Source organism: Phragmites australis, chromosome 4 (assembly GCF_958298935.1).
Source record: "Phragmites australis chromosome 4, lpPhrAust1.1, whole genome shotgun sequence".
Taxonomy (NCBI): domain Eukaryota; kingdom Viridiplantae; phylum Streptophyta; class Magnoliopsida; order Poales; family Poaceae; genus Phragmites; species Phragmites australis.
Genome location: NC_084924.1, coordinates 10,288,695 through 10,430,173, shown reverse-complemented (window position 1 = coordinate 10,430,173; position 141,479 = coordinate 10,288,695). Strand labels below are relative to the sequence as shown.

Below are 141,479 nucleotides of genomic sequence, written 5' to 3'. Positions count from 1 at the left end.
AAAATATTAATTTTTATTACAATTTTATAGCGTGATATGACAATTTCAGACTAAAACTAGCAGCAATTTTGTTGGACTCGAAACTAAACACGAAGAAAGAATGTTCATATTCCAAACATGATAGCAAAGAAGAAAAAAATTCAGATGATGTTGTGTTTATAGAGAGTCATGTCAAGCATGGCAAATTTTCGAAGACATCACATCAAACTGAAGATCAATTGTTACTATGTGTTCTTCTCACTACCATCATGTCGACAAATGCATCTGAATTAGTAGGCGAGCTTTGCAAATTTATCATGCCTATAAACCATGCTGAAACTTTGAAATATGTCTTTCTAATTTCATATAATATGTATTGTTTATATACATTATTCTTATTTGTTACTGCACCAAATCGATAAATTGTTTTATAGGAAAGAATGAATTTGGAGCTCTAAGCCTCAATCAATTAGCTTAAGCCTAAAAAAGTCTAGGAAATAATAGATATGCAAAAGCCTATGGACAAGGATTGTTTCAACATGAGTGTGAGGATGTACACATGCAACGAGCTCAACCTGTTAAGGGACACCCAATATTACTACATGAACCTTCAGTTCTATATACGATATAATATATTCATGTAATTATCATGTTTGCACATAATCTTACAAGCTCTCTTATTTATCATAGTTGTTGTGTGACTTCAAATAAGAGCTATCGCGTAGAAGGAAGCTTGATGTTTAGTAGTTAGCAAAAATGTTTGGTACGTGGTCTATGATGGAGTACAATATTTTACAGTGCTAGTTGGTATGTTTTGTTTCATTGTTTATTTGTGTTATGGTTTATTTTTTCCTAACGATAGTGACTATTGTTTGCATATTCTATTGCCAATATGTTAGTACGGGCATTTCATGCTATTTGCATTCGACATGGTGGCTAGAAGTGTATTGGTATTAGACTCACTGTTTATACCAGATTGGTTTAATGGACATGAACCTATAGTGCACTATATGTTGAAAATTCTCAAAATTTCCAATAAATCAAATCTAGCTCTAGGGTAGCAAACCTCCTATAAATTGATGACTTTGTGATTGATGTCGTATAGTACCAATTTATGTTATAAAGATAAAAGATTGGTAAATTTTTAGAACATTTGTTCAATTATTTAGATTATCCATGTAGATATAACAATTTGTTCTTCTACAGGTTCAACTCGGGGTTTTCTGTTATTAACCTCATACGTGTGTTGAATGATAAACAACTACAAGCACCAGTTTGCAGTGTGAGTGTTATCAATGTTATTGTGGTTACATTAAATAATTGGTCATCTGATTATGCACTTTTTTACAAGTACAATGAAATATAATGCACTTACAGGATGTGAATGAACTAAGAAAGAAGTTTTTGGTTGACCTGCTGAAATACAATGGGAATAAATCTAAAGATCCCTGAAGTTATACAAGAAATTGTTAAACGTATCAGATAGTGCATCGCTCGGAATAAGAGATTAGTTGTGCTATTATTTTTGCTCATGACTATTGTACCGTTTATTTTTCTCTTTCACCTAAGTTTTTGCTCATGACTTCAGTTATATATAATTGTAATAGGTGACAGTAAACTTCTAACCTGTAGTTTGCTTAAATAATATAATAGGTGACTGTAAACTTATACTCTGTATTTTGCTTAAAATTTCAACTCCCGCTATAATATTACTGATTTCATATGTATACTCTCATCGTAATATTATTAATTACATATGTGTTACACGTGCGCGCTTCCTAAGACTTTAAAGGAAATACGGGAAGCCCTAATATACTTCCACACACTGTAGTAGTCTTAATTTCTTGTGCATCTATTGCTTTTACACTGTTCCTTGCTGTTACTCCACTAGAATCACCACGTAATGAAGCTGAGAGACTGCCGCCGTCTGTGCACTCACAAAGAGAAAATTGGACACTACTCATCATAGAGAAGCGACTTTCTCTGGAAAATGGTGTACCTGAAAAAGCTCAGAGCCTCAGAGGTCTTTAGTCGACGCTGTTCCAAGGGGTTCAATGGAAAGTTTTTTTAGGGGAATTACAGCAAGGGAAGCCCCTTCTGTGTTTAATTATATTAAACAAAGGAGTTTACAACCGGCTAGAGAGCCACGTCACGACTTCAAGGCTAAGGGGATGCCTCGTCCTATGTACATGTAAATTTACATGTAGAAGCAGGTACTTGCACAGACAAGGATACTGAGGTGTCATAACCTGGAATTCGAGAAGTCTGCTGGAGGTAATGGATCTTTGACTTCTCATGGTCGACCATCTTTTACTCTGACTAGGGGAGAAGACACTGATGCTGGTAATGCCAGTGGTAGCCTCTCAACACTGTATTGTTTGGGGTGTGCAGCAAGGAGGCAGTTAGCCACAGCGACTTCCTAGATCTTCTGAATCTTATATTCCTAACTATACTGACTCTGCCATGCATGCTCGTAAAAAAGATGTGCTTGGTTCACAGGACATGGCTCTTTGCAAGCCTAAAACTGAACTCTCAAGTATAATGACGGTGGGAAGATCCTATTATGATCGTACCTCCGTTTGTGGGGGTGAAAGCTACAATAAAATCCAGCTGGGTTTAGTTGCTCAGGTTCTTGCTGCCGAGGATTGAGATTAGGCCTGAGTGCTCCAAGTTCTGATCGTAAAGCCAAAATAATTGTTGAATGCCAGCTCTGACCTGGTGATGATCCCGTCAGAGATGCAAGTCTGTTACATTTTTCATCATAAAGCTCTTGCAACTGGGAAGAACAGGGTGCATCTTTAGGCAAATGATGGTTGCGATGAAAATTACTTGATCAAGTTGCTGAAGCTGAGAGAGTTTCACAAGAAGAGACCACTGATGAGATGCCAACTGCGCGCGCAGACTGCCCAGTGTTTGACGGGTTTCCTTGGTTGTCAGTTTTGGTGACTGGTGTATCCCTCGGGCGCTATACCATGTGGAAAGAAGGCCAGAGCTTTGGGGCAAGTATACTTACATTCTCAAGCGTCTTCAGGTGATCTTTCTTTCTTCTTATCTGCTTTTCAGCAAACTAAAACATGTGATTTTCCCACGAAAAAAGGAGTCCACCGGAGAAATATATCCAATCAATGTCCTGTCCATGTTGGAAAGATTTTCTCTAAGCGTATTAACTATATATCTTTCCAACTAAGTTTCATTTCCAGTAAAATTTCTTTTATGCCAACCAGCTAGAGCACAAAAAAGTTGAGCATATATCAACTTGCAAAAAAGTTGAGCGTATATCAGCTTGCGGTTGAGTTCTGAACTTTCCATGATTCAGTGAACGACTAGTACTACATATGCCCTCGAATATATTGTACTTTACCTATAGTTTTAAGTGCAAAGAACTTTTGGGCAGCTTGGTTTTTCTGTGGTGAATATGCAGTTGTCCAAACTCTTGCTCCTGCTGGGCTCATTTTTGGCTTCCAGTTTGCCCAACTTTGATTTACTTGATGTAGGGAATCCTTGACCCCGCATTTTCCATCCCTCGGAAACCCCTCGCAGAGTCGCAGGGTGTCCATGCCTTGGGAAAGCAGGGTCGGCTGCCGAGACCAACCCTGGCACCTCCACCGGGCAGCTATGCTCTTGGGGCTGTTTGGTTCTTGTCCTTAGAAAGCGAAGTTAAAATTTGGTCAAAAAAGAAAATTTAGTTTCCGTTTAGTTCAAGACTAAAATTTTGCTGTGTCTCGAAAAACTTAGGCAGCTAAATTTTTTCTATATCAAAAGCTAGATAAGATTTTGGTATCCAAAATGACTCTCGCGATTTTTAACCGTTCAAAATTTTGGTTTAGCCTCAAACTAAATATTACTTAGCATGACCAAATTTTGGTATGACCCTAATTTTAGTATGATCAGATTTTAGCTTGCTTACTAGGAGCGAGAACCAAGGAGAACTTTTCGGCCTTGTATATTCCAGTTTTAGTTACTAGACTGTGAGATGTAATTTGCTGAATCAGCGCTGTAAGTTCACTGTAGCTTCAACTCCCCTTCTTTTGGCCTTGTCAGACCTTCGTGGTTTTGTAGAAGAAGCTGTATAGCTGAGCTCTCCCAGGGAGGGATCATTTGCCTAGTAACTGAAACTCTTGATTCAGGTTCAGAAATTTGAGTTCAGATGCAATCCGTCCCGTGCGTTTGCTGCTGTTTGGTGAGCTCCTGCTGATTGCTGTTGCTTGCTGTGTGAACATTCTCTCACGCTCGTAGGCCTCTTCGTAACGCTTTAATTTTTCAGCTCTTCTTTTCCCTGGCGTGATGCTACCGTCCGACGAACTGCTGCCTGCGACGGTAACTGTCTGGTGCATTGATTGGGCTGGTGGCTCTCACGGTGCATGTGCGGCGATCAGCACGAATCTTAGAGCCTTCAAAGAAGTTGCAGTCTGAGTCGATACGTCCTCGGGCCGCATTTTTATCAAGCAGCTGACATGCGCGTCGCGCGAGTAAATGAAGCAAGGACTGGACCGACCAGGTATCGTGCACGAAGCACGGCCGCTTCGATTTCAGCCCGTTCTGGGGCTCCTGGGTGCGTACTCCATCTCCATGCCCCGGTTTCTGCTACCTTTCCCTTCAATTTTTTAATATGTGCAAAATTAAACGTCCGTTTCAAAATTTTACAAAAATAGGCCACCATAAATGGGTGACACCTTGTGGCCTCTTCAGCCAGAATTTTAAAAATGGCGGTTAGCTTGTGGGCCTCTTCGTTCAGTGGGCGTAACCTTGCTCTCATCTGCTGAACGTGTGAGATTTTTCTCGCAGCGACACCCCACGAGTCCACCCAAAAGGTGTTGTATATTGTTTAGGTGAGATTTTTTGAGTATAAAATATGATCGTGTCGCCCTAGTAGATGCAAGCGCCCTCATTTGCATCTAGCCAAGCCGAGAGAGGGAGTAGAGGAGGATAGCGTGAGTGACGGAGGAGGAGAGGGTAGGGAGAGGAAATTGAAGGCAAAGCCCTGCCGTAGGAAGAAGGTATAATTTTTATCATTTTTATAAATTATGGATAGCCACTAGTGGTAAGTTTTGATATAGGTTAGAGGTTATATCTATGATTTTTTACAAACCCAGTATGATAACCGCTAGACATATGTTAGAATGTATATCTATATTTAGAATTAGGGTTAGAATAGTTTAGTAATTAGATCATATTTATACATATATTTTAATAATTAGATGTAATATTTAGATATATGTTAGGTATTAGATGTATGATTTAGACATAGTATAGACATAACTGAGATAATAGATGTAGTATTTAGAGGTGTTTGATGTAGCGATATGGAGATATTTTGTTGTAATATAGATTAACTATTGGGCCATATTTTTAATCAATGTTACCTTGAGGAGATATCATAAAGCTATATCACAATCACATTGTGGGTGATCTCTCCATAATGCTGCCCAACACTCTAAACAACGTCATGTACTGTATTATTATACATGTAGTTTTACATAATTTTTTATGTTCTATCGGAATAATATTATAGTTTTATGTCGATGGTTGACAGGTATATCGGATAGGTGGTAGTTTATGATTTTTTATAAGGATAGTGAAATATTATATGGTCCGAAAAGAGTAGTATGTCGGTATTTTAGTTAATGAATAAGAGTATCTTTAGACATATACCGAAGAGTGTCGGACACTTGTACGACTGGTTGATGCAGAGTTTCAAAATAGATATCGAGGTTCAAGATATGACCATTAGTATTGTGGGTAACCATATGAGAGATGGTTTGTATTGGGAGGTGTACCCGTTTAGGAAAGATTAAATCTGGAGGATGTACCTGTAGGATGTTGTACAAAGAGTTTGACCGTCTATGTTTCTTGTGAAATGGAAGAATAAAGAGGCCGCTGAGGAGATGCAGGGTGTGGGGTATGCGGAGGAGGAGGGTGATGAGGAGGTGTGTGATGAGGATGAGGCTAATGAGGATGGCGATCTAGATGCTACATATTCATTGGATGATCTGATTAAACGGACCAGTAAGGCATATAAGGGGAACGAATCCCTTCTCTAATTGAGCAGATGGAGCGTGATGATCTTGAGTCTGACGAAGCTCCTGAGTATGACATGTCAGATGAGGACTTAGAGGTATTTCTCCAACTACTTCAAGAAGGAAGCTCTATTCAACACCTGGAATCATGAGATCTATGGTTTCAGGATTTATGGTTCTTTCATGAAGGATCATCGGTCCCAATTGTGTGTTCATCCCCAATCCTGAGAAGATGAAGTGGAAAAAGAGACAACGTAGGACGACTAGGCTATGTAATGAAATGGTCAAAGCAAAAGCCAGCTGTCACGTAAAATGGTGCAACAAGTGCAACGGAACATGGCGCACTTACAAAATACATCGTTGGTGTGCCAAGTGTCAACCCCACGGAAGCAAGTCCTTCTAGCTCAGCTGTAGATGGGACACGTTCTCGTGCTCATCGATCGTCGGCTTCATTGACTCATTGAATTCAATTAATGTTGTAATTCATGTTGTGATGGATATTCGTGTGCACAATATTGTAATTTACTATTGTAGTAGTGAGATTGTCACTATGTTTGATGTTGTAATGTGTTAAGTTGTGATTCATTAACATATTTGTGTACGCTTTGGACAATATGTTCTCTCATGTTATATGTTGCACGCTTACTTGTTACTCTGTGTTTATTTTACTTATGAAACTATAAATATCTTGTAAACATGTAGGTAGGGCGCAACTGTAGCTGCTTGACCCTCAGCTCGACGTTAGGCACCGTTTGTACCGCATTGTCATACAAGCTTAGGAGCTCCCGGAACTATGGCCCCATGTGTCGAATTAGCTTAGGAGGGTTGACGCTCGTTGGATCCCGAGCTTTGTGCCATTTGAATATAAAGTTGTATATGGATTGTTATCACTATTGCTCACTAACTGTATTTTGTTTGCAATTTGCATACTGCTGGGGTTCTTCCGATGTGTCGGATGGTGGAGGTAGACATGTTAGTGGGGGCTCAGAGATGGCCACACAGTTCAGCTACGATAGATCCTTGCTCGTGGCCCTTATGAACAGGTGGTGTCCCGAGACATACATGTTCCGCCTCTCGTGCGACGGGATGGCACCCACGCTCGAGGACGTGCCCCTGCTGATGGGCCTGCCTTGTGCAGGTGCTGCTGTTGGCACGAGGGACATGGGCATGGCATGGCGCGATGAGTTGCTACAACAGTTCTCCATCGTTCAACAGAGGAATGGCTTAGCCCCGTTTAGGGCTTTTCCAAGGTTCGAGAAGCATGGTCTGACGAAGGTATTCCTTGTTCAATTTGTGGTATATCTGTCTTGTACTATTTTGTCATATCCTTTATGTTACAAACCGATGAACATATTTGTAATTGTTTCTTCTTTGACAGGCGGACAACATCCATCCACTGGTAGGCGACGAGGATCCCGCCACTTGGAGACGTACCTCTTGTGGTTGTTCGAGTGGATCATGTTCACCGAGGCCCACGACAATATAGTCTCGAGGAGCATGATCCCCTATGCCAGAGAGGTTACAAACGTCGACCCAGGGGAGGCCCCGCAGTATAGCTAGGCTTCTGTTGTGCTGGCTGCAACGTACCACGGCCTGCACGATGCCTGCACGAAGACCGACGCGAACATGATCCTGAAAGATCATGATATCTTCTAGAGGGGGGGGGGGAATAGGCATTCCTAAAAAACTAAAACTTTGCATCAGATTACACAGAATTCGAAACCTCCGATTTCAATCCGGAGCTTCCGGGCATTGAAAGTTCTGAGCTCAATCCGGAGCTTCCGGGCATTGAAAGTTCTGAGCTCAACCCGAACCTTCCGGATATAGAGTACGAATTCAAAAACGAACAATGCCTAGGCACTTCTAGTTGAATCTATATGTTACCACATGTCACAAAAGATGTAGTAAGTTATTTCCACAAGTCACCTGCAATCACAAACGCACAACGACGTAGATCAGGGCAAATTGCCCAAAAGTCAACTAGAACGCAAACAAACACAAGAAAGTAAGCAAGGAGACCAGCGATTTGTTTCCCTAAGTTCGAATCCAAGTATCCTATGTCTCTATTGAGGATATCACAAAAAGTAAGGTCTCTTTCAACCCTTTTCCTCATCGAGTGACCGCGAAGATCGAGCTCAGGCTTATTCAAGTGTCCTCTTTCCTTGCAGAGGGGAGGAGATGCCTTCACAAACTCTCCGCGATACTCCACAAGCTTAGGTGCTCAACAGGTGATGTCTAGCCATCTAGGAGGATGAACCGCAAAGAATAACAAATGCGATGTTGATGCGGCTTGATGAATTCTTCAAGTGCTCAAAGATGGGAGTGTTGTTCACTAGCACTCAATCTCAAATACCTCACCCATCTCTTAAAACCTAACAAGAATTGAATCCAAAGGAGTGGGGAGAGCTCTAGGGATGCCTTCAATGTGTTTGTCTCAGGTTAGGTCGCAACACTTAATAAGTGAAGGGGGTGAGGGGTATTTATACCCAACCCCTCAAAACTAGCCGTTATTGTGCATTCTGGCCTGACCCAAAACTTTTGGGTTAACTTGAAAGTAACCTGAAACTTCTGGGTTGAAGCAATAGGCCACCACATAGGACCCTAGGCCGGAATAAATTTGGAACATTTGGACACCCGGAACTTCTAGGTTGGACACGGAACTTTCATGTTCAAGACTTAGAACAACCCGACGACCCTTGCATGGATCTCTATCTGAAGGTTCTAGTGAACACCACCAGAATCCGGAGGTTTTTCACACCCATCCGGAACTTCCGGAGTGGTTTAGAAAAACCAAGACTGAGCACCCTCGCTCGGAGACTCATTCGGAGGTTCTGGCAACCCGGACATTCCGGATTGCACCTGAAACTTCTAGATCCAGAAAAAGCTTCCACCTGAAAACCATATATCGGAGAGAACCCAAAGATGCTGGCTATCTGGAACTTTCGGACTAGCCCAGAACTTCCGGGCACAGAAAACATACTAAAGGTTCCTGATGTTTGTGGAATATTTTGTTTCTCTCATCTTTAGGCTAAATGGATACGTTGAGCACTGAGACATCTTAAAGTAAGTCTATATGCATCCCTCTTGATAGTACGGCATAGCTATACTCAAATTCAAAAATAAAATGAATTTAAAACTATTGAATATGTGCTGCTTCTCTTTTCTTTTTGAGGAACGCCAACATCAATTAACTTCTCTAATGGGACTAATACCTGTTTATAACCTCAATAAACTTATTAGTCCCTTAATTGTTTGTCATCGATAATCCAAAACCCACATAGAGGGTGTAGATGAACTTTCAATCTCCCAAATTTTGATGATTGATGATAACACGATTAAAGCTTACAAATGATAATTGTATTAAAGATTTTCAACCCCGAGATATATGATGAGCTCCCCCTAAATATGTGTATCGATTAAAATTTGATTTTGACATCAAATGCACATTCAAAAAAAGATTTTGTGAGAGCTCCCCCTATATCTTAGCATTTGTGGGGTGCAACAAGTGTGAGTGAACAAATATAGTCGTGATGCATATGACATGATACATCGCATAATGAAAGATAAAATCAACATTACACCATATAATAACATAAAGATCTCACACTAACATAATTAAGACTTACAAATGAAAAGATTAGCTACTAAGAAACACATCACATAGTTCATCACACATAACAAAAAAAATCTTACATATCCAACCTTACAAAGAAAAGTATAGAACTAAAAAGGATAAAGGTAATATTATCTCCCCCTTTGGAATCAAGTCACCAAAAAGAAAGACAAACTGTCACATCCCAAAATCCGGAAGCATGTCATTAAGCATAATCATGCATCATGAGCATCATATTTAGTTGTTAAGTATTGTTGAGCATTTGTCATTTCTAATGGTGCTTGATAATTTCTATGTATTTTGAAAATACCCGACGCAAAAGTTCTTTAGTTTAAACCTCCGCTTATGCGTTGTGGGTGAATCCTTTTAGAAAGGTTTCCTCTCATTTTGTAATCATGTCAAAAAAAATCCAAGAATTTTTGGAGCTTAAATTACTTCATTTGGACTAATAGAAAGGGGAGAGAAGGAATAGAATTTCTGTAAAAATACTTGCCTCTCTTGTATATAGAACCCACCTAGCTGGCTGGCCCCACCACGTTCACCTCCCTCGCTCAAGTTCTGCAACAGCCCTTCTCCCTCTCTCTCACTCTCCCCCACATGCTCACTCTCCCTCTCATCCCCAAACCGAGTAGCTCAAGAGTGTTGCTGCTCTGCTCTCCTCTCCTCTCTCAAGTTCTCTTCATATTTCCACAAAATTCTGCCCTAAGAAAGCTAAAGCAAAGTATGCATGTATTACCACTACATTTCTCACCTCTATAGCTCTCCATCCATCCAAGAATTTCTCGCTTGCATGAAGATTTGAAGGATTTGCAAAGCAGCACTTTAGTTTATGTCGGAGGATGAACTCTGCAAATGAGGATCCTGAGGGACCCCCTTTGAGATTCGACCTTGGGGATGATTCTGAATCTACCTCGTACGTGGATTTAATGCGAGTATGTGAGATATAGGCGGGACGGATGATCGTCGGCTAGTGAGAGTAAATGCTCAAGGGATTTTAGACAGGTTCGGACCGCACAGAGTGTAATACCCTACTCTTGTGTGTATGCTATTAATGCTCTTGGAATGCCTCTCTCTGGATCTCTTCTGTTACAAGGTTTTCTGTCTAAGTCTAGAGCTTCGGTCTTGCTTCGAGCTTGGTGAACCTCTACTCCGCTTCTCAGACTTGTGTGCTACATGCTTCAGCTTGTTCAGGCGTGTTCTTGAGCTTGTTCAAACTCTCTAAGGCTTCTACTTTTGCTTCTTCTTCTCCGAAGTGCACCCCCCCTTTATCCTGTTGGGGGAGGCTTGGCGTGCCCAGGAATGAAGGCACAAGTTCCCATAAGCCATAAATGGAAAGCAACCATCATGGGGCTGCTGTTTGATGTTACAAGGGGTTAAAAATGCGCCCTTGGCCGGTCCTGTCGCTCATTACGCCAACTTTAGTAGGTGCAGTGGGGGGGCCACCGGGCAGAGGTCAGAGCAGATCTGACACAGCAGGCGGTAGGCGATATGGCTCGAGCCCAGCAATGATATCTCTGAGTCGTTCCCCTTATGGGCCCCGTAGGGTGACGTGCGATGGGACCCATCACATTAAATGTCCCCACGCCTTCCTGCCAGGCGGTGGCAGGGACTGCCGTACTCAATACGACAGGCGTGGGGAGGAGTGGTTGGAAGTGACAGGCCACGCTCCCTCTTAAATGCAGCATCAGGCCTCTCACCAATTGACACCTCACCGCTGAGCCCTTGTGGGGTCCATCGGCAAGGGGCTTCTCAGGTCCTCGGGGACCTCTGGGTGCTTGGGGACTACTGTTCATAGCCCTGAGCACCCTCTCCCGGATATGTCTCTTCTCGGTCCTCGGGGAACTCCGGGTACTCGGGGACCACTGTTCATGGCCCCGAGCATACCTCCCGGAACTGGCTCTTCTCGGGTCCTCAGGGTACTACGGGTACTAAGGGACCACTGTTCATGGCCCCGAGCACCCCTCCAGGAACTGTGTCTTCTCGAGTCCTCGGGGAACTACGGGTACTTGGGGACCACTGTTCATGGCCCCGAGCACCCCTCCCGGGATTAGGTCTTCTCGGGCCTCGGGGAGATGGTCCCCGAGGGAAGGCGTCATGTGGCATTCTGCTGTTCTGGCCTTGGGACTCGGGGACCCCTGGTTCCCATGTCACCGACAGTTTCCTTTCTCAAAGTTCTTCCCTCCAATTCTTCCCCAAATCGACGGTCACAACCATTGGAGAATGACATGGGGTAAGTCTCTAATGTTCCTTACTAGCAATGCATGTTTTAGCTCGATTTTAGATGGATTTGTGGGCTGCAATCGAGGAATGGTGAAGTACGTTGTGTTCTTGAGGTGATAAAGCTAGAATGAAGGTTTGGATGAGTTAGAGCTAGTGATTTGTGTTTATAGAGTGGATAAAATAGGTCTAGAACCCTTGGTTTAATGTCTATGTATGTTTTAAGTGGCTAGGAATTCAACATGCAAGTTGAATCGATCGAAAAAACATCGCAAAACATATTTTCTGCAGGAACCCAGAGGTTCCGGGTCACCACCCGGAGATTCCGAGTGATCCTAATAAAATACTCGAGGACCTCCACTCGGAGGTTTACCCTAAGGCTCTGAAACCCAGAGGGTTCGAGTTCAACCCAAAGGTTCCAGGTGATCATAACAAAAAATACCCAATGACTCCCACTTGGAGGTTCCGGGTGATCCTAAACAAAAATACCTGAAGATCCCCACTCGGAGGTTCACCCGGAGATTCCGAAACCCGGAGGGTCCGAGTTCAACCCGGAGGTTCCGGGTGATCATAACCAAAGATATCCAAGGACCCTCACCCAAAGGTTCACCGGGAGACTCTGGAACCTGAAGGGCTCGAGTTCAACTCGGAGCATCTGGATTGTACTGTACATCACACGTTTTTCTTTTTTTTTCTTTTACTTTGATGATAGTTGTAAATTTCATAATTAATCCATACGAACTCCAAAAATTATAAAACTAGTTTTTTAGATTTCTATGAGTATGAAATGCATGTTAAAAATATTATAACTCAAGAAAATACTTTTTGATAATTAATTAATTAATTAAATGTGTTTTAGCTTAATTAAATCACAGTTAATTAATACCATGTCCTAAAATTATGAAACCACTTAGAAAATTCATATTTTGATTAGTTATATCTAGGGAAAATATACTCTAGTACGAAAGTGTTGTTTAAATTGTTAAAGTTTATTTAATCTTGATATCTAGTTTAGTTATGATCCTTTTTTATAGCCCTTAAATAAATCATTTATACCATGAGCATATGTGCTTCAATTAGAGTGTTTCTTGCTACATTATATTCATTACCCGGTACCACATTCCTATTAAATTTTTGTAGCATTTTCATAGCATCTCCTTCATGCTCATCATTGCATGTGTTATTCTTAGTGAACGAAGGATAGGAGGGTAATGCGAGCGTGATTGAGGGCGATTCAGAAGTTGTTTCTCTTGTTTGTGAAGCTGATAAACAAGGCAAGCATATAAGCATGTTGCATCAATTACTTTGGATCATATGTTATCTTTAATTTGATAAAGTATGCTATTTGTATGACATGCATGATAGTTAGTCGAGGTCTGGTTTTTGAGAGTAAACCCTAATTGCTGCATTACCCTTCCTTGGTTTTGTTATCCTTTGATGTATTGTAACCCTGGGTGTAGCACTCAATGGTCTATCTTAAAATGAATATGTTATGCTTAGTAAGGCTTAGGTCACAATAGAAGTCAAGCGGTGGTTCAATTATTGTTCGTGAGCTTAGTGCTTATATTTTATTCTCAAAGATGATGATGATGGGATGTGTAAGTCGGTGAGGATGAGAAGAGATTTGAGTGGACAATAGGGATGGATCGAGAAGGGAGTCTCAGATGCTATAGGCCTGCTTGAATCTATTAAGAATCGTCTATTGTTGATGTTGACTCTAGCATTTTTCGTACTTACCACATGTCAATATAATGGTAAGATAAGCTGAATACCTTTTGTAGATGTTACCTTTTGTATTGTGGTCTATGGTGTTGTGGGTATAATAGACTTGTAAAGGTAACATCGGAAAGGTGTTGTGGGTATAATAGACTTGTAGAGGTATCTAGTTTATTCGAGGAGTAGTTCTAGTTACCTCCACACCTTTAGACGTAACTAGGGTACTCTGGGAGTAGCCCTAGTGGACCCACCTATAGGTGCATGTTTAAATGGTCAGGGCTCAATTGGAAAAGGTTGACACGGGTACCCCTATGTGTGCACTTTAGCAGGTGGCACAAGCCGAACGGTCCTCGTGTCGTGTGGATAAAGATGTACCCCTTCAGGGTGTAAAACAATTCGAATTGCCACACTCTCAGTCATGAGCACGCTAGTGTCCATCCGCATCAATTATAGAGTTTCGTTATTGGGATAGTGTGATGGAATGTTGGGACATAGCTGGTGATATTGATGAAGAGTTGATATGGTACAAGTTACAACTTTGTTATGTTGATGATCTCAAGATACAATGGTGTTTTTGGTTAGGTGTAGATGATTACACTTGAGTCCAAATCGTTTTTACATATGAAGTTACTTAACCTTTGTGGCTGAGTCCTTGATAATTATCCATATGCTTTCTCCTTAGAGTCGGGTTATTTATAAGCGCCCATTATGGATTAAGTCTTGAAAGTACTTTCATACTCACGTGCTTTATTTTCTTTTCAAGTGATGAGGATTTAGTTTTTAGCTACTTTACGCCCGCCGATGTTGGCAACAAGCAAGAGTGGTGACATTCTACTCGTGTGTTGTTATTTTGGGGGTGGCGCCTTAGGACAAATGGCACTACCCATCTTTTGTTGTCATGTAACTTATTCCACTGCATAACTACTCTAGCAGATGTTCGAGTTATGTATTTTTGTTATAAAGTTTAATCTACTTAAAGACTTGTAACTTAATTTAATTACTCGATCTTTATTATGTCTTATGATGATGTGCTTGTTGTAAAGGCGTGTGTTCCGATCTTGGAAGTAAACACATGTCAGGACTACCGGAACGGTATTCCGGTTAACCACTGTGGGCGTGATTATGGAAAATGATCGTCCTAATGATTAGCTCGAATACTATTTAGACGGTCCTTAGAGCGTGGCATCAGATCTTGGTTTAGTAAAGTAGCCAAAAAATGCTTAGGATGGGATAATAAAACATGTCAACCTCACTAAGATAACCCACTAAAGTTTATCTTTAGTTCCAAGGTGTTTGCTCTATTTTATTCCTCATCTTATCTTAGAGCTTTTCATACCTCTGCATGTTGATAATCTTCTTAAACATGATCTCTTACTCATCTATTTCTTAATGGGTTAAGGAAGGCCGCTCTTACATTGGTGATGGTTACTCGTGCCGAGGGTGTGTAAGGTTTTCCTTCACTCCTCTGCGAGATGCTTTGGCGCACGAACTTCCTATGCGCCGGAGTATGCTGTGTATGCTCGAGGAGTCGGGCCAAATTTGGTGGACTACTTAGTGACCGTAGACATTCAGGCAAGAATTATCAAAGGTGGGGCTAATCCCCACTCTCTAAGGCAGTTGGAACTTCAGAATAAATGGCGGTCCAAGTTGTGGCGTAAATGCACTGGCTACCCTTCAGGATGAAATGACAGTTCTGCACGGATGGCTGTTCATCTACTTTCCAATTCGGGGCAACAACGTCAACTATTTCAAAGATGTCCTGGATGCGGACCCTTTGAATGAGCACTGCATGGTAGAATTGGTTCGCTTCTTGGACCAATCCTACCATTGCATGGTGGCTGAGCTTTGGGAGACGCGAAGGCACTACAATCAGCTGCAACACGCGATGGAACCACAAGTGCGCTGCGGATTGGTGAGCCGCGGGGTGTTGTATGGAGATGGCCATATGACGTCGTATGGCATGGCACCTCAGACTCACCGCTTTCCGGTGGTGCAGTGCACACGGGTACCTCGTCCCCGTGGCCGAGGTGCGAGGGCATCCAATGTATTGCAAGTGCTATAGTCCCACCACTTGGGCTACACGAGGGAAATGTTGTTAGACGAGTTACAGCCTCTCACCCACCCCGATGCCATTGACGACACGGGCTCCCCCCAACATCATCTCTTGGATCAATTTCCGGAGGATTTTGTTTGGGATCCGTATCATGGGTGGTTTTAAGTTAGTGGATTTAAGAATTATGCAACAGCGCATAGTGTCTTTCCGCGAAACTTTTGGACGATTAAAAATTAGCTATACTATACCCTATGTATGAGACTTGTATGATGTATCTTTGTGTTGTATGAGTATTATGATTGTTTAATATGTCTTTTAATTCTATTGATTTGTATTTATTATGTTGTCATTTTACTCATATTGCATCGACGCAATCGACGACAAAGGTAAGAAGGTAAGGGACGTGCCCCGACAACGATTAATATCAGGGGCTCAACCAGTGCGAGGCAGGGGCCTGGTATGTCCCGTATGACGATGGTACGGGAAGTGAACATGTTAGCAATAATATATGAACATCCACCATACGATGGTAGTTATGGTCATCTACCCATGTGGGGATTACATGGGGTGTCCCGTAAGGTGAAGGTACAAAAAGTGAATATGTTGGCAACAACGTATGAAACGTCACTTGTGCGGCGAGTTGCACAAGAACCATTCGCGTGAAAACATTTCTTTCTCACATGAAGGGTCATGATTGTGATTTTTATGTTTGTTTTGTGAGTGATGCACTCGAGAAAGAAACGCATAGATAAGGATCGAGCATACTTCATTTCCTATCACTCATTTTGCACGCAACCAATTATCATGGGCTTTAAGGAGCCTGACCGTATTCATGTTGTTTATCCAAACCTTGTTGTCCTAAATTCTTTTTTGTTATCTTCCTTATCAAGATTTTGTCGTCACTAATCTTGGAATTGACAGCAGGATGAGGACCCTCGTGTGTGTGGCTGTCCACGTATCGGTCATTCGCCGATCGCCCACCCGCGCTATCTCCTTCCTCCTCCAGCACGACACCTTATCTCTTGCCACCACAACAGCCGCCTCCTCCCCGGGAAATATCTGGCTACCGCATTGAATGCTCGGTCACTTGTCGTGTTCTCGCTTTCTCTTCTCTCTCTCTGCTCTCTCCCACGCGTAGCCCGAGCGTCTGTCGGCCATAATTTCCATGGCCCGCACACGTGGTTGGCGCAGTGTCCCCATGTCATAGGAAATATCTCCTCTGGCCATTGTCCTGTGCCCCTCTCCCTCTATTTATAGCACAGTTGGGTCTCTCTCTCTTCCTTTTTCCCTATTTCTTCGCTGCCGCTGCCATTACTCACCACTACAGCTTGCCATCTCCGATTAGCCACCTTGATGAGGACATCACTCTTTCGGATACACACACACCGAGTATTCCTCCAACAATAGGTCCATTGACACGAGCTCGTGCACGTCTACAAAATCATGAGGTGAGCTCGTTCCTTAGTGTTTCTTTATATTTTGATGAGGATGAGATGCTACTGAATAATTGTGATGTATTGTTACTTACGAACACGGGAGAAGAATAGCAAGGGCGCCCAAGCCAAGGTGGAGGCCCAATCCAGTTCGAGTCCGTTTCGGAGTCCAGGACCAGTCCGCACTAAAATCATCGCCCAGGACGTATACAGACTCCATTTTCGACGTTCTACACATGGTTGGAAAGCTAAGGAGATAAGCTTTCCAACGGTACTGGTCCCATGTCCAAATTCTTTCTGAGTCAACAGGAATCATCGAAACAAGTGGACGTCCAGAATCTGTCACGTGATGCGCCACCATCTTTTGGGCCGTTGGGCCGTGTAACGTGTTGGAGTCCATTAGGAACGCGTCCAGGGGTCCTTGGCCGACCCTAGTCTTTTATATACAGTAGTCGCTGCCCTAATTAGGGTTGAGTTTTGCTTAGATATTGATCTACACACGAATTGTGAGATTTTCGCTCTTGTTCCGGACCGACTAGGCCGCCGCAAGTGTTTGTGGAACCCCGACTTCGAGTGCTTGAATTCAATTCGCAATATTTCAGATTGCATCTTCTACGTTCTTGCTTGTGTTCTCGGTACGCTTGCAGGGATTGAGCCTTCTTGGCGAGGTCAACCGCGCGACACGGTTGATAACCATCGGAGCTGTGGTGTAGTGATTGCAAGGGAGACGATCTGTTCGGGTAGAAGCCTTTGGATCATCAACGTCAAGTTCTCCACCCGCCGACTTATCGCTACCTATCGGAAGATCAGGTCAACAATACTCATCAACTGGTATCAGATTTTCAGGTTGCCCGTTAGGTAATTTTGTTTTCCCCTTTAGATTAGTCTGTTTTTCATTACCTAGAGTCCAGAAAAAGCCAAAAAAAAATCCGTCAATTTCCGCTGCCCTAGAACCCTTTGTGCCTTTGCAATTTTTGTTTTCAGTTGCGCGTTGTTGAGTTTGTGTCCGTGGTCGAGTCTTGTTGCTGGTTTTAGAGTCGTGTTCTTGGTTTTTTAGTCAACGCTCCGTGCTGTTTTGATCACGCCGCTATCCCATCGCCACCATCCCCACCAACAAGTCGAGCCACTACATTACTCGATTTGCCACTGCGAGCCGCCTTGTGTTACTTTCCGCCACGCTGACCCTAGATAGGTCGCAAGCCACCTTTGTATCAATTGCCCTGCCACCGCTGCCATCCTTGTTCATCTCGCGATCCTATTGCTTACAATACCTTAAAGAGGTCAATTTCTGCAAGAGTTGCTTGAAAAAAAAATCCTAACTCGACAGTGGTTCAGTAAAACAACCATAACTTTCTCATACGGACTCGGAATGAGGCAAAAAAAAATTTCACGGACATCTACAGAAAAAGTTACATCCGTTGCTCCCCGGCTTTGCCAGTTTCCGCTGAATTTTTTTTCCCAAATTCGGCTCGGAAGATTGAGTATTCGAGCTGCGAAGTTTCCGCACGCTTTTCAGAGAACATGCTTGATTTTCTGTAGGCCACATCTTGCATCCGTTTGAGCTGAAAATTTCTGTGGTTGTTGCTTGTGTGCTCCTAGTTCAGAAAAAAAATATCAGAAGAATACAAAAAAAAATTCGTGATTCCTACTAGTGCTAAAAGACAAAAAAGAGGAGCACATAGAGAACACCCAGATAATTGTGCTGTTCGCTGTGTCTTTCTCTGATCATCCTTTTTAGCGTTGTTTCAGCTGTTGTGCTAGGACTAGGGACACGTGATAGACCAGCAACTGTGATTCATACTTTGGACACTTATTTAGCTTTGCTCTTCTGATTACAATTATTGCTAATCCTTGCTACCATATTGTGCCTTCCAAGCTCCACCTCCTTTGATCCGAACAGGTTCACTCTTGCAATCATCCCACGCTTCCAGACTCGTCACCAGTTGTTCCTCCTTGCTGCGTTGGTAAGAACATTTGTAAGAGCGTGGTAAGACGCTTGAGTGTGTGTGATTCCACCTTCCACAACCTAGTAGTTGATAGGGATAATATTGTGTTGTCCTTTGTTTTCTACTAACCATGTCAGGTGATGGCTCACAAATTCTTTCTGAGTCAACGGGAATCGTCGAAACAAGTGGACGTCCAGAATCTGTCAGGTGCTGCGCCACCATCTTTTGGGCCGTTGGGCCGTGTAACGTGTTGGAGTCCATTAGGGACGCGTCCAGGGGTCCTTGGCCAACCCTAGTCTTTTATATACAGTAGCCGCTGCCCTAATTAGGGTTGGGTTTTGCTTAGATATTGATCTACACACGAATTGTGAGATTTTCGCTCTTGTTCCGGACCGACTAGGCCGCCGCAAGTGTTTGTGGAACCCCGACTTCGAGTGCTTGAATTCAATTCGCAATATTTCAGATTGCATCTTCTACGTTCTTGCTTGTGTTCTCGGTACGCTTGCAGGGATTGAGCCTTCTTGGCGAGGTCAACCGCGCGACACGGTTGATAACCATCGGAGCTGTGGTGTAGTGATTGCAAGGGAGACGATCTGTTCGGGTCGAAGCCTTTGGATCATCAACGTCGAGTTCTCCACCCGCCAACTTATCTTTACCTATCGGAAGATCAGGCCAACAATACTCATCACACCCTCATGCCACCGACGAACACCATGAAGTCACCGCTGTCCCTGTGCCGCTCTTTGTTGACTAGAAGCCCGATAGGAGGTTGTCCGCATCGGACGCCGAGCCACTCCACCACTACTACACTGTCGCTTCTCCTATGGCCATACAACTTCTCGCCATTTACCGAGCACGGTGTGCATCCCAGCCCCCTCATGAACCCTCCTAGTTAGCATGTAGCAGTCCCCTTGCTTTCTTCTCACGCGTAGCTGTATGCAGCTGTGGTTCTTGCTTCGCCGCCATGCAATAGCTCGCTGTCGATGTGCATATGCCTATATGTGTGGTCCGACCATTATGTCGTGTAGTCTAGGGAGCTCTAGGCCCCTTTTCCATGCAGGTTACCCACACCAGTATGGGGGAGGTGCTGCCCAATTTTTTTGCGCCACGACTGTCTATTCCGACCATCATTTAGTACCACCTCCGTTCCCGGTCCGCTGTCAATGAGCCTCTAGCCGAGTTCCTCTTAGTGCCTAGGTCACCGGCGTGAGCTTCCCATCGTGGAACTCCAGCGGGAATGTGACTCCGGCAAGCTCACACGTGCGGCTCCACCACAATTGCTCGCCACTGGCAGTTGCCCCCTGAAAGTGCATCTAGGCCCCCTAAGTTGGTTTTGGCTTATTGATGACACAACGATTAAAGAACTAACATGCTTTTCGAGTTATGAACAGGTTTAAGCATTAGTTGTGAAGATAAATGACGGTTGACGCCCGCCGAAACAAATGGAGAATCAACGAAGAGTACTAAATAGGGTTTACATTCTTTTATTTTTTGAAATTGAGTCTAGGATAGACACTCTATTTAGAAGGTTGGATTTGATTGCTTGGTTAGTGTCTCAATGCTCAAGAGATCCTTTAGAACCACCTAGTTGAGAGACACATTCACTCACGGACACAGAATTCTTTCTGAAAATCTTCACTGAGTCCGGAGTCTCCGGTGTTCACCGGATACTCCAGTACTCAGTGTTCAGCCGGAGTCTTCGAGGTAGACTCCGGCAGAGAGTCTCGATTACGGTTTATTCTTTTTGGAAAAAGGCCGGAGTCTATGGTGTTCACCGGATACTCCGATACTTTAAGGGGTAACAGACCGGAGTCTCCGCCAGAGAGTCTCGGTTAAGTGGTTATTTTTTAATTAAAAGGGGACCGGAGTCTCCGGTGTTCACCGGATACTCCGGTAAATGTTTTAGAGTTAACCGGAGTCTCCCTCGGAGACTCCGGCAGAGACTCTCGGTTAGCGTTTAATCTTTTTGTTAAAAGAAAAGATAGACCGGAGTCTCCGGTGTTCACCGGATACTCCGGTACCTGGAGAGACCGGAGGGTCCGGCTGGTCTCCGGACTTAACCTTTTTGGAAGGACTGTCAGGACCGGAGACTCCGGTGTTCACCGGAGACTCCGGTAATTCAACAGATCTGTAACGGCTAGTTCTGACACGTTCGGTGATCGTTCTGACGCCTTTTTTTGATTTAGGACCGGACACTCCGGTGTACACCGGATACTCCGGTAAGCTCTCACAAAAACAGTAACGGTTAGTTTGTGAAAGAGTGCTATAAATGCCCCCTCACCCTATGGCATTTAGAGCTTACTGTGGCTGGTAAACCTTAGACCTCTTGAGCACTTTAAGAACATTCAAAGACCCTCCAACCACCTCTAGTGCAAAGTTTGCAAAAATTTGAGAGTTTGTGTTTGGAGAGGGTTCAAGCCACTTGAGCATTGAGTTCTTCATCGAGCATCTACTGAAATTATCTCTCTTGAAGCTTTGGGCTTCTAGAAGGAAAGGAGTCGCCCAAAGAGCATCCAAAACTTATAGTGTGCCTCGGGAAGTTTGTAAACATCTTCGAATTGAGTAAGAATTTCTAGCTTGATCTTGGTGGTCGCTAGAAGAGGATAGGGTTGGAAAAGACCCAGCTCTTTGTGAGCTCCTCAACGGAGACGTAGGCACTTCTTTGTGAGGTGGCCGAACTCCAGGATAAATTCACATGTTCTTATTCGTGCAATTTACTTTATCGTGTGAATTTGGTGACTTGTCATGTAAATTACTCTAGTGACAATCTTGCTAGTGTTAAGTGTTATTTTAGCTCTGTGATATCTAGTAGACCTAGTGTAAACCTTAGACTCTAGCTGTTATCTTTAACTCACATTTATTCTGAAATTCCCATTTAGGCCGGAGACTCCGGACTAGACCGGATACTCCGGACCATACCGGAGTATCCGGCCTTCACCGGAATATCCGACAGTTTTAATCCGCTATTTTTAGTTTTAATTTTCAGAAAAGCCTATTCACCCCCCCCCCCTCTAGGCACTTTCACCCCCCCCCCTTTGCCGCTGCACTCCACGCCCCCCCCCCCCCGCGAGCTCACTTGGCTAGGCCGCTCGCACGCTGTGCAGCCCAGCCGAGCAAGCCTGCGCACCACTGGCCTACCAGGCCAACTCAACCACCCAAAGGACGTGCCTAGTGGGCCTGCCCAGCTCCACAGCCCGCTAACCAGTCAACCCGACCCGAGCGGGCCAAGTAATGTGTAGACAATATTGTGCAGTCTAAGCACGGCCCAGCCCAGACTAGGCCCAATTTGAGCCCATTTTAGCCCAACCGAGTACTGTTCATGTGGGCCCCACTAGGTTACTATTCATGTAGACCCCAGTTACTGTTTAGTGGTTCCCACCCGTGGGTCCCACTAATGAATAGTGCAATTTCATATTTTTTAGATTTAAGTTTAGATTAAATCTTTTGGAAGTCATAATTTCTCCGTTCATGCTCTGATTCTGATGATTCTTTCATCGAAATTCATCTAAATTCAAGATCTATCTATCCATCATAGTGTGATATCCATTAGGACTCATTTGGTATTCCAATTGGTACTATTTGATTCTTCCCTAGTATAACCCGTTGATAATCATAGTCATAATTGCAGAACCACCAGAATTCTGCGAGTATTGTGCGAAAAACATCAGGAGCGAGGAGGATCCTGACTACAATAACGACCTTGAAGAAAACTTCAGAGAAGACAAATCGTATTTTCTTAATCATATTGGACCTATATTTTTAAGTAATCTACATGATCAACTAAAACATGACTTATTATCGTATGTGCTATGTATCGTATTTTCCTTAAAACTGTCATTAGTTGTTAATCCTATTAACACATGCCATGCTATAAATGTTATCATCCAAAATACATATCACCCTAGGATAACCTGTTCTTATCTATATTAATAACAAACAACATCTTGATATCTAGCATGCTTAGGATTGAATACGTCTCCTCCGAGACGTCACTTTTAAAATGTCTCTCCTTGGAGACAAGATTTACTGTTATCACTAATAACTCAGAAACCATGAATCCTTGATGGTTATGGATTCTATGATGATTGTGAAATCCTTGATGTCATGTGGGATGTGGAGGGTGATGTGTAAAAATGGTGAGGGCAGGTGGAGTAGTACTCCCAACAAGAATGCTCCTGAGAGCTTGAGCTACCTCTGTTGTATTCATTGTTAGAAGATACATGCCCTGGCCGTTTAAGGACCGAGTCATTGCATCGTCATGCTTAGCCACCTCCGTGCAACCATTTGTCCTGAATTGACAAGACTTGACTTCTCATTCACCGGACTAAGTTAGGCATCATACTAGGAGGTTGAGAGCAGTGAACAGTTAAGTGGTCATCTGTCCCTCTGTTTGAAGGTTGCTAGAACCGGCCTCGGCTTAAAAGGGGGGTTGGCCTTCAGTACATGACCTCTGGTATTTTGGGGTAAATCTCGTAGAAAACCTCGGTAGGAAAGGTGATTGGAATATCTTGATATGATTCGCTCATCCGCTTGTAACAATTGGAGGTTGAGCATATCGCGTGGGTATAGTATACAATCTCTGCAAAGTGTAAACATATTCGAATAGTTGTATCCACGGTCACGAACATGCGACAACAGTAACCGTTTTGACTAGACTCTGGGTGCATGTGTCTTGATGAGTGAGTGTGTGGACTAAATGTCCGTGTGATGAGGCTACTTACTCAATCCATTAGGAGCTGTGTGGTACTAGAGATACACCAGATGTGATGATAGGGATTGTGGAGCGAGGTGTAGCCCCTCACAGGACCAAAACCCCCCCAGATATAGCTTGGTGTTTTAAACTATCCAAACAGTTTAAGGTCAATAGTAGATAATACAATGGAATACCTGCATAAACTGCTTTGTGCTAACTAAAAACCGTAAAGTATTATCCTTGAATTATCATTTTTTCATCTATTAACACTTTGAAGTAGTATATGGCTTGCTGAGTATCTTCCATACCCACTTTTGTTGTCATTCAGATGAGGAAGCCGATGTCGACTTCATTGGAGGTGCAGGTGAGGATGAAGAGTAGTCATAGAAATCACGTTCGCACCCTAACTACTTGTGGCTATGGGTCCTTACTTTCCATTGTGTTTTGTTGGCCGTTTGGCCAAGTTTGTAATATACTATATGGTTTGTAAACCTTTTATACTCTGAACCTTAATATGTATGTATAAAGTTTGATTGCGATACTATAACTGTTATATTGTGTGTACTAACTACTTGATCCAGAGACTGATACAAGAGGCATATGAGATCCCAGGTTTTTGGTCCTACATCGGGCTTACTTAAGTATCCTCTTTCCTTGAGAAGGCGAGGAGATGCCTTCACAGACTTTCTGTAGTACTCCACAAGCTTGGGTGCTTAACGGGTGATGCCTAGTCGTCTAGGAGGATGAGCCTCCAAGAGTAACAAATGTGATGTCGATGCGGCTTGACAAAGTCTTCAAGCGCTTAAAGATGGGAGTGTTGTTCACTAGCATTCAATCTTAAATCCCTCACCCAACTCAGAAAACCTAGCAAGAATTGAATCCAAAGGACCGGGGAGAGCTCTAGAGATGCCTTAAATGTGTTTGTCCCATGTTAGGTTGCAACACTTGATGAGTGAAGAGGGTGAGAGAGTATTTATACCCAACCCCTAAAAACTAGCCGTTACTGTGTATTCTGGCCTGACCCGGAACTTCCGGGTTGAACAACATATCACCGTAGAGGACTCTAGGCCGGAATAAATTTGGAACATCCGGACACCCAGAACTTCTGAGTTGAGCATGGAACTTCTGGGTTCAAGCCTTAGGGCTTGTTTGTTTCCAGCTGCTTCTGGCTTCTGCTTCTGTCAGAAGCCCAGAAGCCAGAAGCCTAAACAAACGGGTTTGCTGAGAAGTGGCTTCTGGCTTCAGTGGCTTCTGGAGAAGCCAGAAGCTGCTTCTGAGGAAAATGAACTAGATGCTGAGAAGCTCGCTGAGAGTGGCTTTTTTGAGAAGTTATGTGCTGAGAAGCCAAAAATTTATTGTAGAAGCCAACAACCTATTTCCAAAAGCAGCTTTTCAAAAAAGCCAAAAGCATAGCTTTTCACAAAAGCCAAAAGCAGAAGCTCAAACAAACAGGCCCTTAGAACAACTTGAAGATCCCTACCCAGAGCCCTATCCGGAGGTTCCAGCGAACACCACCAGAATCCGGATGTTCTGGACCTATCCGGAACTTCTGGGGTGGTTTAGAAAAACCCAGACCAAGCACCCTCGCTCAGAGCCTCATCCGGAGGTTTGGGCAACCCGAACATTCTGGATTACACTTGGAACTTTCGAATCCAGAAAAAGCTTCCACCCGAGAACCCTATATCGAAGAGAGCTCAGAGGTTCTGGCTATCCGTGATAATTAAATTGATAGCTTGTACTAGAACTTATCACATTAGTAAACATATACTCTATTTTCAAACCTAATCTTCTCATCAATAGTATTTTGAGATATAGCCTTTCTCAGAAGTAGTCTTTTAGACCCAGCCTTTTCAGACGTAGCCTTTTCAAACATAGGTTTTTCAAATATAACCTTTTCAGAAATAGTCTCTTCAGACCTAGTCTTTTTAGATTTAACTTTTTCTGATTTACGCTTTTCAAAAGTAGCCTTTCGCATATAGACTTTTCAAAAATATGCTTTTTATAAGTAACCTTTTCAGTTGATATGATCAATACTTCCTGCATAATTAATTGCTTTCTCAGGGCCTATTTTTGTGGACTTAGTCTATACACTAGCATGAATCTGTTGTATAAATAGATGATTTTCTGGCCACATGTAGAACTAAACAACTATCCTCAACCTCTACAACTTTGATAAAAATGGTGTCTTATTCTTTTCCCAAAAAATACATATCAGATACTCCTGATGGGGTCGAAGTGCCCATGTATTGGTGTGGAGACTTTTGTAGGGCGATAAAGTACTATGAGTTCTCCTACACCTACGGAATGAGATTCTTCATGTGCTGCAAATATGAGTATGATTCACCCCCATAGAAGCACCAATGTTGGCTCCCGTCACCAGGTAATAACATCTAGCTAAACTACTCCAAAAATAACTAAGATCTACCGCTTAACATTTTGGTATTTATTGTAGTCTCCGTCATCACTATGTGACTTCTTATAGTGATTGGATACTTAGCAGTTGAAAGCGGATGTGTTCCTCCTTCACACTCAGCACCGTGCCGCTTGGAGACGCTTTCATGAGATGAAAGCCGATGAGAAGAGGGAGGCTACGCACATTCAGGAGCTGCAGCAGAAGATGATGAAGGAACATAACCGTATGATGGCGGAGGTCCATGAGGCGGAGAGGGTGGGGAAGCACGGGAGGGCAGCCATGAGAAAGCACGTCAACCGCGTGAGACAAGAAAGGAAGCGGCGATGAAAGTAAAGTACCCACGTTATACTCAGTAGACCAGATATTATAATCATGTTATTTATATTCTCTAAGACATGTTAGTTTTAGATGATGTGCTTGTTTATATTAAAATAATCATGTACATTACATGCCACCGTGTATGTCGCATCTTCTATTAAAATCACCGTATTCAACTTTCAATTTGTATCAAATTCAGATATATAAAATATCGCATAAATACCTAATGGCATTCGACGGATTAAAAAAATAGCGGCGCATGGACTCCTATTCTGACGCAAACAAAATTCAACTTGTCTCACGTTCACCGGAGAATAATTTACTCTCGTCCGATGAAGATAGACTATTGTTACAAATTTTTAAAACAGCACTATAATTTTATAAATATAAAAAAATAAAAAAATCGCTTTCCCTTGCCTTTTGCGCGAGCTCTCGTGGGAGCGACCAGCGGAATCTCGCAACCGTTGCGCTGTCGCATCTGCGTCTGCATATGTGTGCAGTGGGCATGCACGTCGGTCCAGATCGATCGAGCTCCGTCCGTGCCTGGAAACTGGCGAGGGTGACCCGGAGACAGAGCCTGTTCATCGTCATCGCAGGGGGGGGGGGGGGTGGGGGGGAGCTGGGGCCTCCCGGCGCAGGCGCGATCGTTTTCGCGGCCGCTACATGTCTCGGTTGGCCGCGCGTGGTGGCGTCCGGGAGCTAGCACCGTCGCGACGTCGACCATGGTACCTGGAACCAAAAGGACGCTGGCGCTGTTCATACCCGATCCGGGGACCTTGCTTCCTCCTGATGTGCACGGACACCACATGCCGTACCGGTGCCAGTGCTGTAACAGGCTAACAGCTGGGCCCGGGCCGGCTGCCAACCTCGTCGTGCCCGGTTCAGAATCCAAGCCATCGGAGCATCCGAGCACTGGGTCCTTCCACGATGGGAGTGCACGGAGCACGTGTGAGCAAGACGCCAGCCGGGCCGGCAGTTATCTGACGCTCTGACCTCTTGAGTGACGGTGGCTTGATGGTTTCTGATGCGCGACCAAAATCTACGGATACGGCGGTGTTCATGTGTTTGTTTCTAAGAACACGACAAGCTTAGGCTCGCAAGATTACAAAATATAGATATATAAAAAGGGGATTGATAAAATAGTGCTTATTTGGTGAATAAGCACGATGTTTACGAAAGTTGTTGAAATAGGTTTTAAAATTTATTGGTATGTTTAAAAAATTATTGAATTAGATTCATGTCGGATTTTAAAATTTGTTGAACTAAATTTCAGAAATTGTTGGCATGTTTCATAAATCAGAAGATACATCAATGCAACAAGCTATGCCTCCTGCTACTTTCTGCTCGCCATCATATTCTTACATAGGCTCTTGGATGAACTGGCTCAAAAGATCAACAAGAAAGAACTCAAAAACCAATTCATACGAAAGCACCCCCAATCAAACCAAAATAAGACCATAGGATTATGAGTTAGGACTGATGGATTAAAAAATAATTTATCTGTACATGTCCTGAACATGCTAAAATTGGTCTTTCTATAGTAATTAATTCTGCTAAGTTTGTGAACACGATTAAGTTTGCGAACACGATGGTGGAGTTGCCCTGTGCTCTAACTATCGACTGTTTTGGATTGAAAAAGTATGGATCAAGTAGATGGGACACACACGATAAAAGTTACGGAGACGAATGTGCAAGAATACCGGAGGTATAAGGGCGAGGGCACGGAGGGAAAAAATGCGAGGGATGACATGTAAGATGAGTGTGACATAACAATCAAACAAAGTAGGAAGAGGATCTTTTTTGCAAGAGAAAAAGTTGATGTGGGTCGGAGCCACATGTCCTTAAATGAGCAAGTGTGGATCAAGGAGATGGGACACAGGCGATCAAAACAATGGAGGGGAGGACCAGGATCCTTTAGCAAAGTCAGAGAAGAATAACGCTGTAACTTCACCATGATGTGAACCATTGATTGAAAATGGAGGAGCAAAAGCTAGCGATACAATATTGCTACGACACTCATGCTACAGTAAAATCGGAACAATATTTTTAAAAGTGACATGCTACAGTAAATCAGCTATAGGGAAGTCCCTATCGGAACAATGTTCCTCTGCCATAGGAATCGGATTCTGGAGGGGAAGGGGCAAGAATTCTAGATGTATTTGCAAAAAAATTGCTGATGTGTACCACTTAAACAACTTTATAAAGTAGTTTAAGCAACGGTCAATTTCTGTGACCTATATGCACCCACATCCAAGGTTATTTGACTTACAATGCAATTTACTTAAAAAATATTGCCTAGCTTTTAGAAATGCCAAGGAAATGTAGTGAACGTTCACATGAGAATAGACAATAAATAAGTATTAGGACCTGTCATGCCCTACGTTTTTCCCCCTATGCTCCGTCATACGTTCCAAATATTGATATAGCACAAATTGTAATAAATCTACCAGTCCCGTATTTTCAAATTTACATTTCTTTGAATCAAACAGGACCTTATTTTTTTTATTAACCTGGAAATCTTGAGCTTACCTTTTCTTGAGACTAAGATGTTATTCAGGAGGATCGAGAAAAAAAAAGGTTCCGTCAAGATTTTGTTGAAGCCAACTTTGCAGAGGTTCGTCTCCACGGAAGTCAATCAGAAAGTAACCAGAAAAGAGAAGTCGCTAAATAATGCTAAGTGTTTAAAGAAAGAGCGTGTTAAGTATTTATATAAAAAATATAATTTTCAATGTAAATAAAGAACATATGTCTTTAAACATGATTAATTATCTTATTAGCATTAATATAAACAGCGGTATTTAAATAAATATATTGCTCTCTGTCTAAGTAATTGTGTTATGTGTAGTTGAAAAAAAAAACTCAATTTGTTTAATAAATACCTCCTCTAAATAGACTATGGTACATGATCTGATAAGGATATGACGGCATAATTAGAAGGGTGAGCTGTGGCGTGAGCTGCTCTGATTTTGATAACCATCCGCGGGCCCGCTCCTCATGGACCAATACGCGTAACCCCCTCCCCTCCCAAGGCCCTAGCTCGTGGCCCCTGGGCCCCGTCTCCCAGCACGGCACCACCCTCCAGTGTCCGCGGCCCGCCCGGCTCGACTGCATCGCCCCACCCTCCCCCCTCGCTGTCTCCCCGCCCGCCCTCGCCTCGCCTCACCGCGCCGCTAACTTCTGCCCGCCCTCCCAAAATTCCCCCGCCTTCCCCCGCGAAACCACCCCAAAACCAAAATAACCCGCGCGGCCGCCCGAATCCCCTCGCTCCTCCGCGCCGTGCCCATGGATCCGCAGGCGGAAGCGGACGCGGCGGCGGTGCTGGGCGCGGACCCGGCGGCGCTGATGGCGCTGCTCGCGGAACTGACCTCCCCGGCCAACGAGGCGCGGTCGCGGGCGGAGCGGCAGTTCCACGGGCTCCGCGGGTCCCACCCGGACGCGCTCGCGCTGAGCCTCGCGCACCTGCTGCTCTCCCCGGCGCACCCCTCCGCGCCCATCGCCGCCGTGCTGCTGCGCCGCCTCATCGCCCCGTCGTCACAGTCCTTCTGCTACCCCGCGCTGTCGCCCGCATCGCAGTCCTCGCTCCGCGCGCTGCTCCTCTCAGCCGCCTCCGCTCCCGCGCTCCATAGGTCCGTCTCGAAGAAGCTCTCCGACGCCGTCGCCGAGCTCGCCTCCTTCCTCCTGCCCAACAACGCGTGGCCCGACCTCCTCACCTTCCTGTACAAGTCCATCGCCTCCCCGTCCTCCCCTCCGGCGCTACAGGAGTCGGCGCTCAATATCCTGGCCCGACTGGCATCCCACCTCGCCGCCGGCTTCCCCAACCTACACGCGCTCCTCCTCTCCGCGCTCTCCCACCCCTCGTCCGCGGACGTCCGCGTCGCGGGGCTCAACGCCGCCATCAGCCTCATCCAGTCCCTCCCCTCCGCGGCTGACCGCGACCAGTTCCAGGACCTCCTCCCGGCCATGATGCGAGCTCTCGCTGAGTCTCTCAACTGCGGTAACGAGGGCTCCGCGCAGGAGGCGCTGGAGATGATGATCGAGCTTGCCGGCGCAGAGCCGCGGTTCCTGCGACGCCAGCTGCCCGACGTGGTCGCCTCCATGCTGCAGATCGCCGAGGCCCCGGGACTAGAGGACGGCACCCGCCACCTTGCCGTCGAGTTTGTTGTTACACTCGCTGAGGCACGGGACCGCGCGCCTGGGATGATGCGGAAGCTGCCGCGGTACGTTGGGCGGCTCTTTGCAGTGCTCATGACTATGCTACTCGATGTCCAGGATGAACCGGCGTGGCATGCCGCGGTGTCCGAAGAGGAAGATGCTGGGGAGACGGGAAGCTATGTCTTCGCGCAGGAGTGTCTGGACCGGCTGGCAATCGCTGTTGGTGGGAACACGATTTTGCCTGTGGCAGCTGAGTTGCTTCCATCATTTTTTGCTTCTGAAGAGTGGAAGAGGCGGCATGCAGCACTGGTGACGATAGCGCAGATTGCAGAGGGCTCTGCTAAGGTGATGATTAAGAATCTCGAGCAGGTGGTTGGGATGGTGCTGAATTCTTTCCAGGATCCTCATCCGCGGGTGAGGTGGGCAGCAATAAATGCAGTAGGGCAGCTTTCAACGGACCTCGGGCCTGAGTTGCAGAATCAGTTGCACCATGTCGTGGTACCTGCATTGGCTTCAGCAATGGATGATTTCCAGAACCCACGCGTGCAGGCAAGTGATTTTTGCGCATTTACAACTTTTCAATCTCATCTGTTTATGCATTGCTGAATGGATCGAGACAATCAGCATCCTTTCTCTATGTTAATTTCTGAAATCAGTGATGATCCCATAACCCACTGGCCTCTGAATATTGACTTATGGTTTATTTAGTTGATATATATTGCTGCCCTAGTGTGCACGACATTATTATCCACAGAGGCATATATGTCTTGTTGGTCAAGTCTATTGATGTACTTCATCCGTTCAGAAATGTAAGTGTATTTCTTTTGTACTCGGTCTTTGAAATTGAATTTTGACCAAAGTTTTCTCACAACATATATTATTTATAGCTACAAAACAGATATAGTGTGAAATCATTTTGAATTGTGAACCTAGTTGTGTAATTTGTATAAACTAAATATTTTTATAATTTGATTAAATGTTAGTCAAAGTACACAAAGTTTGACTTTTTTGAAAAGAAATACGCCTACTATTTCTGAACAGAGGGAGTACTAGTGAGTGGCCTTGGGTATGGTAATGTGCAATAGAGAATGATTTGGGTATCGCTATTGTAGGTACCGTATTAACGCTATCATTATATCCTTTTACTAGTTTCTGTGTGTTATGTGGATGCATTGAGCATAGTCATACACAGAACCTAGGGAAGAAAAACATACAAACTGGATTTACCCACTTAGTCTGTTTATAAACCCAACATTTTGTACCTTTTGGCCATTTCATTCTTCACTGTATTTTCTAAGCCTTTGGGCATTGCTGTTCATTGCTAAGAGGTTTCTACATATTTCTTGCCAAGTCTCAGTGCATGACATGCATATTTTACTCACATTTGGAGATGTTTGCATCTACTTGATTGATCGGAAGTAACTAATCCACCAAAGAACAGATAGTATAGAAAATCATCTTTTTTATATCAACATTTGCAATATTTATGTTATAAAAATCACATACAAGGCAGTTAACAGTATCTGAGAGTTAGGACGACCCTAGTGTTTAATCTGGTTCGTATCGGATATAGAGCTTCTAATGTTTAAGTTTCCCGTCTTTCTTTTCTAACCTAAACTCTGTTTTGCTTGGAGGCATGCATCTGGTGATTGCAGTATTGCGCCTTGCTGCTAAAAGTGTGCTCCTTGCATAGGGTGCTGCACATTGTGCTGCTTGAGGTGCCTTTATCCAGCGCTGCCTCAATTTTGCACCTAGTGTGCTCATGCGTTTTTTACTGCACATAAGCTTGAAGACAGGGCACATGAGCTATTCTTGAAATGTTGACTTGTATTTGGATTCCTTGCTGCTGTTTCTTTGGATAATCATGTATGAGGTACAAACTAAGATACGTATAAAAGGTTAAAAAAATCTGACTGGTGATCAGAGTCTGGAGATATAATTTCCCGTGAATCTAAAAAGAATGCACGGCTAAAAAAAGTCCTGCACCAAAACTTATTACACATATGCAAGATGTAATGATAGTGGTCTGTTAGATGCAATTACTGTGTTTGGAGTCAAGTTAAATGAATTTCATGCAGTTTTGGTATCATTTGAGTTCAGAGAGCTTTCTTTTTTTGGCTATATGTTCAAAGTTCAACCATCCTCGCAAGTTCAAGTGATTGACCTCCGATTAATTTAGTAGTCAAATTTTGCTGTTTCTCTCAATCCATGGTGCGGATCCAAAAGATATTTCATGGAAGAATAGCCTTACGGTGCCACACATATCTATGGAGCAGATCCAAAAGATATTTCTTTGAAGAATAGCCTTACGGTGCCACACATATCTATGGAGCAGATCCAAAAGATATTTCTTTGAAGAATAGCCTTATCCCACAACAGATGATGCACACGTAAACTTCATTCTCGTGAAGGACTAGTTTATTGTTTACACATATCTATGGTGTGGATCCAAAAGATATTTCTTGGAAGATTAGCCTTAGTGCCCACAACCAGTGTTTACCTAGACACCCGTGTCCAATTTTTTTTGCCGAATCAGACACCCCGAATCCGAGTTAGATACCGAGTAGTATTTCATGTGTCCAAATTTTCTTTGCCGAATCGGACATCTGAATCTGAGTCGGATTTCGACACCCGTGTTTGTGTCTAGGTAACACTGCCCACAACAGATGATGCACACGCAAACTTCCTTTCGGTGAAGGACTAATGTATTGTTTATAGAATCCAATTCGACCCATTTACAATTTGTATGCCTCATTATCTATTGGGAGATTAACCCTCTATTTGAGAAGCTCTCTCTTCAAGGTTGACTTTTACACTTAAACTACCTGAACTTTTATAGTAGTTCTGTAGAAATTCCACAATAATCTGCAGTTGGGCATTCCTAGGTTTGCAAAATCTCCAAGACTACAAATAAGTATTCATCAAACAATATAATTTCATTACTTCTAGAATTACTTGTTTGTAGTGTTACACCAGTACTGTTTGTAGAAGGATTTTCTTTCACCGGAGATGATTTGGCTCTTGTTGATCACCTACCATTTGGTAGAATGTTTATACTGGTATTGAGTGATATGCTATATTCGTTGTAATGATTATGGTGGAGGTGAGGGATTGAGATTGAGGCTGGTGTAATGGACAAATACCTGTACCAGATAGGCAGATATGCAAAACCTTGTATACATCAGATTACTTCGAAGTCAGAAGAATAAAAATACTGTTGTTGATAGTAGCCAATGCACTCGTGCCATGTGCTTTTTTGTTGTAATTGGCTTGCCATATCTGTTCCTTGTCAGCTGACCAACAAATGCTCTAATCTTTGTTTTATTTTCCAATGAGTTTAGGCACATGCAGCTTCTGCGATTCTAAACTTCAGTGAAAACTGCAGACCTGATATTTTGACACTATACTTGGATGGAATAGTCGGGAGACTTCTTCAGTTGCTTCAGGTAAATCTCGCATCCAAGATTTGCACCTTACTGCAAAAAGTATGGACATGAGCATAACTTCTATGCTATGCTTTGGATACTTGTATGTTTACCATGTAGACTGGAAACCAAATGGTGCAAGAGGCTGCTTTAACCGCTTTAGCATCTGCAGCAGATTCTTCTCAGGTATATGTGAAAGTATTGTTCAAGTTCTCTGCCCAACGTTCCTTGTAATAAATCTTACAATCTTGTTGATTCAGGAACACTTCCAAAAATATTATGATGCAGTCATGCCATACCTCAAGGCTATTCTCATGAATGCAACTGATAAATCCAGCAGAATGTTACGTGCCAAATCCATGGAATGCATCAGTTTAGTTGGTATGGCGGTTGGGAAACAAAAATTCAAGGATGATGCTAAGCAGGTAATGGTTTGCCCATAACTCATTCCTTCTTTTTCTCGAACACGCAGAAGAGCTGCATGTCAATATATTAAGGATGAAACTGATCCAACAGTAACAACAACAAACAGAAAAAACAAAAAAAAAAACAAAAAGGTCAAAGACCCAAAAACAAACAGAACGCACACCAACTCACACTCTAGACAGAGACGATCTCGCCACTAAAACAAAGACACACGACCAGACTACCAAATCAAGGCAGCAAGGCTCTCAGACCCTTCACTCCCGCGATGCACCAGAGACCTGCGTCATCCATGATCTTGTGTATAACCGACTGCACAGTCAGAGTGGTGCTGTTAAACACACAATCATTTCGATGTTATAACTCATTCCTTCTCTGAAAACATTTCAAATTGAACACCATTTCTTCTTGGAGTATGCTATTTTTTTGTTTTTGTATTTGAAAGATATCAAATTGGATTGTAGGGATGTTTTCTGCAATTTATTGTGGTTCTATTAATGAATCATATCGGTTCATTAGTATGTTGTCTCTTGGCTGCCAAGTTAGTTGCTTGGCCCTTCGATTCTTTAATACATTTTTTGTGTTAGGTGATGGAAGTTCTGATGAAACTTCAAGGATCTCAAATGGAGGCTGATGACCCTATAACAAGTTACATGTTCCAAGTATGTTGGAACTTGGAAGCTTATTCTCATCTTATGCCATTTTAAGTGTGTTTCTCATTTGCTTAATTTAATCGCCTCTGTAGGCATGGGCTAGACTGTGCAAATGCCTTGGTCAGGACTTCCTACCTTACATGAGTGTTGTTATGCCCCCTCTGCTCCAGTCTGCTCAGCTTAAACCAGATGTGAGTGTCACTTCTGCTGGGTCAGAAGAAAATGGTGAATCTGATGATGAGGGGTATGTTTTTAGGTTTTCCTCCATGTTTATTATACAATGCATTTTTTCATATTTTTTTTCTGGATGAATTTATCTTTTGATCACATCAATATGATGGTAATGGTGAATCTGATGATGCTGATGATTATGGGCATGGCTTAAGGAGTTTCATCCTTGTTTTGGTATGATGATATCAATGGTTTGTTTTCTGAACATCCATTTGATCAGAAAACTAAGCATAAACTATCTAAATCAACTGCCTTCTTCTATGGAAGTTTCCTGGGTCTTAGGCTTTTTATCTATCTGACTTTATGAGAATTGAGAATGCGAACTCTATGAAATGGTTGTCTTTACTTACTAGCCTGCATTAATGCAGTGTTGAGACTATTACACTGGGAGATAAGAGAATTGGTATCCGGACTAGTCTACTGGAGGAGAAAGCTACAGCATGTAATATGCTCTGTTGCTACGCTGATGAGCTCAAGGAAGGATTTTTCCCATGGATTGATCAGGTCATATTACATTCTACACCCCTCTCTCTTCCTCAGGTTCTAGTCTATTTTCATGACGAACTGCAACTGAATCTGGATTTGTACAGGTTGCAACTACACTTGTACCTCTCCTCAAGTTCTATTTTCATGAAGAAGTTAGGAAGGCAGCTGTTTCAGGTATGTGACTGTCCTTTAAAATGTATTTTTCTTCTTCTGGTTAGCATGTTCTCAAATGTTATGCATTATACTATCTTCTCAGCAATGCCGGAGCTTTTGCTCTCAGCAAAATTGGCAGTAGAAAAGGGTCAAGCTCAGGGTCGGGATAATTCTTATCGGAAGCATCTGTCTGATTACATAGTCCCAGCTCTTATAGAGGCCATGAATAAAGTAAGTATATCATGCTAATTGAAACTTCTTGCTTTTCCTTGATATTTGTTGGTTAAAATTATTTAGCTTAAGCATGTTATTGGAACTCTATGCAGGAACCTGAGCCACAAATTTGCGCGAGCATTCTGGAGTCATTGAATGAGTGCATACAGGTTTCTAATATTTCTTACTGCTTGTAATAAATTTGCAGGCATCTTTTCGCTTTTTACCTTTTTACTTTCCTACTGTGCACTACTCCATGTCAATGGCTGCTTATCCATTTTACTCGTTCAGCTATCAGGAACACATCTTGAGGAAGGTCAAGTCAGGGCCATAGTGGATGGAATCAAAGAAGTAATAGTGGCAAGCACTAATAGGAGGATAGAACGAGCAGAGAGGGAAAAGGCGGAAGATTTTGATTCTGAAGAAGAGGAACTACTCAGAGAAGAAAATGAACAGGAGGATGAAATTTTTGACCAAGTAAGCTATTGAAATACTAGACAGTTTCTACCTCTTCGACAAATCAGCATATCAGATCTACTCATGTTTCTGATAGTTTAGACAAGTGTGTGTACTGACGTTGAAAGATTCACATAGATGCATAATTAGCTACTCAGACATGTAACTGAAAGGTGGATGCATGGTTATTTTGTACTATGAACCTATATTTTGTACAGCTAACAGGTACTGGTGCTTATTGCCAGGTTTCATTGGAAATAATATGAACAATTTTACCCCTCATGATTGTGCAGGTTGGTGATTGTCTGGGCACTCTTGTCAAAACCTTCAAGACTTATTTCCTTCCGTTTTTTGAAGAACTCTCCATGTATTTGACACCTATGTTGGTAAGTGAACTGAGCCGTACATCTTCATCACAAGTTAATTTAACTCTAGATTTTACTTCGGGGGTCATTTTCACTTGAAATGGGAACATATTGTTAAATGGTTGCTTTAAGCTTTGATGAAGCAAAGCTTCAACTTAGACATTGCAAGTACTTTCATAACATTTCATCGATCTTAGGGCAAGGATAAAACAGCAGAAGAAAGAAGAATTGCCATATGCATTTTTGATGATGTTGCAGAGCACTGTCGTGAAGCAGCAGTTAGGTAACAGTCATATGATCCCATGCAAAGCACTTTGTTCAATGAAGGAGAGAGATTTTTGTGAGCTATGGTGACTTTACTTGTTTTTGTGATATCTGATTCTCAGGTATTATGATACATATCTTCCTTCTCTGTTAGAAGCATGCACAAGTGAAAATCCAGATGTTAGGCAGGTTTGTTTTTTTATCTTACTCCCCATGTATAAAAATTTATGTTTAACAACAATGTTTCATCTCTCAAGAGTGGTCTTTTCAAAGAGTTTGTGTGTGTGTGTGCGTGTTCATTTTCAACTTTCTATTTCCAGGCTGCAGTTTATGGAATTGGCATTTGTGCTGAGTTTGGTGGTTCTGCATTCAGGTTTCACACAGGGGGTATGTGTTGTATTTACCATGAATTCAATTAGTCTATCGTTGCATTTGTCTTTTGACAATGTTAATAACTTAGTTTATTCTACAGAGGCCCTATCTAGATTATACAATGTAATCAAACATCCCAATGCGTTGGATTTGGATAATGCGATGGCATATGACAATGCTGTTTCTGCTCTAGGAAAAATATGCCAATTTCATCGTGATAGCATTGATGCAACTCAGGTATCTTATGCCTTTATGCATCATATGCGTTCAGTCACTTAAAGGAATTTTAGTTAACATACTCATCTGAACTCAACAATTTTTAGAGATTATTTTTTCTCAAGAGAGGCAAATAGCATTTGTTATAGCATGTGGCCTCTTCAGTGAGCCTTTTAGTGTCTGATGATGTTTCTTTGTGACCTCTTGACATAAAAGTTAAAATAATGATATATATTAATATTAATTGCCAATAATTGTGTTGCTGCATCAGTAATTGCTTAACCAGGCAATATTTTGTGGCCATGCATCACTCATTCACTTGGTTATTGTAACAGGTCATTCCTGCTTGGTTAAGTTGTCTACCAATAAAAAATGACTTAATTGAGGCCAAGCTTGTCCACGAGCAGCTGTGTGCAATGCTTGAGAAGTAAGTGATAGTCACAATTTATTTCTGCAGAATTATGCGCCTTCCCTTATTTGATGATGTTGAAACACCAGTCTATATTTCCTGATCGTTTCACCCTTTTTTTTCATTAAAAGCTTTCGTACTTTGTTTGTTTAACCAACAGGTCCGAGAGGGAACTTTTGGGTCACAACAATCGGTACCTTTCAAAGATTGTCTCTATTTTTGCAGAGGTATTTTTTTCTGTGTATTATTTCTTTGTATCCTTACCTTTTTGTTTTTATTTGCTCCGGAAGGTCTATAGAGAACTGCAATGCATCTACATGAACTGTTGTAGAGGTACCATAGAGTGTGATTGGTTGCCTGCGCAGCCCCCCATCCAGGCTACGCTCTAGACCAGGCCAGCCCAACCCAGGCTTCATCAGAATACTCTGGTATTTGGTTTGCCTGTACAAGCTTAGCTTTTTTTGGTTTGTTCGTATTTGGTTGCCTGAGTTGGGGGGTAAAGCTGCATTAGTGGGTGCGTTGCGAGTATTTGGTTGGGTGGCCAACACATGGTGTGCTGACCTTGGGCGTGTAGGAGGTGGAATTACCCCTATCTTTGGGTGTAAGTTTCTTTGATTTTGGCTTAGTCCTATACACAGAAGTGAACGTTTTCAATCTTTATAAATTTATCATGAACTCGACAATTCTCAAACTATGAGTATCAATTAAACTTGACAACAGCATAAGGCATGAGATGTACAGACCTTTCTTAACTTGCAAAACAATCAGGCATACAGACAAAAGAAAAGACCCTTCTGAATTTAACAAATATGATAGCAAGTATTCAAAGATTATAACCACAAAATTCTTTCGGCCAACACAGCCCTCTGCAAGTACCATTAAGGAATTCACCGAGGATAAATTGGTCTCTTCTTCCATTAGAATCAGTGGAAAAACTGTCAAGGATGATATAGTGGAAGTCATAAAAAAATGTTCATCACGACTGTATGTATCATAACACTGAAATTAGAAAAAGACCAGTTCCTTCCATGCATAGAACCAACGGCATGTAGTCCTGAAAATAAAAATATTATATGATTGACCACTAAAAACTATTCTGCTATTAAAAGATTATGTGAACTGTATAACAATCTGATTAGTTACTGAAAATAAAAAAGGATTGAGTTGAAAAGAACTGAAGATTAAGACTTGAACTGGACTGAACTATAACTCCACATACCATGCTCGCAAGGCATTCATTTAGCAAAACCAATTGATCAACAATTTCAGAGTCACCATGAACACCATCAGTTCATCAATACAAATAAGCAGTTCATCTAAAAAAAATGAAACGGATCTGGGGAGGGGAGCGACCTGACCTTGTGGTACGGTTGGGTGAGGAAGCCGTGATGATGCAGCAATAACGGATCTGGGGAGGTTGCAGCAGCGCCATGGATCTGGAGGTCGCCCACGCAGGATCCACGATACCGATGGAAGGGCTCGGTCCCCAGCGGTCGTGATCGAGGTCTGCAAGGGATGGGGTTGCCGACTTACCGGGGTCGGGATTCAGGTGGCGGCAAAAGCGGGGACAGAGGAGCGGAGAGGGGAACTGGGAGAGGCAAGTCGCAAATAGGGGAGAGGTGACCGCACTCAGACGCTGCAACCGCGCCTGCACCCGCTCGGCCTCACCCTGCATTAGTTGGGCCACTCGCGCGTGCTATGGTTGGCTGCCAGGCCCCTTTTTGCATTAGCCGGGTCTGGCTTGCAGGCCTGCCCAGGCAACCAAACAAGCTGAGCCTGCATTCTGGAAGACTGGATAAGGCCCAAGCCATCCAACCAAACACACCCATAGAGGATCGCTACCTACATTTTAGAAGCATGCAATTTGACACCTAAATTTTCCCAAAGTGTGCACGTCGATCATAAACTACTGTTGGATTATGGTGCATGCAACATTAACTAGGAAGTAGATGTATTAAAATTGCATATCAATGCCCATGTTGAAATCTTACAAACATAACAGCATATCTAGAAGTCTTCATTTGGGTTGACTTAGATTGACTGGTCAGACCAACTAATGCATATCTAGTCAAATCACTCAGTTGAAGACACTTAGCTTGATTCTTTGTTAATCGCCATGGAATACTTAATAACTCTTAATATTTTCGTGGTTACATTATGCTGGCTTTCATTGGAAGTCACTGGCTACAATGTTAACACCAAAGCATTCTTTCTTTCATTCCGTTCCAAGGTTTTCTGTTGGCTATCTACGAATGAGGTCCTTATTTATTTTATTTTTACAAAATATCTGAAATTAAGGAAATTCTGAACATCCAACATGACTTGACCATGGAATGTCATCTGCTTTTTCGTATAACAATGTGAAGATCTTGAAAAACTCAAACCAAAAAAGTAAGGTATTTCCAGGTCTTATTTAGTCAGTGATGCTGCCATCCCAGTGACACTGCTATACCAGCCCAAACAGCTGTACTCCTGTAGCTTCTTGGGCTTCCTAGAGAATCTTAAGCCCATTTTAAGAAAAGAAGTTGAAGCTCCTCAAATGGGAACTTAATGGCTTTAAAACATTGTTTTTTCACCTGATCTCTCTTTGTATGTAATGCAGATATTATGTGCGGGCAAGGATCTGGCAACAGAACAAACCGCCAGCAGGATGATTAATCTGCTCAGGCAGCTTCAGACAACGTTGCCTCCTTCAGTATTAGCCTCAACATGGTCTTCTTTGCAGCCACAGCAACAGCTTGCTCTACAGTCCGTATTGCCGTCATAGCTGATCATAGGTGGTGTAAAACATATGTGGCCGTCACAGCTTGCTTTTTCGTGTTCTATTTATGTACGCTTGTGCTTGGGTTCCTGGGTTTGTGCAGCATGCAAATGCCCTGAGGTAGTGTGGTTTTGTACGAAGGGCAAGGCTTGCATCAGGTGTGTATAGTGTTGCAGAACTGCATAGATGTGTATGAGGCTGGGCCATCTGCACATCACCGTTGAAGTTGTAAAGCTATATATTTCTTTCACTAGTGATTTTAGGTGGATGAAAAGAACTGTAAATGAAAAACAATTTTGATAGTTGATTTTGTTTTTGTCATTTTGTTTATCCATCAACTTCTGTATGACTGGATCCACCTTGTAGCGTAGGGTGCCTTTTCTGGAGTTCTTTTAGTAGAATGTCACCAATTTCTTAGTGATTTCAGTTTGATATACTGACTCAAGAAGAGGCAAGTCTACGTGTAACGACTTAGTAAAATGTAACTCACATTGTTTACTGCCTCCTTTCAGTTTATTTTTACATTTAAGGCACCGCTGCTTATCCAGTAGATATTCTAAAGTGGAACATCAACAATTCATCGGAGTTCACGAAAAAGTTTGAGCACGAAAGTCAACACGTCTAAAATAAAGGAAAAGAAAGGCAACACATTGTCCAGTCTAGCAATGTCCAATAGTAACTGTATTTAAACTCCAACACATTAGCTTCCACAATCCAGTAATGACAGGATATGCGATTAAACTGATAAGAACAGAGGAGCAGAGGAGCAACGATACTTTAGCTATATTGGATAAGCTAGAGGAGCAGAGGCCCCTCTATCTGCAGGAAAGCAATTTTAGGAAAATTTTGAAAGATCACATTCTAAAGCTGCTCAGATATAAACAGGAATATTGAAGAAAGAGGTACACGGTGAGGTGGACCAGGTTCGGGGATGAAAGCACAAAATTCTTCCATGCTGCAGCAACTGAGAGGTATAGACTTAACTCCATCACAAGCTTGGAAACTGAAGACGGTAGAAATGTCACTGACCATCATGAAAAAGCTGCCATCTTCCTTGAGACATACAAAGCCAGAATGGGAACTTCAACGCAGCCCAAAATGCATTTCAACTTGGGAAACCTGGTTCAAGAACATGGCAATCTTGATCACCTTTCTGTTTCTTTCTCCAGAGAAGAGATTGATAAAATTGTCATGCAAATGCCAAATGATAAAGCACCTGGACCGGATGGATTTAATGGTCTTTTTATCAAAAGATGTTGGCATATTATTAAAGAAGACTTTTATAGACTATGTGATGAATTCTTCAATGGTTCTCTAGACTTACAGTCAATAAACAGCTCCTTCATCACATTGGTGCCTAAAACCAACAACGCCACAATGGTAAATGACTTTAGGCCAATTTCTCTCTTGAATTGTGCCCTGAAGTTATTGACAAAACTCATGGCAAACCGCCTTCAGTCAGTTATCATTCCAATTATACATGAGAACCAATATGGCTTTATTAAAAACAGAACCATACAAGATTGCCTAGCATGGGCTTTTGAGTACATTTATCAATGTCAACACTCTAAGAAAGAAATTGTAATATTAAAGTTGGATTTTGAAAAAGCCTTTGACACAATTGAGCACAGCACAATTTTGGACATGCTAAGACATTTGGGTTTTGACAGCACATGGATTGGATGGACTGAAAGAATCCTAAACTCAGGGACCTCTGCAATTCTGCTGAATGGAGTCCCTGGAAAATACTTCCACTGCAGGAGAGGAGTCAGGCAGGGTGACCCCCTCTCCCCTCTCCTCTGTCTTGGCAGCTGACCTTCTGCAATGCATTATCAACAAGGCACACAACATGAACCTTCTCAGCTTGCCTTTTCCTGCCAGATTTACTAGTGACTTTCCCATAATCCAGTATGCTGACGACACCATTCTCTTCTTGAAAGCTTCTCAGAAAGAATTATTTTGTCTCAAAGGGCTCTTGGAAACCTTCTCACAATCCACTGGCCTCAAAGTAAACTATGATAAATCTTGCATGGTGCCTCTCAATATGACTGGAGAAAAGGCTAATCAATTAGCTAGAGTTTTTGGTTGTCAACTGGGAAAATTACCTTTCACTTATTTGGGACTACCCCTGGGAACAACAAAGCCAAAAGTTGAAGACTATGCACCACTGATGAACAAAATAGAAAGAAGGCTCACTGCAACCTCTTGTTGGTTGACCCAAGCGGGCAGACTTCAGCTAGTCAACTCTGTTCTATCATCTCTACCAACATATGCCATGTGTACTCTCCAGATTCCAGTAACTGTTATTGAGTATATTGACAGAGCCAGGAAACATTGCCTCTGGAGGGGGGCTATTCTTACAGCAACACACAAACCGCTGGTGGCATGGAAGAAGGTAACCAAACCAAAAGCCAAAGGTGGCCTGGGAGTGGTCAACTTGAGAAACCAAAATAATGCACTCCTAATCAAGCATTTAGACAAATTTTACAACCAGAAGGAGCTGCCATGGGTTAAATTGATCTGGGCAACCTACTATTCTGATGGAAAAGTGCCACATGCTGCTCCAGAAAAAGGATCATTTTGGTGGAAGGATGTGCTCAGACTTAGTGACTTATTCAGGGGAATGGCTACATACAAAGTAGGTAATGGCAAATCAGCTCTATTTTGGTTGGACCTATGGAATGGTCACCTCCTCCATGATCTTCTTCCAAGGCTATTTTCATATGCAAAAAACAAAGCAATCTCAGTGGCAGATTTCCTAGCAGACACTTCAATTCAAGCTCAATTCCATATTCCTTTATCCATTCAAGCTTATGAGGAGTACAACAAATTACAGGAACTTTTACATGGTATTCAGATACCACAGGATCCAGTTCACAAAGATCAATGGCACTATATTTGGGGTTCATGCACTTATTCCTCAAACAAATGCTATAACCTACCATACAAGCACATTCAGCCTCCAGCCCCTTTCCTTTGGATCTGGCAATCCAAATGCTGCAACAAACTTCGAGTCTTCTCTTGGTTGCTCCTCATGGACAGATTGAACACAAGAAACATCCTCCGAAGGAAAAATTTCAAGATTGAAGGTAATAACTACAACTGCGTCCTCTGCAGAGAGCACACTGAAGAAACTACTCTTCACCTCTTCTTTGAATGCCGCTTCAGTAAGAGATGTTGGAGCCTCTTAGGAATCAATTGGAATCTGGACCTTCCCGTGTTCAATATGATGACAGAGGCAAAACAGAGCTTCAATTATGCCTTTTACATGGAAGTCTTCATCATTGCTGCTTGGGGCCTCTGGAAGCAACGAAATGGCATGATCTTTGAGCATAAACAACCTTCTGTCCAATCCTGGAGGATAAATTTTGCTGATGAAGTTCTACTTCAAGCAAACAGAATAAAGGATGACAAAAGACTTGAGATCTTAGATTGGATCCAAGCAGTTTTTACCTAGAATCTAATCCCCTCTTCTTGGCTTCTGTTGGCTCTCTAGGCCCTCTTTTAGGCTTTCTTCTTCTGCCTGGCTGGTCTCTTGTATTTTTATATATTTTTATATTTTTTTCTCTCTAATAAAATTTCACAGTAGGGGCTTCCCCTACTGTCTTCCTTTCAAAAAAAAAGGATATGCGATTCAGGTTCTTAGAAGTAAGCAATTCTCGAGCTGGAAATAAATCACACAAGAATCGGACCCATGCCAAGAATTTCCAGCACAATTCTGCAATTTATTGTCACAACGCAGCGACTAACCGAAGCGTTTCTTCTGAATTCTTCGCGTTCTGCTCTGCCAGGAGAGACTGCAGATCACTGCCGTTGGCCAGGCTGTTGAACTCAACTGATCTTGATGGATCGGTGGGGTACTTCCTCTGGCAGAATGTTATGAGCCTCTTCACAGACTGCAAGTACTTCCTGGTTGTCTCATCATTCATGATGTGAGCCACGCTGTTCGTGCAGATCTTTTCCCGGGCCGATCGCTCATGGATACCAACCATTGTCACACCAATTGGCCACGGTGAGTTGCCGATCGCTAGCTTGATATAGTTGTCCACTGCAGCCAAGTAGTCTCGTCTCATGCAGCACTTGACCACCTCCAGCAATGCTTGTCGGACATCAGGAGGGAGAGCCTGCAATTTGATCCATCAAAACATTGAATCACACACAGGTCTGGCAATACACCACAAGTGCGCACACGTGAACAAAAAGAACTTCTACATTGATTCGGAATTTGCAGTTCACCATAATGTACTTTTTACAGGAAAAAAACATCGGAAGAATACACTAAGAAGCTGGAGCAGTGCTGTTGTTAACCTCATTCACCCCTCAGGCAAACAGATATAGTAAAACTTTTTCCTACAGTTTCACAGCATCTTAGATTTTCGTTACAACTGTCTGGAGCAAACTCACTAACCCAATCAACGAGCATTCAAACTTCTAAAAAGAGTCCAATCCTCAGGGCCTTGCGTTTTTGAGTAACCATAGATCTGATTTACAACTTACAATTGCAAAATTGGCATTCTATCAGAACTGGTGGGTTAGGTCCACATTACCTTCAATAAACAAGCCTTTTTTTCATGACAAATATCCATACAACAATTAAAAGATCAGTCTCAGTTATACATTTACTCGAAGTGTGCAATAATGCAAAATGTCTGTGACATAGAAACCCTCACAACTGGAGGGCAGATAGTAGCCAATACCAGGGAAGTAGGGGAAATTGCAAATGAATTAGCAAGCTTACTGAAAGCACAAGTTGGAACTTGACCATCGATTTGGTGTTTGTGGATTGAGGATAACGCCCTCCTATTCAAGGGCACAAGTGAATCATTAAGACAAATCCCTTCTTGTGTTACAGAAACATACTCCGAACACCTCAAAGGGCACATCAATAATATGAAAACCAATACGATTAAGAACAGTACATGTAATATTTGTAAGCTTCCTCGTCTTGTTGTATTCCTTAAACTGATTGCCAATTGCTGTCAAAATCTTCATTCTATAGAAGGATTCAAGGAAGAATACCGTTAAAACAAATATTTGTCAGAAACCATATCGCTAACAAGTAGTTGTATAGTCATTGCTATCCTGCTTTCTGCATATTTTCAAGGACAACTTTGCAGGATCTAAATATTGTGCTACAACAGTGACAGTAGAAAGGCAGTTTAAATTCGCAAAAAATAACTACCTGTCGTTCATTCCATTAAAGCGCAGGTACTGACAGCTTATGAAGTGCATTTCAGTTTTATTTTTAAAGATAACGGCATTTCAAATGTGACATGCTAGAGTAAGTTATTCCAAAATGGCCAGTCTTGCTATCAGATGGAATTGACATCCCAATGGATTCAGCTCATTAACATCAGAATAAGGTATTCAGACACTACTACCAGCAACAACAGAGTACGAAATTTTCCATACCTTCTTCTTGCACTGCTTGAAGAGCGGCTCGAGGTAGCGCGCGCACTGCTTGCAGGTGGCCACCGCGGCCTTCCCCTTGGCCGTCCGCCGCTCCGCCTCCGGCACCTCGTCCACCTCCTGGCTCCACTCGCCCATCAGCCTCCCGAAAAACGCGACGATTTTATCCTCGTCGCAGAGCTCCTCGAACGGCACCGCCCTCGGTTCGCCGTTGCCCTCCCTCCGCTGGGCCTCCGCGCCGGCTTTGGGCTTCGCGGCCGCCTTGGTCCGCAGCGCCTGGATGTCGCGGAGGAAGTCGTTGGTCTGCCCCTCCCGGATCTCCGCCGCGTCGACGTCGGCGAGCGAGGCGGGGTCCTCGAGGACCTCGTGGAGGCGGCGGAGGCGCGCGTCGTCGTCCTCACCGAAGAGCGTGGCCGGTTGGCGCAGCACCCGCAGGCGCCGGATGACCTCCTCCCTTGGGAGCGTCTCCGCTGGGCCACTCTGACCGTTCTCCCCCCGCGACGCGTCGGCGGCGGCGGCGGAGGTGGGCGAGGAGTTCGAGGAGGAACCAGAAGGCGAGGAGGCGGGGTGGGAGTGGGCGCCCCGGAGCCGCTTGTGGAGGAGGAGCTGGCACTCGGCCTCGCGGATGCGCTGGACCTCGCGGGCCTCGATCTCGGCGCGGCGGAGGACTTTGCGACCGCCGAAGTCGGCGTCCAGGAGCTGGCGCTTGCGCTGCAGCTCGCGCTTCAGCACGTCCATGGCTCGCTGTGGGCCGTGGCAGGGGTCGCGCCGGATCGTTTGGTTTCGGGGTTAGGACTGTGGAGGCAGAACCGGCGTTGGATCGGAGGGTGGTTGGATTTTGAGCTGCTGCCGGGGTGGGGAAGCTGCGGGGTCTGGAATGTTCGGCTCTGTGATGGATCGGAAGAGGATTTCGTCTGCCAGCGACGGACGGGGAGGAAGGGGGAGTTCGGGTTCTCGCGCGAACCTTCTGGACTCCGAAACTGCGGATGCGGAAGGATTTAGTTGGTTTTGGGCTGTTGGTCCAACCAAACTCGGCAAGAAGGAGATTAGGCCCATCAATAGTAAGGACGGATGTAACGGGGAAATTTCTCTGGCCAATCCTGGCCCGTAACTCGTGATGGGCCCAGATAATGCTTGACAAACTTCGGCCCGCTGGGTACCCAGTAGACATCGTGAAGGCTTCCATTGTAATTCCAAGGGGCTTGAGGCTCTCCGAGGAAAATCACTCACGACACCACGGGCTCTAGCTCGGGTTGATAGCCTTCACGATGGGAGCCCGTCGTGCCTGTCGTTTGTGGAGTCGGAGGTTTACTAAATCTCTTTAATAGTTATGTGTATATAAGTTATAAATCTAAATGTGTAGATACTACAACTTGTATATTAGTGTTGAGGTTGGGAAAAAAATCGAGCACAAAGCGAACAAGCGCGCGAGCGCTCAACTGGATACACAATCAAAGTTCCCCTTTTTTCTTTGATGCTAAAAGTATGGCCAAGGCCAACCGTGCATGAATCAGATTGTGGTCAGTCCACCCGGCTACACTTCCGCCGATGACTGAAGGAAGCAAAGACGCAACAGCCTAGCAGCGTACAAAAGCCACAGAGCGGCCGGGAAGGAGAGGTATACAAGCATAACCAAGCACGGGGGTGGCACCGACCGCCGAGCAGGGCCGTCTCTAGGAATTTGAGGATCCGGTGCAAAATACAAAATGAGGCCCTAAAATTAAAAAATTTATATAACCAAAATATATTTGCATTTAATTATATAACTTCAATACATGTTATTTCTTTCAATATTGAGGAATATATCAAATATTAATGGTAAAAGAGTAATGTAGTACTTAAGCAATAAACTGACCTCATGTTCTACTGAAAAACATCATCCTTTTAGTATTTCTTGAAATGAAATCTTCAATTATATCTTCATACTTAATCTTCTCCAAAACATCATTTTTAAGTGCTATTGTCGCCAATCCATTAAGTCTTTCTTGTGTCATAGTAGAACGTAAGTAGGACTTCAACAACTTGAGTTTAGAAAAGCTCCTTTCCGCAGATGCAACAGTCACGGGAATGGATAACAAAATCTGTATGCAATAACGGCATTAGGAAAACAACATAGCTGTTTCAAATACTTCAGAATATCTAGAGGGCCTATAGATTCCTTAATAAGATCCTGGATGAACTTTAACTCCACATACAATTCTTTTCCATCAATATCTGAATGTTCTCCACTCTTAAGTGCAGCCTCAAGATTAACAGAAGAAGAAAACAAACTCTTATCATCCAAGGAGCGTAGCTTATCTGAATTAAACAAGAAACCAAAAGTATTTTCATATCCCTGATACTGTTCAAATCTCCTAGTAAGTGAGGCTATAGCTTAATCAACAACAGCTATAAAATAATTGATCCTAAATAACTCTTGTGCAGATTGTGAACCAATAGATGCATCATCAGTGCTCTCATCAAATTGTCATTTTCTTTTGATTTTACGCTTGGTGCAAAATTCTGGAGCAATATCCATCTCAAGTGCAATTTCTTTTGCAGCTTCTAACGAATTTGAAAAGCCGGTTTCTCTATACTTATTGAAAAAGGAAACCAGCCCCTGTACTTTCTCAATTGCAATATCAATAAGCATATCCTTTGCTTGTAGTTGCTTGCTGACCAAATTAACAGCAGATAATATTTCATACCAGATGATTATTGCCACTAAAAATTCAAAGCCACCAAGTTCATTATCCGCCAAGGATTTAGCTTCACTACTTGTCAATGGATCATTATCACTTTCAGCCACTTGTAGTAAAGCCTCCCTTATTTTCTGAATCTGAAACCTTATAGCCTTAACACTATCAAGACGACTCTCCCAACGAGTAGATGACAATGACTTGAGAGTCAGTCCTGTTATGTTATCTTTAAGAATTTGCCATTTCTTAGTAGAATTAGCAAATGTTGCATAGATATGTTGTATAACTCCAAAAAAATCTGTTGCTTTACCACAAGACTTTGCCATATCATATAGTGTTAAATTCAGACTATGACAACTACAAGCTGAATAAAAAGCTCTAGGATTTATATCCAATAGTTTCTTTTGTACCCTTTGATATTTTCCTTTTATATTTGACCCATTATCATATCCCCGTCCTCTCACATTGTCTATATCAAGGTCAAGATTCTTCAATTCATTTTGTAGAACATCAAACAATCCTTGCCCAGTTGTATCATTTACATCCAAAAAACTTTTCTCCAATGGTCCCTTTCTTTTTGAAGTTCTTGCTGAGCAACTTTATCAATTGTTTGATTTTTTTGCAACCTGAGACGCAAGTCATACCAAGTAGCCATATTCATAACATGTTCTACACTAGTTTCATGCTCTTTAAGTCTGGTGCCAAGATGATGCTAGTCATTGAAACCCTCATTTGCTAATTGACCTTTCCCATATCCCTTTCTCAATAATTTACAACAAAAATAAAATACTCTGTCAAGCTCTTTGCTATATACAAGCCATTCTCTATCACACTTTTCTCCATTTGAGAGAACTTTAGTGTATGATACTGCAGAAAACCTTCTGGAGAATTTATCTTTAGGACCTTTCTCAATAGACAAGTCTCTTTTAGGACCTTTTTGCACCAAAATATCAATCATTTTAGGATCAAGTGCATTCCAAATTCTTGGATCAAATATATCAGGCTGAAAAGAAGTATTGATGTTATTGTTACTTTCAGTACTTGGTGATCTATCCAAGCTAGGATTAACTTCATCAGTATGTCCACTAACTTCATCGGCAATATTAGCATCATCACCTTGAACAATTTCTACAGCGTGCGCCTCAACTTCTACTGCAATGTTAGCATCATCACTATGACCCTCATCAATATTATCAGCTAGAGTTTGATATTCAGAATTAAATTGAGATTTTTTGACAACAAATCTATCAAGAGCACCATTTTGAGTTTGAGCTGCTGCTTCTAGTCTTTGTTTCTTCTTACGCTTTTCATAACCAGAATCATACTTCCTATTTCTAGAAGTAGAAGACATGATGACGATTGAGGAAATAAACGTCTTCCTATTTTATAAATCAAATAGCACTAATGATTCAAATAGTACATAAATTGTAAGCTTAGCAAGATAAGAAAAAGATCAAAAGAGAAGAAGATCGAACCTGCGTGGAACGTATCACCCAACACTAGTTCATCCGCCGGCACACCGGGGTGGTCGATGTCGTTCTCGACAGCGACGGACACCCCCTGCACTGAACGATCTTCATTGCACGCGTACGTAAGCTCACATGATCACATCACAGTCAAGATCTAATTTTTTTAAACATGCATTGATACATACCAATTGCCAAGTGATCGATTGATTACCTGCGAATTGTGATTCCTGTGAATCGATTCCAGTAGGGCGTCCTGGATTGTGGCGTCGCCGAGTGGCCTGAGTCGATCACTCGATCAGATCTGAACTGACGATGCAATTCCCTGCAGGCTGCTGTGCTAACCAGAGACGGCCCAGTGCTAACCAGTCGTGCACCTCGTACTCGCGTGTCGACGTGTTGCGTCGGCCGGTCGGCGTCGGGCATTGAGCGTCAGCCGTCAGCGTCGGCCGCCGGGCGTTGGCACCCAGAACCACAAGCCCTCGAAGGCTCAACGAATAGACGAATAGGCAATTACGATTGAACAGGTCTCAACTGGGAGCCGAACAGGCCACGAAGCGGACGTGCACATGCGCCGGATATTTTGCTGGGCTTTTGTTTTCTTCAATGATTATTGCTTAAGTGTATACTTAATACTTAATTAAAATTTAGGCCCTAATTATTTGGAGGCCCTGTGCAATAGCCCAATTTGCCCCTGCTACTCGACGGGCTTGCGCGTAAGGCCCCAGGAACCAAAGCAAAGCAAAGCAAACCGAGTCGGAGTGTTTTCACGCACGTTTATACATTCGGTCACCGCACCGCTTCCTCGTGATCCACGACCCCCGCCACGCCCAAAACTTTCTATTTAAACAACCCGGCGCAGCAACCCCTTCCCTCTCGCTGCTCCTCGCCTCAACACTCTTGGAGCTCTCGAGAGAGATTATCGCGCAGCTCGCTTCGTCCCGTCTCCATCTCGGCATCCCCTGTTCCTAGCTTACTTCGTAGCTCCCTCCAGCCCAGCCATGGCCGCGGACTCCCCCTTCGACTGCGTCCTCGTAGGTAAGCAGCAGTGGATCCACGAGCTCGCTCGTTGTCCATGGCGACCGCGCTCTTCTCGGCTCTTGCCGACAGTTCGTGTCCCAGCCGTTGGCCGGTTGGGTTGCCGGGCCACCATCGTATAATAATAAACTCAGGCGGCTCCTCTCCGGCGCGTGCAGACCTCGACGACACGCTGTACCCGGGCGACACCGGCATCGGGCTGGCCCTGAAGCGCAACATCGACGAGTTCCTCGTGGCAAAGCTCGGCGTCACCGCCGAGCGCGCGGCCGCGATGCGCGTCGAGCTCTTCCGCACGCACGGCAGCACCCTCTCGGGCCTCATCGTACGTACCCGCAGCCCGGCTTGACTTCTCCGACGCGTCTCGACTCGATCGCCTTATGCTTTTCCTCGCTTCGTTTCCTTATCGGTTTTGGGCTTTGTCTCCGACTTCGGCAGGCGCTCGGCTACGAGGTGCACCCGGATGAGTACCACAGGTCAGCACGCAACCAGTCCCCACTTTTTTTGTTTTTTCTTTAACTAATTAATCCGCTTTTTTCGAAATTAACCTAATGTTAATTCGAACGATCAGCTACGTGCACGGCAGGCTGCCGTACGACAGGATCGCCGCCGACCCGCAGCTCGCGCGGCTGCTGCAGAGCATCCCGCAGCGCAAAGTGGTAAGCTATTGCCCCAAATTAAACGTTCTCGAATTCCCACGTTCCAAATGAGAGCCAAGCTAGATAGAGCTAGCGTGGTGTACTAGTATGATAGTAAATTAAAATTTTAATATTGTTCGTGTGTTGTAACGGAGCCATAAAAATTTCATCAAGGAATTTTTTTAAAAACAAAATACGAAAGAAAACACAGGACTACTAGGTGGACGATGGGACTATCATATGTATGCAAGACCCAAATGAGTGCGGGACTCATGAGTCTTGTACTAGACTTTTTTCTTTTTTTTTAAGTAGTAGTATAAGTAGTGGATAGGAGAAGTAGAAGTAGATTTATTTTATAAATTAAACAGTAGGATCAATATTACTTTAATTGTGTACTTTGCATTGGCACCATAATTTTGCCCTGGTTTCAAATGTGGCGCAGATTCGATCCGCTTTATTTACCTGTGATCGACTGACAATATGCACTTGTCGTGGTCGCAGCTGTTCACGAACTCGGACCGTGCGCACATGAAGCGGGCGCTACAGCGGCTGAGCGTCGACGAGGCGTGCTTCGACGCCATCGTGTGCTTCGAGACCATGAACCCGCACCTCTTCGGGGAGGCGAGGGAAGAGCACGCCAACGCTGCCCGCCCGGTGGTGGTCCTGAAACCGTCGGTCGAAGCCATCGTGGCGGCCATACGTGTCGCCGACTCTAACCCACGTCGAACGGTAATTTTGTCAGCAGTTTTCTCGAACTAAACGTCTCGAATCCTGTAAAGTTTCCTTAAATCCTTAAATTGTAGAGTATTGGAGAGGAAACTTCATAAGATTCTGCATTAAACAAAGTAAAGGGACTGGATATTGTAAACTACATGCATTCCGCAACTATCGTAGTCAACTGCAGATAACTTAGATGCCACTAAGGATTTCAACTTCGTTTTCATTTTTTTCGCTCACCGATAAAAAGATCGAAATTCACAAAATTTTGCTAATAATTCTGTCATTTTTTATCATATACTATGTGGGTCCTATAGGTCAATAAAAGAAAATTTCGTAATTAAATATTTTGTTCCCTCCAAAATCCGAAACGAGATATTTCATCCTCTTCTAAAATTCGTAAAATTTCAGTAAAATTTTAATCCCTGATGATACAGTGTACTGTGAACACCCTCTTCTTATCAAAATTTAAAACATGAGAACTCAGAGGGCACACCGTCTAATGTGAACACCATCTACTTATTCAAATCTAAAGCGTGAGAAGGGAATCGAACTAAGTAATGTAAAAATCCAACGGCTTAAAAACAAACCAGCAACTGGTCAGGCTCTTATCGACACTTGGTTTGGATCAAAGCAAAGCTTGGTCGTAGCGCATTATTACGTGCTTCATTTGTGCCCTTGCCAATGATCAGGAAACTAACAAAGCTTACTCTTTCTTGCTCGACCAGCTCTTCCTGGACGACAACGAGAGGAACATCGCCGCCGGGAAAGCTCTCGGCCTCCGCACCGCCCTGGTACGTGATTAACCAACCCCAAATCCTGCTTACAACTGTGATTTTTCAATGATGATGTTGAGTAGTCGGATCTAGGGACTAAAATTTCGTCAAAATTTCAGAGGGGACGAACTATTTAATTTAAAATTTTCTTTCATCTACATGTGAGTTCTACGTAACAGAGGACAAAAAATAATCAAAATTTTGATAAAACTTCATGAATTTCGATCTTTTCACCAATGAACGAAAAAAAACTATAAAATGAAATTAAAATCCTTATATTCAGGCCGAAAAGGTGGCCGGTGCACGGTGTTGTCGGGTTAGGAAAAGGAAAAATTAGGAAAAGCATATACCGTCCTCTGGACCGTGTGATGCCATAGTCTTGCATTATTGGGGTAGTCTTGGTTGCTTCTGCACATGCTCGATCGCCTGTGCTATATTAGCCATACACTTGGTGGTCTAGTGCGTGTGCTGTGGCTGGCACGGCAATGAGAGCGGTCGGTCGATCCGGGCCCGGTGATCTCTCCGATATGATCACGCATCCAGCTCGTTTCGACCATAGTGGGCCTGTGAATAGTATAGTAGTAGGCACATCACATCACTGACGCAGCGTGTGTTTTCCTTGCTGACGATCAGGTCGACGTATCGATACGGCAGTGTACACAAGCATGCACGCACCTTAATTCAGTTTACACATGTCAGATTATTAACTGTGGTTTGCAAAATCCTAGTCTGAACGCCAACGTTGGTAAACTTCGTGGATCAGGTTGGCAAGAGGGTTAGGAGCAAGGAGGCGGACTACGCGCTGGAGAACATCGGCAACCTCCGGCGAGTCATCCCGGAGATATGGGGCGTCGCCGGCGGCGAGAGCAGTGGACAGCCGGATCTTGGCATCGACAAGAAGGGTATGAGGTCCGACCTGGAGTCCATCATCCAGCCAGCGTCGATCCAGGCCTAATTTGATTCCTTATCCTCAATAATTAATCAAGGGATAGGATGGCACTAATAAAGCCCACTCACTTATATATCATGTAAATTATTCTGATCCCGGATGTGTGAATACGTGTACCTAGCTGACAGTCATGTACATTTCTGATCAGCATTATGTAAAGCAAGTGCAGGACGAGTCATGTTTCATAATATTACTGGTATGTGATCGTTGTGTGTTTCCATGTGTATATCCCAAGTGACAAAACTACCAGCACTCCACGGAATGAATATATTCGGTATGAAACACACTTGTGCCCTGATTATCGTAGTTATTAGGGTTTATTTGGTAGAATTTTAGCTTTAATAATTTTTTGTATCAGTATTTTTAGCTTTAAAAATTTCTAAGCTATACGTAAATTAAGTATGTTTGGGTGTGCTATTTTATTTTTATGTTAATATAAAAATAGATATTTAAATTATTTTTATCTTAGACTATAAACTTAGAATCTGACGTGGAATTGGACGCCGGGTCGCTCAAGCTCAAACAAGAGATGCGACGAGCTGATCTTATCAGGTCTGACAAGATGTCTAGCTGGGAGAGCAGTGGGGATGATCCGCACGTTGGCTCAGTTCTTGTCCGAACGACTGCATTCGGATAGAGCCGGCCGTGGAGATCAGCGTTGCCAGTGGACCGTGTGTCGGACATTTGGACTGATGCTTGCTTGCCACAGGGGCAAGGGTTGTAAAGTGGACCACGATGATAAGGATCGCTACGTGAGCTGAGTGTACGTGCATGTCAGCATGTGTTGATTAGTTATTTTTTATGGTGCAATCGACATTTTCTGCCTAATTTCCGATATGGATGGGCAATCATGATCTTCCGCATGTTTTGTGTATATAAGGTGGGTTTGGTTCTCGCATCTCCCCTATTTTAGCCTAACAAATGCGTGTAATTTCAAAAGAAATCAATTTGATTATAAGTGTTCATCGTTACAGTTTGATTTGATAGGTGTAAATATATAATATCATTATGTCTTAAGAGTGAAGTTTGATTCAAACTTTACTCCGCAATCTTACCCGATGAATTCACTCTACAGTTGCTCATGCATGCAAGCTCATTTGTTAGTGTCACAGAATCAATTTTATACGTGTAATTAATTATAATCTCAACTATTTCATCCGCTTTTATAGTCTCAAATTAATCAACCAAACAAAAATTCAACTCAACCATCAAACATTCTTATTTTTATCAAATATCAACCTACTTATAGTTCTGCAAATCCTTAGGTTGGGCTCTGAGTTAATCTGGTCTCCGCCCATTTAGAACACCGAGGCCTATTTTATTGGGCCGAATTGCGACGCCTCTTATAATTGGGCCCGATTAGAAAACCTAGTGCTTCTAATTTTTAATTTTCAGCACAAGGAAATCCAGAGAAAAGCGAGGCCAGCGAACACCGTCCATTAACCGCGACATCGGGAGGGAGCCGCGGCAGCAGGACGCATCAATTGGGGGTCCTTCGTTTGTCCGTACAGCCTCAGCGAGCGGAACCCGGAGGCCAAGGCATGGGCGCGCCGCTGTGTCTGCTCCCGCCCGCCCCGCCGTGCTGCTCCTGCGGCGCTGGACTCGCTGGCCCGCTCAAGCTCACGGCCGCGCCTTCGTCGTCCCCCTCCGCGACGCGGTTGCGGTTCTCGGGCAGCCGTCGGAGGCGCGCCGGCGTGGCGCGGTCCGGCGGCGGCGGGGGCGGGGGCGACGGGGAGTCGGGTAAGAGCGGCGCGCTGGCGTTCTTTGGGGAGGACGGGGTGGTGGAGGACATGGACGGGTACCTCGACTATCTGTCCCTCGAGTACGACTCCGTCTGGGACACCAAGCCTGTTTGGTCCGTTTCTTTGCTCCTTGTTTCGCCTTGTTTCTTTCAGTTTGCATTGAGCGATTGGGCCATTGGAGCTGAGCAAAAACTTTAGAAACTAGAACTGGCGAGCATTATGGCGCAAACAATTGTTTTGTTTGTTAACGCATACAGAGAGGTGTCTCAAATTTGGTACCATTATTGTTGTGAATTGTCTTTTATAAGTAGTAGGAATGTAGGCTACATTTAATATTGTTGTAAATGTTTGTGTTCAATGTAGAAGATATTTTTAAATGGTACACTGAATTTTGTAAGCGGGTCTGCTCCAACCTTGTCAAATTTTGATTCCGTGTTTGCTGTACACGAGTCAGGAGCTTTGGTTGGTGTGTGCCGGCTGTTCAATTTTCTTACTACTTCCTTGCTGCCTTCCTGGCACACTTACATTTTCCAACTTCAAAAAGTAAACATAATGTTATAGAGCTAGGCAGGTTGTATCAGATACAAGTTTAAAATGGAGTTATTGGAATCTGCTCGATTCTTCTCGTGTTGTTTTTCTGTCTACCATTTACAGCTAACTTTTGTGACTAAATCTCTATCTTCCGTATTATTTTTTTTTGAAAGGGGAAGCTTTATTAACTCTCATCGTTACATCAAAGATGATACAACCACATAAGAGTCACCTCCCCACCTCTGCAGCTTAATAATGCACGCAGCCAAACTACAGCTCTATCTTCCGTATGTTTGGCTGTACTCGAGTCTGGTTGTCACAACTATATTTTGCCCTCTTCAGGTGTCAACCTTGGACAATCTTGCTTTCTGGAACTGTCGCGGTTGCTTGTAGTTGGGTGCTACTCCAATCCATTGTGATTACTGCAGGAGTTTCTTTTGCAATATGTGCATGGTGGTACATATTTCTCTACTCATACCCTAAGGTTTGTAACAAAGGCTTCAATTTAGTTTCTTTCCAAAATCATGAAAATGTTCAGTTTTAATCAAGGAAGATGATACCTTTGCTTGATTTAATGTAAATCGTTACTCAGGCAACTCATGTAGCTACAGCATATTCTCTGACATAGTTTTAGTTGCAAGAAATATCATACTTAGTTTATTAAAAAGAAGGAAATATCACACTAGGTATCAGCTTTAGCATGGGGTGCTTTCAAACTGCCAATGCCAAACTGAAATTACTTACCCTTATATCCTCTTCGTCTGCTAACAGATACAACTTGTGTAGTAGCATTGTACGTAGCACAAAAAATGTTTATTGTGTCGGTCTAATTACTTCAGGGTTCTGTAGTTTAAGACTTTTGGTCCTTACTTGGTCAAGCGAAATTCCTGTTCTCTCAAAATTAATTGAAGCAGATTTACCTCGCAACCTGTATGCAAAGTAGAAACAAACACAGCACTTGACTATAGCTACTAACGAACTTTCAACTCACATTGCATGGTGTCCGGGTAGCAATTACTAGATTCACAAGCTTTATGCTTGCCTGTAAGTACAGAGCAATTTTCTCACCATTTGAGGTTTGACATGAGTACATAATTGCTTGTTGACTGGCTCAAACCTTCTTCCAATTTTATATATCAAAATGGCTACATGCCTATAGAATTAGGAGCATTGCTTGTGATTCCAACTGGTGCATATAAGTTATACGCGTCGACACTGAGCATTTCTTCTTTGCCAAATTGTTGTGGTCTGAATGATGTGCACAGAATGATAGAACTGATCCTTTTGATTTGCAAGGCATACACCGAGATGATAGCAGAGAGAAGAAGAAAGGTAGCCAATGGCGCTGAAGATACCTACGGAATGGAGAAAATCCAGTGAGGAATTTCCAGCAGTGCTGCTGCAGACCTGTCTTGTTGCTTGTATTGCTTGCTGAGAATGATAGTTAGAAAATGATTGTGCAGGCCCTAGCACATAGCACCATTGATCTGTAGAACGTATTTGTTCTGCTTTGTCTGTTCAAACCTTCAGCTTTATGTTCGTGTTCATGCCTATGATTGCCTGTGACTTACTGATCCAGGCCAAATTGGCCCAGCCCAGCCCAGGCTAACTGACCAGGAAGCAGCCCAATTATCGCGCCAGATAAAAGAAGCCCACTCTCTCGACGGCGGAAGCAGCTCTTCGAGTTCGTTCGAATCATGGGAGCATGAGAGCGGCGGTCCGCACGAGGCGGCCGCAGCGGCCACAGCCACAGCCGTCGCCGGCGACGAGGGCTAAGCCGGAGGAAGTCCGCGCTCCCCTAAGCCTCCCGCTAAGGGCGTTCAAGCTCCGCCTAGCCAATGGCACGCCGCTCGCGCCCACTGCGAAGGCCTTCAAGTCCTACGCCGAGACCTGCGCCTCCCTCCTCCGCCTCTGTCGCGCAACCAGCGCCGTCTCCAGCAACGTTCCTGCTTCCTCGGTCTCCTCCGCCTTGACGCTCGTCCGCACGCTGCACGCACATGCCCTCGGCTCCGGCCTCGCCGCCGACCGCTCCGTCGCGTCGAACTTGCTGACCGCCTACGCTGCCTTCGCCAGCACCGCGGACCGCGACCGGGCCTTCCGCGATTGTCTCGCCACAGGTGCGGTCTCTTCATTCGCGTATGACTTCATGGTGTCGGAGTACGTGAAGGCTGGGGAGATCGCCACCGCTTGCAGGCTGTTCGACAGAATGCCCGAGAGGAGTGTCGTGTCATACACAACCATTGTCGACGCGCTCATGAAGCGCGGGTCTGTGAGGGACGCGGTTGAGCTGTATGAACGGTGCCCACTCTGCTCGGTTGCCTTCTTCACCGCGATGATTGCTGGGTTCGTCCGCAATGAGCTCCACACCGGTGCGCTCCCTGTGTTTCACGAAATGCTAAGCCGCAGTGTGAGACCTAACGTGGTTACACTGATTTGTGTGATCAAGGCATGTGCGGGTGCAGGTGAATTTGACCTAGCCATGAGTGTGGTGGGATTGGCGATCAAATGGAACTTGTTTGAGAAGAACATCGAGGTACGTAATTCTTTGATCACTTTGTACCTAAGAATGGGAGATGCAGCCGCAGCACGTAGGGTGTTTGATGAGATGGAGGTGAGGGATGTTGTCTCATGGACTGCATTACTTGATGTGTATGCTGAGTTGGGTGATCTCGAGGGAGCTCGACGGGTTCTTGATGCAATGCCTGAGAGGAACGAGGTCTCATGGGGTACTTTGATTGCAAGACATGAGCAGAAAGGTGATGCTGCAGAAGCAGCGAGGCTGTACGGTCAAATGCTCGCTGACGGTTGTAGGCCAAACATTTCATGCTTCTCTAGTGTGCTCAGTGCTTGTGCTACCCTTCGGGACCTAAGAGGAGGAACAAGGATCCATGCCAATGCCCTGAAGGTGGGATCCAGCAGCAATGTGTTCGTGTCCTGCTCTCTGATTGACATGTACTGCAAATGCAAGCAGTGCATAGATGCACGAAGGATTTTTAATTCCCTCCCACAAAAGAACATAGTGTGCTGGAACTCTCTTATTTCAGGTTATAGCTGGAACGGAAAAATGGTGGAAGCTGAGGAGCTCTTCAAGCAGATGCCTGCAAGGAATGCAGCTTCATGGAATACGATCATTTCTGGTTATGCAGAAAATCGACGATTTATTGATGCACTTGAATCTTTCAGTGCAATGTTGGCTTCAGGGCATATTCCAGGGAAAATTACCTTCTCAAGTGTTCTTCTTTCGTGTGCAAGCTTGTGCTCTCTAGAGATGGGCAAGATGTCTCATGCTAAGATTGTCAGGCTTGGAATTGAGGATAACATCTTTATGGGGACTGCGCTTAGTGACATGTATGCCAAGTCAGGTGATTTGGAGAGCTCCAAGAGGATATTTTATCAAATGCCTGAAAGAAACGATGTTACTTGGACTGCCATGGTTCAGGGACTGGCTGAAAATGGTTTCGCAGAAGAGTCTATTTTGTTGTTTGAGAATATGGTGGCCAATGGAATAGTTCCAAATGAGCATACATTTTTAGCTATTCTATTTGCTTGTTCCCACAGTGGCTTGGTGGAACAAGCTGTACATTATTTTGAAGCAATGCAGTCACACGGCATCCCACCTCAAGAGAAGCACTACACTTGCATGGTTGATGTCCTAGCTCGAGCTGGTCGTTTGGCAGAGGCAGAAGAGCTTCTCATGAGGGTTCCAAGTAAATCAGAAGCAAATTCATGGTCCGCTCTTCTGAGTGCTTGCAACACTTACAGGAACAAGGAAATTGGTGAGAGGGCAGCAAAGAGACTTCATGAGTTGGAGAAGGATCATACTGCAGGCTTTGTGCTACTCTCGAACATGTATGCATCTTGTGGAAAATGGAAAGATGCTGCTGAGATGAGGATACTGATGAAAGGGGCTAGCCTTAAGAAAGATGGTGGGTGCAGCTGGTTGCAATTAAGGGGACAATATCACGCCTTCTTTTCTTGGGAAGTGAAGCATCCACTGTCATTGGAAATTTATGAGATCTTGGATTCGCTGACATGGGAATCGACTACTTGAATTTGTTATGATGGTCGGTCGCTAATAGGGACAGTTTTGAGCAGATGAGGATTCATGTGTCTTCTCCAGTTTCATGAAGTAGCAGCATATAGTTGTTTATGGAGAATTATTTGAAGGAAATTGAGTTTGACTTCGCAAATGATGGTTCTCTTGATGCACTGAGTTCCACAGGTATTCAATGATATCTTCTTCTAAATAATGATCAGCAAAGTCTATAGGCAGGTCATGAATGCTTTCATGGAGGAGAATGACGTTCTAGGGTTATTGCAAATGAATTAATTGATTTTGAACAATATTATCATGATGATCTACTTCACCCATTTCCCGAAGCATTTGGGTATTTGGCAATGCGTGATGGTTCACATGATTTGATGTAAACCAGCTTTAGAAGAACAACAGAGAAAATGCAACTCTTCCTTTCGGAAAATTTGAATTTGTTTACTGCACCTTTCCTGGGCACCTCTGCGATGCCCTCAAGTGAAAATTACAGTGGTGATGCTCCAAAGGATGTAAATATACTGCGAGCATTTCAAGCTTAAGTCTAAGCATAGCATGCTGCAATGGGCTGGCTTAACTGACATGTGACCCTGGTTTGGTGCTATGGGTTCACTTTTGAGGTGGATGAATTACCTATGAAGGGTTCCAGCATTCCAGTTGGACAAGAAGGAATTTCTAATAAAGTTTGGGCAGGTCTTCAGAACTTGAAGCACCATTTACCACGAAAGTCAGGTGCATACTTTGTCATCATTATGCTGATTATACATTTTGTTGTCTCCTCATGAATCAGTGATGAGATGAATGTTCTTATGCAAGCACTATTATCTGCTTTTCTTTAGTGTATTATTTTGGTATACCTGAGCATGCTAACTGTTAAAGATGAATTATTTAGTGCCCTTCAGAAAAACTAGCTTCATTTTACCCTCCAAAAGAGTAGTTTCTTGAAACGTGAATTATTAAGTGCAAACTAACCTTTGCGTGTGTATTAACTGCCGGTAAAGGAAACAACTGTTGTTATCTAATTGACTGACTTGTAACTTGCGGTGCACCTTAGCCACACTGAGGTCAAACCTAATTTCATAGGCTAATTTACAGTTAGCATGGTCAGATCTGGCTCTCTTATCCATAGTCTTTTTCTTCTTACAGATTACATAGTCTTTGATGTTCTTTATGCATTCAGATCTGGCTCTCTTACCCATATGGGATGATCTCTGGGACTGTGCAGATACTTCGCTTTCTAAGGTCCTATTTGTTTCGAATCGTAAAAGCTGGATTATGATCATAATCTGTAAACTGAAACAAATAGCTAGATTGTAAAAACTGAATTGTGATCACAATCTGTAAGTTGAAATAAACATCTGGATTGTAAAAGCTGGATTATTACAATTCAGTCTTCAGATTGTAATAATTTAGTAATCCACCTTCCACCATCTTTTACAATTCACAATCCAGATTGTTACAATATAGCTTTTACAATTTATCTTTTTACAATTCATAATCTACAAGTTACTTTTTATAATCTCTAGCTGAAACAAACAGGAACTAAATTGCATTCGGTTAATAAAACCCATATGTGCACATGTGCTCTTCAGCAGTCCAAGGCTTCAAGCGGCCAGTGTCTTGTTGCACTCTACTGAAACAGCACTGATTGAACCGCATCAGGTTAACTTGGTCGGTGGCAGGCAATCCATCTGCTGTGGACCTGTGGTGTACTGGTGTGTGCGCGCGGGCGCGGCTTGACTCTCCGCGCCGGCCCAACCTGTCAGACCGGACACCTCAACAGCTCGGCGGTTCACGTCCACGGGTCCGCTCTTTCTTCCGAACCTTGGACACTCTACCCACCCCCAACGCGCAATCACTGTCACTGGCGGCGCAAAACGCGTCGCCCTCAGGTCAGGTGAGGTGCTTCTTGCTAGTTTCTTCCCTGTTCCCTCGTCTTCCCTCTCCACTCAACTACTGGCTCTTACCGATCCGCCTTTATCAATCCTTCTCTTTTCTCCCTTCAGCTGCTATTTGATCTTGCGGGGCCTGCGGAGTTAGGGTCACAGGCGGCGGCGATGGAGCCCCTGGAGGTGGTCATGACGCTCCTGTTCGACGCGCTACTGGTGGTGTTCATGGTGAAGCTCTTCTTCGCCATGTTCCAGATGAAGCTCGTCGTCATCCTCTTCTACCTCGTCATCCTCCTATTCGCCATGGCCTTCTCCGGCCGGGTGCCCAGTAGCTTCTAGCCCGTAGCAGGTGGCAATCTTTCCCTCTTTAGTTTCTTTTTCCTTTGGGGAGTAGGTCAATCGCTGGAGTTGTGCAGTGCTTCATCTCGTGGAAAAAAAAAACTCGATCATCTCGGTTTTTGGGTAAAAGGCTTTCTCAAAAATATGTATGATCCAAGGCGCAAATTGTGTGAAGTTGAAGAAACACTATGATCCCAAGGTGCAAATCACGTGAATTTAGTCAATCAAGAGTTTCTCCTATGGTTCCATACTTCTATTTCTACGTGAATTCATGCTGTATTTTTTGCCAGGGGTACTTTTTCTTGTGGTTTCCTGGATCACGAATCTAGTTGTGCGGATGAAAACACGATCAGTGACAGTGTTGCTTGCGTGATTTCCACCTTTCTTGCCATATTATGACCTTTTTTTAATCAAGTTGTAAACAGTATCGAAATTGCCTTAGGCTGTGTTTGTTTGCTGCTTCTGAAACTGTTTCTGCTACTGGCAGAAGTCAGAAGTCAGAACAAACGAGGTTCTGGAGAAGTGACTTCTAGAGAAGCCAGAAGCCTGTTTCTGAGGAAAATGAACTAAAACTGAGAAGCTCGCTGAGATGTGCTTCTCTGAGAAACTATGTGCTTAAAAAGCTAAAAATTTATTGTAGAAGCCAACAACCTATTTCCAAAAGCAGCTTTTCAGAAAAGCCAAAAGCACTGCTTTTCAGAGAAGCTCAAAAGCATAAGCTCAAACAAACACGGCCTTAGTCCATGGGGCTCCAATTCCTCTAGAACCCTAAGCGTCTGTTTATTTCAGGTTGTTTCTGTCTTCTACTTCTGTCAAAAGTTTAGAAGCCAAAAGTTCAAACAAAGGGGTTTGCTGAAAAGTGATTTTTGAAAAAATCAGAAATCTGCTTCTGATAAAATAAACTAAAAGCTGAAAAGCTAACTGAGAGTAGCTTTTTTTAAAAGTAGTGTGTTGAGAAGTTAAAAAATTATTATAAAATTCAACAACTAAAATCTAAAAGTAGCTTTTTAAAAATATAAAAACATAATTTTTCAGAGAAGTCATAAACAGAAGTCTAAATAAACAGAACCTAAATCACGTCATGTAGCCTCAATAATTAGAGAAGCCCCCCGAAAGTGCCGAAATGGTAGTCTTTCTCGGCTTCACGCGACACAGATTTGTCGATAGAAAAGGAAAAGAAGCATCAACTTGTGGCCCGCCTATCACCAATGGCTCTTTTCGTCGTCTGCATCGTATTTTGAGGACTGCCTTTCTTATACCAGCCTTTATACAATTATTATGTGGCGCTTTGTATATGCAGGGTACTTTACATTCTCGTCGTGATGATAGCGTGCCATCTTTTTTATTTTTTAAATAAAAATAGCAAATATATGTCTATTTTAAAAAAATTTAAATCTAGAATCTAGGCCATTTGATGCCCGTTGGAAGGCAATATGTTTAAAAATAAGAAATATTATATTTTAATGTTCTCAAAATTTAAAACACTACCAAAATAGTCATGAAAAATTATATAAAGTAGATGATACTATCATCTAGCTTTTTAAAAAATTTCAACTTAAACATTTACTTGTGCAATGAGAAAAAAAAGGAAAGGCGACGTGCTTGGAGGTAGGTCTGGACAAAAAGATAGCTCGGGCTCGATTCAGTTTGGCTCGATTCGGCTCGGCTCGTTGTCTAAATGAGCCGAGCTCGAACCACATTGCTGATCCGTTTGTGAATCGAGTCGAGCTGAGCTAGCTTGTGAGCGGCTCACAAGCCAAATCGAGTCGATGGAACCTTGGCCCGGCCTAGTAGTCTAGCAAGAGTTTGTAGGCCTGACCTAGTTATTAGTGATGCACTGATGGTTTTTGTTGCCAAAACTCATATATGGTACTATCGGTACATGGTAGAGATTGGTAAGCCTGTTCCTGTTTGCTGCTGCAATTAGCATTAGTTTCCATGATGTTAACCTGTTAGATCCGTGAATATGTGATTTGGTATTTGTTCTTGACTGCAGGTGAGGAGAGGACATGAGATTAGTGTTGTCAGTAGTGATGGATTGATCGTCTGTAGGCTCACGAGTCAGCTCGAGTCAGCAATTGAGTTAAGCTGACCTGATATTTTAGCTCGATTTGCAAATTGAGCTGACATTTTAGCTCGGTTTGCAAATCACCGAGCTTTTACGAGCCGGCTTGGCCGGCTCGTTTCCAGCCCTACTTGGAGGGGTGCGCCGGAGGCGGCAACGCTATGGGTGAGGTAGCGATGGTGGTCGTGGATTAGGAGGAAACGAACCACGCAATGTTTCATTTTTTTTTTCGTTTTTCCACAAGCTGTGGCATGGGAGACCTCATCTGCCTGAGAACGTCAATCAACTTGGATAGCCAAATTCTTAGCTACCAACTGACGTCTTTTGATGGCCGGATCAAGTCTAGGCACGAGATCCAACGAACACACTAAGAATTGGAGCCACTAGTGGTGGACACATGACGGGCCAAGACGGGTGGTGAGGGCTCCAATTCCTTCCGGGCTCAGTACAGATGATCTGTTTGGTAGAGTTATAGTTCTATTTTTTTTTAAATTATTTATCTATAGCTTTAAATTTTTTAAAGCTGGAGCTGTGAGCATATCGAGGGTGTTTGATTTAGGCATCATGTTCTTATCTCGGAATGAAAATAAATATTTAAATCACTTTATTTTATCTAATAAATTCTAAGTTTTGTATGATTCTCGAAGCTAAAGCTTTGTCAAACAGAACCTATAGCTTCAAAAAATTTGAAGCTGAAGCTATAGGTAGTTATAGGATCTTTGATTAAGGCATTTTGTTCTTATTTTAAACTATTAATAGATATTTAAATTATTTTATTTTATTCTACAAACTTATATGAATCTTAGAACTGAACCTCTATCAACTAGAGTCATAGATATTTGCACGTGCGTGATAAGAAAAGCATAAACGCTCCCTTAAATGGCCCAGTTCAGGGTCAGTTTTCATGTAGCCCCTGCTGTTCACTTGGAAATCTATGGCAGTAGCAACAATAACTGTGATTCCTGATGGTGGTGAGGTGATGGCCATACCTAAATTATATTACTTTTACCTGAAGACCAAATGATGCCCAACATCATTTAAAAAAGATCAAAGAAAGAAAAAATTCTGAGTATGCATTGTAGTCGACATACCTCAATCAAAATGCTAGCAACATAAAAACGCACTAGATTCACACAACTATTGTAGGTATAGCATTGCAAAATGCTTGCTATTACTTGAGTGTCATTCTTATTCGTGCTTTTAGGCATAATGTTAGTAAAAAGAAAAAAAAAAGTGCAATCAAAGATGATAGTCACATCCTAATACATGGAATCAAAATGCCAGCAACATAAAAACACACCAGATTCACATAAAAACATACCAGATTCACATAACTCATCAGTATATTGTTCTCCCACTTAAAAAAAAAATCGTCGTAACTTCCTGGTTGCTTGCTCCATAGCTTAACAACTGGAATCCCACACGCTAGGCAATCAACAAGCAGTAGCTCCTTCCCCTTCATGATGCTTCCGCTAGAACCAGAACTAGACTTCCCCGAAACTCTAACAAACTGTGACATTATGCCTCTTCCATAGATGCCTACCTTGGCGGAGGATGAGGGCATGGACGAGTGTAGGATCAAGGATACCGACTAGGGGGTGAATATGCGGTTTTAAAACTAATTGCTAAGCGATCAAGAAAACTTTCGAAGATAAACTAGAGATCACTAGAGCAATATAAAGATCAACTAAGACCTAAGTTGAGGTTTGCAAACCTAGAGTGATATGCAATAATTTATAAACTAGGAAGATAAATTACTAGAAGTAAATTGCATGAAAGTAAATGATAAGGTAAATTGCTCAAAGATGACATAAGAGATTTTTTTCCCGTGGTCTCGATGATTTGCCGATCATCACTAATCCACGTTGAGGTGAGTTCAAGCTTCAAACCGCTTCTCTATCAAGTATTTAATTCTCACACGAGAAAGGACTCATTCGAGCAACTTGACCTTAAACCGGCAATGAACAAGAACTTCTCACAACCTCGATTTCACTAATGAAGCACTTTACCACTCTGGCAATACGTGCTCAAACCTCTCACAATCACTATCGCATCACCTTCACAATCTTCCTTGAAGAGCTCGTCGATGCCACAACCTCCAAGCCGTCTAGGAGGCGGTAATCTCTAAGAGTAATAAGTTGACGATGCTTGCTTGAAGGATCACAAGTGCCAAATTGCTCCAACCTTTGAAAATTATGCACTAGTACTCTCAACCTCTCAAAGATGCAATCATGAGCTAATGGAGAGGGAGAGTGGAGGGCTAGAGCTCAAAGAGTTGTATTTATATGCTAGAGTCAAGAGATGTCATCAATGATCCAGTCAACCCCATATTTATACAAACCTTCACTAAATCTAGCCGTTACTGCCAAGCTGACAACGACTACAACAACGGTCGAAATAAATTCTGACACATCCTGGCGGTTAGACCGTGTCGGTGACACAGGAACCAGGGGTCCCCGAGTCCCGAGGCCAGAACAGCAGAGTGCCACGTGGCGCCCTCCCGCGGGGGTTATCTCCCCGAGGTACGAGAAGACCAAGTCCCGGGAGAGGGTGCTCGGGGTCATGAACAGTGGTCCCCGAGTACCCAAGTTCCCCGATGACCCGAGAAGATCAAGTATCGGGAAGAGAGTGCTCGGGGCCGCGAACAGTGACCCCCGAGCACTCAAGTCCCCTGACGACAAGAAAAGTCAAGTACCGGGAAGAGGGTGCTCGGGGTTGCGAACAGTGGCCCCCGAGCACCCGAGTCCCCCGAGGACCCAAGGGAAGTCAGTTCTGGGAGAGAGTGCTCGGAGCCGTGAACAGTATCCCCCGAGCACTCGGTTCTCCGAGGACTAAGAAAGGGTATATCCGGGAGAGAATGCTCGGGGCGACGAGCAGTGGCCCCCGAGCACTCGGTTCCCCGAGGGCCTGAGAAGTCCTTCGCCGGTGGCCCCCACAGAGGTCCAGCGGTGACGTGTCAGCTGTTGAGAGGCTCGATGCTGCATTTAAGAGGACGCGTGGCCTACCATTTTCAACTGCTCCCTCTACGCTTGCTGTCAGTCCCTGCCACGGTCTGGCAGGGAGGCGTGGGGATATTAAATGCACGGGTCCCATCGTGCGACATCCGGCGCGCCTCGGGATAACATCGCGAAGCCTAAGGCGCCCCGCCTGCCGCCCTGCTGTGTCAGGCTTGCTCTGACCGGGCGAGCATACACACAGGAGTAGGGTGTTACGCTCAGTTCGGCCCGAACCTGTCTAAAAATTCCCTGAGCATTTACTCCTTTCTGCACCCGATCATTCCATTCCACCTGCATCTCATTTACGCCCATTTATTTCACCCGCAAAACGAATTCAGAATCATCCCCCCGGCCGAATCTCAAAGGGGGTCCCTCCGGATCCCCGCTTAAGGAGTTCACCCTCCGACAGACTGCCATTCACCTTCGGTCAGACCAGAACACTCTGGGTGGTCAGACCGCCAGAGCAAAAACTCTCTGTGTGATTCTTGGTCAGACTGACAGGGCCCACGGTCAGACCAAGACTAAGTTTTGCTCGGTATTTTGAAGGACTTTATACAGCGGTCAGACCGCCCAGAGGGCCGGTCAGACCGCCACTCTCATAGAGGCAAGACTGCATTGGAGGATATACAACGGTCAGACCGCCAGCACACAGTGAGCACAAAAGAGCAGTCTTTTCAATGGTTTTTCTTATACAAGTTTGAGCAATTTGGTAACATAGAAACTTTAAGCAATCACTTCAAACCCCTCTTAATAGTACGCCACTTACCCTATTAATCCGATCAATTTTTCTTCTCCAATCTCCGTTGATCAGTAAAAGAAAAATGCCCTACACTTATACCTTTGCCTTGAGCTAGCCTTTCTTCATGCTTTTCACTCATACAACCTCTAGCTCCGTAACAACTTTGTGACTAACCTTTTTATAACTCATTCAAACATGTTAGTACATAAAGATATATTATCATTAATTACCAAAACTCGAATTAGTGGCCTAGATGCTTCAACGAGGGGGACCACTGGGGTGGGTAAGGAGCAGGCTGATGATGAAACCGACGGGGAGCACACGGGTGGGCAAAGAGCACACTGGTGACGAAGGCGAGGGGGAGAACTATTTCACCGGGGACATGAATCTTGCTTTCAACGACTGCAAAATGGTTCAGTTCAACCATCTGGCACTGGGGGAAAGAAGAGCCAAGGGCACGGGCAAAACACATCCATACTTGAATAGCGTGTGACAAGGGCAGGCTCCAACCGTCTAAAATAACGCCACTTGAATTTACAAAGATTGTAATAGCACTGGTCTGGTATCATTTTTTTTTCCAAGGAGCACACCGATGACGAAGGCGAGAGGGAGCACTATTTCACCGGGGACATGAACGCTTGCCTTCAACGATCGCAAAATGGTTCAGTTCAACCATTTAGTGCCAGGGAAAAGAAGGGCAAGGGCAAAAACGCCCACACTTGAATAGTGTGTGCCAAGGGCAGGCTCCAGCCATCTAAAATGGTGCCACTCAAATTTGCAAACATTGTAATGGCACTGGTCCGATATCATTTTTTCCAATGGCATTTTTCAGAATAGCGCTTTTCATAACGGCACAATCTAATTTACCCGTAGCTTTTAAATGTCAGTGGTCACATCACGGTGTAATTATGTCAGAGGACCTCCTTCCATGTTGGGCCAGCCCACAGGCTTCCTCACTTATATGTTCCACTGGCCCAACTCGACATTCCAGATTTTTTTCAGAGCTTCCCATACTGCATGCAACAGGTACTGTGCGTTTCTGGAAAATATATAACTTCCGAACAGAGCATGAGTTGGTTGCAGGTCAGAATTGGACCCTGGGATATCCCAGTGTGCAGCAAATACGCTTAACATAGCCCTTACTTGTGTAAGCAGGTATATGCCCCATCATCCAGAAAAAACTAAGTGAAATAAGCTTATAACTTCTGAACAATCAATAGTTCACAATAAAACATGTTACCATCACATATGTACAGCTCGTGCAACGAGTTATGTATTTACAACTTGCTGATCATCAGACATGATCATGATACGATTGCTCGTTCCCTATCGCAGTGCCTTTGTAACAAAGCTTGCAGGCAGATATGTCACATCCCATCATCCATCAAAAAATAAATGAAACAATTCATCACTTCTGAACAGTCATAGTTCATCATAAAACAAGTTGCAATCGCATATGTACAGCTGATGTTAGTTTTGTATTTACATTTTACAACCTGCTGATCATTTCACATGATCATGATACCAGGCGCTTTTGCATTCAGAATGCCTTCATAACAAATCTGGCAGACACGGCAGCACCCTTAGCTGCCACCTTCAGGACATGGCGACTCTTGTACAACCTGCATCCAATGAAAAAGTAAAAGTGAAAAGAAAAGCCATCAGATATGCTTAGTACAAATTATTTGCATGTGTAGATAAAAGATAAGTCTTTTTTTATAAGGGATACTTTAGCATCATCCTAACATGACTATATCATTAAAAAGATAGTTGAAGGGAAAATATGATGATAAGAAATTAAAAGGTCAACAGGTCTGAATCTTTTGCAATTATTAGAACTAAACTCCATCATGAGTATTTAAGATGACGAGTATCAATAGCAGGTTAGAATTGCATAAATACTCTAGGCATTACCTAGCAAATAACGAGAAATATAAGTTGAAAACAACGATACAAAAAAAGGAGGCAGAGTGCAGTATACTTTTAGGTGTGCAAACACTTGATATACAAAAAAGGCAGTCCCCGTGTAACATCAGATATTCAGATGTACAAAATAGGCATGATGAGAACTTTACCCTGCTAATGTGATTCCCCAAGTAGCCAAGATATAAATAACTTGTCCAGCCTCCCAAAGAGTCGACCATCTCCACCGAGCTTTTATGCTATCTAATGCCTTTGCAACAGCTGCTTATAAGTTAAAACCCAAAAATACATTAAATCATGCCGGAAGATAGTTGATGCAAATTAATCCACAAATAAATAAAGTGAGGTTGGCAAGTACAAACTGAAAGCAAAGTTCAAGTCTTAAACCAACTGTCTAATATTTGTGTTTACCACCCAGTCCATCTCTAGGGTTGATTTAATCTGAATTTGAAGATACATAATATAGTATGGACTAAATCTGCACTGTCATCTACAGAAAGTCAAAACTATTCCTTCATTACAGCCACACCATACCATCTAAATTAAAAGGTTAACATTCCCAACCTGGACTTCACCAGCACTACCTCATCAAATATTGCTATCTAAAAAGTGAAAACCAAGTCTTCACAACACCTGCACAACCTTGGTCAAAGTAGCAATAGCTCCTTAAATTATGACGTCTACTTTAGCAAAGGTATTTTCTCTATGAAGATACTATTAGTTTATGCTTAGCAACGGTTTGCATCGTACCCTAGAGTTGTACACTCTCAAGTACCACAAGGTTTAGTTAGATGTGCTAGAGGGACATCATTTACAATGTTGTATATCTTATATATCCTCAAGTAACCAAGTAACTCAATACATACAAAAACACAGTATGGTGATCACACACGCATAGTAAGATAAATAGCAGGGGAGTTGAGTGCATAATGTTCCTAATTGCATGTGCAAATAGAAACAGTAATAGTAGCAAAACTTTAGGCAACTAGTTTGAAATAACGAATCCCAGTAACCTGGACAACTATTTGCAGGTGTAATATTTAACTTGAGTGACAGCATGGAGGATAGCCATACCATTTTGGAGTTCCGCTGGCGATAACGACTGAAGAAAACATAATAGAAACAGTTAGAACAACATAGCAGTGCTGGAGAGGATGTCCATCAATCCTTGATAGCTCCTCTAAAAAGAAGTCTTACAGAAGCAAGTACCTTGGACTTTGGATCTTCAAGAATGCACCTAGCAACAAATGTGGCAATACCATCGACTATGTCGTCTTCATTGATTATCACATAATTTTCATCATCAATTCCACTAATTTCCTCCAAATTAGCCCTAGCAGTATCACAAGCAACCAAGACCCATGATCCTTTCTTCCCATTACCCATGTTGTCCGGAATGTCTCCAACTTCCACCTCTGGTTTTCATTAACGCAGAAAATGGGAAGGAGTTAAGCTCTCAACACTTGGCAGAATATATTAGAAGAACCAATAGTTGTCACAAAACATAGTGCAGAAATAAACTTGCACAATGTTTCATGAGGATAAACCTTTCATATTGCCAGAAGATAGTTCAGTATCTTGACACGTCAACTCAGCCTGTAGTTTTGCAAGATGAGCAAGGAAGCTAACATTGTTGACCGCTGCTAGCAGTCGATTGTATAGCTGCATCGTAAAATCATGTCAAGAAATAACATATCAACCCAGCATACAATATGAATAAAAAAACTATAAACTAGATAGGGCATGTGAATACACACAAATGAATTTCAAGTATACATTACTGCTTCTGATTGCAAATCGAAAGTAGATTAGCAGGTATCACGCAGTAAGGTTAATCTATCATGGCGATAATAACTTTTGACATCACATCTACAATGCTACACACTAGTAATAATGAACTTAAAGGGACGAACGAAGCACGACGTTATTCCTTTGGGATATCGTTTTGTTTTAGCTAATCGAATAATGAATATACATGCCTTTATAACTAATAACTATGGAAAATAGTGTCAATTTCCATAGGAAAAAGGTAATAATCTGCAAGTGCATAAGACAAAGAGGAAGCGCAAGGGAAGAGGGTCACATCGGGAGGGCACTCCTGGGAGACGCAGGGCGCGCCGTGGAGCTCGCGGAGGAGGGCGAGGTCGTCGGCAAGGAGGGCGCGGAGCATGGCGTTCTCCTCCCGCAGCCGCGCGGCCTCATCGGCGGCGCACCCGTCATCAGAGCCCACGGGTGGTGTGGGCGGGGCGCCGTCTTGGGCCGGGTGGTGGCCGGGGCGGTGCACGTAGGCGTAGCGCGCGACCTCGGCGATCTCGACGAGGGTGTGGGCCACCTCCAGCGGGATCTTGTGCGCCGCCGCGGCCAGCGCCATCGCCGCCTAGGTCCGATCGATCGGTCGGCCGGTCCCGCCGGAGACGTGAGGGAGGAGCCGGAATTGGGATGAGGAAGGAGGACGAGGAGGCAAACCACGCAATACGCAATCTCGCCGTGGACGATGAGTTCGATTGGGAACGTGTTGTGTTCCGAAAGAAATTGGGGATTTAGTCACGTCCGGTGGACCCCACACATCTTTGTAGATTATGGATTCGGAATAACGCTAAATTTCGAAATTTTGTAGATTATGAATTCGCAATCGCACGCGCCCACGTCCTCCACTCCGAGTTGTTTCTACAGTCATGTGGTCGTTTTACCACCAGTATTGTCCTTGTAAAAATAAGATGGGTATTTTTTGTAAGATTTATAAAGTAAATATAGAATGACTGATATTCGTGTCTGATACTAATATTATTTATGTCTGACTCCGGATAAACAAATTTATAGGATATAATATAAAATGATTGGTATCCATTCAAAATATCTGATTATTAGATATTACGAGAAAACCTATTATGATTTTAGTTAAAAAATAATATATAAATAGATTATTGCACATCCGCAGATAGGTAATACTAAACACTATTATTTTTACATCTCATCGATCACTCTTTCTGCGCTCACTTTGATTACACCCATATATTTTTTAATATGATATGAGGATGCGTATGAAATGAAAAAATTTAGCTTTCTAACTAACCGACATCTATCTAACTATCTACTTTGACTCTATTTTTTTTTTAAAATATAAAATATAATTCAAAATAAAGAAATAATTATTCGACACTATCTATATCTAACTCTAATTTCGAGAAATAATATAAGTGATACAATATGAATTGTATCGATCAGTATCTGATCCTTTTTACCTCTACTTCTCTCAATCATTTCTTCTCCACTCATCTGATTTTCTAGAATAATCAACAGTTTTGCTATTTATGTGTTTGACAGATTTTTTACTTGAAAATATGTCTAATTTATGCTGATCAATTTGCTTTGAAGAGTGTACTCAGTCTGATTAAGGGTTTATGGATTTTTTCGTTATCGATCATTCGGATCTCGCACCACAACCCGTGAAGACTCTGGAGGCCAGTTACGGCTTTAAAAATTCGGCTCTTGATTTGCGCATCCTCTCTCTTTCCTTTTTATCTCTCCCGGCTCCTAACCATCGCATCTCTCTATGTCGCCCTTTTTCTCGAACCACTCATATTCTCTAGCCCTCCTGACGTGGTGGCAATGCAGTTTTCTCCTCCCCTTCGTCCCCTAGTCTCCTCTACGGCTGCATCTTGACCTGTAGAAATCATAGGTGATCGAAGGTTCGTTCAAGTCAATTTGTGTTGTTAAAACACCCGATTTGTTCTATTTTTTTTGTTTGCGGGTTATTCATTTCTGGTTAGGGTTTGATTGGATTTTTTTTCATATTCAAGGCTTTAGGAGAGGAAACTAGGTTATAATTTTGTAGTCTAATGCGTTTAAACGCTTCTTCTGGTGTGCGCGCTTTATTTTGATATTTTTCCACTGTGATTTTAGGGGGTTTAGGGTTTTGGGGAAGTATTGATTCAGGGAGCCCGTTAGGGGAATTCAATTAGCTTTTCCCCCGATTTTTTTTTTCTGGTGGGTATGCATTTCAATTGATCAGCCATGGCTCACAGACCAAACATACTCTGTTTGTGTGATGTTTAGTTCATGCTTATGAACTGTTGGTCTTGTGAGTTTCCGTACCTCCCCTCCCCACTCCCCTCTTACTTTGCTCTCCCAGGGATGTTGCATGCGTTCCACCACCTATTTTCTTGCTGGTTGCCTGCATTGTGTGCTGCTTTCGATTGATGTCTATGCCTCCGACGGCGTCATGCATGCTTCCTTTTGCCTATGTTCTGCTCTACATATTCATCCATTCCTTTTGGACCCAGGTGGTGTTTTCTTTAGAGAGTTGATCGGCTTCATTTTGTGCACTAGATCTCTGATTTGGGAATCATGCAAAGAACTTCTGATTTGGGAAGTTGCGCCCAGTTCGGCCTCTTAGCCAAAAATCAGAGCAATTGGCTATTTTCTTTTACATGAATGTTTCGTTGCTGTTCACAACCTGAAAACAACAAGCTCGTACTGTGAATTTTGTGCCTGGGCTTGTGGGGCTTAGATGAGGAACTACAAACTTGGTTGTTTAAGAAGGTTCGAGTCCTGATAGTCAGCTGAAGTAGTTTCAAGAAGGCATCTCAGAATGAGGGGATAAAATCTTGGACTGTGCCTTTTGTTCTTCACTGTGTTCCTTGTTCAATCGATATGCACATCTTTGTGTCTCACTGACTTTCTTCATTGTTATTGTATCAAAAAAACGCTAATCGGATTAGGCATATCGATGTGCATATCTTTGTTCTAATCTGATTAGGCATAGCACTATACCACTAGGATACTTATTTTTTGCATGTTGGTCAGAGCTATGTTCTTTGTTCTAAACTGATTAGCCCCTTTATTCTAATCTGACTTGTTTGATGATTGTGGTCAGAGCTAAACAATATCTGGTATTGTACATTTTAATTCTGAATATGTCTAGTATTGTACATTTTAATTCTGACTTTGTTCTGCAGATTGTTCAGTTCATACTTATGTGCCTTGTTCAGTTCATACTTAGCATGGTATCTTGGGAATGATTTTATATTGGATATGTGCCTTGCTTTCATGAAAAATAACTCTGTAGTTCAGTTTCTGTTTCACCTGAGCAAGGTTGTCCAAGCAGTAGTTTAGTGTTGGTTAATAAGAATATAGTTCAGGTTTACTTTGTTCTCTCAATTCTATCTTAATCATTGTAGTTCATGTTTTTTTTCCCTTTTGTGTTTGTTTATGACACCTGCTGCCGGCAGTTGAACACATGGATTGGCTCCTCTTGCGGCCGCAGCTTTGAAGGAGAAATGATGATGGTTATGGTTGTGCTATCAGCTAGAACTGTTTTACGGCAATACTTTCTGGAGTATTGTCTCTCTCTCTCTCTCTCTCTCTCTCTCTCTCTCTCTCTCTCTCTCTATTTTTATCTCTATATTGCTCTCTTTATAAATCTTTCTCTATATTTCACATATCTTTTGATACGTGCAATCTCTCTCTCATCCTTTCTCTATCTCTATATATATTTCTGTCTGTCTCTCTTTCTTTTTTTCTGTTATAGTACTATATGTCTCTCTCTCTCTCCCCCCTATTTCTCTCTCTTTTCCAGTCTCTTTCTCATACTGTCTCTCTCTCATTTTGTACATCTCTCTCTATCATTTTGTTCAGTTTAACTATATATATTTCTCTTTGTATGTGATATAATATATATCTTTATAAGTTATATCTAGTTATTTATTTGTCTCTGTCTCCCTCTTTCTATCTCTATTTCTCTCTCTCTCTCTCTCTCTCTCTCTCTCTCTCTCTCTCTCTCCCCCGCCCCTTTGCTTCTCTTGTCTCTCTCTATTCCCTCGGTATGTTTGTCATAGTACTCTCACTATCCTTTTATAAGTTATACATAGTTATTTCTCTCTTTATATGCCTCTCTTACTTCCTAATTTTCTCTATTTCTTTCTCTGTCTCTCCCTTTCTCTTTTTCTTTGTCTCTGTCTCAGTGTATACATATATCGTCTATATCCCTCTCATCCTCTCTATCTACATATGTTTGTCTCTTGCTGTCGGGACTTGCCAGAAGGTGGGTTCCTCATGGGTCTTGTTTCTCTCTTCTCTCTCTCTCTCTCTCTCTCTCTCTCTCTCTCTCTCTCTATTTCTGTCTTATTCTATCTATCTATCTATATATGTATCTATTCTCCCTATCTATTTCTCTATTTATCTCTCTCCCTCTCTCTAGTTATGTGACAAATAGATTATGTATGTTGTTTTATCGTGTTATGCATATGTTTTGAGCATTTTTTTTAAAAAAAAATTGCATTGTTGATTGTGGTGTTTTTGTTATCAAGTTTATGGAACTTTGGAGATTTGGTGCAAAGCTAGTGGATGAGTTTTCTCAAGACGACATTTGGAACATTCGTGTTTAAATTGTATAACGATTTGTTGTTCAACGAGCACAATATTGCTGATATAAGCGCAGTGAAGAACTTTTGAATCAGTTATAGTTTTTTTACTGTTTCTTTTTGCTGATGAGTTTTATTTTTTTCCACCATGATTAATAGTTATATGTTCTTTTCCATCATTTTTATATGCAGGGGCAATTCTCTTGAAAAACAGGGGCAACCTATACATGATATATGAAAATTTGCAGTCACTAACATACACAAGTGGAAGCCAAAGAATAGTTCATAAACACTATAGATAATAGTAGTAGTTACAAGTTATTTTTTGTTACATTTCTCATCGAGACAGCAATGAAGACACTCATGTAACCTTTTTCTGAATGATATGTTACTTTTACATAGATATACATTGTCATAATAGTAAATATGTTTTTTTATCTTTTTTCCTCCTGAATTGTGTTTTTATTTCTCATTTGTCTACTTGTGTCTTCTGTTTCCTGCTTTTTGGTGTGTAGTTACTTGCTCCAGTACCTGCATACAATTTTTATACGTCAAAATTGTTATGTTTTATGTTGACATGATTCAATATGTTGCATGTTTGTACCTTCTTTTGGACTATATGTCTTCTTTTTTGATGTATTCTTTGTTGTCTTTGGTACATTGAACTGGAGGTGTTTGAATTCACATGTCTACAGAGTTTTTTCTCACGAAACATACCTCACTAAAATCATGCAACAAGTAACTTTGGCCTTCTGCTATTCTGCTTGTAGTCACAAATAAGCTACTCTGCAAAATAAGATATAAACATATATTTTTTAATTTATTTCATGAAAATGTCTATTTTTCATGTAATGAAATATCATTTTGTCCGTACCTCATATCCCTGTAGTGCTGTAAGTAGGTTTGTAAAACTGTATGTTGGTGCTTCTAGCATGTATAGCATGTACTGAGAAATTTGGTCTTGCTATCAGCTTACACAAAAAATTCACTATAAGAACACTTATGCTGTTGTTGTATGTATTGGTTTACGCAAAAAGTTTACTAAAATCAATTCACTTACATTGTTGCTATATTTATGCTGAGTTAACTATTTTTGTATTTGGCACCTCGTTTGTGGGTCCTGAAAAAACAGTTTTATGTTTATGATTTTCGAAATAGTTCATGGACATGAATAATAATGTTGTTTAGTGAACAAAACTTTCGCACATACTTGCTCTGAATCTACAATGTCCATACCTGACTGGAATGGTGCTTTTCTATCTGAATCTTCTTCTGCATTTGTATTTCTTGTTTTCCTTTCACCTGTATAATCTGTGTAGTAGCAGAATGTAAAATCTATATGTTGCTTTTAAGATGTGTTTGTCAATATACTTTGTATTTCTCTATTTGGTTCTAAGATGTGTTTTTAGCTATATTAGTTATAGACTGTAATAGTATAACTGTATGAGATTGTTGGTAGTTATTGATGGTTTAGTTTCTTTTTTTGCTGTTGAAATTCAGTGTCAACACCTGACATATACTGAAGGGTTGTTTCATAGTGATTCCTTTGACTATATGACTGTATGAGATCTTTTCTCTTCATGTAAATAAGAACAATTCCTTGTGGGGTTTCTGAATGGTAATTATTTTGCTGTTTTCAGTATGCTCGCATCATTCAGAAGCTTGGTTTTCTTGCAAAATTCAAGGTACCTGTTCTGTTCTTGTGTCTTGTGCGTGATTCCATGCTTTGATAATTGTCACTGTCAGGACTTCAAGATTCAGAATATTGCTGTATCTTGTGATGTCAAATTCCCAAAAGCACCACACAATCGATCAAATAATTTCATTGCTCTTTGATTGTTGTTGTGTTTTATCATGTCTGACTGTGCATGTTTTCACCCTAGTTGCTCTTGGCTTATTGTTGTGGGATTTTGTTCCTGTCGTTATGATGTTGCCCTTTGTATGTGCTCCTATCATCAGTATAGCGACAATTGATTTCACCACATATTGTTTCTGTGTCAATGATGTCTCATGTAGAATGAAATGGAACAGTAGAGAGTCGAATCAACAATTTTATTGCAGTGTCTGTTTTCTATATCAGTGATATCTAAAGATGTATGCATCTGATCTAGGTAGCTAGTAATCCAACAGTAATAGAAGGAATCAGAGGAGTAGGGGCAACGGATGTGTGTGATCAATGATTTCTTTTTTGCTACTGGTGCGTGACCCATCGCTTTTTTGCTAAAGGGAGGCAGTGGAACGATTTCTTGTTTTTTCTTCGTTTTTAGTAGTTATTATTATTTTTTTTTTTGTTGACATCCCCCTCTCCAAGTTGATCACTCTTTTGTGGGCTTTTTGTTGGGCCCATGGGTACGATGCCGATGTCGTGCTGAAACATTAGACGAAGCTAACCAAAAGAACAAGAGCTCATAGGTCTTCCATTTTTTAGGACCCGAGGCCCAAAGTTTGTCCAGCCCATAATCTCTCGAACATATACCGGACCTTCTTTTTTTCACCCATTTGTTACCGGGTTCATGGGTTTTTTTATGCTACTCTGAATCTACAACATGGCAGCAGCTGGTTGGTCCAGAATCTGATAGATTTGCTAAGCAAAATTTGTCGCAGACAACTAGACAAACCCAATAATCAAATCGGCTGCTGTGGCTAGCGATTCCCATGACAGCGGGATCATGAGGCTGACAATTGAGTCGTGGCGGCTCACGGTGCTGCTGGAGTCGAGGAGGCCGACGGCGATGGCATCCCTGCCTAACCCCCCCCCCTCCCCTCCCCTCCCGCCGCCCTTCATCCGCGGGAATCGGTGTGGCTCTCTCTATTCTCTCTCTCTGAGTTGAGGATTGGGCGTTCGATGCAGGAGGCTGGGCTCGGCGCCACCAAAACAGACACCCATGCACCAGATCGGGACAGGGGTGTTGGAGAGGTGCCCAGATCCTGCGAAGACAAAAGAGCTGCGCTGCAGAAATTGAGCAGCTGGCGTCAATTTGAAGATGGAGAGCACAAGTAAAAGGAGTCGGAGGAAAATAGAAAACTGCACTGAAAGGGGTGAGTCTCGCAATGCTGTTGATTTCGTTGATTGAGGAGGGATTCATACTGAATTTTTTCGAGTTCCCGGTGAGATCAAAAGTTTAGTTTTAGTATTTGATTTGCCCATAGTTTGCTTGTTTGAGACTTACCTGAATCTCCTCTGTAATAGCAGGACTTGAATGTGCTCCTCCTAGTAGCGCTTAGCCTGCTTGTTACCTCACTTGAGATCCACTGAAAATTGCACGATTTGTTGGAAGAGCTCAGCATCCCTATGAGCTACTCATGATTTTTTACCGATTTAGATTGTAGATGCTTCGTATTGCATTTTGAATTAACATTTTTTTTGCTTACTTGCTGTTAGGCATTACCAATTTCCATTTCAATTTTACCAAATTTCCTAGAAGATGCATCAAATGCCATTTAAATTAACGTATTTTTGCTTTTTAAATTTTATCCTTGTTCAAAATTATGCGTAATTGATTTTCTTTCTGGTTGTACCAATTTGCATAGAAGATTCTTCAAATTGCTTTTATATGAATATTTATTTGCTTAGGAAATATTGCAGTTCCTCCAAATTGTACTAATTTGGATTTCAGTAGTTTCCCGGTTTGCAACAAAAGTTTTTCTAATTCACACAACAATCTTCTTTGACTTTGTTGAATAATTAATCTGCCACACCAGTGGCACCTCCACAGACATGGCTGACGCGGCTCCCTTTACTGCGGTGGCAGAACAGACTACGGAGACCCGCCGCCGCAACTGGATTTTCCGTGTCTGGTGTGGCAGAAGCCTCCTAGGAGCAATGGCGGACTACAGTTTGGCCTCTCCTTCCCATGGCATCGATCTGAACACGCCAGCCTTCATAGACTCCAGCGTTGAAGTCGTGGAAATCCTCTCTGAGGACCCATCCACCACTGTCTCGATGGCTGCGGCGCCGTTCATCCAAATCGACGGCTCCTCTTCGTCGACTGCCGGCTCCACAGTAGCTACCCCCATTACGTCGCTCGGCCGCACCCTTCATCGCTTCGCCACTGCAGCGGCCAACCGCCGTCCGGGCCTCCGCCCGGGGTCATGGGCCCTTGTGGCCTCTGGCCTCCCCTCCGAGGGCATTAAACGCGCCTAGGTGTGTGCGCGTGCGAGGGGGAAGGGGCTGTGCACCCCCTCGACCGCCTACACGGCTGCTCGGCTGGCGAGCCGAGCGCCACCCACTGCACGGCCGGCTCGGCTCGGACTGGCGTGTCCCAAGACCCAGTGGCTCGGCTGCCGCCGACCCCACCTCGACCGCCCATCCCTCGGCTCGGATCGGCGCGCCCCAAGACCCGGTGGCTCGTCCACCCGTCCCTCGGCTCGGACCGGCGCGCCCCAAGACCCGGTGGCTCGACCGTCGTTGCCGCCTCAGCCACCCTATGCTCGGCGTGCCCCCACGCCCAGCGGCTCGGTCGCCCTTCGCTCGGCCGGTGCGCCCCACGTTTGGCTGCTCGGCCGCTCTCTGCTCGGCCGGCCTGCTCGACCGACGATGCTGCCGCCACTCGGCCACTGTCTCGCCGTCGCCGCCACCATCTTCCCCACCGACGGCTCCGGCCCTCTACTCCGCTGACGGCCATTGCTCTCTCCTACTGCTGGCGGCGCCACAACCTGGCCGGCACGGGTCCCCAAAACCATGCGGCAGCGGCAACTCACAAAGGCCGGTTAGGGTTTGGCAAACCCTAACCCTAACCGGCCAGGCTTTATATGCTGCGGAGGAGGGGGCGTCTATGGGTTGGGCCAAAAGGCCAAAAAGGCCACAACGCAGGTTCTCTCAGCCCATCATCTAAAAAATATTGAAATAATGGCACTTGTTCAGAACCCCCCCCCCCCGGGTTTTAGCATATTTATAGCCAATTTTAGTATTTAATATTTACAGTTCTGTAAAATCACGTTACAGCCCTTGTCTTTAACTATAATTGTGATTCGTTCTGTTTATGTTATAAATATATATGTTCCAGTCCCTGTTCTCTCTAGAAATTTTATAAGTTACATGCATTTTGCCCTTATGCATTCTTATTACATATATATATATGTTTACAATTTTGTTTTTCAATAGAAATTCTATTTCTTGCAAAATACTTATTATTGCAAACTATGTGATTACCTCTTCCACTTGATATAACACTATATTCCAAACTTTCGTATATTGGCCATACACTAAGTAGTACTCTAAACAGTACTATTGGATCTACGTTATGTTTAAATATAGTTATTATCTTTAATGTGCGTACCCAATATCAAATTTGGAACCAAGGTCTACACCTTTTAAGGTGATTACCTTAATTCATATCTCATATTGGCCATACACAATGTAGTATCTATGTACTACTGAGGGATCTACACTATATTTACACATAGTGACTATCCTCTACGTGCGTACCCGATGTGAATATGAATTTAAAAATGTCTACACCAATTTTGGTGATTACCTACATAGTGTTAACACAATAATTACAGATTATGCCCCCACTACTAAAAGGTTTTCATCATCTTGGTGACTACCTTCAATGTGTTACCAATATAATTTGAGGTCTACACTATCTAACTCAAGTATTAACTTGACTGTACAATTTTTGCCTTATTACAACATTACTATGATTCTTTAATTTACCCAAAATGTAAATTCATTCACTCATTCGTCAATTTGTAGGACAAAATATCCAATATTGAGTTCGAAAGACTCGAGTTAGATGGTAAAAACTATCTAACATGGGCAATAGACATAAAGATAAGTCTATTATCCCGCAGACTTATGACGGCAATTAATCCTCATCAAGAAGAAGACTCGCCACTTCAAGATCAAATCAAGTATGGAGCTTTATACTACATAAGGCACTATTTACATCCAGATTTAAAATCTGAATACTTGATGGATGAAAATCCACATGACCTATGGAACTCACTCAAAGAGCGATATGAACAGCAAAAGGCAGAAATACTACCTGATGCACAACGCGAATGGTCCAACATTCGCCTCCAGGACTTTAAGTCCATTGGAGAATACAATCATGTCGTTCACAAAATCTACTCAAGATTGCTTTTTTTTAAATAGCTCCCACCGATGCGGAGAAAATAGAAATAACTTTATCTACAATGCTTCTTGCTCATAGGGTATTGCAACAACAATACTGTGTAGGAACTATCAGCACTATTATAAATTAATTCATACTTTACTTCAGGCCGAAAAGCATGATGAACTTCTTTTAAAGAATCATCACTAGCGCCCTACAGGCACTGCACCTTTACCTGAAGTAAATTCAAATATTCATATTACAAAGAGGTTCGACAGCAACAAACGCCGTCCAAAGAACTTTAAAGGCAGGCACAACCACATTAAGAAGCAGAAATTCTATAGAAATAACAAGGGAAAGATCATTTTCAACAACAAAGATAAATCTGATATTTATCGTAAATTTGGTTGCTACAACCACACAACTAAAAAATGTCACACCCAAAACACTTGTTTAATCTTTACCTAAAATCCGTTGGATAAAGCCGACCAACTCAAGGCAAAAGATTTGAAGTTTATTTTAATCTTCAACTTGACACCACCAGGACGATAAGTTGTTCCCAAAATGTTTATCTAGAACCAAACAACTACGTCACTCTTCAAGAGCAAGAGGACCTTAAGAGCATGGACAATATGCTTGTGGAATTTACTTCTAATGACTTATTTGGAGATCTCAATTAGGCTCTCAATTAATTAGATATTATTAATATCTATGTCCTATATAGTGTTATAATAGGTTGTTGTCATCTTATACTATTGTATATTAATAATGTATCAATACATTGATATTCAATAAAGTTGTATGTATTCTATATATATATCTATGAAGAATTTCACATTCTCTATTTATATATATATGATTACGGGAGACAATCCAATGGAAGAGGAGATGTGTTTAGTAGATAGTTGTACCACTAACTCTATACTAAGGGAGGCTAAATATTGTTGGCTCTGGTCGCGCTATAATCACTCTTCCTATGGGTACTCAAATTCCAATCGATAAAGCACTCTTGTATCCCGATTCAACACGTACCCTACTAATTTATAGAGATATCTGTCAAAATGGTTTCCATATCGAAACCCATGATGACAACAAAGAGGAATATCTCCTCATTACCAAAAAATAACGGATATACAAAACAAATACTAGAGAAAATTCCCTCTTTATCCTTAGGGTTGTACTATACATACATCAAACTCGTACCATATGTTGCGTATAAGGTAATTTTCAGAATGTTGACACATTCTAAATATGGCATGATCGCCTAGGTCATCCCGGTGTCGGGATGATGCAAAAAATTATCTGCAATTCAATTGGTCATAGCATAAATACTGCCAAATTCCCACAATCTTCGGATTTTGTGTGCGCCGCATGTGCTACAGGGAAATTAATTTTAAGACCCACTTACCTTAAAATTAGAGCTGAACCACTTAAATTCCTTGAACGCATTCAAGGTGATATATGTGGTCCTATCCAACCATTAACTGGACCCTTCAGGTACTTCATGATTCTCATTGATGCATCTACACGATGGTCATATGTGTGTCTATTGTCCACACAAAATCATGCTTTTTCCGAAATTATGGCTCAAATTATTAAATTACGAGCACATTATCCTGAACATAGGATACAATCCATTCGAATGGATAATGCGGCTGAATTTACCTCACATGCCTTAAATGATTATTGTATGGCCCTAGGAATTCAAGTCCAGTATTCAGTACCTTACGTCCATACTTAAAATGGTTTGGCCGAATCTCTTATCAAGAGAATCAAGCTCATTGCAAGACCACTATTACATAATTGCAAGCTTCCAACTTCATGTTGGGGTCACGCAGTCTGCATATCACACTGCTTCCCCACTGCAGTTAGTACGTGGAAATCCTCCAAACATTTCCCATCTGCGAAAGTTTGATTGCACTGTATATGTACCGATCTCACCACCGCAGCGTACATCAATGGGCCCACACAGAAAATTGGGGATCTATGTAAGGTATAACTCTCCGTCGATCATAAAATACCTAGAGCCCCTAACAGAGGATCTTCTTACAGTCCGTTACGCTGACTGTATATTTGATGAGGAGCATTTCCCGGCATCAGGGGAGATTTCAAGTACCAGAAAGAATGCTAGAAAATCAATTGGAATGCCACAGATATTTCCTCCTCAGATCCACGTACTCAAGAATCTAAACTCCAAGTTCAGAGAATTATAAATTTGTAAAATATTGCAAATAACCTACCAGATGCATTTACTGACAATAAAGGTGTCACTAAATCCTATATTCCTGCTAGGAATGTACCGGAAAGAGTGGAGATACCAAATAAAACCACTCAATTCCCAAATTAAAATAAGAGGGGGAGAAGTACGGACACAAAAGATAAAGCTTCTCGCAAGTTACCGCGGAAACAGAGGAATCCATCCTCCAAAACAGTAAATGCAAATCAACGTTAAGTTGAAAGACACCTAAAACCTAAGGATACTAAACATCCAGTGGATGCTCAATATCCACATCCCAGCTCAACGGTGCACTCAAATACTGATGCTGGGACATCGGAACACCCAGACTCAATCATAATGGGAAATCACGATGAGTCGGAAAGGGTAGATGAAATTTCCATCAATTATATTGATTCTGGAGAATCATTTGACAGAAAGACTACAATTATCAACACATACTTCTCCTCAAAGATTGAAAACGATCTTCTCAATGATCCAGATCCAAAGACCATGGCAGAATGCCGCAAGCGCTCGGACTGGACACAATAGAAGAATGCAATCCAGGCCGAATTACACTCGTTCTCCAAAAGAGAGGTATTCACATCAGTAATACCTACTCCTCATAACATTTTTCCCGTGGAATACAAGTGGGTTTTTGTCCGCAAACGGAATGAAAACAACAAGGTGGTGAGATATAAAGCGAGGCTTGTAGCACAAGGGTTCACGCAGAGACCCGGCATTGATTTCGATGAGATTTATTCTCTAGTAATGAATGGAATCATGTTCCGATATTTAATTTTATTGGCAGTTCAAAATAATCTATTTATGCAATTGATATATGTAGTGACCACATACTTTTATGGGTCACTTGATTCGGATATATACATGAAAGTCCCCGAAGGACTTGACATTCCGAATCCAAACGCAAACCGCAACATGTACCGTGTAAAACTTAAAAAAATCATTATATGGTTTAAAACAGTCGAGAAGAATGTGGTACAACCGACTAAAAGAGTTCCTTTTATAAAAGGGATATTCCAACAATGATGATTGCTCATGTGTCTTCATAAAGAAATCCTCAACAGAATTTTGTATTATCTCTGTACATGTTGATGATCTAAATATTATTGGAAATGCAGAAGATATAGATGAAGCACGCAATCATCTAAAGACGGAATTTGAAATGAAGGATTTGGGTAAAACCAAATTTTGCTTGGGAATACAAGTCGAGCATTATCCTTCAGGTATTCTACTACACCAAGCAACATATACCTAGAAAATATTAGAGAAATTTAATATGAAAAAATCATATCCTTCAAAGACTATCATGGTTGTTCAATCTCTTGATGTGGAAAAAGATCAATGTAGACTAAGGGAGGAAGGAGATAATGGGATCCGAAGTTCCTTATCTCAGTGCCATTGGAGCGCTTATGTATCTTGCAAATTGCACCAGGCCCGATATCGTATTTGTAATAAACTTACTAGCTAGGCATAGCGCTACTCCAACTAAACGTCATTGGGCAGGAGTCAAGAATATCTTACGATATCTCCAAAGCACTATAGATCTTGGTCTTCTCTTTAAAAGAAATCAAGATATGAATATGATTGAGTACATTGACGCTGGTTACTTATAAGATCCCCATAATACCAGGTCATAAACAAGCTTTGTGTTCTTAAACGGTGGAACAGTCATTTCATGAAAGTCTTCAAAATAGACTCTAGTGGCTACATCCACTAATCATTCTGAAATAATCGTATTATATAAAGTATCACGTGAATCGTATGGCTTCGCAGAATAATCAATCACATACAACAATCATGCGGTATTGGCTCTATTCAATCACCAATAATTATCTATGAAGATAATTCTGCATGCGTTGTTCAAATGCAAATAGGTTACATAAAGAGTAATATAACTAAACATATTGCTCCTAAAATATTCTATCCTCATGAATTACAAAATAATGGGAAAATAGAAATCTTGCAAGTCAAATCATGTGATAATCTCGCTGATTTGTTCACCTAGTCCTTACCGATTTCTACATTCCAAAAATATGTTAACGGAATTGGTATGCGACGACTACAGGATTTGCAAGGTTCAAAGGGGATTGATTCTGAATAAGTAACCTGCTCTATTGCACTCTTTTCCTTTTATGAGTTATTCCTATACGGTTTCTCATTAAGGTTTTTAACGAGGCAATATCTAATTTGTTCCTCCTATTTTTCTAAATGGTTTTCGGAGGTTTTAAATATGATCTAAAGATCATAATCATTGCTCTCTAAGTTCATCAATGAATTTTCTCATTTGAACTTACAATGAAGCAATAATTGATATATACAGTATCATTTTCTCTTTATATTTTTCCATTAGATTTAAAGAAGTTTTAACGGTATATCAACATATAACATATTATTTCTCCTCATATTTTTCCCGTAGTATTTTTAGAGGAGTTTTTAACAAAAAGTTTACACACAAGATAATTGATCAAAGAGGAGTGTTAGAAACTGACACTTATTTAATTATGCATGTGATCAACTAAGTTATTAGCAACACTAACTGCTTTTCAGTTATTAAACTAAAGGGCAACCATTCACTGTTGAATAAACATGTTCGTACCCTTTAAACATGTATATGTATATATGTATATATATATATATATATATATATATATATATATACATATATATATGTGTGTGTAAACAACCATCAATCAAAAACAATTCTTACTCTCTCAAAATTACTCAAACAGATATTACAACAGAACAAGCAACGAGCTACAGGGGTCGCGCACGCGCACACCCCAGCCCAGAACAAGCAATTCGCTGTTGGATACTAATACTCAATGAAGAAAGTCAGCGTTGCCCCCAAGTACAAAGCCGCTCCCTGCACTCCATTTGCTTTGCATTATTTGTACATTATATGCCAGCTATGACAGGACACAAACAAAATCAGAGGACAAAGCTAACAGGCCGTCAATCATTTATAGTATAGCTCATATGCTTCTCTGGTACCGAGATTTCAGGGAAGCTGATCCTTTCCCATCGTTAAGGCCAGAAGATTCCGAGTCTGCACTGCTTGGCCAGACTAGAGGGATCAATTGCTGCTGATAGGTGTTTGTATTGTCACACAAGCCGAGCTTGAGGACGAATGTAGCTGTGCAACCTCTCCCTGTTCCTTCACTGTCAAGCCAGATGTGCCCTCCCATGAGACTAACAAACCTGAAATAGAATTTTTCATAGATGTTGCCTGGTTATAGAGTGAATGAATGAGACTTTATCACTAATGAGTCCTGCACTAAAATGTAAAAACAAGATCAGGCAGAAGGAACTACAATGAGCTGTAATATTGAACTACCTCTTGCAAATGGCAAGGCCAAGACCACTACCATTGAACCCTCGGTTTCCTCCGCTTTGAGTATGAGCAAACTTTGTAAATACATGGGATAGATCCTGAGGACTAATACCACAGCCTGTATCTTTTACCTGCAATAGCAAAGGAACAGAGACTGTAAAGCGATGAAAACTGATAAAAATAATAGTCAGGCACATAAATAAGTAAAACTCTGCTTCATGTGCCCATGGCATGTTCATAATCCGGAAACATGAAACCCTTTTCCAGTTATAAGCATGAAACCCAGGAACACTGGAATCAACTAAAGTGGAATTTTTATTAGTATAAGCATCTGCGTTTTGTCATAGTTGAGTACATGTTTTGATATCATGATTTGGCTGATGTAAAGTTGATGGAAGATTTGGTTTAACACTTCCAATCTAAGATTATTTTATCTTTTGCTAATGCGATCTAGGTCTAAGTCAGCCCGGGGAGTAATTCAATTCAGGCAACTAAAAAAAGATGCAACAAATGACTACAGCCAACAAATGTCACAATGGTGTAAGGAGCAGAGTAACCAGATTTCAAAATTTAATCAGGCCCAACCAGTACCCGGTTACCAAAGCAGCCAGGTATGCCAGTCATCTATCGTGTTTCTTTGAAATTATCTAGGGTCTCTTACACCACTCAACATATAAGAACAACAACAATAACAAAGCCTTTTTCCAAGCAAGTTAGGGTAGTAAATATATTATAACATATAAGAATAAATGTATATAAAAAAACTCAAAACTATTGATCTGAATGCACCGACCAGTTTACCCAAAAACCTAAGTTGATGGGGAATGATGAACAATTCACTTATACTTCAACATTCACTTTCACATGGAGACTCACGTAGACCTCAGATGTGAAAATATGAGTCAGCTGTAATTTTTTTTAATTGCGCCCTACAGGACTTGAACTCGAGATCTCTGGCTTTGATACCATATTAAGCTGCATGTATCGATAAGTTCATCCAAAAACTTAAGCTGATAGAGAAAGATGGACAATTCACTTATACTTCAATAAAAACAAGCATGTCTCCACTTGCAGATACAATGCTAGCGGTACCCACCAATAAGACTTATAAACAACTGTATGTGGTTGGTTACCGTCAATTTTGTACCCTTGGTAGAATGAACTAGAAAATTGTGCATGGATCTAGACAGAATTGAAGCCTACAAAGCATATGGATGTTATGATCCTAGGATCATTTGGGGAGATAAACATTTGTCAGAAGGATAGCCAGGCGATGTCAGCTGCTACAAGAGGAATTTGACTATAGATTGGGGAGACTTAGATTAATTCTTCTTTGTTTGATTACAAGGATGCACCGGGCTGCCCCTTTATATAGAGGGGAAATTACAATTATAATTCAATTCCAACTCCTAACTTATCTCCTACCAAACTTATCTCTAAGCAATCCTAATTCAATCTAATTCCTAACTTATCTCCTACCAAACTTATATCTAAACAAATCAATGTAAATCCTAACATACCAATAGATATACTGACTAATCTATCCTAACATCCCTGATCTCATGCTACAGTACCTTAGCAACTGAACCAGCCGAGTTTGGTGATGTAAATGCAATGAATGTCCATGACATAATTACCAGAAGTAGGTAATTGTTCATGCTAAAATGCACATATTAGTCAAGCGAATTTCAGAAAATTCCTTGGATACCACTAAATAAGTGTGAAATTTGTGAGGTTGACATAGTGGGTCCAAACCCCAAGTCCATGAGAAATTCAGTCGCCATAAGGAGACATGAAAAATAGATGCTCAATGTTGTACAAGGAATCAGTAGAGATTTTTTTATATGGTTGCAGAGAAGCATAAGCAGGGTTCATGAAACCATTACACGGAATATTTACCTGAACTTTTAAATAGAAATGGTCATCACTTGCAGCTGGATGAAATTCTGGGGTTCTGAACTCTCTTAAAGAGTCAGGCTTCACAATGGAAGCTAAAAGCGTGATGTGTCCCTCCTTGGTAAACTTAACAGCATTGCCAGAGATGTTCAAAATAGTTTGCATGAGTCTCTTTTCATCACCAATGGCGCATAACGGCAGATCTGGTGACAACATAACTGATATAGATAGTCTCTTGATAGATGCAATTGGTTTGATGAAACTCGTCACCTGTAATACCAAATGAGAATTTTAGTTAATTGCACCGTGCATATAGATATCAGATGTCAGTAAACAGATGTTGCATACTTCTTTGAAAACAGCATGAAGATTGAATGCTTTAATCTCCAATTCAAGGCTTCCATCCTCAAGCTTGGAAAGATCCAGCACATCATTGATGAGTGTTGATAAAAGATTGCTGCTTTTCAGTACTGTTTCCACCATTAGACGCTGCTCAGGAGTAAGCTCAGTTTCCAAAAGCAAGGAGGAAAGGGCTATTATTGCATTCATTGGTGTTCTCATTTCGTGATTCATAACAGCTAGGAAATCATTGCGAGCACGGATGGCCATCTCAGCCTCTCTTCGAGCTAAATCCAAAGCAACATTCTGCTCCATTAGTAGATCACGTGCTCGCATGGATTCTTCAAGAATAGCTGCATGAGATAGTGCAACTGCTACCTGAAGAATAAAAAAAGGATAAATTGCAGATCTTCTTGCAATATCATTTAATAATTTATTAACATTCAGCAGCGCTTAGATTGATAAACAAGCAGGGGAATCGTCTTTTGGAGCTTCTAGTTGGTTTCAAAATCCTATGCTTTCAAAAAAAGAATTTAGGGATAATTTGACGGTATTACAGTGATCACTGCATCGTACTTGTGAAACACCTATTCAATTAAAGGTTGCCTGAATTGATAGGTCATGATTAATGAGTGAATGAGTATATGACTTTGAATACATAATAAACAGATTTTTCCCTCTTACAAACATATAAGTTATACTCACTCTCAGAGATGGCCAAATGGGCCAGTCGTGCCGGCCCGGCACGGGCCCGGCTCGGCACAGTCCGGCCCGATAGGCCCGAATACTGTAACGGGCCGTGTCGTGACGGCCCGTGTGCCACGCCCTCGGCCCACAGCATGACCCGTGAAGCACAGTACCGTGTCGGGCTGGCCCGGGCACGGTTGCGGCACGACGGACCGTACCGGACCGTTGGGCGGGGAGGCGGGCGGCGGCGTGGCGCGAGGCGAGGGCGGGCGGCGCGGGGGCAGGGAGTATGGCTGCGGCCGAACGTGTACATGGGGGGGGGGGGGGGGGGCGGGTGGCGCGGTGAGGGCGGCCAGGGCGGGGACGGGGAGGCGGGCGGCGCGAGGCGGAGGCGGGGGCGGGGGCGGGCGGCGCGGCGAGGGCGGCCTGGGCCGGGGTGGGGAGGCGCGTGGCACGGCGGAGGCGGGTGGCCGGTGCGGGGCGGAGTGGGCCGTGCCCGTGCCGGCCCACCGTGTCGAGGTGTCGGTCCAGGCACGGCCCGTCTACCATCGTGCATGGGTCGTGCCTACAGTGTCGTGCCTCGGACCGGCCCAGTAGGCACAGCCAGTTAGCCATCTTTACTCACTCTGATCCCAAATATGTGTGCATGGTCTCCAATATGACACTTTGACTAGCAATATCCATAAAAATATATTATTTTAAATAGGAAGAGTTATATATTATGAAAGTGGTTTTCATGATGAATCTAGTAACATCAAACTAAATCTATGTGATTTTTTTTTATATTGATGGTCAAAGCTAAAAAGGTTTGACAAACCATAATCCCTATTAGACTTATATTTGGGATCAGAGGTAGTAGTAATCATAGCAAGAGATAGAGCACTAACCTGATCAGCAACAACCTCAACAAGCTCCATTTCATGCACATGCCATTTCCTTGCACTATCAGATGGAAGCATCAAAACCATAATTGCAAAGCTTTTCGGTGAAAGCTCTGGCCAATCATTTATTTGGAAGTTTGAAAGATGCAGAAGAGGTACTCGCACTGCAGCCACTTCTGGTGGAACATATCTCCCTGCAAGAGGTCGAATCCGTGCCAAAGGAGAGGTGTGGGGTATTATAATTGCTCGGTTGCTACTGAACACTTGATTGACAACAGGAAGATTAATCGGTACAGATGACCCAACAGTAATTTGGTGGCGCAGAGTATGAGATAGTTGAAGACTTGAACCACTTCGTGATGGCATCCACAAGGCACATTCTTCCAGACCCAACATCCTTCCTAGCTCAACAAGAGTAGTCTTCAAAATTGTATGCCTATCAAGTGTGCTTCTTATTTCGTGAGTAAGCATTCTAACATGTCTACCGGTCTCCTCCTGCGTCCTTATCAAGCCCATCTCCCTATCAAGCTCTTCAGCTTTATTCTTCAGGAACAACTCCCTTGTTTTCACACTCAGCAAGTCGGGGATAATATGAACAAGCATCAGAGCTGTTGCACAGGACACAACTGCCGTAGAAACCTTTGCTACGGTCATGACCATAGCAACAGTCTTGGTGTGTGTGGTGAAAGTCCACAGGTTTATCAGATGAGTCGCTCCACAGAGAACTATAAACGCACCAAACTGGACCAAGACCCATCTGTAGGGGAAGAAGGAAGACTTCTTCACGAAGTAGATCAGCTCCAACGGTATCGAGAAATACGCAAGGGCTATGAAGAAGTCCGAGATGTACTGATACTTCACAAGGAGATCATCAGTCTGCCATAGTGGCTCGATGCAGTCGCATCCGTCCATCCACAAAGCTTCAGTATTGCATCAGTTGTTACAACATTTCCTACAGAAGAACAGATATATGAATGAATTGCGTTGCCATTTAACAACTACCCTTGAATAGCGCATACCGTTTTTTTCCATTTCAAAGAACAGGAAATCCGTAGCGATTGAGAGATAACACTAGTAACTAGTAAGCCCATGAACAGCTACTAGAGCATGCGAATGAAATCTTCGTGAGGTATTCCACCACTCCTATTCCCAATTTCCAAGCAGCTCTCAGTCCCCATTCCGGCCATCTAAAGAAGGGTTTCAGTATTCCCATCCCAGTTTAGCAACATACCAATAGTGCGCCATCCCCAATCACTCCCCTTTCCCCACCCCAGCAACACATAGTAGCCAACCACTCCCCACACCGAGTCCTCCGGCGCACATAAACACCAGCAGTAATCGGAACCAAGAACGCCGAGCAGCGCGACGCCTCCCCGCGCCTACCCTAAAAATCCCCAACCCCACACCAATCATGCCATGCCTACGGATCAACCCAGGAAAAGAAGAGAAAACCCAGATCTAGACACGGCAACAGGCGAGGAAGAGAGCTCGGGCGGGCAGTACCTCGATCGGCGGCGGCACCGATGCGGGAACGAACGGCCGCCGAAAGGTAGGTGGGTAGAGGAGCGGCGAGAGGGCAAAGGGAAAGCGGCGCTGAAAAGGACAGCCCGCCAGCCAAAGGCGCGGATCCCGTTACTCTGACTTGAGTAAGAAGAGCACGTAATGGCAAAATTTAAAAGAAAATAACATACACAAATCATATTTATCAAAATATATAATATATTATCATATTTATCAAAATATATAATATATTATCATATTTATTATCCATATTTGGTACTTATTTATAAAAATAGTGAATAACATCATATTCAACACTGAAATGTTAAATATATTATTGTTCACCGTATTCGGTACTTAAACAGTACTATATTCAGCACATAAAGTGCCGAATACAGGCAGCCCTCTGTCAACTCCCGTTAGTAGCCATGTTGATTAAATTTTGTTTCCACTCTCCTTTAAAACAGTGATCTTCTGTTACTCCAAAAAATTTAAAAAATTTTGTACGTGTTCTACAATTCATGTACAATCCATTTGAATTGGATTAAAATAAATCTTTGTATATTTTAAACTAAAATTCTAAAAAAATATTTTTATAATTTTTGACAATTGTTATTGTCTCAAATAAATTCACAAAAATCTGAAAAAAATTACTAATATTCTTCTTATATGATGGACTAATTTCTAAAATTATTTCTAGCCCTAAGTTATTTGATGAAAAAAATAAGTTCCTTTGTAATGCTCCATTTATATGTATTTTTATCATTTCATGTAATATTCTTCTTTACTTCAATTTGAATTTAAACAAAATTCAACTATCTCATTATTTTTATCCCGTAGACATGCTAAACTTTTAACTATATTTCTGAGAAACGGTGGGCGAGCTGGCACGCCTCTTGAACGGTGCAAGTAGTAGTTGCTTAAAGTATAATTATATTATACTTTAAACAATAACATGGTTTTCCAAATATAATTTAACTACTATTTTTAGTATAATATATTTATAAAAATATAATCATATCGTTATGAAAGTAAATTTAATGGCGAATCTATGCATAAGTTATCATGTTTCCATCTGAATATTTATAAATATAACAATATATAATAAGTTTTAAATATTTGACTACATAAACATACGTCTAAAATTATACTGAAAGTAGTCAAAATAAAAAGATCTTCCTCCTTACCTAGTCTATAGAAATACCGCGACTATATTGCTTAGCCGCTTGGGCAAACATAAGATGAGTAGTGACCACGACCATAAGCACCACCTCTAAAGTAATATCTATAGAGACACTCTTAGTTTATGACCTCTTTGCACGTCTCCTCCTCGTCCTTGTTATTATTCTCCTCTTCAAGTAACTAATGCTTGCACCATTTAAGAGACGCGCCTGCTCGCTCACTATTTTTCAGAAATATAGTTAAAATGTTAGCATGTCAACGGAATAAAAATAATGAGATAGTTGAATTTTTTAATTTAAATTGAATTAAAAGAAAAATATCACATGAAATGATAAAAATGCATATAAATGGAGCATTACGAAGGAACTCATTTTTTTTATCATATAACCTAGGGATGAAAATAATTTTAGAAATTAGTCCATCACATAAGAAGAATATTAGAGGATTTCTCAAATTTTTGGGAATTTATTTGAGGCACTAACAATTGCTAGAAGTTATAAAGGTAGCCTTTTTAAAAGAATTTTAGTTTAAAATATACAAAGAATTTTTAGGTGAATCCAATTAAAATGGGTTGTATATGGATTATGGAATACGCAAAAAAAAAATTTGAGTAACAGAAGACCACCGTTTTGAAGGAGAGTGGAAACAAAATTTATTCAATGTGGCCACTGTTCATGTTAACAGGAGTTGACAGAGTGCTAGCTATATTCGATACCTGAGATATCGAATATGATATTGTTCACCATATTCGGTATCTGATGTATCGAATACAGTTGATATTCAATACCTTAGGTGCCAAAAATAGTGAATAATACCATATTCGACACGTCAAATGCTGAATATGATACTGTTCATAATTTTCGGTAAATAAGCTACCGTATACGGATGCTAAATTTATAAATATAATAATATATTATTTATTATGATAAATATGATCAATTATATTATCTATTTTTGGATTTTCAGCTATCAGGAACACGTGAGAGGGACACTCTTTTTTTCACGCGAGTAATGTTTCTACGGTGTCAGATTTACTGTTCATGGAAAATGCTGTAGCGATTCGCTGTGTGGTCAAAATGTTGTCCATTCGTATGGGATCGAACGGCTCACAAGATTGATGACTTCAATCTCTCTAAATTCAGATGATCTGATTCCCCGCAAAAGAAGGTGAAAACAAAGTCCAATCGCGGCCGATACAAGCGGACGGTAGTATACTACTTACTCCTAGCCGTTCCCTTGGTTTGGTCTTTCTTTTTTCCAGGCCATTTGTCTCTCTCTACGCTGAGTTGAGTTGCACCCGTGTCCAGCCGGCGTGCGAGGCTACCACGAAGACGGTTAGCACGGGAGCGGCAGCGAAATAGCTAAGGTCGGCGCACGGCAGCGGGGACCGAGACTTAGGGCTGTTTATTTTAGCTGGATATTGTAAAAATCAGTTTGTAGATTATAGATGGTACGAAACTGAATTATAAAATCTGTATCGTAAAAGCTGGATTATGTATTATTATAATCTGGTGGAAGATTGATTACTGGATTATTATAATCTAGATGTTAGATTGTAACAATTCAGCTTTTTTAACCAGCTGATTGTTTCAGCTTTTAAGTTATAATCACAATCTAACTTTTACAATCCAACTATTTATTTTAGTTTTTATCACAATCCAGCTTTTATAATCCGAAACAAATATGACCTTAGGGTCATGTTTGTTTTTCTATGAATTATAGATTTTGGATTATTAATTCTGCAAATAAACGGTTAGATTTTAAAAATATATTTTACAAATATATATTTAGATTATGATATAATTTACAATCCACTCAAAATAAGTTTCTACATAATTTACTATCAGAATCCAGAATCTAAAAAAAATAAACATGGCTTAGGATGGTTTCATTTATTTCAGGAGGTGAGGTCGGGTGCTCCGGATATGTGGATGGGTTCCGGGAGCAGTAAAATAGACGACAGCAGGTTGGCGGGATGATGAGTCCACGAGCACTGCGTCTGGCATGAAAGGCTTGTGCCTGGTGTCGATGTTAGGAATTTCGCCGGAGTTCGGCATCTCTTTATGAATTTGAACTCATTACCCTACCCCGTGAAGGTTCAGCAACGACCAAATTGCGTGAAACGGGAAGTGGCGCCTTAAAATGGAGTGGAGGTAGCTTCGACATGATAGTGCACACTCTGATTTTCAGCTACTTGTATGATGGATTTTTTTTTTCTTTTGGTGGAAAAATGTGTGATAGTTTCGATTTCTGAACATTTTTCTTCTTGGTAAACGTTTGTCAAAACGGGATATGTAAACTTCATCGTTTTGGAAAACGGATGAACGAAAATAGAATCTAACGCAACAAGCTACAAAGTCATGTAGGTTGGGGTAGTGTATCTCAAAAGTGAAAGCCACATTCAGTTTTTGGCATAAAAGCAAAATTATGTTGTGTTTAATAGAATAGCTACAATTTTCCTTTGATCAAGGTAACTTTTTCCACAGCCCTATTGTGCTCAAACCTCCCTACCTCTCCATAAACTTTTACAAGGCCAACCAATTACAAGAAGTCAGAGGTCATATTCGTAAAGATCCAAAGGCAACAACGACCATGGTGAGGATCTTCTACCGTTGTTTTTGTCACATCTATTTTCTTCAAAGCTACAAGACCATGTTCGAGAGGTTGTCATCTTCTTCAATATCGGCGGGACCACACGTAACATGAAGAGATGGTATTTAGTTTTTTACTGCAACGCCCATGATGCTGTATCCTAGGCCATCCCTCCATCTTGCTCGTAGGGCAGAGTCCTCTCGAGGGGCGGTTACTGTTATTTGCAGCGCCCTCTCTGTCAGATGCAATTTGATATGACAAGGAAAACAAGACGCCTAAGATAGAGCATCCAGAATTACGCTAAACAAAGATAAAAGAATCCTTGTCCATTTCTTCCAATAAAGAACTAGTTGATAGAATAACTTCCGCATGGTCTTCTGTAAGAAGTTCGTCCAACAAATGTAAGTTTTTAAAAAGAGGAAGGGGGAAGGTAGAGAAGAGCGTGAGAGAGTAAAGATGCATATCTATCTCAGATGAGCTTTCCTAGCCTTGATAAGCAAGGACATTCATTTGAGGTTGGTTTGATTTCTCAGATGGAGTTTTGTATAGTCATATTGTATAGTTTGGTTGAGCAAAAACAGATTGAGTGGAGTCATATTTGTTAAAAAAAAATAGTGCTTGATTGGTGCTTTATAAAGAATAAGATGTGCCCTGTCAAGGGGTTCACACCGGAAAATACCATATGACAGTGGATAATATTAAGACTGTGGCCCCACCGTACGACTAGGCGGGGCTCGCGTGACCAGTATCCTGATCGCATAAGAAAACCCTGCTACCAGCTCTTACTAGTCGCGGGACAAGTACTCACCTAACATATCTAATCTCATTTAATGACATACACTCAAATATTTTTCTTCTGTGAGTGAAGTCGTGACCAGCGTAGAGGTGTAGTGCCCCATCCTAATGCTAGGGATGGTCTTGCAGACAAGCATGGCACCATTGGATGGATGGGACAGAGCCTACAGGACGGTCAGGTAAGTGGGATGATCTCATAGGCGAGCGTGCGACGCGCGGTAACGGGACAAGGCGTACCGGTCGATCAGAGTAGGACGAACCTACCTACCCTTTGTCATCATAGGCTAAGAGTAGTTTGGCTCCGTCATTGTTAGGCTGGTCTCAAGGTTTGACATAATTTGTTTGTATGTAACCCTCTCCTACTACTATATAAAGAGAGGATGACCATGATTGTAAGGAACAAAAATCATTCGGTAACAAAGTTCATCTAAGCCATAAGAAAATACACAAGATGTCGGATTGTTATCCTATGAGAGGCCTAAACTTGGATAATTCCTGGTGTTCTTGATTTTCCTTTGACACATACATCCACCGAAAACGTTGATCATGTGCTCATTGTTCGGTATACCCCAGAAACATTGTCAGAGATTAATCCTCGACAATTGGCGCGCCAAGTAGGGAGCGTGTTTTCGCATTTCGGTAAGTGTTGATAAATTGATTGGCTACCCATAGCCGGATCCACGGCAACCGTTGAGTCCTGTTCCGAGGACCTCATTCGCCGCGAGATGTACGTCATAGGGTACGAACATCGTTTTCCAGGCACGGTGTGGCTAGAGAATGATGTTAGTAGTGTGCTTTCATGTGGTGTATCTTGCGTGATTTCGATTTTCTATCTGGGTGTTGGTGTGCGTTGTGGGATGCTTTAGCATCCATTACATAGCCATATTTCCTATAGGATTACTATCTTTATAGTTAATAGTATAGCTGAGTTTTCTCCTTCTAGTCCTTTCTCTCATTGCTCTAACCTTCCTCTCCAATCCTGATCATATGGTGAACACAAAAAAAGTCAACTTGATAAAGGTACCAATAACAACAACCAGTAGATGTTACCTTAATTCAACCAGAAACAACTTTTGATAACACAAACTCAGATCCTTCAAGCCATGGCTCAGAATATGAAAAGTTTGCTGCAAAGCATAGAAGCTCTACGTGCAGAAGATAAGCATAATCAATAGCTCAGTAACAAGAAGAGGAAGAGAGCCTTCCAATACCAACAAGCGGTTAGCAGATCATGACTACGCTCCACTCTAGAACAAGCACTACATTCTATCAGCTAGGAAATCCCTCAGATCAAGAGCAATGCTCAAAGTGCACTACAACAACAGAGTATTTTTACTACAGAGAAGAAGGTCATTACGCCAGCAAGTGTTCCAAGAGGTCTCTTGTTCTTGATGCTAAGAAAAGGTGTTTCTACTGCGGAGAATAAACAAATTTTATCAGCTGATGTTCAAAGAAATATCTCACTATGGATAAGTTCAAATTCAACCACCCTTATGGCTTTGAAAGTTAAGGATGAAGATGTTGTCCCTAGAATGGACTGAATGACAAAAGTTCAGTGAAATTGTGGAATGAGCCTGAATGATAGTCAAGATTTCTAAGATAATTGAAAGAGTCGATGGAAGCAAGGTAATCCCTATGTACAAAGTGCAATGAAGTCAGTACTCAGAAGATGAAGCTACATGAAAGACAAAGAAAGAAGTTCCCCTCACCTCTTTCCTAGCCCTTCTGAATCTCGAGAGCGAGATTCCTTTTAAGGGGGTAGATTTGTAACATCCTGGTTTTAGAATTTATAACTTTTTAATTTTTCCAAGACTATTGAATAACTTTTTAATTTTTCCAAGGCACTAGTTTGTTGCTTTGGTCAAGTATAGATGCTCACATATGTTTATGTCAAATTTGCTTTCACATATGAATTTTACTTACTAACATCCCAATGCATAATCCTCGGAGTCGGTATATTTATAAGTACCTATTGTGGATTAAGTCTTGCGAGTAATTTCGTACTCACGCTGCTATTTTAGGTGTTACCGATGAGGAGGAGTTGGTCTTTGGCTACTTCATGCCCATCGAGAATGATGGTGGGTATGAGTAGGCAACTACTCGGAAGTCGTGCTTTTGTGATGGAGTCTAAGGGCATATGGCTCTATACTTCTTTTGTTGTATAGTCTTTAGTCTTCCGTTGTGTAGTTTCTTTTGTTGGTTAGGAGTTGAGTCGGTTGTTATCTCCTCTTAATTCTATTTTGCTGTAAATTGTAATAACTTGATAATTTGCACCTAACTGGAGAACTTACCGCATCGACAGAGGGGTGAGCACAAGTCTTGTCCTCGTAAAGCCACAGGGTTGGCTACACGGGGAGGTCAGGGCTGCCATCATGCGTGCCGTGGTCGGTGTCCCACCAGCGTGTTTGGATATTTCCACGAAAGTAGAGTCCTCCGTCGGTTTCTTCCCCCTTGCGTGGACGCTTGGCCGACAGCAGCCTGATCACCCCCGGTCTAGTCGAGGTGAGGCTGGTCAGTGCGAGTCTGGTCGAGGTGAGGCTAGTTGATCCTCTGCTGACCAGCGCTGCTCGCAGAACCTCCCCCATGGTCAATACCTGGCTCCGAGCAGTCTGATCACTGACATGACCAGTTGGGTCAGTACCGTGACCAGATTGGCGACCGATCGGGGCGGTACTGGGCGATAGAGAGGGCATGCGGGTGCCAAGATTGATTTCCCGGACAACCTCCATGATCTCGTCAACTATCAAGAGCAAGACATCAACCTTAGGAAGACCCTATTGTGACGCAAACCATGAAATCCTAACCCAGGAGAAGTCCTAGAGATGGAAATTCTAAGATCACACAACGGAGATCCGAGCCCTCTCCGACAAAGGGAGATCACACAACGGTGGAGCACCACGTGGAGGGCCATCTTTCCTTGGGTGACCGCCATTAGGAATTTGACCCGCGACTCGATGGCCTCGTCAGGATGATCTGGATAGTAGGGATACTTAAGATGTTGCATGATTAAGAATGAACTCAAAGGAAACGTCTGTGATATTACCTACGGAGCTCTCCCGTGTGACATCGTCACTCCCAGTGTACTTATATGCTGGATATGTTCTCCTCCGCATAGGGCGCAATCGGCGCTTGATGAAGTCGCAGACAATGTCTAATCTCGATAGCCTGGCGTCTACAAGCATCTTGACCCATGTAGCGAGGGTCAGCAGTTCCGGTATTGTCGTGGGGACGCTCCTTCAATTCTCGTTGACATGCGTCGGTGTACCCGGCATGCGGATGTTATCCAAGGGATCTTCTGTCATGAGGTAAAATCAATCCTCCCTCCAGCTCGACCATGATGACTTGAGGCCCATCTTGAGGTAGGCTCCTGCAACGCCATCATAGAGATGAAACCCACAGCTTCTGTTGGCTGACTCGGTCTATAACCTGGCCGTGTAGAAAAATCTGAATAGGTCGAGGCACATCTTGACTCCGATGAAATTCTCGCACATGTGAGCAAAAACGCTCAGTATGACAATGGAATTGGGATTGAGGTGGAGGTGACAAATGTTGTAGAAGGAGATAATGTTGTTGATTTCAGAGAAGGACGACATGAGGCCAACCAAGAAGAAAGAGATGAACATCATGATCTCCCCTTGGTGGGGAGCATGCACGCTCTCCCATAGGCGGCGAGGGAGTAGGTGGTTCTCACGCATCTGCCTCAGCTTCATCATATTGCACTTGGATTTGGGGAAGTTTGGCTCGTTGCCGGTGTGCTGCGCCATTGGAATGCAATAGAGGTTGCGACGGAGTACGGACGGTGACGGAGGGTAAAGGCTTTGCAGCAGGAGCACGGATGGCAACAGAGGGCAAAGTCTTTGAGGCTAAGGGAGATGATGAAAGGATCTGCAGGGAGCCATCGACGCTCCATTTATAGGACCGTTGCAGTATGTCAACCGTCATGGGGACTGGTCCGTTCGAAATTTGAAAGACCTCGCATAGGGAACTGAGATTTCCTCAGGTCTGACGATAATTAATGTTTCTATCCCACATCCTCCTTTTTTCTCTCCCATGTTCTCTCTCTCGCTTCGGATGTTTAACCTCCCTTCGGGATGTGGTTTCTTGAGCTGACAACGAAAGTGGGTTACATTAATGACCACTCCCTAGGTGAACTTATGGCCCTCTAGCACCCAAGTGGTGCGCTCAGGCTCGATCATGACCATGTGGCAAACCACTAAGTCCCCTGCATCTACGAATGAGCTTAGGGGCTGCTGTCAGTGTAAAGAATAAAGGGTGCCTGTTAGGGGGTCCACACTAGCAAATTCCAACTGTCAGTTGATATTATCAAGACCGTGGCCCTACCCCGCGACCAACAAGGGCTGGTCACGGGGTAAGTACTCATCTAACCCGTCTAATATCATTTAATGCTATACACTCAAATATTTTCCTTCCTCAGGCATCTCCTCTCAACGAGCAAAGTCATGACCGACGTAGTGGTGCAGTATCCCATCCCATAGCATTTAATGCTATGGAATGGCCTTGCAAACAGGCGTGGCACCATTGGGTGGATGGGACAGGGCCTATAGGATGGCCAGGCAAGTGAGATGGTCTCACAGGCGAGCGTGCGGCGCGCGGTAACAGGACAAGACGTATCGGTCGACCAGAGTAGGGCGAACCTGCCTACACTTTGTCATCATAAGCTAGGAGTAGTTGGCTCCGTCAGTGTTAGACCGGTCTCAGAGTTTTGCACGGTCTGTTTGTATGTATCCCTCTCCTCCTACTATATAAAGAAAGGAGGGTCGGGATTGTAAGGAACAAAACTCATTCAGTAACAAGTTCATCCAAACTATAAGAAAATACATAAGATGTAGAATTGTTATCCTACCACAGGTCTGAACCTAGATAATTTCTAGTGTTCTTGATATTTCTTCGACACACACATCCATCGAAAATGCTGTCACGTGCCCATCGTCCAGTATACCTAGAAATATTTCAGGGATTAACCCTCGATAGTTGGTTGTACCAGTCTGGACAGGCTGAGGTGAGTTTCTGTTTGGTCAACAAAATCTAAGACCGCGTGAACGGATGCAAGAGTTGAAATTGTGATTGATTACTCACATGAAGATAACTTTGTGACACTTACAAGTAGGCCCATCTGCATGAGTGGGTGCAGGAGCCTATATCTGACGTGCCAGACTAAAAGTGTATATTTGCACCCATTGACTAGGCTAAAACAGTAGATGCGTGCAACCATTATATGCATCCACCAGGTTAGGCATTAGCAAATTTAGGCAGTAAAACACACCCTTGGTAGAATTGAAAGAACTTTTAAAGATAATCTAGGTTGTTGATATCTATTGAGGGTAGAAACAAACATAGGCTTGTGATGTTGTTACCCTTAGTAACCAGATTTTTTAGAAAATGGAAATCGTTCCGGCTTTTTGCATCTGGGATGTATACAACCTACATCATTATTACAAAGTTTTGGCTAGTAGCCCGCAACAAATCGAAAGCAAAGCATGGTAAATTACGTCATGCATGTATTCTATAGATACAACGTCACCCATGCTTTGCAAAGATGTCCATTACCACCACCTCCAGAGTGTGGCACACCTTCAAAACATCTTCCCTTTGGTCCTCCTTTTGTAGTAATCTCCAGAACCTTAGTCAGTAGGTTCCCCTGAATATAGCCTGCATGAATGGCATATTTGTTTTTTTTATTAAATACAATATCATTGCGACAAAGCCAAATAGCCCAAAAAATAGCGGCAATCCCGACCAAAATTATTTTCTTTATCTTTGATCCTAACTCCTGTAGCCAATTGCCCACAATATGAGATATGTTCCTTGGTCTTTTTATTCCCAAGGCTATTGTGACAATGTGCCAAATGGTATTAGCTATGGGACATTCCAAAAAGAGGTGTTGTATACTTTCATTGTGATTACAAAAGCAGCACTTTAGACTACCCTCCCACTTTCTTTTTGACAAATTATCTTCGGTCAAAATAACCCCACGGCCTATATACCATAGGAAAATCTTTATTTTTAAAGGGAGTTTTAGCTGCCATAACCACTTGTGGGAGTTCGTAATGGGTTGATGCATCATTTGCTTATACATGGATTTGACTGTATATAATCCACTTCCATTAAGAACTCACCTGAAGGTATCTTTCTCATTAGAGAGGTTTATGTGGACTAATTGTAAGGTTAATATTTGCCATTCAATTAGTTTATCACCCACAAATGGTCGCCGGAAAGATAAGTTAAGCGGTATGCTTCGCATTACTTCCGCGATTGTGGCCTGCTTATGCCGCACAACCTTATAAAGAGTTAGGAATTGCGAGCTTAATAGACTATTGCCCAGCCAAATATCATTCCAGAATCGAGTCTGGCTTCCATCCTGTACCTGAAAAGAACCCCATTTTAGGAATTCTTTTTTAATCTTCATAAGGTCAGACCAGAAATGAGAATCATCTGGTTTGCCTTGTGATTGTGTGAGTGCTTTGGAACCAAGATACTTGTTTCTGAGCAGTTTTTGCCAAACCCCGTCCTCATGAAGGAGCTTGAACAACCATTTGCTGAGAAGGCAAATATTGTTGACCGAAAGGTTAGTAATTCCCAAACCACCCAGGTCCTTTGGTTGGCAAAGTATATCCCAACGAGTTAATCGATTTTTTTTTTGATTATCCTCTTACCAAAAAAATCTAGATCGTAAATAATCCAGTCTCTTTAGGACACCATGAGGGATCTTGAAGAAGGACATCATAAACACTGGAAGGCTGCTCAAAACTGAATTAAGGAGGACTAATCTGCCCCCAGCTGACATCATCTTCCCTTTCCAACTGCTCAATTTACGCTCAAATCTTTCCTCCACCCCCTTCCGGTCGCTATTTCGAAGCTTTCTATGATGCATTGGAATGCCAAGATATTTAAATGTATGTGTACCAATATCACACCCAAATAACTGTGCATATTGTTCTTCACGTTCATTTGCTTCTTCATAACAAAACAACAACACAACATATTTTTTTATTTTCTAAAACTTTCTTCTCAATGCATATGCTACATATATTTTATTTTCTAAAACTTTTAAAACCGACCTTTACTTGCTAAATTTTCAAAATCAGAATCCTTTTGGTCACGCCATGTGCTAAAAAGTTTAGATTTGAAAATTTATCGAGCTAGAGCTTATTTTAAAATATTAGTTAAAAAAGGTTTTTAAAATAAAAATTTCTGGCCATACGAGCCGCTGGGTACGCAAGATGGAGGTAGGATCAAAATGCACCCTAACACGTCAGCCAAAATGTCGATCATAGTGAGGTTTTCTCGCGCACAGGCTCGTGCTTTCGTGGTGCTTCTACCCTTTTCTCCGTCAACTTCCAGGCGGCCAGCACGCCCAGATAAAAAATGGAATGTTAAGGAAATCTACTTGATTTTTCCTCTGCTCGAAAAGATCTCTGACGGATACTCACATGGCCCAGACGCCCACCAGGTAAACTATACAATTCCAAGTTCCAAAGTCCAATCCTCCAAGCGTCCCATCACTCCGAGATCACGCCCCGGATTAGATTCCCCGTCACGTCCGCCGCCACGCGCTTGACGGCGCCGCCGGTCGCGAACTCACTCGCATGGCCAAGCCACGCCAACAAAAAAATACACTGTACTCCAAAGTACGAGTAACCAACCAAACCCACCCGTCCCACGCGAGCGAACAACAGCGCGCCGAAAGCGACGACCCCGCCCGCACACACCGCTCTCGCGGTAAGAGCACGGGAATCCTCTGGCCTCCGCCCGCGCTCGCTCACAGCTCAACGCACCGCGCCCCGCCAGCCCACACGAGGTGACGGGAATCCTCTCGTGAGTAGGGTTTACAAATTCGATAGATTTTTTAAATCATCTAGGATTGGTCATCATACAGTAATTTAATAGAATTGGTAGAAATTGAATTTTATTAATTTTTTAGTATTTTAATTTTGAACTTAAATTTGATCACTAATGGTTCGATTTGTAAATACGATACGGATCGAAATAGTAGGTAACCATAATAACTAAATAGTTACTGTCGCATTTTTAAAATCTACTCGTGAGTCGTGCGTGTGGGGGCTCGCCCACGGCTCAAACCACACCGCTCCTATTGTTCAACGATCTTCACATGCACTCCTTCACAAAAGCAGATTCTATTAAACCAAATTCTACGAAAAATCTTCTTCTTTATGATAATATATGTCATTTCTCTCTTCCCTTTAAATAGTCATTAAATCAGATAATATATAGTAGTTAGATTAGAATCTTACAGAAAAAAATGCTATAAAATTCGCTTCTTTCACGGGAACATCAGCAGCACGGGAATCCTCTCGTCCACGCACGGCCCACCACCGCGCCCGCGCGGCACACCTGGTGGATCGAGCCGAATGCCCCTCCCCCGCCCCCCGGCCCGCCTCCCTCCCGTCGCTTCCATGATTGACGCCACCGAAAGGCTCGAGAAAATTACCCCAATCGCAGGGAGTTTAGACGTTAGCGACGGGCGGACGGGGGCAGCAAAACGAGGAAAGAAATCTGGGTGCGAAGTGGGGGCGTGGCACGCGCTGGGATTGGTCGGCGCCAGCTCGGCCACTCGCGCGCGCAACGTGGTGCTGGTTCCCTCCCCCCTCCCCCACACGGCCCCAGTCGCCTTCCCCCTCTGCCTGTCCCCTTCGATCTCCTGCCCCTTTCCCCTCTCTGCTTCTCTTCTCTCGTCTATTCTCTCTGCCTGGACGCTGGAGCCGAGACCCTCTCCCGGAGGCGGGTCGGATGGGGCGTGGGTTCGGTTCCGCGCGATCTCCTTCGGCGGCGATGAGCTTCGAGTGCTGCTTCTGAGGTATGGTGTCTGCGGGATCAGTTCCAGCTTGCTTCGCTTTGCTTAGAGATGCTCTGAGCTTCTGGCTGAGGATGCTGGATGATCCGGGGAGGCCACTTGCGCTGGAATTCAAGTAGTTCGCGAGTTTTTGCTTTGATCCAGCCTTTAGCAGGGGTGGCATTCAAGCAGTTTGGGAGCTTATGATTTGATCGAGTCGTTAGGTTGGGTGGCACTTTGAAGGAGCTTTTGTGGCAGTAGTTTTCTGTTCTGTTGGGAATCTTGATTCTTGATAGAATTCTTGCTGAAGTGTGGAGGGAGAAAGAGACAGAAGGAACTTTTCTTCGATATCTATGTCAAGAATTTTTACTAGCTACTAGCTGCAACTATTGATTACTCTGCAAAGCCAACAACAAATGCTCGAACTATGGTGATAAAAGTGGTGTGTCAAAGGAATCTTCACGTAACAGTAGAAATGTGATTTCAGTTACGCGACATGAAGCTTCCATGAAGGGAACCTCTGCGGTCCACGTGTCCAGCTCACTGAAACGTTGTGTTTAAGGCATCGGAATTTTTGTTTTGTGTCATATTAAGCACAGTATACTAGGAATTCATTTTCACGGTAATAATTCTGTGGGGACATGGACTGTATGAGTGTTGAACCTAGTTTGGATCAAGTCTTTTTTATTTTACTTTCCTGTTGGCGTTCATTTTAAGTGCATAATGTACCACCGCCCTTTTCCATCTTTTTTCAGATCTTGCTGAATGATTTTTTTTTCATTACTGAGCTATAGCGGAGCATAGTGCGACGTGGAGCGAGAAAGGTCCTGGTAAACCTTGGCATGGCCAGTGCAGAGACAAGCAAGGGGGACATCCAAAGGTGTGCTAATTCTCATTTTCACCAAGTACACTCTTTTTTTTTTTTATGGAAGGTGCTTTGAAGCTTTTCCCAAAAATTGAAAAGCGCAAATGCGCAATAAAATGACAACTGGATTTGCATTCATCCTACTAAATGCACTACTTTAATAATTTAAATTTTCCTTTTCGATTTAGTTGTTGGAAAGCTGGGAAGCTGGTGGTAGCCTTATTTTGTCTTTGTGATTAGGGGGAACACCCTTCCGAATGGCGACATCTATGTTGGCAACTTTGCTGGTTTAGTTCCTCATGGATTTGGAAAGTATATGTGGACAGATGGAACTCTTTATTATGGCGAGTGGGATACGAGCAAGATGACTGGTAGAGGAGTAATTCAGTGGCCTTCAAGCGCTTCATATGATGGAGATCTCCGTGGAGGTTTCATTGATGGAACGGGCACTTTCAAAGGAGTTGATGGCTCTGTTTATAAAGGCTCTTGGAGGATGAACAAAAAGCATGGAATGGGCACAATGGTCTATGCTAAGTCTGACGTTTATGAAGGTTTCTGGAATGAGGGTTTGCCAGATGGATTTGGTAAATATACATGGGCTGGTGGCAACATCTACATTGGAAGCTGGAAATCAGGAAAAATGAATGGCAGAGGAGTGATGCAGTGGACAAATGGTGATACCCTAGACTGTAATTGGCTAAATGGACTGGCTCATGGAAAAGGTTTTTGCAAATATGCATCAGGAGCATGTTACATTGGTACATGGGATAGGGGGCTCAAGGATGGCCATGGTGTATTTTATGAACCAGGAAGTAAAATGCCTTGTAACTTTGAAGTGTCTGAGTGTGCAACTGATCATGATGTTACAAGTGCTTCAAGTTCTAGTAATGAAAATATCTATAGTGGACTATTGTTTCTACTGCAAAAACTTTGCAACATGTGGAGACTACATAGCCGTTTCCATTGGCCTAGGCGTATTTCAAATGGCACCACACCAGTTTTTGATGGTAATCCTGGAAACCAATTGTCACAAGGCTCATCTACTGAACCCTTGTCAACTGATGAGTGTATCCAAGACAGTGGAGGTGATAAAGTATTGGTCTATGAACGGGAATATGTACAAGGAGTACTTATCTCGGAAAAGCCAAAATGCCATGATTCAGGAATGCTTGATAGCGGTAAAACACAGGAGCATACCTGGCAAAAACAAGCTGGAGGGCCCATGGAGATTATTTACAAGGGCCATAGAAGCTATTACCTAATGCTTAATTTGCAACTTGGCATCAGGTAAATGCATAATTATACTGACGTATGCGTGCATATATGAATTCCTTTCTGTAGAGAATTTACTTTTTAGCTGTTTTTCTTTGCTGGTTCATTCTCTTTATGTCTATTTAGGACAGTTGCAGCTTCCATTGAGATATGTTATTACTACATCTGAAAGAAGCAAGCTATGCAAGTAGGAATGGCTCTCTTTCAGCTTTCGGACACATAACTCATATTCAATTTTTCGAGCACAGCATTGCTTGTTCAAGAATTAGTAGCAGTGGGTGTGAAAAATTGAGTTAAAATGTCCTGGTGTTAAATGGCTACAGAAGGAGTATCTTTTCAAGGAAAAAGTTCATTATCATAGAATTTTGTTGTATAAAAAGGGATAATTTTCTTTTTGAGGAAGCAAATGCACTGCAGTTGAATATTGTATGCTACTTCCTACATTAACAAATAATTGCCATTTTCACATTTCCTTGGCATATTTTCCCACACTGCGCTTACTAATTGTACCCCAGTTTCTTATCTCCTTAATAATTTGTTTGTCCTTGTGATTTCTATTTGAGGGTAACATAGCCATATTTTATCCAAAACATGATTGCTTCAGTACATTAATTTAGTGGTTGTGAGCACTTCAGTAAGTATGTCCCTATTAACAGTTCTTTATATCACTTAACCGCACAATATCGCTATTCAGGTATACTGTAGGTAAAATCACCCCTGTACCTTTGCGTGAAGTTCGTTCAAATGATTTCGGACCTCGAGCAAGGATAAGAATGTTCTTCCCTTGTGAGGGCTCACAGTATACCCCTCCGCACTGCTCTGTCAATTTCTTTTGGAAGGATTATTGTCCTATGGTTTTCAGGTATGTCTCTTTCTAGTTCTCTCATTATAAGAATATAGCATTTCATACTGTTCTTCTATTAGTAAATCTAACTTAGCACAACTTTGGTTCATCCGTCCATCATTAGCTACAGGGCTGAGCTCCGTGCTGTGGTTCACCCCTGCCTAAACTATAGGAGATGACAAAAAAGCTAAATCGAAAATGGCGGATTTGTTTTAAAAAAGCAGCATGTGATTGTTGCATAGCCTATGGTTTTAATTGCCGAAGATTATATCTCAAAACGAACCAGAAACTAGTGTCTTATGGTTACCTCTGAAGTAATTTGGTTGGTCTAAAGGATGAGTCATCTCATAAGAGCACTGCTCAACCTGAAGAGAATGATAAGAGTAATGTTTCTACTGTTTGTAGTATGTTTTCCTATCAAAATGTTTTTAATTATTTTAAGTAAATAAGCTGTAAGGGCACAACAATAGCAGAAAACGATGCAGGAGGATACAGACTATAGAGAAGTTTTCATCGATTTGGAACTTTTATAGATTCTGCTAATTAATTTGTCATGTTTCATCATAGCTAATTAACTCATATTTTTACAGGAATCTACGAGAAATGTTTCATATTGATGCTGCAGATTACATGATGTCTATATGTGGTGATGATAGTCTAAAGGAGCTTTCTTCACCCGGGAAAAGTGGCAGCATTTTCTATCATTCACAGGATGAACGTTTTGTCATAAAAACATTGAGAAAAAGTGAGCTGAAGGTATGGTCCTTATGGTTGTTTATATGATTGTGTTTTACCTGTTCTTAATATGTAGATGAGTCATTAATATATTTACAGCCAGGCAAATCTAATAGCACACAAGATGGTGCTATTTGTGATATTGATATTAGTAAACACAAACTTTCTTAGGAAATAAAAATTATTTATATCGTTGTTGAGAACCGAGCAATGCTCGGTTGGTAGGGCCTACAGTTGAGAAGCCGCCCACCCGAGCTTGAACCTGGGTGCTCGCAGGTCATGTGAGTACCTCCCTAAACGGTTCGGTACTGGTCTCTCTTAAGACAAAATCAGGGGTCCCCGTGGTTGAGTTTTTTTATATCGTTGTTGAGTGATAAGATATGCCTACTGCAGATTGGATTGATGTAATACGTGCTGCAGATACTGTTGAAGATGCTTCCAAAATACTACAATCATGTCAGAGCTTACGATAATACGCTCATTACGAAATTTTTTGGCGTGCACAGGATTACTCTAAAAGCCGGGAGAAAGGTGCATGTTCATATTCTTGTCCCACTATTGTTGTTTAGCCTGTATGCATATGACATAGTTATTTATGGTACCATTGCAGGTCCGCTTTGTTGTGATGGGAAATATGTTTTGCACTGAGCTACGAATTCACCGTAAGTACGACTTGAAGGGTTCTACACAAGGCAGATCAACAAAAAAGCAAAATATAAATGAAAACACAACACTAAAAGACCTTGATCTGTCGTATGTTTTCCATGTGGATAAACCATGGCGGGAGGCGCTTTTTAGGTAAGCTGCTAATTTCTTGCTCCATTTATTTTCTAAACATCTTATTAGTCTCGCTCCTGGTATTATCAGTTGTTCTTCGACAAACTCCAGTGTCTGACCATATTGTTTGTGAAGTTGCTGATACTCCCATGTTGAAAATGCAAACCAGAGAAAGTAAAAGATGAAAATACAAACCACAGAAAGTAAAATATTTATGCTAGATTGCTACTTTAGGCCCAAGATTGATGCCTATGGAACTGTTGTACTATTTCACTACTGACACTGACCTATTTTTCCTTGGAGATATGAAAACCGCATACATTGAAGAGTTAGTATTTTATATTCTTTTTGGGAAAGAAATAGACCATAGAGGGTTATTAAATGCGTAAACATTGTTTGTGCATGTGTATTGATGTTGGAATGGCATGTCTCTGGTTAAATTCATCGTTTACTGCATCATTCGCTGCAGTATTTGTTCTGGAATCAGTTGGGACTTGGTTACTTATGATTTGTTCTTAAGGGAATAATTGATGATTAAACTTCAGTTGTTGATAAACATATGGTTCAATAATTGGAAGATTGATGATAAGTGTTAACTGTTAAATACTTCTGCTGACTGTTTTCAGGCAAATATCACTTGATTGTATGTTCCTAGAATCCCAATCTATAATTGATTATAGCATGCTGTTGGGAATCCATTTCAGAGCTCCCTATAACCTGAAGACAGCCTCATCACATGAGAACTCCCTTGAAAGATGTGGAATTCCAGGTATGAACCCAACCTCAAGTACAGATGAGTCTTATTTGTGAATTTTTTTTGCTTTTGCCACTAATTAGGACCCTGTCTTTAAAATGCCATCCGAAATTTTGCTCATTTCATTTTGCCACTCTTCTGTTAGGAGCTGTTCTGTTTTTGCCATCACAGTCAGTTTGCCCTTGTTCGACTGAATGAAAAGCATGGCAAAATTTGATCATTAAAACTAAGATCCTAAGTAACATCGTTGCTATTCACAGCCACTAAACTCATCTTTCGATAATTCAAAAATGGTCTTCTCATGCCTCCTGACTGATGGAGTTGGGCCAAAGCCCAAAAGGGGCAAAGTGACAAACAAAAGTAAAGGTAAAGGAAGTGGCAAAAAAGGGAGACCAAAAATTTCATGGGCATAATGAAGAACTGGTTCGCCCTTAATGGTAAAAAAAAAAAATCCCTTTTATTTATGTTATGTTCCTCTGAAGTTGATCTATTCTTAAATTGGAACTGGAACCTTGGATTGACACGCTTGTACACTGTGTTGTTCTATTGGTATTGCCCTCAGCTTTTGACTTTGTTACCTGTGAGTAATAAACTGTTTTAGGAACTGGGAGGTGTGGGTGTACACCCCTACCACCCAGGTTCGAGTCCTCTTCAACTCGAATTTAGGTGTCTATTTCTTTTTAATATAATACCATCTGGTTTCATCTAGGTCGGTCCAAGTTATTTATTTATTTGTAATAAACTGTTTCTTTCTTTCCTTAACCAGATAGTGATCTGTTGCATTATGAGGAGAAAAGTTCTTGGAAGGGATTTCTGCTCGTTGCTCATGAGCCAGGTACTACAGTCGGTGGTTCCCACATAAGAGGAAGCATGGTTAGAGCGTCGGGAGCTGGTTATGAAGAAGTTGATCTTGTTTTGCCGGGCAATGGAAGGTATATTTTCTTGAGTTTTACGAAAACATTTGATGATCCAGCTCGAAACTTGAGATGTCGTGTGTTGCAGAACTAGAATACGTATCCTAGACCTGATACACTCGTTTAGGAATCACATTTAAGCCTACAATATCTCTGTGTTAAAATCAATGAGGGAAAGTTACCTGCCGAGTTATGATTCTTTTTATCTTGGTCGTCTAACGTGCAACGAAAAACAGGTTGGTCAAATATACTCGAGTAGTTCTTAGCCTAGCAAAGATGGATCCCACACTCTACTTTTAATTATGCCAATTCTACTTTTACATAGTTATTAGCCCTAAACAAGATGAATTATGTTTCTGATTCATGCGTCCTGTGTAATCTGCTTCCAGGTTCCGTGTGCAGTTAGGGGTGAATATGCCAGCTCGAGCCCAGAAAGTGCGCGAGGACATGAATACGGAACTCGAAAATACGGATACCATTGAGGAGTACGATGTTGTTCTTTATCTTGGTATTATAGACATATTACAGGAGTATAATATGTCAAAAAGAGTCGAGCATGCAGTCAAATCACTCAAGTTCGATCCCCTTTCGATATCAGCTGTTGATCCGCATTCATACTCGAAACGATTTGTACATTCCCTGGAGACGGTTTTCGCTGAACAAGACTGAATGCAGACCTAAATAGTAAATAGCAGTACTGCCATGTTTAATTTTTCTTTGTAAAAAATTAGACATGTTCTTCATTGGAAATACTCAACACGGTTCCTGTGCAGCTCCAGTCATTATTCTGTTATTTCACTGAAGAATTCTGCTTTGCAGGTTGCCAAATGATCCTCCATTTTTTTGTGACGAAACATTGCAAATTGATCGCACATAATCTTAGAATGGCCGTGAAATGTATTGTTTGGATGACCACTGGTCCCTGCTATAGATGGGCCAATGTACTAAAGTTATGAGAGACGATAAAATTTAGCAGTTGTGTTCCTAAGTGGCACTACCCGATTGTCAGTTTCAACATCTCTTTCATTCGAGCAAGAGCCTGTTATAATTGGATTTAGATACAAATCTATATTGAATCCTAAAATTTTTAAAGAAATATTTTCTGAATCATAAAAGATAAGACGGACGGCACCGGCTGCCACTGAGGTGGCAGTTGTCTCCAGTGGGCAGAGCAATGAAGACTGATGAGGGGCCAAAGATTCACGAGACAGTTGCACTCGCACCGGTGGCTGCAGCGCGGGGTCAGTGAAGAATGGACGACGACCAGATGGCAGCTGTGGCGTTCACCTGATCTAAACTAGGTTAGTGGAAAACGCCTGACGCCACCTTCAAACAAGGGAAAGAATCGTAGAATGTTTACAAATGATGCTACAATAATCGACAGTCAATGTATGGCCTCAACCTCAAACAGCCCAAACAGCGAAATATGAAAACAGCAGTACACGTACAGGCAGTCCCAACAAGACGGCAACTAAATCGATATCGAATGCAGAACACCCAAGTGCCTCGCTCGTAAACACGCATGACCTATTGTGCCTCAGGTGCAGGCTCACCACCATCAGTAGCAGCTTCTTCTGATGGCTTGGTTGGGTCATCGTTGACACCCAGGACTTCATCCATCAACTCATCTTCCGCAGCCATGTCATCGGCATCCTCATCATCATCACTCCCACCCTCCTCAGGGATCCGGCTAGTTTTTGGACCATGCTCCGCCCTGTGCGTGTCCAGCTCCTTATCCATTTCTTGCATGTTTGCAGGCCCATTCGCCCTCCGAGCGTTCCGGGCATTCTGGATCCTCTCCAACTGCCTCTCAACATTGGAGAGATATTGCTCCTCAACTTGCTTTTGAAATTGGGTCAGATCAGCCCTGCGCACAGATTTCCATTCTTCAAATACCTGCAGTATTAAACAGAAGTTAGTTCATCCAGAATAATGGATCCAAAAGACACGAATACATGACTAAAACAAAATATTATACACATCGTCACCAAATATAAAAGGTGGTCTAGGGAAATCTGCAAGCACTAGTTACAATTTGCAAATGAGACTAATCTGATAATATGTCAGACAAGTATGAACATCAAGCATCATGCTCTGAATATGTGTTGCACTTGACGGATAAATAGGTTACTGTGAATATATGGAAGTTGATGACAGGAAATTTGCAAGCACATGGTGCAAATGAGAATCTCATCTGAGAGACGATTATGAACATTTTGCTCTTAATCTACATTGCACTTGACCAAGACATATGACTAAGTGAAAGGTGAGTACCAGCTACCATGCCATGTGTTATGATCCTAGGATCATCAGGGAGATAAACATTCACCGGGAGGACAGCCAGATAGCCGGACGGCGGCAACTACTAGGGGAGGGATTAAACTATAGATTCGGGAGACTTAGAATATTGGTGAAGACTTAAATTAATTCTTCTCTTGCTTGATTACAGGGATGTGCTGGGTGACCTTTTATATGGAGAGGAGAAATTACAATCCTAATTCAATTCCAACTCCTAACTTATCTACTAGCAAACTTATCTTTAAGAAGTCCTAATTCAATCCGACTTCTAACTTATCTCCTACCTAACTTATCTCTAAACAAATCAATTCGAATCCTAACATACCAATAGATATACTAACTAATCTATACTAACCTCACTGATCTCGTGCCACAGTGTCGCGGTCACTGTTCACTTGTGAGCAGTAATTTCCTGCACATAACAGATGTGATGGACGATCTAAATGACCCTAATGGGCTGGACATGACACCGTGCTTGCAGACATGACACCGTGCTTGCATGTCAAAACTTCCAAGCGAAGAGCTTGACACATTTAAGGAGGAAAGTTCATAAACACTTCCAATGGCTTTCAGTTATAAATACCACTCACAAACTAGTAGATTATATGAATGTGCAAATGACATATTGGAAGAAAACAACACAATTTCCCTCATGAAATTAGGAATACATGGTAATTGCAAAATGGAGCTACAACAGAAAATTCTGCACATTGCATCTGTGGGCTCTGGGGAAGGAATTTCTAGGCAGCCTTACCCTTAGCTTTTTTTGCAAGGAAGCTGATTTGAACCCAGGACCTCCAGGACACAAGCCCGCCCTTCTTAAACAATTGCATTTTTGCTAGGTAAGGTTAAATCATTACAAGTCCTAAAATTTCATAAACGACTGCCGGTGCATCCCGGTTGTTTCCTTCATATCATATAACTGGGATCTGGGATCAGTACACACAAACACCACAGCAGAAAATGGGCAATTTGGCACCTATTTGTTGTTGGCATTATCATTAGGTATGCCTTTGTAGTGTTCCAAATTCCAAGTAAGTTGTCAAACCACATAGATAGAGGTAAGTACTAAGGAATAGGCAAATCGCACATCATCCTTACAAAATATTTAATTTATCCATTAGAGTACATGAGTATGCAAAATTATAAAGTTCTTTACTTGAGTAGGACATACCTTTTCCTTGTTCTGCTCAACAATAGTTAGATCATCAATGATTGGTTTAGTTGGCATGTAGTAAATAGGTGGTTCAGCTTTTGTCCTGCCCAACACAAGGGGATAAACAGATGGAGTCAAACATGGAACAAATATTGTTCAATATAATGTAAATAGATACACTAATGACCATCAAACATCAAGTCTGCATACAATTAGAACGTATCTTCCCTCAATTTAATTGTCAATATGGAGACTTTTGGACCAGAAATAAAAATAACCTGCAGCATACAGAAAACAATAGATCGATCAAAAAAGAAAGTAGAATAACTACACAAGTATGCAAAACAACTCAACTGAAGAAAATAAGGATCCCAATTGTGGATTTAAGTCAAAGTGAAGAAATATGAAAAGCAGTAAAGTTACCTTAAGAAATTGGACAGCTTTTTATGATGCTCAGTCCACTGAATGTACAACAGCTCCAACCTCTTTTCTTCTGCCCTAGCAGCTACGCGCGCACGAAGCATCTAAACAAGAGCATCTAAGGATTAAATAATTACCACTAAGGAAAAGGATTAAATAATTATGATTTACAATGCAAACACATCAATTAAAAATGTGTGTAATTATGGCATACGAATACAAGTCATATAACATTGTATAAAACCTTACCATGTCACGCTTACGCTTCTCTGCAATTTGCTCTCGCTCCTGCTGTCGCAACCTTTCACTTTCCTCACGAACCTTTTGTTCAGCCTACATTCAATCAATTCTTTCAGTGTCCATGATGTTTTGGGTATAATACGAAATTATATGAATTTTAGCCATTCATATAGTCTCGATCTCTAAAGGATCTAATGATATCTATGAGATGCAACAACTTTCAAAAGAAAACACTGAATTCCTTGAAAATATAAAAGATCATCTGACTTATGGCCTCTCCCTGTAGTCACAACCACAATTATTGAAGATGGTTCAAACACACACACACACACACACACACACATACATATATACATACATACATATATATATGGCGAGTCTATTCTGCGCTTAGCCTCAACTCTAGTTACTGTTGCGCCACCCACAGGTACAACTCAAAAAATTATCAGCTACAATCCGCTAGGTAGACTAGTTACAACCACGCGTCTAGAAGTACATAATTGCAACACGAGAAGGTAACGAGTTACAATTAATATATATAAGGATCGAATTTATGTTCTAGATTGTACTACGATTACAATTGTGTTCCTTAGATTGTACATCATTAGGCAAAGAATTCGTTAAGAGTTATGTTCATCCATAACACAATTGCAGCTTGATTTTTTTTTTTCGTCTGGTTGTAACTCACTGTCACACGGATTGTAACTCTACTATTTTTTGGATTGGACGGGGGGTGACGCAACAGTAACTAGAGTTGAGCCTAGACACATAATATATATACAGTGTGTGTGTGTGTGTGTGTGTGTGTGTGTGTGTGCACATTTGCAAAATATCAAGGTCCAATTCTTCTATACTATAGTAGTTAATCAGATAAACAAGCTTCTTTTTGCTTGCTATTCCATAGTACGGATGAATTTCAACATGAAAAAAAATTCACAAGCAGGAATGTTGTGCCCATGGCATACCAAGTGTATTATGATATTTTATGCATATACAAAAATTACAAGACAAAATAGCACTTATTACATGGCAGGAGTAGCTCCTACAAAAGACCAGTCACTAACTTAGATATTGAGATAGGCACAGGAGAAATGAGCAAAACCTTTCGCTGAGTCTCTGATCTGCGCAGATAAGCCTCGGAGCTGGAAAGTTTTTTGTCCTCTTGCTGAAATTTCTGCATTGCAGCATGGGTAGAATCAAGAATCAGATAAACTAAAGTTTTCAAAAACAGGCACACCCAGACAGTTCTACATAGTGGCACACAGCTAGTGGTTGGCTTTAATTCTCAAAAAAAATGATAACCAGTGCAACAAGATGTCAATGTCAATCTCCATCCATCGCTACACAATACCTCCACCTTTCAGTATTTGATTTGATTAAAGAGCGATTTTTCATCTTGGTTAATTAAACTTGGAATTAGTCCATCTTGTTGGTAGTCAAACTTGCAGGAAAGAAATGGCACCTTGAGGAAACGAGGGCTCACATGCCTTTAGCACTTCACTACTCCATTAAATTGCTACTCAGCTAGGAGGTTTGTTAACATGTTCAAGGACACATTGGCCAAGCCAAAGCTAATCAATAAAAACTAAAAATTGTTTGAGGAATAATAAAGACTGAAATGTAAAGGAACTACCACGACCACTCAAACATGTATACTTGCAGAACTGTGGATTCATCATTACACATAAGATTGTTTTACCTCTAACGTACCAACGAGAAGCTGCCCCAGCATCCTCTTATTCCTCCTCACCATGTTTGGGTCCTCGTTTTTGGGAAGCTCCCTTGGGGCGGGCTCAGGCAGCGAATTATAGTCCTGAAACCAAACAATAGCATCTAAGCTCCACAAAAGGCACATATAACCCAACGACAAGCAAACCCGCAATCCTTCCACTTTGCTCTACTCACCACCCTCCTCAGCAACCGTTGGATCCCATCGCTCCTGAACCCGCCATTGGTAACACCCCTCCTGTCACCGCCTTCAGTGGCACCTGGACCCTCACGCCCCTCCAGCTCCGCATCATTTGTGCCTTCCTCGTTAGCTTCAGCGCCATCCACCTCCATTCATCACGTCAACCAACGAAGACAAAATTTTAAGGCTTTCGAGGAACAAACCATAACGAAATATAGAAACAGAATAGCGATCAAAATCCAAGGGAGTACCTTAACTACAGCAGATAGCAGCCGCCGCTTCGGCGCAGGCTGGTCTCCCGATTCCGGAGCCTACATCAGAGATGTTGGAAAAAAAAAGTAAGGTCTCGCATAAATAGAGAAAGCGAATGGAAGGGAAGGGGGAAAGATGTAGGTAAGAAGCGTACGTGTCTCGCGAAGCCGCGGAGCGGGCGGGGCCCGCCGGGTCCGGGTCCGGGTCCGGGTCCGGCGGCGCCGCGCCGAAGGCCGCGGGGGTCACGCAGGCGCTCGGTGATCTGCGAGGGGGAAGGGGAACACGAGAACAGGTGAGGGCAGACGCCCGGAAGACTACGGAAGCTTCGAGAAGGGTACCTCGCGGTGCTGGCGCTGGAGCTCCTGGAGCTCGCGGCGGATATCGTCGGCCGTCTTTTCCGTCGCAGCGGCCATCGCCGTCGGGGAGGGAGGGCCGAGGGTTTGGCTGCTCGGGGATGCAGGTGCGGGGAGCGAAACGAGATCCTCTGACGTTGGAGATTTTGACGTCAGAGAGCAGTTGGGCAGTTTTGAGCCGTTTGATCACAAATGGGCGGATAAGATCTGACGCTACAGTAGGTATGAGAACAGTAGAATCGCTACAGTATATTGATGAACAGTAAAATCCGTTACTGTGCGACGTCAGAGAACTGTAGCACCTCTCACGAGTTACTGTACACATCTGACGTTGCTCCACCATCGTCAGAGGAACCGGTTCCGCGGGGAGCTCGGGGAGTCGGGGTTTGGGTGCTCTATTCTAGGGTGCGAAGTCTGGGCGGGAGTGATCTCCGCCGTTGGATCCTGCATCGTCCAATTTGAAGGGGTAATGCGCAGTTAGGGTGCAAATTAATTAAGTACTCGTTCATCCTCTTTAGTTTAACTAATAATATTAATTTTTTAATATAAATATTCTTAGTTAATTAATTTGCACCTTAGCTACGGTTTCCCGTGCTTATTCATTGGATTAAGTCGTGGTCATTAGGTCAGATTGAGCTAGTACACACATATGAGGTGGTTGCTTAGACCCTTTCACATATCAATTCATGCTTTTTATACAAATAGTTACACCATCATACTAGAAAATTGTGTTGATTAAATCAACAAAATGTAAGTGAATTCTTATATTTTTAAGGCCCGATGGTCAGAGCGGTTCCAATTCGCAGCCGATTTCGGTGAATCAATATCCAAACGGCGACTGTTGAAATGTTTCCACTTGAAACCATCCACTGAATTGGCCCGAATTGGTGAAACCATTAGAATGCCATTTCTCCTGTTTCTTATCGAGTCTGCCCCCACACCCGCTCAAGCTATGGCCGCCTAAGCTCCACTGGCTCGCCATCGAGCATCTGTTGTGCCACCCGTGGCTTCTGAGGTTGCCCCTGCTGCGTCGTGAAACCAGCTCGTGTGGGTATTGACTAATGGGCCCAGCCGAAGCATAGCTAGGGAGTGTCATATCGCAGCGTTGCTCGATTTGCGCGGACGATCGTGCCGATGACTGACCACGGGCAAATCGACACGGGCCACAGACGGATGAGTGTTGTGGGATGCTCACCGTGCGCTCATTTGGTCGGGAGAAGCGTTTCGGCGCTAGCTCAACATGCGACCAAACGCCAGCGCCCACCTTTTGGTCGTCGTCGTCGCCCTTAAACGCACCGCCTAATCGTGCTGGTGCTGTTGGTACTCGTCCTAGCCGTTGCCAGCAAGCACATTGTATTGTCATCCATGGTGTCTGCACAGCCTCTGTGAGGTGGCATCCATGGTCACCGCCTGCCCATGCCGCCCGCCTCCCCCCCCCCCCTCTCTCTGTGCAGCTCTCACGCCCGAGCCCCCTCTCTTTGCCAGGTGGGTCCCTAGGTCGAAATAGAATTATTATACACCATTAAATCGACTGAAACACTTCGAAATACATAGTAAAAGAATATAACTCTGTATTGACATACTCTACATGTTAAAATTACTCATACCCATGCAATATGTAACACCCTAAGTATTCACATACTCAGAGGTCACCACCTAACACTAAATCTCACTAAATATGAAACTTCCTGAATTTTTTTGGCAAAGTCTCCACTTAAATTGTCTCTTCCCTGGACAATAAAAACCCCACAAAAATTTATAGGCATAATAATAATATACAAGCAGAAAGAAAACCTCACAGCAAAATCTAGGACCGATGCAACTCTTGGACTCAATACATTTGACCAACACAACCCAGAACCGCTTAACGGTCCAAGTTGGCAACTAACACATTATTGTATTAATGAAAAAACCAGTGATGGTGTAAGTGTGTTGAATGTGATGCTAACATTTCCATGTATGTCGCGGCCATTCACTAATTAAAAATCAAATGAAACATAAGAGTAAGTAAAAATACTCAACAAGTATGATCTAGAACCTGGAAAAACAACATATCACCAAAGTCAATGAAGAACGAGAAATAACAAAGCTTTTCTTTTCTTAAAAAAACAATGAAACAATAGTTTCCGTCTGAAACAGCAGAAGACAGCCAAAGCCCAAGTATATGTGGCAGTTGCAACAACCAATGATACTGGCAAAGGCGACTACACTAGTGAGTATGTATCTGAGGCCTTTATGGCAAATTCACCAGTAAGTTGGTGGATTGATACAGGTGCTACAAAGTATATTTGTGCTGATCAGACATGTTTTACTTATCTCTAGGGTGCAGATGGTGGATCTGTTCTGATGGGAAACAGGGTTTCAGCAGCAGTACACATAGTAGGACAAGTGAGTCTGAAGTTGACTTCTGAAAAGACTCTTGTCCTTAAGGACGTACTGTTTGTGCCTGCAATGACCCGTAATCTACTCAGGGGATCGATGCTATGTCGGCAAGGAATAAAGTTAGTCTTCGAGTCAAATAAAGTAGTGTTGACCAAGTGTGGGTCGTTTGTAGGAGAATGCTATGATTACGGAAGTATGTTCCGTATTTTTATTCTTGATAGTTCTACAAACATTTTTCTACTCTTCATATTTTAATAAGAACATTGATATCTGGCATTCTTGCTTGTGTCATGTGAATAATGAAGCAATTGTGCGTTTGAGCAAGATGTATCTTATTCGTTCATATAACTATGACAAGAGTCATAAGTGTGAGATGTGTGTGCAACCTAAGCAGCCTCATAAATCGTTTCACACGGTCGAGGGGAGAAACACCTCGCCACTTGATATGATCCATTCTGATCTGTGTGAGATGAGTGGAATATTAACTAAGAGTGGCAAAAGATACTTCTTTACTCTTATAGATGATGGTACTAGGTTCTACTATATCTATTTGCTTAGAACAAAGGATGAAGTATTAGAATACTTCAAGGTCTATAAGGCTGGGTGGAAAACTAGCTAAGGAAGATAATAAAGAGACTAAGATCTGATAGAGGTGGGGAATATATTCCCAGCGATTTCTCCGAGTTCTATGAAGAAAGTGGCATAATCTATGAGTTTACGCCACCATACTCGCCACATGCCAAGGGAGCAGCCGAGAGAAAGAATCGAACGATTTGTGACTTGGTTAACGCTTTGTTATAAAGTTCTGATATGGCTAACTCATGGTGGGGTGAGGTTGTTCTCACAGTTAACTATATCCTGAAAAAGGCCACTCCTCGAAATCGCGAGGCAACCCCCTATGAAGGATGGAAGGGGAGAAAATCGAATATGTCCTTTCTTCGCACTCGGGGCTGTTTAGCAAAAGTACATGTTCCACTACCGAAGAAAAGGAAATTAAGACCAAAGACTGTCGATTGTGTCTTTCTGGGGTATGCACACTAGAGTACTGCCTATAGATTCCTAGTGGTCCATTCTGAGGTTTCAGACATTACCGTCAACTCGATAATGGAGTCTTGGGATGCGACTTTCTTTGAGCACATCTTTTCTATGTGAGAAAGGGAGCTGTTACCCATGATCTTTTAGTTGATGACCATGTTCCTCAGAGTATTGATGATACGATTCCTGAATTGGAACTTAGGAGGAGCAAGAGGCAAATAACTAAAAAATCACTGGGAGGTGACTCTGTCACCTACATCATGGATGATGAACCACGAAATCTTTCAAAGGCATACGCTTCTCAAGAAGCGGAGTACTGAAAGGAAGAAGTTCGTAGTGAGATGGATTCGATCATCACTAACGGAACCTAGGAATTAGCAGACCTCCCAGTTGGCTGCAAGACGGTCGACTGCAAATGGATCTTCAAGAGAAAACGTAGACCCGATGGTGCTATAGAAAAGTACAATGCCCGATTAGTGGCTAAGGGTTTTACGCAAAAGGAATATGAGGACTATTTTGACACGTATTCTCTCATTGCCATGTTGCCCACTATCCGCGTGCTTTTAGCACTGGTAGCTTCTCATAATCTCCTTATGCATCAGATGGATATCAAGACCGCTTTACTCAATGGAGAGTTGGATAGGGAGATTTATATGTAGCATCCGGATGGATTTCTGGTAACAGGACAAGAGGGTAAAGTATGTAGGCTAATTAAATCCTTGTATGGTCTCAAACAGACCCCTAAGCAATGGCATGAAAAGTTAGATACTACACCAACTTCAGTTAGCTTTTGTGTAAATAAAGCTGATAAGTGCGTGTATTATCGCTATGGTGGGGGATGAGGTGTCATCCTATACTTATATGTGGATGATATATTGCTGTTTTGGGATAGATCTGGAAATGATTGACCAAATCTGAAAGTGCATCTAGCCCCTATGTGTGGTTTTGGTAATTAATGATAATACATATGGACTAACAATGTTGTTGAGATTGTTAGTAGGTTGTTCAATAGGTGATGCATGGAGAAGAGACATGTATGAACTCTAGGTGAATGGGAAGATTGAAAATATGCATCTAGATAAATGAGCTCTTGGTGATGCTCATAAAAAGAAGAAGAAGCTTGAGTGATGACAATGCCTATGGACTAACAATCATATTGAGAATTGCTATTAGGTTATTCCATAGGAGATGCATAAATGATGAAGCATGGATTCTTTGAGAAATGCCATGAGTTCAAAGAATTGCATCAAAAATAAATGAGCTTTTAGTGATGCTCATGAGAAGAAGAATAAGCTCAATAAGATTAGCAACAAGCTTGAAGGCTAAGTTACTTGTAGAGATCAAGTAACTAAAGGTATGACTTGTCAATAGAGTTTTATGGACTAACCCGTGTGCTATGTGTTTAAGAATGAGTGGGGTTAGGTTCTATATGAAGATTGACAATATGCATGAAGGCTAATAAGTTACTTGTGGAGATCAAGTAACTTAAGGTATAAATGTTGTCATTTAGGTTTTATGGACTAACCCATGTACTTTGTGCTTGAGAGTGAGTTGGGGTTAGGATCCATAAAAAGGCATAAGTTGAATTGAAATCATATATGCCAAGAGTGAAGAACAAGAGTGGACTCCATATATGAAAAAGTGAATTCATTGAAGATGTCGAATACAAAGTGGTTTTCTATGGTAAGACGGTGAAGGGCAAGCAAGACTCGGCTGCGATGGACCATCCGTGGTGAAGGGCAAGCAAATGGCTTGGCGCCGAAGGACCAAGGCGGTGGTGAAGAGCGAGTGAAGGCTTTGCGCCGATGGACCGTGCGAGGCTATGGGAAGCTATGGATGATTCACATCAATCATATGAAGAATCAAGAAGAGATGGAGTGAAGAATATATGGAAGTTGGTAACCCTCAAGGTTTGAAAGAAAAAGAAGCGGTACTTGAAAGTTTTCAAATGCTCAAAGTGGTTCAAACGAGTTTTATCTTTGAATTTGAGTATAGGTATGCCGCACTATTAAGAGGGATGCAATGTGAGCTAATTGTAGTGTCTCAGTGCTCAAGAGTTCCCAACCAAACCCAAAGTGAGAGTTTGTTGTTAAGAGTCCGGAGCGGAAAGTGCGGAAGTGTCCAAAATGGGTTTTGGAGTGTTCCTAATTTGATCCTATGTGTTTTAGGTCATGAATTCAGTTGGGATGTGTAGCCCTCTGAATAAGCTTTCCATAGAGTCCAAAATCGTCGAAATCAGACTCCGGGATCAAAAGTTATCGCCGTTTTTCGGAGGTCAGCTGTGCTGTACTCGGAGACTCCGGTGAAGACCGGATTCTCCGGTACCTGGAAAGGCCGGAGACTCCGGTGTAGTCCGGATACTCCGGTACCTGGAGTGGCCGGAGACTCCGGGAAGTCTCCGGGGGTGTTTTCTGGGTTAAGTGTCGACCGGAGACTCCGGTGTAGGCCAGATACTCCGGTAAAAGTCCAGAAAAGAGCGTAACGGCTAGTTCTGACACATTCTGTGACCGTTCTGACGCCGTATTTGGATTTAGGGCCGGATACTCCGGTGTTCACCGGATACTCCGGCCAGTTCTGTCAAAAACAGTAACGGCTAGTTGTTTGGAGTGGGCTATTTATACCCCACTCACCCCATCCTTTGGGGCTGCTGGAAGGGCACGAAAAGAACACATTTCTAGAGCCAAAAGAACCTCTCCCACTCCATTCTAGTGTGTGATTTGAGAAAAAAAGTGAGTTGGGTTGAGAGATTGGAAGATTGAGTGCAAGTGAGCTAAATCCATTCTTGAGCACTTGAGTTCTTGACAAGAAGTTCTCGAAGCGTTTGTTACTCTTGGAGGTGAAGCCTCCTAGCCGGCTAGGTGTCGCCGGTGAGCTCCCGTGCTTGTGGTGAGCCGCGGAAAGTTTGTGAAGGTCGATCTCACCTCCGGAAGGAAAAGAGATCAAGTTAGTGTGACCGAGCTTGGAGAGGAAAGCGGTTGAAAGAGACCCGGCTCGTTGGAGCTTCCTCAACGGAGACGTAGGATTCACGGTGGTGAATCCGAACTTCGGGAAACAAATCTTTGTGTCTCCTCTATTGTTTCCTTACTTTTATGTTCTTGCTCAAATCTTTGTGCATATTACTCGATCTACTTGTTTGTGTGTATTTGAGTGTAGGTTCTTCGTGAATCTACTTGGAATCATCTCCGGGAACACACGACATCACTTGGTTTGAGCTAGAACTCTCCACTCATTAATTTTATTCAGTTTCGGGCTCTGTTCTGTACAGAAACCGGAGAATCCGGACTTTACCGGAGTTTCCGGACCTGTACACACCGGAGTATCCGGACTACACCAGAGACTCCGGGGTGAACAGTAATTCCAGTCATATGAACAGTATTTTCAGCCTTTTTCAATTTATGTTTTATTGCATATCTCTTGCTAGAATTGAGTAATTTTTGTCACCTTAGGATTGTAATTTCCACACTTATTTCGGGTGATTGTGCACTAGTTGAGCCTAGCATATTTAGGTTTTTGTCTTGTGAAAAACTCGTTAGTTTATATTCCGCTGTAAGTTTAGGCCAACGGTAGAAATGGTTGAATTTTTGTAAAAACGCCTATTCACCCCCCCTCTAGGCGACATTATTGTCCTTTCAATTGGTATCAGAGCCAAGTCTCTCTTTTTGGGCTTTACCGCCTAGAGAGTAAAGATGTCGACTAGTGGATTAGTGCACTTAGAGCCACTCCTTTTAGATGGTTCAAATTATTGTGATTGGAGTACTCGCATGCTTAATATTTTTAGGGCCATGGGTCCTCAAATAGAGCGAGTTGTAGATGTGAGCATTTCTCCTCCTAATGATAAACTCATATCACCCGAAGAGGAAGAGAAATGCATACATCTTAATGCTCAAGCTACTAATGTCTTATTTGATGATTTGAGCATAGATGTTATTGAATCGATCTTGCCGCTTGAGGACGCTCATCTCATTTGGACTACTCTCAAAGAAAGATATGACAAGCCCAAATGTGATGAAAAACAACTTCTTCCAAAGACGTCATTTGTGGAATGCTCTACTTCATCATCACACCATGAAGAGCACCAAATGACTTTCTCTTTTGTCCAAGAGGATGTCACTCCGTCATCCACTTCACCAACATTTAATAATGAGCAAGGTAATGAAATGGTGAGTGTGATAAGTGAGTGCTCAATCTCTCATTTGGACTTTAACAACACTTGCAATGAAATTTTCATATCTAGTAATGTTGTTAAACCTTGTATATCATCTATTGCTAAAATTCCTATTTATCATGATGATATAATTCTTGGTCCTCATAGCGATGCATCTATTTCCACTAGTACTTGTGAGACTAACCTTTTGAAAGAAATAGAAGTCTATGAGAGACAAAGTCTAGGTGGAGAAGCATCCACCTCTCCAAGATGCTCATCTCTTTACACCGAATCTCCATTATGCCTTATGGCAAAAGGTAAAAGAAAATTGGTAAGTGAGATAAATAATGCTAATGCTAGTTCTAGTGCTAGTGATAGTGATGAGCTCGGGTTTGATCTTTTGAGTAAAAAGAATATGTCTAAAATGATCAAGCTCATGACCACCATGGAAGGCTTAGAAGAAAGCCTTGAGAGGCAAGAGGAATTCCTCATTGAGAAAATTAAGGAACTTAAAGCCTTAAATGTGAAATATGAAAAACTTCAAGAATCCCATAATTCTTTGTCTAATCTTTATGGGGATCTTAAAGTTAAACATATTTCTTTGATTGGTAAATTAGATGTTATGCCTCTAGTGGATTTAGAAAAATCATGTCCTAATTGCAACTCTTTATCTAAGGACAAATCCACTATTTCTCTCGTTGATGATGCTTGTGCTACTAACTCTAATTCTTATGTAGTATCTTTGGAGAAAGAAAATATTGAGCTAAAGACTCAAGTTGAAAAGCTTACTAGCAAGCTTGTGACTTTGCAAGAAAGTCATGATGAGCTTGTGTGCTCTCATGAAAATCTTGTGGAATCACACGCCATGCTAGAAATAGCTCATGAGGATGTGGTAACAACGGTAAAATCCTATAAACCTCATGTGGACATTAGCACACATTCTTTGTATAATATAGATTTAACATGTGCTAATTCTAGCAATTCATTTAATGTCAATTCTATGTCCAATGATGAATTGCCTATTAATCTTTGTTGCTCTAAAGCTAATATTTTCCCTAGTGTTACTTGTAATATTGATAGCAAAGGGAAAAGTGAGAAGCACAAAGATTATGGACTTGAAGCAAAACCCAATAAGAAGATAGCTCATATCAAGTGCTTCAAGTGCTCAAGCATGGGACACTATGCCTCTATGTGTTCCAACAAGATTGATGACAAGACCACACTTTCAAAGAAGAAAACAAGAAGAAGTAAGAGGAAATGTTATGGATGCAATGAGAAGGGACATGAAATTGCATCATGCCTCTACATGAAAAATGAAGGTCTTATGTCATCGAGGAAGAGGCTCACCGGCAAGGAAGCAAGCAAGAAGCAAGAGGGGAAGGCATCTTGCAAGGACAAGCACCGCATTTGCTACACTTGCCGGGCCAAGGGACATATTGGTAAAAATTGTCCTATTGGTAACATTCCTAAGCCTAACTCATTCAATAATGATCAATATTTGCCTAGGAATGTTAAGAGTTGTACTTATGTTGCTAAGGTGATTAGTGCACCTCATGATAAAGTAAAGGCCATTTGGATGCATAAGTCTCTCATGACTAACCTTAAAGGACCCAACATGGTTTGGGTACCACAAAGTGCTTAATTTGCTAAATAGGTATTTGGAGATGTATTGAAGACTTGGCTTACTTGAGAAGAACTATATTGAATATCTCATCTCAAGACTCTTTCAAATTGGACTTTCTCATGATATTTGGAAAGAAGTGCCAAGAGTGTGGATTATTGCTTTATTTCAATCTTCAATGACATCTCGGTAACAAGTATCTAACTTGAGCTATCTAGCCACTTAGCTTAGCATAGATGCAAATATTCACAATTTTTCATGGTCGAGAGCACTTAAATGTGGCTAGGTAAAATTTGAGCAAGACTTATACTTTGTGTTATATGATGCTTTTTATGGCTCTCTAGTAGAGCAAGATCTTGTTAATAATGTAGGTGATGGATACTTTGTGATGGCTATGGAAGATGAACTTAATTTATATGATTTCATGGTTGTAAGTTCATTCTTAGCACAAGTATTTCCATTGTAAAGTTATTTTGTACCTTAACTCAAAATATAGGGTAAACTCCTCTAGATTCTTAATGAACCAAGTGCATATTACAAGTAATTCAAAAAACTTGGATGCACATATATATGGGGAGCTCATCCTATGTTTTGTGCTTTGAGACTAATATTTCTTTAAGTAAAATTTGTATTTAGTCTCTTGGTAAAATGGAGGTCATTGGAGACTTGGCTAATTATTTGAAGATTTATCTAATTGATTAAAGAGTCAAGTTTTGTGGAATTATGTTTATTATTACCCAATGTCACTCTATGAAGGTAACTCTCTATCACAATGCCTTAAATTCATATTCTTGTTCATTGTGCTAGATTTATTGTTCTACACTTTTTCTGAAAGTTTCTAGCTCTTTGCATGTGTAGGTTATGTATCTATGCTTGTTTAAGAGCTTATGCTTATGCTTATGCTAGCATGTTTAGACTTTATTGCAATCTTGACATGCTTACTCGTTTCATATTCATACATGTCTTGATTGCTTGCTAAGTGTGCTATGAATTTGTTTCTAAGTGCATCTAGCTTTTCCTGCCAACTAGTATGTGTAAGTCATATAACTAGTATGTATAGGTTGTATTGCACATTCATGTGTTGATTGTGGTTTTGGAGCCTTATTTGATCTTATTCGTCTTATTGAATTCTATTTGGCTCTCTTTTGGAGATATTAATGGATTATCATATTATGGGGGAGTATTATGCTTTATGCATCTTAAATACCCATAAGTTGTGAACATTTGAGCAATACCATTTAGAATTGATATTATTGTTTATCTAGCATCTATGTGGTATGTCAAGCTCATATAAAGCTCATTTTTGCAAGAATCCATTAATTGATCCGCTTTTGGTTTAAATTGAAACTTGAGATTCGTGGTATTTATCTAGTGATCTTTTCAATCTCAAGATTTTTAATTTGAATCATTTCTCATTCGGATCATATCAACAATTGTTTTCATTGTCCGGAGTCTCCGGTGTTCACCGGATACTCCGGTAGTTGGTGTTTTCAGTCCGGAGTCTCCGAGGTAGACTCCGGCAGAGAGCCTCGGCTAAGCATTTATTTTTGTTGAAAAAGACCGGAGTCTCCGGTGTTCACCGGATACTCCGGTAGGAGAAAATATTTTTGCCGGAGTCTCCGATGGAGACTCCGCCAGAGAGTCTCGGTTAATATTTATTCTTTTGATAAAAAGGACCGGAGTCTCCGGTGTTCACCGGATACTCCGGTATCTGGAGAACCCGGAGAGTCCGGCAAGTTTCCGAGTCTTTTCTGTGTGGCGACTGAGTGCCACCCGGAGTCTCCGGTGTTCACCGGATACTCCGGGTCAGTTCAACAAAACTGTATCAACTATTATTTTTATTTGTGTTTTCTTGTAATAGTTGACTTTGTGAGGATTGTGTTTGAAGCATATGTTTAATTTCTAAAATCCTTCTTTCATGCTTCTTGAAAGAAAGTTGATCCATGCCTTGTTGCAATTACCGACTTATGATATCTCCATATACCATTGTGTTCTTACAATTGGTAATAATACAAGTGGTAATCCTTATTGATCATCTTTGTTTCAATTCTTGCTTTCAAGTGACTTCCTTCTATGTGAAAGATTTTATTTAACTTCTATGTTAGGAATATTGGTTTCTTCAAAGGAAACTTTCCTTTTTAGAGTCTTTGGAAGCTTGCTATGTCAATTCTTGTATCTTTTTCTATATACTTGCTTGAGATAAGTTTTTGAGCAAGAATGCAATTCTATTCTTTATATGCTCAAATCTTGCTTAGTTCACTTGTTGAACTTTGAGAGCGATCATTTGTTGATCTTTGTCTTAGATGTAATTTGGACAACCTTTTGATATTTGGTATTTTCAAGTCTCATATGCTATTTTTGTCCAAATTATATCTTCATCGGATCTTGAAAGTGATGAGCATACTTGTTTGACTTAAATGTTAAATTCTATAACATGTTTGCTTTCTTTGATCCTACATTTAAAGTAAGCCTCTCTCAAGTGTTTTTATTGTCAAAAAGGTGCATAGAGCTTCCATTTGATTTCAATTGGTACATACCTTCATTCGGTATATATGTTCAATTGGTATCTATCTATTAGTATAAACTTCAATTGTTATCACTTCTATGTCATATCAATATGCACAAATTTATGGGAGAGTTTGCTCTATATGGTGTTTTTGCTAACCTCTTCGGACCCAATAAATTTGGGGATCAAATTGTACTTGAATGAGTTTTTAGGTACAATGAAGATGCATTGGATGCTTGAAATAATCATAATGAAGGTCCTTTCAAGTAGAAGCTCATTTCAATTGAAATTCATGAAGATGATTTTGTCCTTTCAATTGGATTTTTCATGAAGAAGGTCTTTATCTTTCAATTGGTATCTACAAAGAAAGCCATCTCCTTCAATTTCAATTGGAATCAAGAGAAGGACCATATCAAAGTGAGCAATTCAATATCATTCCAAGTAATTTGTTCTTGATTTATGCATTTCATTTCAAAGATTCAATCTTGTGTAGATTGCATCATATCATGAAAATGTCTTGCAAAAATGTGTTTTTCTTGCAAGTGCTTAAAACCTCTTTATTGCAAATATGAACAATTTGAAGTAGCAAATTTTTGTGGGAACTCTATAATCATGTTTATGATTCATCCAATCCCAAATATGCAAAAGATTTCATATCAAATGCTTGAGTTGCTTCTATATGCAATATTGATGAAAATTGCAAAATCTTTGGCTTGAGGTTTTTAGTCCGCTTTAAATTGCTCTTTTGGACATATATGCTCGTGTGATGTTGATACTTTGTGAAAAACGAGAAATTCATTATATTGTCAACAATTTTGCTATGTTCAACTTAGAGCCTAATCCATTGCATTTGTGTTTGGATATTTATTTCGGACTCATGCTTGATTTGCCTTCAATTGAATTAGTTTCAATTGGAATTGGTATCTCTTTCAATTGTTTCAATTGGTATGCTTTGAATTTTCAATTGATATCTCTTATAGGTATTCAATTGATATTCTTTGGAATTTTAATTGGCATCTTTTTCAATTGGTATCTCTTGTAGGTATCTAATTGATATCTTTTGAAGTTTTAATTGGTATTTCCTTTTGAAATCTCTTTTCGCATCTCTTTGAACCCCTTTGACCTATTGTATAGCTTGTTCTCCTCACATAGCTCGTATTTGAATAAGTGTATTTGGTTTAACTCAAATTATGAAAATACACATATCATGAGGAGTTTACACTATACATGGTCTTGCACTAGCTTTCGATGATTCCTTTTGTGGGATAGAGCTAATGTGCTTCGAATGATTTTTGAGAAAAATTTCTCTTTTAGCAAGTCCTACTTAATTCTTACCAATTTGATGTAAATTGGGGGAGAATTTGTTTCGATGATTCTATTTTTGCATTGATGTCAATTGGGGGGAGAATTTGGACTAGATGTTATATTTTGTAAGAAGACTTTGCTTATGGAGGATAATTTGTTTATATGGGGAAGATGTCAATTAGGGAAGAATTTGAATGATTGCCTTTGAAAGGTTTGCTTTGCATGAGCATATTCATCTTCATACATACTTTGTCATGCTTGCTTGATATGTATAAAGAAAACTCTATCCAAAATTTGAGATAGACAATATATGCAATGATATTCAAAATTCATTCACACATGCATAGATTGTGGGGGAGTTTATTATATACATATGTTGATTTTTACTAACATCAAAACCTTTGTGGTGTTTGGAGAGGAAAGCGGTTGAAAGAGACCCGGCTCGTTGGAGCTTCCTCAACGGAGACGTAGGATTCACGGTGGTGAATCCGAACTTCGGGAAACAAATCTTTGTGTCTCCTCTATTGTTTCCTTACTTTTATGTTCTTGCTCAAATCTTTGTGCATATTGCTCGATCTACTTGTTTGTGTGTATTTGAGTGTAGGTTCTTCGTGAATCTACTTGGAATCATCTCCGGGAACACACGACATCACTTGGTTTGAGCTAGAACTCTCCACTCATTAATTTTATTCAGTTTCGGGCTCTGTTTTGTACAGAAACCGGAGAATCCGGACTTTACCGGAGTTTCCGGACCTGTACACACCGGAGTATCCGGACTACACCGGAGACTCCGGGGTGAACAGTAATTCCAGGCATATGAACAGTATTTTCAGCCTTTTTCAATTTATGTTTTATTGCATATCTCTTGCTAGAATTGAGTAATTTTTGTCACCTTAGGATTGTAATTTCCACACTTATTTAGGGTGATTGTGCACTAGTTGAGCCTAGCATATTTAGGTTTTTCTCTTGTGAAAAACTCGTTAGTTTATATTCCGCTGCAAGTTTAGGCCAACGGTAGAAATGGTTGAATTTTTGTAAAAACGCCTATTCAACCCCCCTCTAGGCGACATCATTGTCCTTTCAAAACCAAATCTTTTCTATCTCGAATTTTGATATGAAGGATCTGGGAGAGGCTGATGTAATTCTCAATATCAAGTTGTTAAAGGGCGAGAAGGGGATAATTCTAAGTCAATCCCATTATGTAGACAAGGTGCTTACATGTTTTGGTATGGTAGATTGTAAGCCTGTAGTCACGCCCTATAATCCAAATGGTACGCTAAAGAAAAATGTAGACCATGAGAAAAACCAATTAAAATATTCATAGGTGATAGGTTCCCTCATATACTTTGCCAATGCAACTAGGCCTAACATCTCATGTACAGTATGCAGGTTGAGTCATTATACGTTTAACTCAGGAGATGATCATTGGATAGCACTGGAGAGAATTCTTAAGTACCTGAAGGGGACAAAGAACCTAGCGATTCATTATTCTGGCCATCCTGCAGTCATAGAGGGATTCAGTGATTCCAACTGGATCAATGACTCGAATGATATGAAGGCTACGAGTGGATATATTTTCACTCTAGTAGGTGAAGCAGTGTCTTGGAGGTCGTCTAAACAGACCATCCTTACTCGCTTCACGATGGAGGTTGAGCTAGTGGTGCTAGACTCAGCAGCCATAGAGGAAGAATGGATCAGAGAACTCTTTTCTGACCTACCAATATTGGACAAGCCAAATCTAACTGTTCTGACCTACTATGATAACCAAACCGTTCTGGTTAAGGTGAGAGTAGGAAGAACAACATGAAGAAGAGAGTAGGAAGAACAACATGAAGACTTCAAAGCATATAAAACAGTGACTCAAGTCACTAAGGCATGCAGTAGAAACAGGTATAATCGTTGTGGATTATATTCAGTCTGAAAGGAACCTTACAGATCCTTTCACAAAAGGAATGGCTAGAACAGTCATTCAGACAGCATCAAGAGTAATGGGATTACTACACTGATAAGGTTCACACCGGCAGCAACCTATCCTAGCAGATCGTGGATCTAGGCTTAGGAAAACAAGATGTGTGGATATAATTGCAAATCGATCTCATTTGTTGCTTTGCTCTTCTGTAGGAGAGGGTGAGCCATTCGCTCTTAATGAATTCAGTGTCGTATGGCAATAGATATCGTTCTACAGGACATATAGGAGAATTCACCTATGCGAGTGTGGTTGTGTGGTCACAATCATAGAGAAGATGTGTACTTTTCTGTATGGCACTCATGAATTAAGATACATGGATATGACCATAATGTCCAACCCGAGAGCTGAAAGTAAGGCAGCCTCGTGCAAGGTGCTATATGAATGGAGGTCCCCACACAAGGTGGAGGATCAAGGTTCTGTCCTCCTCTACCTGTGTGGGCTGAAGTTTGTGTTGCTCGGTAGTGTGTTCAAACACTAAAGGTACATGCTACTTAAAACCTGTATATAAAACCAGTATTTCCAACATCAAATCTGGTGGGGATTGCTGTCACTTAAATGAAAAATTAATGTTGAATAATTCTTTCTTGGGCCATCCGAATGGGTCTTCTCCTTTTGGCCCATACTGAAACTGGTCCAGGCCCGTGAGTTGCTCTAGGGTTGGCGATGGAGGATTTTGGGGACCGATTGGTCCTTCGGTCAAGCGACTCAAGAGCAGCGGTGGCGGTTGTGCGTCGCCAGAATCCTCCAGGCTCGTGCGCTATTCCGTGGTCCAGCCGGGCTCTTTGCTGGCCGCCAGTTCTGATTTGGATGACAGGGAGACCTTGGAGCTGCGCGAGGATTGGGGATCCCAAGCTGGATTCGGTTAGGGCGTCCATCCTTGGCGTGCATGCTCGAAGTGAGCCTCTCCTATTTTTGATCCGACCTCCTCCTCTCGGTTGGCAGAAGGGAAAAAAAGGAAGAGTGACATTTTTCTGTCTCTGGTTTTGGCGATCTCTTTTTTGGCGCTTGACTGGATAACGAGTTCTTCTTCTTGCTCGGTTGTGTGCATCGTTGGCGAGAGGTGGTGGTGTTGGGAGCCAGAGCTGTGATGCTCGGGCTTGCCCGCATGTGCCGAACGCGGTGTGGTTTGGCTTTCTATCTTCGATCTCCTTCACGCCGCTGGCACGACGGGTGCTAGGTTTTTTGGGACAACGGCTTGTGAGCCGTACCTAGCCTCGATCATCTGTGGTTTCCAGTAGGTTACTCTATGAGTATCTTCCCCCTTCCTCTGATCTGAGTGGTATGGTTGTGTGTGATATGATGTTCGATGATGAACACATGATCTGAGATTGGGCATATTATCCTAAGTACAATAGTTTTGCCCTGTTCACTCTCTAGTTTTTTTAATTGGTTTTGATAGCCTGGAGATCAACTGATGTTCACTTGACATTTGTATGTGCATTGAGTAAATCCGGTTGGGTTGGTTCTCTTGAGGGCTATCAATTTTTGAACCTTGGATAGTTACTGCTGCTTGCTCAAAGTGTGAATATCTGATTTGATACTTGGTTAGCAGGTGATATATCTTCTAAGTTCTGTCAGTACTTGTTTTACACTTTGTTGGGCAGTTCTATATGTATCTCTGCAGCATTATGCTTTGTCGATTCAGAATTTGTATTCTCTGTTGGCTCAGCGGCACTGTCCAAGATGATTTGTTCAGGTTCTAAAACTAATTGAGAACTTAGTAATATGCCCAATCTATGATGCTTTTCGTGGAATAGTTAGGCAGCATGATCTTTGTCTTGGGGCCAACTGTTACGGAATGTCTGAGAGCAAATATTCTTGCTACCTACTGCTCATTTGCTGATTCAAACATGATGAATGATAAATGTGCTTATGTACTGTTGTCGCTGTCTTTCCGGATCATGTTTAATCTATATATGTTATTCTGCTACTTTATTTGTGTATGTGGAATTATGTCCATGCTCAATTTATCGCATACTATACAACAGATTGGAGGTGTTAGCTATTGCAGCTATCAAGGATTAGGCTTCCTAGTCAGTACATGTTTTGACTCTAGTTTCGATGTTCTACTTCACTCAGCTACTGCAGTGAGAGGTGAATAACGGCGAAGGTTACCGAGCGTGAAGAAGAGGTTCTGGTTGTATCATCTTTGCATTTTCTCTATTTATTTAGGACCTCTATGTACTACGGGGATACATTTCTTCCAAGTTTGATATAATTTCAGCCCTGTTCAAAAAAAAGAAACCCTTCCAATAATCATGTACCAGTTCATACCATCTATCTACTTAGTTCAAATAAATACAGAGTTATTGCCAAAGAAAATATGTTTCTAATATTACAAAAATATAAATTACTATATGTAAAAATAAAAAGTGTAATTTTAAAAACATAGTTTCTACTTCATAAATCTTCAATATGCAATCAATTTTTCAAGAACTTCTACTATAAATTACTAACCCGTGCAGTTGGATGGGTAGATGTTCTTAGTAGATGGGGGAAAACCACTCAAAACACCTGGTTGTGATGAAAGAACAGCACTGTCCGAGATGCACCAATCAAGTAGCTCATGAAACGCCGAGGCTTTACAGATGGGAATGCAACAGCATGCCGAGTACCATAATCTTCCTCCGATGAACAGATCATTCACTCGTACTGACAACAAGTTGTTGGGGGACAATGTGTCTCAGTTGAAGACGAGATGAAACCATTAGTTTAGCAAATATGGCCATTATGGCATCTGTATTGATTTACCAGCACCCAAAACAGCCCACAAAAAAGAAATTTCGACGATGACCAGGCTACAAAATCACACCAAAGCACCAATTGAAAACTAGTCCCAGCAAGTGGTATCGTTGAAGAAGCTCCATGTTGAAATGTTCTCAGGGAAGTATTCACCCCTTGTAAGATCTAAGCTGCTTAATAAATCCATCGATGTAGCTCTCATGGAGCTCCTTGTCAGCCACAATCTCTTGCGACCTCTTGGCATTTGCTGCAAGGACGCTCCTAGTTTCTTCCTCCAGCATCACAGCCCTCACTGTGCTCGCAACGCCTTCGCGGTCGATGGATCCGTCGTTCTCGTCCCTAGGCACCTGCACTCCTACCTTCTTTCCCTCCATCAGCCGCGCGTTCGGCCCTTGGTCGACATGGATTGGCAGCATGATCAGAGGGTGCCCGAACAGAAGCCCCTCGATGATCGAGCTCCACCCGCAGTGCGTCAAGAATGCGCCCACGGCACCGTGCGCCAGTATGCTGAGCTGAGGCACCCAGCCCATCGTCACGAGCCCATGGCCATGAGTGCGCTCTTGGAAGCCCGGAGGAAGGATGTCCGCGTCGAGGACGCTGCCGGGCTTCCTCAGAGCCCAGAGGAAGCGCGTCCCGGCGAGCTCCAGCCCGATAGCCAGCTCGCGCACCTGCTCCACGCTCAGCGGCACCTCGCTTCCCAGCGCGATGTACACGACCGAGTTCGCCGGCTGCGCGTCCAGCCAGCGCACGGTTGCGTCCTCTCCGTTGATGCTGGCCCCGCGGCCTCCGTCGGGTGACGGCGGCAGGAGGCCGATGGGGACAATCGGAATGCCGTGGAGCGTCGGCACGAGCGGGACGGACTCGGGCTCCCACTCGAGGCAGCTCCGCATGACCACGAGCGTGCACCTCTCGAGTGTCAAGGTGCAGCGCTGTGCAACGGACATCCCCGACGCGCCATGGTTGGTGAATAACCGTGCTTTCCGCTCCGACTCAAAACGTGGCACAACCGCCGGTCGTTCTTGTACGGCGGCCGCAGCTGGCCCGGTGCGCCACGACGACCGGCGAGGCCAGGTAACGATATTATTCGCAGCGCTCAGGAGAAGCACCGCGCATGGCACCTAGTGAGAAGCCAAGAATCCGATTGAGATACAGGACCAAGTAGCAAGACAACGTTAATAAATTTGGTCTTCGTGGAACCTTGTGTTCGAGGGCGGTGGCGACGACCCAGTGGTGGAAGATGTCGGCGATCACCCAGTCAGGTCTCTTGCCCTCGTCGGTGCACGTGGCGCCCAAGAACTCCGCGAAGGGTGCGGCGAGGCCGTCGAAGGCCTCCCAGAGGAGCTCGAACTTCTCGTAGGACACATCGTTGGTGGACTCGGCGCCGTCGGGGAGACCGTCGACGCGCGGGAGCGGCAGCGCCACGAGGTCGACGCGCGGCGCCGCGTCGGGGCGCACGGGCTGGAGGCGCGCGATGTTGCGCGGCGTGGAGACGTACGACACGCGGTGGCCCCGCGCCGCCAGGCGCTCGGCGAGGTCCAGGCACGGGAGCATGTGGCCGAAGGCGAGCCACGGGCAGATCACCACGTGCAGCGGCGAGGAAGATCTGGTGTCCATGGCGAAAGGGCGCGTGGAAGTTAGCGTCGAACGCAGCAAGAACCCAGCTGCTTGGTTCTCACAGCACTGGCTCGACTGGCCATGGGGCTACGTGATGGATTCTTAAAGATGAATCTGACAAGTGACAGCTTGCCCGTAAATCTAGATTTCATTGGGCAACTTGCATTGGTTTCTGACCTGCACCGGCGATGACGCGCTTGCATTATTTTATCGGACGTGAAATGCAATTCTGTGTGCCCTTAAGCACATACGATTTCTTGATGTCTATCTCTTCCACTCAAATTTATTCATTCGTTGATATTTTATTTATTTTATTTTTTTACTTATCTATCTAGTATGAATTTCAATGTAAATGAACGATCATGATAAATAGAACACATGATATGAATATAAATATGCCCTAATGAAAATTTCCTGTTTGGATGGCATGATATGAATATGATTCTTTTTTGCTGTTCAGTGATAGGGGTAGATGTTTCACGCATTCGAAACAATCTCGCATCGAGTTGTATTATGTAACTTTGAATATAATATTTTGTCATGCCAGCATGTCAAGTATACGAAAGATGAAAAAATGTAATAATTGGAAATACGTAAACTTTATTCATTCATGCCGAAATCATAAAGTAAAAGTTTCTCATGTTATATATATCACTCCACAACGCACACGCTATTTGACTATCTCATATGATTTGGTGATTGCTTTTTCTTTATTTCCGAGGCTTCGTAAAGCGACTCCAGTTGATTACACATGTCTCTTCAGGCTATCTCCTATTAAACTGCATTGACAGTCATCATATCGGGGTCATCTCTGAGTCTGCGAGGTTGTAATCACACGCAACAAAAACCAAACTATGTGAGCGTTAGAAATAAAAGCAGTAAAGAAACGGGATAATAATCTAGCATGACATTTTGTGACTGTTTATGTATTCTAGATCATCATCGACCGCATATGGCCTCAGCATCATATATGTAGAAAGAGGTGAGCTAAGAGCGCATTACGAAGCGTAGCTTCTATCGGAAGCGGCAGCGAAGCCACAACTAGGAGCTCCGATGCTGTGCTCGACTCACTAACTCCTTTTTCAGGTCCCGGACTTATCCTCATCGACCGATCGAAGGCAACAGGCAACACGCCATGAAGGCAAAAACCACACAGGCGAAAGCCACGAAGGCGAAGATGATCATTGTAGGCCATGAAGGCTCCCGCCGTAATGGCACATATATTCTCTGCGATCAGTATGATGGGACAACCACACATGCATTATATCACAAAGGCAAAGTCACACAGGCTGGGTGAGCATAATGGGCCTCGCAGGCTCTTGCCGCAATGGCACATATATTCTCTGCGATAATCATTGTTGGATAGCCACATAGGCAGAGAAGCTACACATGCACTAGGCCACAAAGGCGGGGTGATCACCAACAAGCCACAAAGGCAAACGAGCAGACACCAGCTGCAAAAGGTGTGTGCGGCAGAGAGGCAACCAACCATAAAAGCCCTCAATAGCTTTATCCCGTAGTAGTAATACTATAGCAAGAAGGCATATAACAATTTTAGATAACCGATAATAGAGGAAACGAGGTAGTCAATAGGATCAACCACCACAGAAAGCCAAAGTCGTTTTCCCCAACTCCATCTACCATATTAGAGGACCAGCAAAGACATGAATAGCCAACATATTAAGCTATCACTGATAACATAGAGACATCCAGCCATGATCAACATCAAATAGAGAACACCAGCCACCTTGAGAGCCCTTCTCACATCAAAGCCATAGGG

General features: G+C 42.3%; 10 protein-coding genes and 1 long non-coding RNA gene across 22 annotated transcripts; 6 read left to right on the top strand and 5 right to left on the bottom strand.

The window, feature by feature from the left end:
• The first annotated feature begins 29,561 nt into the window (after positions 1-29,561).
• Positions 29,562-41,279, top strand: LOC133915656 (uncharacterized). Of its 2 annotated transcripts, XM_062358893.1 has the most exons (19): positions 29,563-31,099; positions 33,892-33,996; positions 34,096-34,161; positions 34,236-34,400; positions 34,986-35,060; positions 35,144-35,295; positions 35,651-35,786; positions 35,873-35,942; positions 36,025-36,152; positions 36,248-36,304; positions 36,426-36,611; positions 36,884-36,976; positions 37,153-37,238; positions 37,342-37,408; positions 37,540-37,606; positions 37,692-37,828; positions 38,143-38,234; positions 38,377-38,443; positions 40,819-41,279. In XM_062358893.1, exons 1-19 carry the CDS (start codon positions 29,681-29,683, stop codon positions 40,981-40,983), a joined length of 3,333 nt encoding a protein of 1,110 aa, XP_062214877.1. In that variant the 5' UTR covers positions 29,563-29,680; the 3' UTR covers positions 40,984-41,279. The 2 variants fall into 2 exon arrangements, 1 of the variants encoding a protein (XP_062214877.1); XR_009909367.1 differs by lacking the exons at positions 37,692-37,828; positions 40,819-41,279 and having other exon boundaries at positions 29,562-31,099; positions 38,377-38,409.
• A 3,324-nt stretch (positions 41,280-44,603) lies between these two features.
• Positions 44,604-47,368, bottom strand: LOC133915655 (uncharacterized). The gene is made up of 2 exons (XM_062358892.1): positions 46,390-47,368; positions 44,604-45,101 (listed from the first exon to the last, which is right to left on the bottom strand). Exons 1-2 carry the CDS (start codon positions 47,122-47,124, stop codon positions 44,709-44,711), a joined length of 1,128 nt encoding a protein of 375 aa, XP_062214876.1. The 5' UTR covers positions 47,125-47,368; the 3' UTR covers positions 44,604-44,708.
• Positions 47,369-51,325: 3,957 nt separating this feature from the next.
• On the top strand, positions 51,326-54,861 carry LOC133915652 (suppressor of disruption of TFIIS-like). Of its 3 annotated transcripts, XM_062358891.1 has the most exons (7): positions 51,362-51,568; positions 51,727-51,890; positions 52,004-52,041; positions 52,137-52,224; positions 52,705-52,932; positions 53,649-53,714; positions 54,460-54,861. In XM_062358891.1, exons 1-7 carry the CDS (start codon positions 51,532-51,534, stop codon positions 54,649-54,651), a joined length of 813 nt encoding a protein of 270 aa, XP_062214875.1. In that variant the 5' UTR covers positions 51,362-51,531; the 3' UTR covers positions 54,652-54,861. The 3 variants fall into 3 exon arrangements, with proteins under 3 accessions (XP_062214874.1, XP_062214873.1, XP_062214875.1); XM_062358889.1 differs by having other exon boundaries at positions 51,352-51,890; XM_062358890.1 differs by lacking the exon at positions 53,649-53,714 and having other exon boundaries at positions 51,326-51,890.
• Positions 54,862-56,069: 1,208 nt separating this feature from the next.
• On the top strand, positions 56,070-58,453 carry LOC133915651 (uncharacterized). Its single transcript, XM_062358888.1, has 3 exons — positions 56,070-56,500; positions 57,261-57,402; positions 58,215-58,453. The coding sequence occupies exons 1-3, from the start codon at positions 56,187-56,189 to the stop codon at positions 58,296-58,298; spliced, it is 540 nt and encodes a 179-aa protein (XP_062214872.1). The 5' UTR covers positions 56,070-56,186; the 3' UTR covers positions 58,299-58,453.
• A 143-nt stretch (positions 58,454-58,596) lies between these two features.
• On the top strand, positions 58,597-62,701 carry LOC133915649 (pentatricopeptide repeat-containing protein At2g21090-like). 3 transcript variants are annotated; one of them, XM_062358886.1, is made up of 2 exons: positions 58,597-61,698; positions 62,629-62,701. In XM_062358886.1, exon 1 carries the CDS (start codon positions 58,624-58,626, stop codon positions 60,967-60,969), a length of 2,346 nt encoding a protein of 781 aa, XP_062214870.1. In that variant the 5' UTR covers positions 58,597-58,623; the 3' UTR covers positions 60,970-61,698; positions 62,629-62,701. The 3 variants fall into 3 exon arrangements, with proteins under 3 accessions (XP_062214870.1, XP_062214869.1, XP_062214871.1); XM_062358885.1 differs by having other exon boundaries at positions 62,559-62,701; XM_062358887.1 differs by lacking the exon at positions 62,629-62,701 and adding an exon at positions 62,113-62,474.
• Positions 62,702-70,402: 7,701 nt separating this feature from the next.
• Positions 70,403-73,463, bottom strand: LOC133915648 (uncharacterized). Its single transcript, XM_062358884.1, has 6 exons — positions 73,001-73,463; positions 72,465-72,579; positions 72,127-72,332; positions 71,992-72,019; positions 71,070-71,178; positions 70,403-70,616 (listed from the first exon to the last, which is right to left on the bottom strand). The coding sequence occupies exons 1-6, from the start codon at positions 73,286-73,288 to the stop codon at positions 70,535-70,537; spliced, it is 828 nt and encodes a 275-aa protein (XP_062214868.1). The 5' UTR covers positions 73,289-73,463; the 3' UTR covers positions 70,403-70,534.
• A 971-nt stretch (positions 73,464-74,434) lies between these two features.
• Positions 74,435-80,570, top strand: LOC133915647 (uncharacterized). Of its 4 annotated transcripts, XR_009909366.1 has the most exons (4): positions 74,435-74,606; positions 76,184-76,255; positions 78,920-78,964; positions 79,884-80,570. It is a non-coding gene; the product is annotated as an uncharacterized LOC133915647 (long non-coding RNA). The 4 variants fall into 4 exon arrangements; XR_009909364.1 differs by lacking the exon at positions 76,184-76,255; XR_009909365.1 differs by having other exon boundaries at positions 78,920-80,570.
• A 7,695-nt stretch (positions 80,571-88,265) lies between these two features.
• On the bottom strand, positions 88,266-94,364 carry LOC133915646 (probable ethylene response sensor 1). The gene is made up of 6 exons (XM_062358883.1): positions 94,215-94,364; positions 92,718-93,663; positions 91,153-91,521; positions 90,808-91,074; positions 88,912-89,039; positions 88,266-88,775 (listed from the first exon to the last, which is right to left on the bottom strand). The coding sequence occupies exons 2-6, from the start codon at positions 93,621-93,623 to the stop codon at positions 88,550-88,552; spliced, it is 1,896 nt and encodes a 631-aa protein (XP_062214867.1). The 5' UTR covers positions 93,624-93,663; positions 94,215-94,364; the 3' UTR covers positions 88,266-88,549.
• Positions 94,365-107,339: 12,975 nt separating this feature from the next.
• On the top strand, positions 107,340-114,525 carry LOC133915645 (phosphatidylinositol 4-phosphate 5-kinase 1-like). Of its 4 annotated transcripts, none has more exons than XM_062358880.1 (10): positions 107,340-107,616; positions 108,387-108,472; positions 108,698-109,744; positions 110,424-110,591; positions 111,164-111,329; positions 111,729-111,839; positions 111,919-112,106; positions 112,790-112,854; positions 113,606-113,771; positions 114,143-114,525. In XM_062358880.1, exons 2-10 carry the CDS (start codon positions 108,435-108,437, stop codon positions 114,420-114,422), a joined length of 2,229 nt encoding a protein of 742 aa, XP_062214864.1. In that variant the 5' UTR covers positions 107,340-107,616; positions 108,387-108,434; the 3' UTR covers positions 114,423-114,525. The 4 variants fall into 4 exon arrangements, with proteins under 4 accessions (XP_062214864.1, XP_062214862.1, XP_062214863.1 ...); XM_062358878.1 differs by having other exon boundaries at positions 107,344-107,616; positions 112,712-112,854; XM_062358879.1 differs by having other exon boundaries at positions 107,344-107,616; positions 108,348-108,472; positions 112,712-112,854.
• A 571-nt stretch (positions 114,526-115,096) lies between these two features.
• On the bottom strand, positions 115,097-120,812 carry LOC133915644 (uncharacterized). Its single transcript, XM_062358877.1, has 11 exons — positions 120,753-120,812; positions 120,367-120,499; positions 120,183-120,290; positions 120,028-120,087; positions 119,773-119,922; positions 119,567-119,680; positions 118,970-119,041; positions 117,877-117,960; positions 117,631-117,731; positions 117,226-117,310; positions 115,097-115,649 (listed from the first exon to the last, which is right to left on the bottom strand). Exons 2-11 carry the CDS (start codon positions 120,439-120,441, stop codon positions 115,281-115,283), a joined length of 1,218 nt encoding a protein of 405 aa, XP_062214861.1. The 5' UTR covers positions 120,442-120,499; positions 120,753-120,812; the 3' UTR covers positions 115,097-115,280.
• A 17,307-nt stretch (positions 120,813-138,119) lies between these two features.
• LOC133914176 (UDP-glycosyltransferase 91B1-like) lies at positions 138,120-139,751 on the bottom strand. The gene is made up of 2 exons (XM_062357314.1): positions 139,283-139,751; positions 138,120-139,203 (listed from the first exon to the last, which is right to left on the bottom strand). Exons 1-2 carry the CDS (start codon positions 139,697-139,699, stop codon positions 138,235-138,237), a joined length of 1,386 nt encoding a protein of 461 aa, XP_062213298.1. The 5' UTR covers positions 139,700-139,751; the 3' UTR covers positions 138,120-138,234.
• Positions 139,752-141,479: the final 1,728 nt, after the last annotated feature.

What these genes read in the sequence shown, in the direction of transcription:
- LOC133915656 (XM_062358893.1), top strand. Translation starts at nt 29,681, where the DNA reads ATGGATCCGCAGGCGGAAGCGGACGCGGCGGCGGTGCTGGGCGCGGAC. An exon ending in TCAAGGATGATGCTAAGCAG is followed by an intron (nt 34,401 to 34,985) that starts GTAATGGTTTGC and finishes TTTTTGTGTTAG; the next exon opens with GTGATGGAAGTTCTGATGAA. An exon ending in CATTGAATGAGTGCATACAG is followed by an intron (nt 36,305 to 36,425) that starts GTTTCTAATATT and finishes TTACTCGTTCAG; the next exon opens with CTATCAGGAACACATCTTGA.
- LOC133915655 (XM_062358892.1), bottom strand. Translation starts at nt 47,124, where the DNA reads ATGGACGTGCTGAAGCGCGAGCTGCAGCGCAAGCGCCAGCTCCTGGAC. An exon ending in TCAAGCAGTGCAAGAAGAAG is followed by an intron (nt 45,102 to 46,389) that starts GTATGGAAAATT and finishes ATCAAATTGCAG; the next exon opens with GCTCTCCCTCCTGATGTCCG.
- LOC133915652 (XM_062358889.1), top strand. Translation starts at nt 51,606, where the DNA reads ATGGCGACCGCGCTCTTCTCGGCTCTTGCCGACAGTTCGTGTCCCAGC. An exon ending in GCATCCCGCAGCGCAAAGTG is followed by an intron (nt 52,225 to 52,704) that starts GTAAGCTATTGC and finishes TCGTGGTCGCAG; the next exon opens with CTGTTCACGAACTCGGACCG. An exon ending in ACTCTAACCCACGTCGAACG is followed by an intron (nt 52,933 to 53,648) that starts GTAATTTTGTCA and finishes TTGCTCGACCAG; the next exon opens with CTCTTCCTGGACGACAACGA.
- LOC133915651 (XM_062358888.1), top strand. Translation starts at nt 56,187, where the DNA reads ATGGGCGCGCCGCTGTGTCTGCTCCCGCCCGCCCCGCCGTGCTGCTCC. An exon ending in TGGGACACCAAGCCTGTTTG is followed by an intron (nt 56,501 to 57,260) that starts GTCCGTTTCTTT and finishes TGCCCTCTTCAG; the next exon opens with GTGTCAACCTTGGACAATCT. An exon ending in TTCTCTACTCATACCCTAAG is followed by an intron (nt 57,403 to 58,214) that starts GTTTGTAACAAA and finishes TTGATTTGCAAG; the next exon opens with GCATACACCGAGATGATAGC.
- LOC133915649 (XM_062358886.1), top strand. Translation starts at nt 58,624, where the DNA reads ATGAGAGCGGCGGTCCGCACGAGGCGGCCGCAGCGGCCACAGCCACAG.
- LOC133915648 (XM_062358884.1), bottom strand. Translation starts at nt 73,288, where the DNA reads ATGGCGCTGGCCGCGGCGGCGCACAAGATCCCGCTGGAGGTGGCCCAC. An exon ending in GCCAGCGGAACTCCAAAATG is followed by an intron (nt 71,179 to 71,991) that starts GTATGGCTATCC and finishes ACTTATAAGCAG; the next exon opens with CTGTTGCAAAGGCATTAGAT. An exon ending in TGGGGAATCACATTAGCAGG is followed by an intron (nt 70,617 to 71,069) that starts GTAAAGTTCTCA and finishes CATTGGATGCAG; the next exon opens with GTTGTACAAGAGTCGCCATG.
- LOC133915646 (XM_062358883.1), bottom strand. Translation starts at nt 93,623, where the DNA reads ATGGACGGATGCGACTGCATCGAGCCACTATGGCAGACTGATGATCTC. An exon ending in TTCATGCTGTTTTCAAAGAA is followed by an intron (nt 91,075 to 91,152) that starts GTATGCAACATC and finishes TTGGTATTACAG; the next exon opens with GTGACGAGTTTCATCAAACC. An exon ending in GGCCTTGCCATTTGCAAGAG is followed by an intron (nt 88,776 to 88,911) that starts GTAGTTCAATAT and finishes ATTCTATTTCAG; the next exon opens with GTTTGTTAGTCTCATGGGAG.
- LOC133915645 (XM_062358878.1), top strand. Translation starts at nt 108,435, where the DNA reads ATGGCCAGTGCAGAGACAAGCAAGGGGGACATCCAAAG. An exon ending in AATTTGCAACTTGGCATCAG is followed by an intron (nt 109,745 to 110,423) that starts GTAAATGCATAA and finishes ATCGCTATTCAG; the next exon opens with GTATACTGTAGGTAAAATCA. An exon ending in GTTTTGCCGGGCAATGGAAG is followed by an intron (nt 113,772 to 114,142) that starts GTATATTTTCTT and finishes ATCTGCTTCCAG; the next exon opens with GTTCCGTGTGCAGTTAGGGG.
- LOC133915644 (XM_062358877.1), bottom strand. Translation starts at nt 120,441, where the DNA reads ATGGCCGCTGCGACGGAAAAGACGGCCGACGATATCCGCCGCGAGCTC. An exon ending in TCCGCGGCTTCGCGAGACAC is followed by an intron (nt 120,088 to 120,182) that starts GTACGCTTCTTA and finishes TCTCTGATGTAG; the next exon opens with GCTCCGGAATCGGGAGACCA. An exon ending in AGAAGCGTAAGCGTGACATG is followed by an intron (nt 117,732 to 117,876) that starts GTAAGGTTTTAT and finishes GCTCTTGTTTAG; the next exon opens with ATGCTTCGTGCGCGCGTAGC.
- LOC133914176 (XM_062357314.1), bottom strand. Translation starts at nt 139,699, where the DNA reads ATGGACACCAGATCTTCCTCGCCGCTGCACGTGGTGATCTGCCCGTGG. An exon ending in CCACCGCCCTCGAACACAAG is followed by an intron (nt 139,204 to 139,282) that starts GTTCCACGAAGA and finishes GCTTCTCACTAG; the next exon opens with GTGCCATGCGCGGTGCTTCT.